The sequence below is a fragment of the Cydia fagiglandana genome, chromosome 12 (assembly GCF_963556715.1).
Source record: "Cydia fagiglandana chromosome 12, ilCydFagi1.1, whole genome shotgun sequence".
NCBI classification, from domain to species: domain Eukaryota; kingdom Metazoa; phylum Arthropoda; class Insecta; order Lepidoptera; family Tortricidae; genus Cydia; species Cydia fagiglandana.
In genome coordinates, this window is record NC_085943.1 from 14,158,237 (window position 1) to 14,302,415 (window position 144,179).

At 38.2% G+C, this 144,179-nt stretch overlaps 7 protein-coding genes and 1 long non-coding RNA gene across 9 annotated transcripts; 5 read left to right on the forward strand and 3 right to left on the reverse strand.

Annotated features, from left to right (window-relative positions):
• Positions 1-5,157: 5,157 nt before the first annotated feature.
• On the forward strand, positions 5,158-10,194 carry LOC134669602 (survival motor neuron protein). The gene is made up of 6 exons (XM_063527252.1): positions 5,158-5,321; positions 5,402-5,552; positions 6,213-6,392; positions 8,293-8,532; positions 9,558-9,688; positions 10,030-10,194. Exons 1-6 carry the CDS (start codon positions 5,277-5,279, stop codon positions 10,177-10,179), a joined length of 897 nt encoding a protein of 298 aa, XP_063383322.1. The 5' UTR covers positions 5,158-5,276; the 3' UTR covers positions 10,180-10,194.
• Positions 10,195-10,635: 441 nt separating this feature from the next.
• LOC134669603 (uncharacterized) lies at positions 10,636-11,810 on the forward strand. Its single transcript, XR_010098923.1, has 2 exons — positions 10,636-11,060; positions 11,623-11,810. It is a non-coding gene; the product is annotated as an uncharacterized LOC134669603 (long non-coding RNA).
• A 14,740-nt stretch (positions 11,811-26,550) lies between these two features.
• On the reverse strand, positions 26,551-78,109 carry LOC134669645 (uncharacterized). The gene is made up of 5 exons (XM_063527316.1): positions 77,456-78,109; positions 29,915-30,000; positions 29,369-29,514; positions 28,744-28,904; positions 26,551-28,187 (listed from the first exon to the last, which is right to left on the reverse strand). The coding sequence occupies exons 1-5, from the start codon at positions 77,995-77,997 to the stop codon at positions 28,082-28,084; spliced, it is 1,041 nt and encodes a 346-aa protein (XP_063383386.1). The 5' UTR covers positions 77,998-78,109; the 3' UTR covers positions 26,551-28,081.
• Positions 78,110-91,209: 13,100 nt separating this feature from the next.
• On the forward strand, positions 91,210-100,118 carry LOC134669637 (spermine oxidase-like). Of its 2 annotated transcripts, none has more exons than XM_063527303.1 (7): positions 91,210-91,248; positions 94,236-94,415; positions 95,717-95,929; positions 96,648-96,855; positions 97,145-97,335; positions 98,129-98,500; positions 99,866-100,118. In XM_063527303.1, the coding sequence occupies exons 1-7, from the start codon at positions 91,244-91,246 to the stop codon at positions 100,101-100,103; spliced, it is 1,407 nt and encodes a 468-aa protein (XP_063383373.1). In that variant the 5' UTR covers positions 91,210-91,243; the 3' UTR covers positions 100,104-100,118. The 2 variants fall into 2 exon arrangements, with proteins under 2 accessions (XP_063383373.1, XP_063383374.1); XM_063527304.1 differs by having other exon boundaries at positions 94,245-94,415.
• A 2,416-nt stretch (positions 100,119-102,534) lies between these two features.
• Positions 102,535-111,746, reverse strand: LOC134669604 (histone H4 transcription factor). The gene is made up of 8 exons (XM_063527253.1): positions 111,281-111,746; positions 109,517-109,661; positions 108,786-109,027; positions 107,979-108,102; positions 106,840-106,919; positions 104,839-105,056; positions 104,022-104,252; positions 102,535-103,167 (listed from the first exon to the last, which is right to left on the reverse strand). Exons 1-8 carry the CDS (start codon positions 111,533-111,535, stop codon positions 102,837-102,839), a joined length of 1,626 nt encoding a protein of 541 aa, XP_063383323.1. The 5' UTR covers positions 111,536-111,746; the 3' UTR covers positions 102,535-102,836.
• A 784-nt stretch (positions 111,747-112,530) lies between these two features.
• LOC134669605 (ribose-phosphate pyrophosphokinase 2) lies at positions 112,531-114,870 on the forward strand. Its single transcript, XM_063527254.1, has 2 exons — positions 112,531-114,054; positions 114,159-114,870. Exon 1 carries the CDS (start codon positions 112,729-112,731, stop codon positions 113,755-113,757), a length of 1,029 nt encoding a protein of 342 aa, XP_063383324.1. The 5' UTR covers positions 112,531-112,728; the 3' UTR covers positions 113,758-114,054; positions 114,159-114,870.
• A 1,918-nt stretch (positions 114,871-116,788) lies between these two features.
• LOC134669658 (large ribosomal subunit protein eL36) lies at positions 116,789-120,920 on the reverse strand. The gene is made up of 3 exons (XM_063527335.1): positions 120,739-120,920; positions 120,159-120,251; positions 116,789-116,951 (listed from the first exon to the last, which is right to left on the reverse strand). Exons 1-3 carry the CDS (start codon positions 120,859-120,861, stop codon positions 116,811-116,813), a joined length of 357 nt encoding a protein of 118 aa, XP_063383405.1. The 5' UTR covers positions 120,862-120,920; the 3' UTR covers positions 116,789-116,810.
• A 1,361-nt stretch (positions 120,921-122,281) lies between these two features.
• Positions 122,282-125,720, forward strand: LOC134669606 (uncharacterized). Its single transcript, XM_063527255.1, has 4 exons — positions 122,282-122,506; positions 122,721-122,882; positions 123,421-123,670; positions 124,615-125,720. The coding sequence occupies exons 1-4, from the start codon at positions 122,468-122,470 to the stop codon at positions 125,712-125,714; spliced, it is 1,551 nt and encodes a 516-aa protein (XP_063383325.1). The 5' UTR covers positions 122,282-122,467; the 3' UTR covers positions 125,715-125,720.
• The last annotated feature ends 18,459 nt before the right edge of the window (positions 125,721-144,179 follow it).

Genomic DNA, 144,179 nt, shown 5'->3' on the forward strand with positions numbered 1-144,179 from the left:
TTTCTTTCACCTACCTTCAGTTCAGCTCCATTATACAATATGTGACTTTTTATTATTACTAACTTTATAAGTACAACGGGAAGCATAAATATTTCCCTTGTGAAGGTTTACTTTAATAGCACAAGGGAAATATTTATGCTTAATAAATAATCGCCTGTAATTAACCCGAGTTCAAAACTTCAAAATAAAACACAAATAAAGTAATTTTTAATCCTATCAAAAATATAAATGTCATATGAGAACCAAGTTCAATATTATGACATATGCCTTGGTTGTTGACTTCAACGACCAAAGAAATGAGATTTAAAGGGTGCCGTTTAATGGTCAGTCCTGAAATTTATTTGTAACAACAAAGTATCATTTTCTATAACTTAGGAATCTTAGGATAATATAATAACTTACTTTTTGTACAGTTGAAGTAAAGATATTTATGTTTACTACATATTTTTGTAATGATTGACTGATTAGTCTACTAACAATTCGTTCCTTCGTTTTTTAGTATCTCTGATAATAATGATAACTATTCAATCATATTTTTAATTTTTAAGTGGGCTAAATTAGAAGCCAGGGGTTATAATTGCATTGCAACGATATCCTCAGTCTGTTTACTGTATTAAATTTACAGTCTGCTACGTTGCAGACTTCAGTCAGTCACTAATCAAAACAAAAATTAATTACGTATGAATTACCAAGTATCAAATTACTTTTTTTGCACTATGCTTCGTGTTACCAGTTAAAGATTTTTTGAATTTGCCGCTTTTTTTTTGTACAGCCACTCGCTGGTCAAACTATTTAATAAGCCCCCTAAGTAACTTGTCTCCGGTACATAATCGGTAAGTATATTCATTCAAAATATATTAATTTTCATAAATATGCAGGTCATTCATGATCTTTAAAATAACTGACAAATAGTCTTGATACTTGCTATTTTATGCATATTTATATGTAATTTCTTTTTCAGGGTTGTGTAAAAGTACCTACGGTATCTCGAATAAAAGACCGCTAAGTAGGTGATATGCAAGAATTCGTAATCTACGTGCCGGATTCAAGCACATCCAGTTCAGATGAAGATAGTTCTATGAGTGTCCCTGGCTGGTTGTTGTTCTGAAACTAGCTCAAACATAAGTGACATTGAATATTTTAATTCAGACTTGGATTACAAAGAATAAAACTTTTTCTAATAAAATATTTATTTTCTTTATTTGTAGGTTCTGTTAGTTAGGAAATTATATTTCATATTTAGCAGTGACTTTTCGGCGAAGTAAAATATCGTGAGATGAGAGAACCGGACATATCCCAATAAGGCCTACCTACTTATGCACTATTTTTATTCATATTTATTATTAATAATGTACACATACATTACAAGTCAAGTTTACAATGGGTGAAATATATCCCAGATAAAATTACAGCTATAGTCCGTTTTTTTTAGCATTAGAAAGAACTTCGCAGAAGTAAGCGTGTGGTTCCAAATCCAGCACTTTTAGCGGTAATAATTTGAAGTAAATTATATGTATTGACCATGTTACATTAGATAATACAATAATTATTAACAATTAAAGAGCCTGATAAAAGCTGCACGCTTGCTTCTGTGGAGTTCTTTCTAATGCTAAAAAAAACGAACTATAGTTCTATTGCCCAATTTCTACCCGGTTTTAATAACTGTTGGACTGCACAGATTAGGCATTACATAAATGAGACTCTATCTTGTTTGGTACTAAAATTACAGTTGTATTGGGTAGATTCTTAACTAGTTTTAGCAGTTTTGTCAATCGCACTCACTTTTTAGTATCTGAGACATAAAAACAAGTGTGTTTTAAAAATAAAACTAGTGCCTGCGCTAAATCAGAGGATTGAGTTGACGAGCCGACACCACCAACAGGCTCCGTTTAGTAAGCCGTGGTAAAAAACTGGAACAAAAGGGATTCAAGTATCATGACCTTTAGTGTCGTACTATAATCACGTGACCAGTGTTGTCAGCATAGCAAAAACCATAAAATAGCACTGGCGCGCCCTCAAATCCCACGACTCTTCTCTTTCCGCACAGACTCTATGGGTTGCGGACTACGAGCCGCAGCGCGCTCATTCTTTCTTCCGTGCGTCCTACAAACCCAAGTAGGATGCCTCTTGGGTCCTACGGATCCTACACGCCCCGCCCACCGTTGTAGTTCGCCGCGTAGGATTGTGTGTGGGTTGTCGTCCTACGTTGCGTCCTACCGTGTTTGACGTATGACAACATTGCGCGCCATTTTTTTTTTAATTTATAAAGAAAATCGCTGTTTTTGGGACCAGAAATCACCCAATCACTTCAACAAACAATGGAGGAATAGGCATTGCAACAATTATTACCAATACTTAAGAAATATGACGCTCTCTGGCGAATTTTTTGCAGTTTCTTTTCCAACACTCTTCTTTATTTTTATCCAATAACAAAAAATACATAGCAGAAGAGCTATTTTCTTTTTTTTTTAATTGCACGTAACATTTTCAAGAGTAAGTAGACCGACACTTGTGAGAAACGAAGCAATACTGGTGATGGACGGCAAAACAGTACCGTGTGTGAGCTATTTCTTGCTCCATAGTCCTGCGAGGCAGACTACAACGTAGGATGGTGTGTGAGCTATATCCTACGCCGTAGTCCTGCGAGGCGGACTACAAGGTAGGAGTGTGAATGAGGGGCTTAACATTGGACAAAAATCTACAAGGGAGTCCTCATATAGGAACACTAGCAAACAAATTAAGTTCGGCCGCTTAGGCTGTGAAGAGAATTAGACAATTGACTAATGTTGAAACAGCTCGCCTTGTTTATTATAGTTATTTTCATAGTGTAATGTCATATGGTATTCTGGTTTGGGGCAAAGCAGCTGACATACAGACTATATTTGTCTTACAAAAGAGAGCCATTCATTCTATATATTGCTTGAATTCTATAGTAATTTAAATTGTATTTTTCTTAATTACTCGTAATGCATGTTAATTATAAGATGTAATAATGTTTTGAAAAGATGTGTCCCGCCGAGTTTGTTGCCGGTCCCATATTGGGATACCCTCCTCCAATTGAGGGGGGATTTAAATCTTCTCGGGGCAGAGGTGTACGGTTGGAGCCGGTAAAGGTTTATTTGACGTTAATAAGCGCATTGTAATAATTATGCCTACTTGAATAAACTATTTTTTATCTTTTATCTTTATCTTGCATCTCGTTCATTAATATCAAATTAATATCACAAAAGAAAGAAACGTAGTAATTATTGCACAAATACAAAAGCTGAAATGTGTGTAGTTCTGCGATCATATATAACCAGGATACCGCCTTTATATTTAGGAACATTACCGTTCAAATTCTCGGGCCAAATTAGCACACATACACAATTACGCCTACATTCAAATAAGACGACGCGTTTACAGAGCCTGTAATCAAAGCTGGTAAACGAAATAATAGTCATCTTTATTACACTAATGGTACATAGCTAAGTGTAGATGAAATGCATATAATGTCAATAACTACCAATCAGCGACATTAATCCGCTAATAACCTTCTTGCTGTACGTACTGGCCGCTGAGAGTTCGCGGCTCATATTTGATTAGAAATATTAGAATATGACTTGGACAGGGATAGGTTTATGCCATACAGTGAAGAACCAGTCAAATAATTCACGTATAATAATTTCATGCAGATTAAAAGATAACTAGTTAAAATGTTGTTATGACATGACAGACTAACTCAACATAAGGGACCACACCCCACCCGTTCGCTTGCTTACATTTTCTAAATTTGCCGCTCTTTTCTACTGATGGAAATGGCTTGAGAGAGAACCTACATACATGTGACAGTAGAGGGTGGATTCAAATGATCAACATTTTCAGATAATGTGTGTATTTGTTAAATTAATTCAACGAAAGCGTGATAGAAAAAATGTATCTACATATAGGAGACCGGGTATGATTATCTCACGGGTTATATCTCATGAATAGAACATATTCTACATATCTTGCCAGGCATCCACTCAATTTCATGTCTCTCTAATTAGACAGCTTTTTTCCATAGTTATCTGCGAATAGCATCTTGTGGGAATATGAATGGAAAGTAATGTAAAATGACAATACCAAATTTTATTATTAATTTGAAATAACTAGGTAGTTTTAGGGTTCCGTACCCAAAGGGTAAAACGGGACCCTATTACTAAGACTTCGCTGTCCGTCCGTCCGTCTGTCACCAGGCTGTATCTCACGAACCGTGATAGCTAGACAGGTGAAATTTTCACAGATCGCGATGTATTTCTGTTGCCGCTATAACAACAAATACTAAAAACAGAATAAAATAAAGATTTAAATGGGGCTCCCATACAACAAACGTGATTTTTAACCAAAGTTAAGCAACGTCGGGAGTGGACAGTACTTGGATGGGTGACCGTTATTTTTTTGCTTTTTTTTTGTTTTTTTTGCTTTATGGTACGGAACCCTTCGTGCGCGAGTCCGACTCGCACTTGCCCGGTTTTTTTTTATAGCTACCTCTCATGAAATAAAAAAAGGAAAATACAAATCTGTAAGAAGGAATTTATTACTACATTTATAATTATATAGAAAATACCTAGAAACCAAACACAAGTTAATAAAATAGTCTACTTCATTTGGCATAACACCATCCCTATTATCCTCGCAATTTAAAAAGTCGTATGTTGTTATGAAAGTCGTATGCAGTTGTTACGTTTTAGTTTAGCACGGTAGTATTGAAAACAAACCGTCATGTTTATTCCAAATTTTACGGAAGTTATCTGTTTACTATAAGTGAAAAGTGATTCCACTGTCCTTGGTATGAACTAAAATAACTTCTGCACCACTTCACGACACATGAAGACATTTTTAATTACAAAAAAACGTTGTTTTTATAAATCAATTTTGCCATCCGTCACTGACTGTCATCTCGGTCGAACTGAGGTTGCCAATCGAATAGTTTGTTAGTACCGCCTACCTTGAGGGAGTTTACGTTGGGTAATAATTGAGCGGACAGAATACTTCCATACTAATATATGCGTTCACTGGTGTAGTTGGTTTGTAGCGTACAGCCTAGTATAAAATTGGCGAACCGACTTGAACGATATCTGTGCTTGAACGTCTAGAAACGCCTTAAGTCAGCTGTCATGCTGTCAATGTCAGTCAAAACAAAGAAAAAAAATATAACCGCTTCTTATTGAGCGTGTTGAAAGTTGAAAATATAAAAAAAATAAACATAATTTAAAGAAAACCGTATAAAATAATCATTTTTATATTGCAGTAATATGTCTGCAAACAAAATTTTATTTGAGAGAGGTGTGCGTAATGCTGTGAGTGTCTAAACCATTTCTCCTACGATATTCATTTATAATCACATTTTTCTTAGTAACTTATTATATTTGCTTTTCAGTCTCAATCTGAACAATATGAAGGGGTGGAAGGTAACGACTGGGACGATACCTCGCTCAACTCCGCGTACGACTCGGCGATGAAAATAGCGAAGGCTGAGGTCGCGAAACGAGTGGCTATGTCTACAAACACACAACTGGAGGACCGCGATGGTAAACTTTTACTTGGAATAATTTCGCTACTAGTTAAGGTGTGTTCGTTAACTTGAGGTTACCATACATTGGACCTCCCATAACAATTTATTTATTACATGCACATTGTATGTAACAAAAATAGGGATCTGTTTGAGTGCATATTTGGTATCATGTTCTCTGATTATTAGCAGTGGGGAGACACTCCTGACTTCGGTCAAAGTCGGCTCCGTTCGGCTCAGCATTGCTTCAAGCAATTATCAGGGTTGACACAACTTTGCGTGCACAGTCACAGATAAGATAGTTACTTGAATGTTGTCAACTCTAAAGGCATAGTGCCGTAAGTTAAAAATTACCATGATTCGACCCTGAATTGCTGTCAAACTTTGGTTTTGTAGGAAGTGTCCTTTCTGTATAGTAGTACTATTAGTTATTCTGTGTTATTAGTAAAAAGTATAGGTTAAAGAGATCCCCGCTATTTATGTTACACCTTGCATAAGTGATATTCATAATCAAATAACTTCTCATTTTTCTCACACAGTATGGACTATGTACAGGTAGCAATACTATAAGCTTATCACCTTTGCATACAAACTTCTATGCAGGGCAGGTACCTTTTCTCTGCAGCTGACTACATTCTAAAATGTTTCAATAAATCCTTCTGGTTTTGCTTCTTTATAGATCCAAAACAATCCAAAAAGGCTGCAAAAGCGCAACAGCCAGGGGCCAGCTCATCAAAGACAAAGAAAGAATGGAAAGCAGGCATGGCATGCAGAGCGGTTTATGACGACGACGGGCTTGAGTATGAGGCGTTTGTGCTCCGAGTAGTTGATGATAACCATTGCGTAGTTCGATTCTTAGGTGAGAAATATTTACCAGTACCATAATATCAGGTAACTTTAGTCCACAACTTAAAACTATGGTCCAAATTCAAGTTCCAGTAAAATATGTACAAGTATTTTTTAAATTATCTTGAAAATATTATATAGAAAGAGCATTAGTGTCTCTAAGCTCCAAAATAAATGTAACAAATACAAATCATAAAGGCTCGTTAAGAATTATCATTAATAATAATAATAAATTCTTTATTTGGCAGGCAAGAAACCCAAAAAAATTAATACAATACAATATAATAAAATAAAAGGTGTAAAAGTAAATATACAATACAGTAAAAAAAAATAGTAAAACTTACAACCTAAAACAATGAAATAAAACATTTACAAACTTTAAAACTAAACTAAAATAATTTTAACTAAACTTTTAAACTAGACCATAGTTGTACCATTGTACTTAAGGACTATAGTTACCTGATTTTATGGTATTTCTTTTTATTTTGTAAAGCTTTTGTTTGGTAAATTATGTAATTTTTGACCCCATCCAATAATTGGCCGTTTTAACACTATTTAAAAGCAGCAATGAATATGTGGGCTATACTGAAAGTTTCTGGATTCTGATATATGAGACAACTCATTTTTCACCTCAGCAGCTCGAACAAGGCTACTTTGCTTCTTAAAAACAGTGAGCAAAATCGCAGACAAAATGAGTGAGCAAAATGCGATTTTGCTCACTGAGTGAGACAAAATGTCATTCAAGTGACCTTTATAGTCAAATGTCATTTCAACATGCGGGGTCTAATACAAGTTCGATATACTTGGGTTCTATTATCTCTGTCCCTCTAGGTATGTTCTCACTGCTTAGGGTGAAAATTTTTGTGTACTACACGAGATCAAAGTTATTTACATCTTGTGCGCTTTTCAATCCCTTACTACACTCAAGATTCTACATTCTACATCTTTCGCTTGCATGGGACTCAAAATAAGCACTCGAAGAAATATCAAACTTTGATCTTTTGTTGTACAAATAACTATTTTCTAAGTGGCCAGTCCAGGAATTTTCAGTATGCCCTAAGTAAAAGAAAATGGTCCAATGATGGTACTTTAGAGTCCCAAGTAAATTTTATTTCACTCATTTAGCCCAACATGTTGATTTGGTAACAGATACAGGATACAGTCAAGTCTGTAATCGGAGCATTCCACGGGCTGTCCCGTACAAACGCATTTTATTTCCTGTGTTGCGACTTTTTTTTCGGCATTTAAAGCAGGCGATTATTTTTCTGTGTATTTTTTTGACTATTTGTCATAGAAAAGGAAATTCTTATACCTGCTATTCTTCAGGAAATTCGTGTTTGTACGGGACAAACGGTAGACAATTTCATGGAATGCTCCAATCTGTATCTCATGGAAGTTGTTAAAACTAGCCCAAACCTAGCAAATTTTATATTTAAGTATTTATTTTTATTACATACATGGAAAACCAACAGCTATAAACATTTCTAATAACTACAATAGATTTACAGAGCCAATTATAGGTTCTCACTTATAAGAAGTAAAATATATACAGACGACCGGTCTGGCCTAGTGGGTAGTGACCCTGCCTGTTAAGCCGATGGTCCTGGGTTCGAATCCCAGTAAGGGCATTTATTTGTGTGATAAACACTAATATTTGTTCCTGAGTCATGGGTGTTTTCTATGTATATAAGTATGTATTTATCTATATAAGTATATATATCGTCGCCTAGCACCCATAGTACAAGCTTTGCTTAGTTTGGGGCTAGGTTGATCTGTGTAAGATGTCCCCAATATTTATTTATTTATTTATTTATATACAAAGATCAAATGACGACGATGATATTCTAATAAGTACCCAATATAGTCTAGTACCTTGCATAGAGTTTATTAGTTGGTTACATCAATTATTACAGGTTACGAAAATTGTGAAATGGTGCCAATAGAGAGCCTAACACCCAGCCTTGGCAAGAAAGAGCGTCAAAAGCAAATAGAACAAGCTGCACTTGAGAAGGAAGATTATCCCAATTTCGATTGGAGAGAGTGCGAGAGTGATAGAACTATGGGTAAGAAGCAAAAGGAACAGGCGAATGATCAGCCAAACTTGGAATGGAGGGAATGTGAGAGTGATAGAGCTATGAGCCCTGGAAGTACAGGTAACACACATTACATCATTAAATACTGTTTTGATAGAATAAAATTAAACTATGAATATTATGTCAAGTGTGCTACGTCAGTCATTACACTCGAGCCGATATGCGTGCAAGCTGGAAGCGAGCGCGCGATAAGAACTTAGACCTAAAATACCTAAATGGTCATATGGTCAAGTAAGTAAAAGTGCATCAACACCACAGTTAACTTTTGTAGGGCTAATGTAAGAGCATGCACAGATTTGTGCGACAGTGACTAGGTAAGCTGCCTAACGTTACCATATTGTTGCAACTGCGGTAGGAATGCAACTTTTAGTTAAAAAGGAAAACATATAGTTATTTCTTCTCCATTCGGCGGTAAGGCGTGCGACACTCATGGATAAATTTCGAGAAACACAAAAAAAAGTTTAATTACTAATTTTGAAATTACTTTAGGTGCTGTAATCCAGTAATTAAACATGTTTTTGCGTTCCTCTAAATTTGTCCATGAGTATAGGTCGCAGGTTCGAACCTTAAATTGTACTTAGAAATGAGCTTGGAAAACATCGTGAGGAATATACATCAACAAACACATCAATACATCTACTTGTCAACGATAACTATTAATGAGTACTGGATACAGGCAATATCAGTTGTCACAACTGCCTGCCTGCTTAAACAATAATAATAATAACAATATAGACTCAGATGGCAGTAGCTGTAATAAAATTAGTGCCTTTGCCAATGACTTGTATTATGTTGCCTAGTGGACCTTAGGCTCCTTAAGCGCGCCGTGGCAAAAATGCCATGTTATATGCTCAGGATAATTATAACGTTTAAATCTAATTTAAGTTCCACGTCAGAATGTGCAATGAGTTACCTCCTTTGCGCTACGACATGGGATTCTTCAAGAAGCGGGTATTTAGGGTTGTCAAGGGCTCAACACTTAAGTGGCTCCTGTCATGTTGCTTATGTCCACGGGTGACGATGACCGCTTCACATCAGGCGGCTCGTCTGCTCGTTTACTATTACATAAAAACATCCTATTCCAGACTATTCATACGGAAGAAAACAGAAGTCGCCCAAAAAGAAGAAAAATCAGAAAGCTAATTTCGAGTTTCCTGATATGCCGTTCCCAATGCCCAGTATGCCGAGTATGCAGATGCGAAACATGATGGGAAATGTGAGTTAATGTTTTTATTATTCATGTTTTTTAATTTATTTGGACAATGTAATGCAAATTGTAACCTCAAAAGTAGTGGTAACATTTTTCCTACAAAATTAAATCTGAGTAAGTATGCACTTAATTATAGTGTCGTTTGTACTTATGATTGTACCGCAAAATTAGATATCATAGGAACCCTAGCATCTCGGAACAAAAACATAATTTAATTAGCACTAACTTTTGAGGTTAGAAATATTCTAGCATAAAAAATAGACAGTATGATTATCTCTGCCTATGACAATGCTTCTTGCCAAATTATAACTTTTATTGCAAAATAAAATTTGTGTATTCCCTTGCAGCTCGGTTCCATAGAGATGCCGTTACCCCCGCCGCCGATCTCGATCCCAACGGAGCGCCCCGACCCGGAGGAGCAAGCGGTATCTTCCATGCTAATGAGCTGGTACATGAGCGGGTATTACACGGGACTGTACCAGGGAATGAAACGGTAAGGTTTAGCTAGCAGCTTTATTACCTAGGCAATAGAGTCTCTTCTCTTACAGCTCGGTTCTGTAGGTCTCGAGCCCAACAGAGCGCCCAGACCCGGAGGAGCAAGCGGAATCTTCCATGCTAATGAGCTGGTACATGAGCGGGTATTACACGGGACTGTACCAGGGAATGAAACGGTAAGGTTTAGTTGCCAGCTTTATTACCTAGGCAATAGAGTCTCTTCTCTTACAGCCCTGTTCTGTAGGTCTCGAGCCCAACAGAGCGCCCAGACCCGGAGGAGCAAGCGGTATCTTCCATGCTAATGAGCTGGTACAGGCCCGTGTAATAGGGCCTGTACCAGGGAATGAAACGGTAAGGTTTAGCTAGCAGCTTTATTACCTAGGCAATAGTCTCTTCTCCTACAGCTCGGTTCTGTAGGTCTCGAGCCCAACCAAGCGCCCAGACCCGCAGGAGCAAGCGGTATCTTCCATGCTAATGAGCTGGTACATGAGCGGGTATTACACGGGACTCTACCAGGGAATGAAACGGTAAGGTTTAGCTACCAGCTTTATTACCTAGGCAATAGAGTCTCTTCTCTTGCAGTTCGGTTCTGTAGGTCTCGAGCCCAACAGAGCGCCCAGACCCGGAGGAGCAAGCGGAATCTTCCATGCTAATGAGCTGGTACATGAGCGGGTATTACACGGGACTGTACCAGGGAATGAAACGGTAAGGTTTAGCTACCAGCTTTATTACCTAGGCAATAGAGTCTCTTCTCTTACAGCTCGGTTCTGTAGGTCTCGATCCCAACGGAGCGCCCAGACCCGGAGGAGCAAGCGGTATCTTCCATGCTAATGAGCTGGTACATGAGCGGGTATTACACGGGACTGTACCAGGGAATGAAACGGTAAGCTTGAGCCATTTGAGAGGGAGAAGATAAAGCCACCAAAACAAAATTTATGTATACTATAGTGTAGTTCGTTTTTTTAGCATTAGAAAGAACTTGAAAGAAGGTAAGCGATCTTGCATGTCTTTTAATAGAAAAACGCTTTTTAATTCTTTATAAGGCATAAGGGTGTCAGGAATTATGCAAAATTGAACTCTATCACTTTGAAATAAAGTTCAAAATCAGGTGGGATATATATTCCCTCTGCCTTATAAAGGCTTAAAAATCAGTAACTATTACTTATGAAAGCAGAAGAATGTAAATGATCGTATTAGATTCATAATTGTTACATATTTGCCGTAACTTATTTTTAAATGTGTTTTTAATTTAAGACACATCAAGATTGTTTACCTTATTTCTAAAGTTAAAAAACTAAAAACGAACTATAGTTATATTAGTTGCCTGTGGAAAGAAAAGTACAGTCAGCGTGTACCAAAAATGCTTTTTTCTAAAAAACTTATATTCTAGTGCTAAAATAAACGTATTATAGTGGCGTTCTATAATGACATTTCCCTTGTTTCAGAGCAAAGCAAAGTCGCAAGCGGGTATGATATTCAACCAACCACTAAGAGCGAATGAAAGAATGTTTTCAATTTTTATAAATAATGCATTTTTCGTTTAATTAAAATGAATATTAGGAATTCATTCATTAAAGTATGCCTGTGGATTTAAGAAGTTTTATGTACAAAATATACAATTTCAATATTTTGATTTATTTATTTTAGAGGTAACAAATTTACCTTACTTGTGATGCGATTTGTAAAAAAGCGTTAAATAATAAACGTTTAAAATATAAATATACATAAATAGAAAAGACAAATAAATAAATATATTAATAACATCTTACACATATCAACCTAGCCCCAAACTAAGCAAACCTTGCACTATGGGTGCTAGGCGACGATATACATAATTATATAGATAAATACATATACTTTATACATAGGAAATTCCTTCCTAGGGACCCATGACTCATGAACAAAGATTTGTGTTCATCACACAAATAAATGCCCTTGCTGGGATTCGAACCCAGGACCATCGGCGTCACAGGCAGGGTCCCTAACGCACTATAATCCAGTAACTATGTCGCCTTTTGTAATGGGGTTCGTTTGCGTCACATCCGGTAGTTCAGATTTTTTGCAAACTTGTTTATTATGTTGGCTCAATGAATAATCAATGAATAATAATAATAAGTTTGAGACCTCGAGCGCCGAACGCAACTTTGTCAAAAACCGAAAAAACCGTGAACTTATCCGATGTTTTTAGATTTGGGCGATTACAAACCTAAAGGACTAGTTTTTAGGGTGCCTTTCCCAAAGGGTAAAAACGGGACCCTATTACTAAGATTCCGATGTCCGTCTCAAGAATTGTCTCTGTAGGTCTAATAGTTAGTTTCCGAGATAAAGCCTTTCAAAATTTAGTTAGAATGGTTATTAAGATTTTGTATACCAAACTGTAACTGGGTAATTTTCATGTACCTATGAGCTCCCAACTCAATTATAATATTCATTTAGATACGGTTTAGTCAACTAGGTATAGTTCGTTTTTTAGCATTAGAAAGAATTTGAAAGAAGGTAAGCGATCTTGATATGGTTTTTAATTGAAAAACGCTTTTTAAAAATCAGTAACTATTACTTATGAAAGCAGAAGAATATAAATAATCGTATTAGATTCATAATTTTTACATATTTGCCGTAACTTATTTTAAAAATGTGTTTTTCAATTAAAATACACGTCAAGATTGTTTACCTTATTTCTAATGCTAAAAAAACGAACTATACATATAATAAAATTGACCAATCACCGGTCAAGAGAACGAAACAAAACGATAGCTCAAATTCATTAATTAGAATCAGAAACGCGTATGTGACACCCTTAACATAGCAACATCCATAGACTACGAAATACAAAATCAAGCTTTTCAATCTCTTACCCGATAAGGCCCACACGGGGTACTCGGCTGAAAAGCTCTCCATTATATCACGATTGTATACAATAGGTACTATAATACATAATAGTACATTATTGTCGAGGTTCGGAAGTAGCTACTTGCAGGCTGAGGATTCGTTTTAAACGGACGACCTTGGGAGTCCGTTTAATTGAATCCGAAGCCAGCAAGTAGCCTTCCAGCCGAGTCATATATAGTGCTTTTCTCAAAAATGGTGCAAGAAATATAAATATCATAGAAATATTTTACAAAACCCATGTTCTTGCGTATATATTTTCACAGAAGAAAGCCCTTGCCGCCTTTTTATTTTTTTTAATAAAAAAATAGAAGTGTATTTTTCTGCCGAAAATACGCCAACCTATTTGAGACAACTAAATAGTCGCGGTACTAATCATCTGTTTGGCTGTTTAATGGGCCTGTGCCTTCATTTGATATGGCCATTTCAACTTTAAAAAAGTTTGGAACTCGACAAATAATGGAATTTGTATGCAACATTGCAGTCCTAAAATCGAGACTGCAATGTTTTTAACTTTTTAATTTTTGACTGACCATAAACTCCGCGCTTCGCAACCTATTTTTTAGACGGCAAAGTCAACTTTGCCGTCCATTTTTGAGAAAAATTATATATATACTTAGGTACAGTCACCACACGCAGCCACACGGGATTGTTATGCCATTTAAGGTTCTTGTTAAATTGGAAATTCTATAGCGCATGTTTGAACAACTAATTTAGCTTGGACCCTAAATGGCGCAACAATCGCGGAGCGTGATAGGTACCAAAGAGTGTAAATATCTAAACTCTTTTTAACCGACTTACAAATCTCAAATAAGGAGGTTATCAATTCGGTTGTATGTTTTTTTTTATTTTTTTATTTTTTTTTATGTTTGTTACTTAGGCCAAGAAATAAGAAGTTATAGAGGGAAATGCTAGGAACACAATTTTTGACTCCGTAACTTTGTTTGGACTAGTTAGGAGGTGAACATATCAAAAGTCCCCGGCCGTAGCCCCGGTGCTGGGGGGGAGAGGGAGGAAAGAAGGTCTCATTTTTCGGTTTTTCACTAATATCTTGGAAACTTTGCGTCTTAGCGACATGACTACTGAGACAAACCAAAAGCTGATAAAATTTGTTACAAGTGTTATTCAGTCAAGTTTTTCGATATCTTGAATAGTTTTTGAGATATCCTCTCTTGAAAGTTTATTTAGGGCTTTCAATTTTATCTTGATATCTACATTAGTGAAGCTGCTAGGCCGTGTTTGGTATCATTTTCGTATATATCGGGGGTGCTGAATTCATTTTTGGTATCACATTGACACCATTCCTTAGAAAAAACATATAAACTTTAAACAAATACCTTTTTTTTTAAATTCCTCTTCACGCTTAAACCGCTCAACCGATTTAATTGTAATTTGGTATACAGATATTTCGAGTCCCAAGACAGGACATAAGATACTTTTTATCTCAATAATCATCCTTTAAAGTTGTGAAATGGAGTATGGGGGGAATTCAACTTCGTCGACGAAACTGAATTCCTGAGGTAAATACTGCTTAAGGTAAAGTTTGAAGTCATGTTAGGTATCATTTTCATCTAAATCACAGATATATACCATCCTAAATTTCACCTAAACCGGTTCAGCGGTTATTGACTCCTCATACAAACTTCCACCCCACTTTTCACATCCTCAAAAGATGCTTTTGGTTATAAAAACCATCCTATGTCCTGTGTCGAGACTGAAACTATTTCTATACAAAATTTCAACGAAATTGGTTCAGCGGTTTAAGCGTGAAGAGGGATTTTTAAAAATATATTTTTTTTTATTTTGGTTTTACTTCGGAATAGTGTCAATGTGATACCATAAATGAATTCAGCACCCCCGATTTATACGAAAATGATACCAAACATGGCCTAACAGCATCACTGATGTAGATATCAAGATAAAATTAAAATCCCTAAATAAACTTTCAAGAGCGGGTATCTCAAAAACTATTCAAGATATCTAAAAACTTGACTAGATAAAACTTGTAACTAATTTTATGAGCTTTCGGTTTGTCTTAGTAGTCATGTCGCTAAGATGCAAAGTTTCCAAGATATCAATGAAAAACCGAAAAATTCGACCTTCTTACCCCCCTCTGCCCCGCAGCACCGGGGCTACAGCCGGGGACTTTTGATATGTTCACCTCCTAACTAGTCTAAACAAAGTTACGGAGTCAAAAATTGTGTTCCTAGCATTTCCCTCTACAACGTTTTTAGAGCATTCATTTACTGACCTATACTCCATAACTCCGTCATTACTGGACCGATTTTGAAAATTCTTTTTTTGATTGAATGTATATGCATACAGATTGGTCCCGTTTTTGTCAAAACCCAGTTCTGATGATGGGATCCATGAGGAATCGAGGGAACTCCTCAAATCTTAAAGGCATACACTTAGTGATTTTTGGTTTTTTATCAACGAATCAAGCATATACATCCAAAAAAGTGACATTTGATGAAGTGGAACTGCTGATGATGATCAGAACGGAACTCTTCAACGACGCATAGTTCACGGTTGGCGATTTGTCCTCTTCGTTATGTTTGTTAAGCAAGTTAAGTTTTTAAGCCACATTTTTGTCAAGCTCGAGTACTGATGATGGGATCCATGAGGAATCAAGGGAACTCCTCAAATCTTAAAGGCATGCGTATAGAGATTTTTGTATTTACATCATAAAATCAAGCATTTACATTAAAAACCGTCGCATTTGATGAAGTGGAACTGCTGATGATGACCAGAACAGAACTCTTCAACGACGCATGGTACACGTCTGGTGATTACGAATTTCGATTTTGACTTGGACTGGGACCCGGACTCGGACTCATACCCGGACCCGGACCTGGACTCGGATTAGATTCGCACCCGGACTCGGACCCGGACTCGGATCCTGACTCGGACCCGGACTCGAATCCGGTCTGGGATCCGGACACGGACACGGACCCGGCCTCGGACCCGGACTCGGACCCAGACTCGGACCCGGACTCGGACTCGGACCCGGACTCGGACCTGGACTCGGACCCGGGCTCGGACCCGGACTCGGACCCGGACTCGGACTCGGACTCGGACTCGGACCCGGACTCGGACCCGGACCTTGGCCCGGAAAACCACTATGATACCTTAACTAAATAAACCACTATGATTACCTACCATAAAATGTAGGTATAAAGTATGATGATGCCAATCTTACTAACCCCTCCCGCTTAAACCCCCGTACACCGCACCGCATGCGCCATTAAGTGGGCTAGGTTAGGTTTGAACTGCGATCCTCACAGAACCGAACAAGGGTTAGGTTAGGTTGAAACTCGCAAGCCTTACAGAAACGGAATGCTACTTGAAAAATGGGTTTGATTAGGTTCGAACTGCGATCCTCACAGAACGGAACTGCTATCTGAGAAGTGGGTTAGGTTAGGCTAGAACTACGATCCTTATGGCTCCTCTACACGATGGGCCAACGCCGGCCACTCCAAGGGACGCATTTATGCGTTAGAGGGAGCAAGTAATATTGCTATCTCTTTCTACCGCATGGCTGCGTCCCTTGGAGTGGCCGGCGTTGGCCCATCCTGTAGAGGAGCCATTACAGAAGCGAAATGCTAGTATAGCCTGACAACAGTTTATTTGACCCTCGCCATTTTGCGGATTTTCAATGGTACTAATTTCTTTTACTGGCAACAAGTACTCTTTGACAACGAACGTTGGATGTCATCGAATGTCACCGATGTAAACAAATAGAAAATATCTACGAATATATTCAAATATAAACGGTTTTATTACAAAAATGCCATTAAAAATATTCCAAAGATGCTAAAAAATTGTAGTGAATGCAATCAAATACTTACAGCTTAAAAAAGACGAAGGATTGTGTTGTTTGACTTGTTGTTGTTGGTAAATTTTAAAGTTGACATGACCGGTATTGACGTTTTATAGTGCGGTTGTATTGAACTGGTTATCGTATCGTATAGGAAGTAACTCAAGAAAATTGAAGCAATTGCTGTGATCATGTTAAAAAAATTGAAGGCGATTATAGGAATAAAGGTCCTATAATTGAATTGGAGACTGAACGTTTTATAATAGAGGTTGGTCGTCCTGAAAGCGACACAACATCTGATGAAAATCAGACTTCGTCAGAGTCAGAAAACGAAGAATATATAAATATTAAATATTTAGAATCAGATTTTGACGATTAGGTAAATTGAAAGAACCGAATTCTCTGTAAGGAATGTTTCTGACATTATACGAGTATCAACATGAAGCCAATGCCCACTACCCCAACTATACATGACGTACGCACATTATTGCCATACGTAAGCTGTTTGCAGCGACACTATCTCAGGGTTAAATAAACTGTTGTCAGGCTTTAGAAAAATGGGTGGTTTTACCTCCTTTTCTACATAGTGTACAGTCAGCAGCAGATATACCTGAGCGGGCAAGGTGTCCAAGAAAACATATACACTTCAATCGTCACAAAAATAAGGACATCTAAGATGTCATTTTCACGTAGGCTTCCATTTCGTCACAAATACCTTAACTTCTGAGTTTTTCTTTAACACATACACCCTTATTTAATCACAATGACAATAACGGTTAAAAAGTCAGTGGTAACTAAGCAATCAAATTCAAGCTGCTGTCATTAATACCTACACGCACTGCCAATCACGTACGTCAGCAGCCAGGGTGCCACCAGTTGCTAAGCAGTTGTTATTTCAATGGTAACTAAGCATCAACATTTTATCTGTTTAACTTTAAAATAAATACTGTAGCACTACGAATTGACACCTCCTTTCTTAAAGAAGTATTTTATCGTTAAGTGTCAAACTTATACAATAAATAAGTAGGTTCTACTAGAATGATCGGTTTTTTTATTTTAACTGTCATATGCAGCTGTTCTTCCAAACCGTTGATCATATTATATACCTATGTTAATATATTTATTTAGCCCACTTATTGTAGTAAAATATACTATACAGGGTGGCCCATTTAGATCGGCCAGTATGGGAAAATCTGATACTATACGATATACACCGACCTCTTCTTAGGAATCGTGTTATCGATTTTAGTAATACGAAAAACTGCATTCATACATTAAAAAAAATGTGTACTGAGCTCGGGAATCGAACCCCGAACGTTTTGAAAAATAAAACTAAGACTATTTCTATTTAGATATCGATTGTGTAGGTCTTAAGCAATAAATGTTAAGTTACTATGAAACATGATGTCTGAAATTAATAAAATGCATTGTTTTCATATCCTTTAATTTAATTTAGTCAGTTTTCGAAGAGACCAGCCATTTTTAGGGTTCCGTACCCAAAGGGTAAAACGGGACCCTATTACTAAGACTCTGCTGTTCGTCCGTCTGTCCATCGACATCCGTCCGTCCGTCCGTCTGTCACCAGGCTGTATCTCAGGAACCGTGATAGCTAGACAGTTCAAATTTTCACAAATGATGTATTTCTGTTGACGCTATTATAAGTAACAATAAATACTAAAAACAGAATAAAATAAAGATTTAAGTGGGGCTCCCATACAACAAACGTGATTTTTAGGGTTCCGTACCCAAAGGGTAAAACGGGACCCTATTACTAAGACTTCGCTGTCCGTCCGTCCGTCCGTCCGTCCGTCCGTCCGTCTGTCACCAGGCTGTATCTCACGAACCGTGATAGCTAGACAGTTGAAATTTTCACAGATGATGTATTTCTGTTGCCGCTATAACAACAAATACTAAAAACAGAATAAAATAAAGATTTAAATGGGGCTCCCATACAACAAACGTGATTTTTGACCAAAGTTAAGCAACGTCGGGAGGGGTCAGTACTTGGATGGGTGACCGTTTTTTTTTTCTTTTTTTTGTTTTTGTTTTTTTTTCATTATGGTACGGAACCCTTCGTGCGCGAGTCCGACTCGCACTTGCCCGGTTTTTTGAGTAGTAAATATCAAATGGCATTCCGCACAGGAGTAATCTAAGTAACGCCCACTGCGGGTTCAAACCTACAACGTCCTGATAGAAAGTCGTACATACGCTACATGTGACATTATCTTCAAAAATTATATAAACTAATGCGAAATTAACATAAAACCAGAAGACACAAATTAATAATAGAAATGAAATCCAAAAAAAAACAAAAAGCTGTAATCTCTAGGTGCGTGCGACTGAGATTTGAACCCGCGGTCTCTGCTTTGAAAAGCAAACGCCTGTTACTGAGACCACGACGTGCCTTGACAATTGGCTCTAAATTCGGCTTCAGTTAGCTTTTGCTATGTGTCATTCGTCTTGACGATTCTGTTAAAAGAAATAGTTTGCAGTAAGTTGACCGAGAGGCTCCTGTCAAATGGTTGAAGGGCAAAACGTGAGATAGATGTATGTGATGACAAGACTGTACTGCTTTCGATGATTGTCAAAACGCTTTACCTGAAATTAGCATGGCTATCTTTTATTCAATATTCGACCATACTTGTATGCTTTAAAGTCTATTTTTCCATATTGTTCAGATATATTTGACACGTTGACCGCTTAGATACCATTGCTTTTTTGACAGCTAAGGTATCAATGACTTGTTGTAAGTGTAGAAATTAATGAATAGCGACTGTTAACATATTTGTGACACGTTGAGCGCTCACAAGTAAATACTACCATGACAGTCAACAACTTTTTGACAGTTTAAACGTTTACCTCTCTTTGAGCACCTGGAGTGTATAGCGACTTCTGCTGCTGACTGTACTATCTACTATAATCTTTCACCGGCCCCCAAAGAAGTCGGTTTTTTTTTCTTAAAAATTATTTATGACAGACACATGTACTGGCCGAAATCTACAGAAGAAATAATAACAGCGAAACAAAAATACCATTGTCAATCTAGCGTTTTTGAGAATCATACAGAATTTCGATAACTACATTTTTTACGAGCAATGGAAACTGAAAATTTCGAGAACCAAGAAATAAAGGTGTTGCACAGTCAGTCCAATTTCGACCAGATCTCTACAGCATCAGCAGACATCGCAGTCCAGTGCGAGGAGGCTGAACGAGATATCAATGCGGGATCTAGTGTACCAAAGATTACAATCAGTAAAACTAGATCGCGTAAATACGCTGATTTACCTCCACGTACTAATCCTACAAGGAAAGCTAAAAATCGCGCTAAGCAGGCAATCGACGTGATATACGATAAGAAAGTAATAAAGATACTATATATTCGTCCTAAAGCTAGGAAGATACAGAAGAAAGTCGCAAAAAGGCCGAGAAAGGCCAATGTCGGACGGAGGATTAAAGTGAGGGCACGACTACCAAGGAGTTCGGATAGTTCCATTTCTTGTAGCTGTGGAAGTCAATCTTCATAATTTTTTTAAAAGCAATATATAATTCTCTTGAACCATAATTATGGCAAACGTGCAGAGGGTATCGTCAACTATAATCGAATTATCCTAATGCCAGGTCTAATTGATTTACCGCGGGCCAGACACAAACGTTGGTCATCGCATCCAGGATGGTAAGTTGTATAAAGTGGTTAAGAACGATGTGTAGTGAACTCGCGGACGTCAGCTGCCGCTGTATTACGTTTTACGTGTTTGGGTTGCTCAACCCATCAACGGAGCGGCAGCTGACGTCCACGAGTGTTCATTACACATCGCCCTTTACCACTTTACGAGTTATCGGCCCGGGACGGTCATGAAAATCTGATCCTGGCATGCGGAATAGGAACCCTTGTTGAACGGCACCTAGCTACCTTCGATAGTTTTGTACGGGCTGTACCTACCTAATGCCACATTGTTAATGTTATTTATGACTTTCTTTCTTTGATTTATAACGATTACAACTTTTAGATTAATAAATGTACCTAAAGTTCATTTTTGTATTTGATTTGCTGTTCTTGACCACATTTTCGGGGATTTCTAGTGCCAATGAGACATATTTTTCTCAGGTTGTATATTCGTTTGTTCTTTGATCTCGTGATCTTCGTTCAGGAAACGAAGGAAAAGAAATAGGCAAGTATATACGTAGGTTTTATTTTTTATATATACTGGAGTCAGTTATGTAACGCTGCCATACATGACCCAAAAAATTTTTATTAAGCTATGAGCTTCATCACATCTGATATTTGAGTAATTCTAAGCATTTCTAGCGTGAAGTGGGGGGGAGGGTGGGGTACAAAGACGGCCGCCATCCGTCATCTTTAAAAAAAATCTACTCTGATCCTGGTGGGTACTAGGGCAAGTTTGGTATCATTTTCGTATAAACCAAAGACGTAGAATTCATTGCTGATATTTGTTTTTTCAATTTCATAGTAATTTTACAAGAAAAACGTAAAAAGGTGAAAAATTTGGTTGGAGATTTTTGCTACGCGGAGCCGAAACTACAAAAGATAGAAAGTTGAAATTTGCACACTAGATTACATTTATAAAGTGTACAAGAGATAAGAAGCGATTTTGAGAAATTCAACCCCTAAGGGGGTTAAAAAGGGGATGAAAGTTTGTATGGGGTTCAAGTTTTATTTTAAGCTAGGAATTTGAAACTTCGTAAAACGATATATTATTAAAATACAAGAAAACTAATTTCAGCGTTTTTGAAAATTCATCCCCTAAGGTGGTGAAAAAGGAGTTGAAAGTTTGTATGGATATCAAAAAAATTTTCGAACGCGGGACTTGAATCTTTGTATTTGGGGATATTATTAAAAGACAGGAAAAGTAATTTCAGCGTTTTGTAAAATTCATCCCCTAACAGGGTTAAAAAGGGGTTGAAAGTTTGAATCCATTACAAATCCGAGTAGACACCAGTGTTGGGCGTAATTAATTACTCGTGTAATTTAATTACTAATTTAATTACATGTAATTGAATTACAATGTAATTGAATTACATAAAATTTAATTACATGTAATTAAATTTTCTGTGTAATTTGCAATTGTAATTACATTAATTAGTAATTAAATTACTCAATTACTTTTCATTTACTTTTTTAATAATATGCAAATATGAACAAATTTACTTGGAGTAATTATAAAGAAAAACTTTTATGAATTCCATTATACGCTGGATAACGTTATAACATATTTTTTAATACAGTTGCTCAAAAAGTGCTACTTTACGTAGCTGTTTAGCGTGCGGAAAGTTGGTTATCTCGAACTAGTGCTTTTTACTTTTCCAATTTTTTTAAATTTATACTTGTTCCAATTCACGACTGATTGATGATGAGTGTTAATATTTGTTTCCTTTAAACGTCGTAATCAGCATAAAAACCTACCGTTAATGTAAGAATACGAAACATATTACATATTTCATATTTAATTACTTACCTCTTCATCATTATAACACGTTTATTTTTTAATATTCAATATTGAAAATTCCGTTCTTAATAAGTTGACTGAATGGAACGGAATAGCTGCCAAACGCCCATAGATATAATATACTTAAAGACGACGTCTAACCGAGCTGTCACTGTTACCACTTTTGTTTAGTGTACGATTAACAATGTTTTTCTTATTTTTTCGCAACTGTATTAAAAAACGTCGTTCGATACACGTGCGGAAATGTCATTCTTCACTCGTCCCGAGTCTTGCCACTCGCCTGCGGCTCGTGGCAAGATATCTCGGTACTCGTGAAGTAATGACATACCTTCCGCACTAGCATCGAAATGTACTATTTTGTCCCTGGAATCATACCTTTACAGGGTACTATGTGACAAACCACGTTGAATATGGCGGTCGGCGCTTACGTCGCGTAGCACCGCATTAGTATTGGGGCGCCGCTAATAATGACGTAAGCGCCAACCTAAGGTGCCTTTCGGGTTGGACTGTAGCAAAGGGGGGGCTGGGACTTAGAATTTTTTTTGACAAAGTGGTGTCATTATGACACTATTTTTAAATGATTGTAATGTGTAGATCACGTCAAAATAAGCATCTTTTACTGGAAAAACTTTTCTCTAAAATAAAAAATGGCTGAGTTAGACGCCTCCAAAGATTGATGTTTTTAAAGGGAGCTGGGACTTAGAAAATTTTCATCGCGAGTGGTGTCATTATGACATATATTTTAAATGATTGTAACTTATAGAACACGTCAAAATAAGCTACTTTTACTTGAAAAACTTTTTTCTAAAACTTTATTAAGAACTGTTTTAAACCCTGTTTTTTCATTTTCTCAAAAAAATTCCAAGTTCCAGAAACGGCCCCCCTTTGATACAGTCCGCTATTTTCAATTTTAGAAAAAAGTTTTTCAAGTAAAAGTAGCCTATTTTAACGTGTTCTATACGTTACAATCATTTAAAATATATGTCATAATGACACCACTCGCGATGAAAATTTTCCAAGTCCCAGCTCCCTTTAAAAACATCAATCTTTGGAGGCGTCTAACTCAGCCATTTATTTATTTTAGAGAAAAGTTTTTTCAGTAAAAGATGCTTATTTAGACGTGATCTACACATTACAATCATTTAAAAATAGTATCATAATTATCAAACTGCACAACGGGACTTAATCGCGTATTTAAGTTTTAAGATTTACCTCCGACGTTTCATCCCTAGTGCGCAAAACGTTCAAACTGATAAACAAGACCAAGTGCGGGTAGTTCGAAAAACTCGCGCGGCTAGAAGATGTTGATGTCAACTTGAGCCAGTCTTCTCCGAGACCACGGGGACAACGCCGTCCGCATAGTGTTTTATGAAAGCCAAAAAAGTGACATCCCCATTTTATTGCAAATTACTGTAGTTTAGATCATTATAAATGCGAGACTAAAACTCCCACGTTTCTAATTTGTGTAGTTTTTGAGAAATATTTTTTTGAAAATCGGGTTTAAAATACCCGGATATTACGAAAAAAAATTATATGCTGCAAATTATTTAACAAACTGTTCTGTTGCCCTAAGTGTTTAATAAACCCTTCAAAGACGTACGTTTAGAGGTAATCACGGCCTCTATAAGTACATTTGATACAAAGATATTAATTATTTATTGATTTTAGTTTTTATTTTTTTTCTTCCATTTTCCGCCGTAGTCGCCAGCGATATTTGCATGGCAGCTTTATTATTATGTCTTCTATCTACCCTATTTTTTACAAGACATAATTCCGTGGAACATTTAATCTACAGTGAATTAAAATTTTCGTTCAGGGCTGCCACTACCCAATATCCGGATTTCCTCGGATATAAAATTAACTCAGTACCTATACAGGAATGCACTAACGTAAATTTTCAACGCTGGATATTCGATTGGTTATCGTAAAAATTTACCGATAATCGGTTAAAACCAGTTACACAATATTTTTTTTAAACTGCTAATAGTGTCTGTTATGCTACGCTAAGTATCTATTATGATGCGAAATACAACAAAATGCTGTTTGATAGTGTTTATAATAAACTTTCGCAAATATATTGTTTTAAAACATGAATTACAAAAAAAAAATCAACAACAAAAAATGTTTAAAACAAGTTACTGTATGTCTTCTTCTACTTCCAAGCTCTCTGCCCCATTTTGAAGCTCATAAAAGCTGTCGTCATGTGTTGTCTTCATCAGATGGTGGTATAGATGCATCCTGTGGTGCTTTTAACAATTCTATTGCGGCAGATGGTAGGGGTCGCTTTTTAATATTTTTTTGTCGTTGCGAAATACTATGCCCCGATATTATTGGGTCTGATGAGACTAACGCTCTATGAAACAAATCAAACATTGTTTTTATACGATGCGATTTGCGAGTATGATGTTCTCTATCGTGACGCCAATATTTATTACGAGACTCTGCTGCTTGCTCGGAGAGCATTCCTACTGGAACAGAAGAGTTTCGTATAATTGCAGCTCCATGGGCCAGAAGTTTATGTATGGTCACTGTCATAGGACACCATTTATAGCTCTGAACATATTTTTCGGCCAGTTCTTTTCAGAAATTACCGAACTTCTCTGAGTCTATTGGAAGACCACTTGATAATGCAACCAAAATTGTGTGGAGATCGTCCAGAAGCCACTTCTCTATTCCAAGTATGTTTGCAAAAGTTCCGCGGTGTTTGTCGGACAAAACTGTCCTAGCAGTATTGCCGTCATTAGTAGTGCCACTATTTGGTCGTACGACATCGACTAAAACACCAATTTTTTGTCGGATTTCATCTTGTATCCTTTTTTTGCGCTCTTCAATAAGGTGACCTACATTCGATTTTTTTGTAATGTACCTTACTAAATCAGTCTTCGAAGCACTGGCAACACTTTTTTTCCATATTACCACAACATAAAAACCAAGAACAATAGATATCCCCGACAAAACTATGTTTAAAATTAAAAATACCAAAGTGTCAACCCTAGAGGCCGGGTAACCCGGATATAAAGTGTTTAGGCGATTACTTGAATGTTCCACGGAATTATGTCTTGTAAAAAATAGGGTAGATAGAAGACATAATAATAAAGCTGCCATGCAAATATCGCTGGCGACTACGGCGGAAAATGGAAGAAAAAAAATAAAAACTAAAATCAATAAATAATTAATATCTTTGTATCAAATGTACTTATAGAGGCCGTGATTACCTCTAAACGTACGTCTTTGAAGGGTTTATTAAACACTTAGGGCAACAGAACAGTTTGTTAAATAATTTGCAGCATATAATTTTTTTTCGTAATACCCGGGTATTTTAAACCCGATTTAAAAAAAAATATTTCTCAAAAACTACACAAATTAGAAACGTGGGAGTTTTAGTCTCGCATTTATAATGATCTAAACTACAGTAATTTGCAATAAAATGGGGATGTCACTTTTTTGGCTTTCATAAAACACTGTGCGTCCTCGAAACGTCGGAGGTAAATCTTAAAACTTAAATACGCGATTAAGTCCCGTTGTGCAGTTTGATAATGTTTAATAATCGTGAAAGTTTAAATCAGTGTTTAGTATCATAATGTCACCACTTAATCAGAAAAAAATGTCTAACTCCCAGCCCTCCCTTTGCTACAGTCCAACCAAATCAACCAAAGTTAACATTGACAATGTTGCTTAGTCAAATTTAAAACCATTCAAAATGTTCATCTGATTTTGGAAATAAAGATGATCAAAAACTTGCATTCTATAAAAGTAATTGTAATTCAAAAAAGTAATTAAATTACAAATTTTAATTACAAAATGTAATTAATAATTTAATTACTAATTACATTTTGCAATTGTAATTAGTAATTAAAATTTTAATTACTTTCCACATGTAATGGAAATTATTTGTTGGAATTACATTTTGTAATTGCAATTGTTAATTAGTAATTCAATTACTTTTTGCCCAACACTGGTAGACACACATTTCTTATTGGCTCCCAGGCTTGAAATGCTTAGAATTACTCAAGGAACATATGTGATGAAGCTCATAGCTTAATAAAAAATTTTTGGGTCAACTTTATAACTGCTTCCGCTATATAATAGTTTGGAAGAAAATAACCCATCACTGATCCGAACTATCCAAAACATCTTTTTTAATGGAGTTAGCCTTATGCGCCAGATTTAAGTTTTCAATGGATTTAAATAATACACAGAAATTATCTTAACATTAATTTAATATATTATTATTAATAATCTCAATCCTAACACACAAAATTTCAATTCTCATCTCAGTCATTCAAAGCAAACAATATTTGAAAGCTCAAAACATGGCAAATCACATAATATTGTGATGAAATATATTTACAACTACCATAAATATACAAATATTATTATGTTTACTCTTCCAAATGAAACTCGGGTTAAGTAGCTTAGTACAAGTCGGTATACTCATAGTTGTCAAAGAGGCTCCTTTATATAGGTAGGATTTCTAAATTCCAAGTTTAGACGGTTATGGAAGGTATTATTATACACATTTGTGCGTATTTTTTGCGCAAAACTTGACTCTTATCTTTGTTTTTGCGTAAAGAATTCGCACGGCCTTGGCTCCAATTGAAATACGTAACAATATATTTATTTCCCTTTCTCGTGAATAAGTAAATTATGTTTACACTTTTGCAACTTATTACATCATAATCATAAGGTGAAAAGTATAAACATAATATTAACGTCAAGTGTACAGTCAGCATCAGATTGTGGCAACTAAAGCGTGTTCATATCTGATACATGTTACATTACCGTTAGATAGACTATTCTTAACTTTAGGACAGATCTTATTGAGTCTTTTTACCCAGTTTACAGATTGCTGTTGAGCGAAGGCAGTGACCATGCAGGGGCATAAACACCTTATGCGCTTGATCTCTGATACTGTACTGTCCGATATTACTGTCAAAGATGGTTTGGTTAGTTGTATCAGAACATTCTTATGTCTCATTAACACTCATAAAATATGTCTGTAACATAACGGCTTGGACGTTGGGTGTCGCTTCGCATTGCCACATCATGTTGTCAGTCCAGTTGAGCCTCTATTGTTGGTTTCGGTCTTGTCGTACGTCGTCGGTAGTTAAGATCAAGCGTTGAATCCAGAAGATCTTAGTCTAGTTGAGTTTCCACTCTCCACTGCTGTTCGTTTTTGTGTTGACGCTGTTTCTTCGTACGTCGTCGGTACTTAAATAAGCTTGAGTTCCAATATTCGTTTCTTTCGTGTCGGGGCATAGATCGCACGCTTGACGCTGTGTCTTCCTCGTACGTCGGTAGATGTTGCTGTTAGCTTCAGTGTCATAAGGCTCAGATGATAGTGCTAAATTCGTGTCTGTCGTAACTTGAAGGAAGACAGCAACGTTTCAAAGCCCATTTTTCATCGGTACTTGTAAGCTTAAGCCTATGTCCAGAAGGCTACACACCAAAGTGCTAAGTTGATGTTCGTGGACGTGGACGTTTTAATCTTTTGACAGCCACAGACGGCTACGGCCGTCATCGGAAAGACGTCAGCTTGGCCAATGCAATAGCGACTTACGCAGGACTTCGTAAAGTTCAATTTCGCTTAAATAATGGCGATCGCCTGGCGTCCGGGGCACGGCATAATTATTCCTTATTCGTCGTCTGGCGTTCAAAAGGCCAACTCTGAACACTGTGCCTTCGTCGTACGTTAGTCGGTGATTGGACGATTAAGCCTATATCCAGAAGACTTCAGACTAGAGTGCTGAGTTCGTGTGCGTCGTGGCTGAGGTCGATGGTGGCGGCCGGCACGCCTGGCGTCGCTGCACCCTCCCCCGGAGGCGTGCTCGTCGGTGGTCTGAAAATACGAATTGCTGGTTATTCTTGGCTGGTTAGCTTAACTTGATAAGTGCAGGAGGACAACTTCAACTCAACAAGGACAACAGTTTTTCTCCAGGACCACAAATTGTCGCTTCTGGAACCTTAAATATACCATTTGACGTACGTACATCAGGACTGGCCTTACGGGCAATGAGAATGAGGAATGGGGTACAGCGGTGTGACACCGCTACAACGCGACTGGTTGATCAGTTCGCATCACGCGCGCAATTGGTCGCAACTAGTTGCGTTAGACTGCACGATTGGCTCGAATTCTTGAATGACACCGCTGAACTAGTACCATTTTTAGTGCATGCCCGTATTAAGGCCCGTCCTGAGTTAAGGTACGTCAATGAGAGGTATCTAATTTACAAGAACGTTGTGAACCAATCATATCTAACAGTAGAGGTCTTAAAGCCCTAATAGACGGGCGTGTTAATCAGTTTTAGTCCCGAAACTCAGCTACTTTATACTTGAAAATCACCGCGGAAATCCTACACCAACCGCCTTGTAAGTGACATTAGGAATTTACCTACCTAATAATATAGGGTCCCTGCTGCAGCAGCGTGATGGGGTGCGAATAAGGCGCTTGTCTGTGGAAGCTCAGGTTGCCAGCGCCACTGTTGTTCAGGTGCCCATTCATTACAATCCCGTTGGACGTCTGATTCTGAGACGTGTTCATGTCTGCACGAAACGCCTGAAAACAATGTTGTAACTACACGTTAATTAAAATCTGATTAATGAAACACTTAAGCGTATGCCGGAACGCGGGTCTGCGTACGAGGAAACTATACGAGAGGTTAATGAAGCATATAAGCCTAATCGTGATCACTACAAATCGGCACTCCCGTTACTAGCGAAATTGAGAAATTTACAGTTTGTACAAGAATTCGAGAGAATCGCTGGAGAGCTCCCGAGGACTTTCAACTTAGGCTGGATGGACCTTATAAGCAGGTATTACGTTGAGGAGTAAATCTTACACATACAACATAGGTGATACTTTCAAGAAAATGACTGCATCTGCAGAAAGAGATGGTCGCACCTTGACTATGTTAGTCTTCTTCTACTAGACGAAAACGTTGTGCACCATCGCGCTGCCGGCCCCCGCCTGAGGGGGTATAGCTTGCGAGAGTATATCAAGACAGAAAGAGATGGTCATACCTTGACTAGGTTAGTCTTCTCCTTCTGCCACACGAAGACGTTGTGCACCATCGCGCAGCCGCAGAAAATGATGCCGACCCCGATGAACACGGACGTCACTATTGCAGGCGTGGAATGGAACTGGATGAACGTGTATAGGATTATCCCTGGAAAGTATTAAGTAAGGTCAATTATGGGTAAGTGTGTGGCCGGCCTTAACATTGGGGCATATTTATTACCTATTTACACGTTGATTAGTGTTTATTGCGTGTTCATTACCTTCTTGCGTTTAGTGGCATGAGGCAAACACTAATCAATGTCTGAACAGGCCCTAATGTAAAGTACCCTTATCGCTTTATTTGTTTAAATGTCTCTAAAAAAACATTTATTACAAACAAGGGACCAACCTCGAAATAGCGAAAAATTTGGCTCTCCCATAAAAAAAATATCGACATCTGGTCAACCAGAGGGTTCAGTATTATATTCACGCAAATATGGCTAAGGGTGAAAAATCACTATATGTGTGTAACTGGTGAAACACTTCATACAACATAACAAAATACTAACCTGTTAAAAACACAGGTATTGATATGAAGAATCCACCTACAGCGCATACTCTCGTTATCGCCGACTTCTGCAGATATTTGTTAGACCTGAAAAAGAAAAAAAAAGAAAATGTTAATTAAATCAGATAAAAACCGTTGTTATAACGCACTATCGATGGGTTCGCCATTAACCTTTTGGCCGCCGGACCTAGTCCGCAAAGACGCTCACTCACACGCCAGAGCAAATTTTAAGTAAACAACTAATAAAAAGTTTAGGGATTGCAAATAGTGATATCGATATTTACAATATTATGGTAAAAATCTTTTTAATTTAGCTTTGTTCTTATCCTGTTTTAATTTCATTCCAAATTGCCAAAATTAAACATATGTTTTACACCCGAAAATGTTTAAAATATAGGGATTTAACATAAAAAACAACCACTAAACAATGTCGATTCAAGACGTGATATCGCCGCACTAGGCTGTACGAGAAGTCTTTTATACAAGACAACGGCGCCCATGGACTGCCCGCAATGCAGACCGACAAGGACTGTTTCCGCGCGGATCAAGTAATAATAGTCTCTAGGTCAACGGCGTAAGCGCTTGTCGGTACGTAAACTTTATTGGCGTAACGTTAAAGCTGCGCATCATGTGTCGATAAAGTCAATATACCGGAACTGTTTTAGTGAAAATTACACGTGGGTTGAATTTTTAATGAGTGAAGATATTATTCCGGAATTAGAATCTATCATTATAATTTCAGTTTGGTTTACATTAATCTATAGGTAAACTCTTATCAAAAAAACGTTCAACGACTTGTTACAAAAAAATTACACATTAACTTCAATGTTATAACAATAAAAGTAAAGTCTGATAAACAGGTATGTCCCTGTACCACACTTGTGCGAAGCGGTCGCTGCGGTCTATCCCTTCCCACTAAGCTATAACATCAATTATTTTTTTTATTTATCTCTTCTGCAATTAAATAGTCCACAATCTACAATGGCAAATTTACTTGTCTGACTCTACTTTATAGAGCTAAAGAAGCTACCTGAACTTTAAATATAGTTATGCCTATCTGACTCTCGTTCTACGTATTCTAGTAAGTAGTTACCTACTATTCGTTGAAAAAAATTGGCGATTAACAAGTGTTCAAATACTTAGATAAAAACATATTTCTGACTTTATATTTACTTTAAAAATTCCCATATCGAGTTAACATTCCCATCCCTAGCTGTCTTTTATACAAGACAACGGCGACGAGGAACATGAAAAATGTTGAAAATTGGAGCAATTTTTTTAAATGCCTTATTATAAAAGAAGGGATTTATATAGCGGCTTAAAAAGCAAATAAATGAAAAAACAGAGACCTTAAATATGAACACGAGTGTAAATGAAATTGTAATTGTTATTATTTTCACATTAACTCAGTGGTTGAATTTGTGTCTTGTATACAAGACGACGGCGCCAGCGTATCGTTCTATCGTTGTCTTCTATACCTTTGGATAAATTAATATCGTTTTTCCAAACTTTTATTTAACTTGCCCTGTTAGTTAGTGTGGGTCCAATCTTGGTAGTTGAATTTGAGCCACTTTTCGATTTCCGATTCAGTTGAAATTTTGTGTAAGTACGTAATTAAGTATGCAAATCGGATGATAATGCAATATTATGATAACATGGACCTAATCTGATGATGGAGACAAGAGGTGGCCATGGGAACTTTATCGCAATAAACCCTAACTGTGTTTGGGTATATTAGAATTGTCTCGATGGATCTAATACAATAATAATTGACTGTGGAAAGAAAAATACATTCAGCGATAAAAGCTCAATACCAAAAATTGATTTTTTTGCCGTAACTTATTCCCCATTTCAATATTTTATACTGATAGAGCAATGTCCATTATAGGGGGCCCATTACTGGATCCACGTCCATTACCGGGGGCCCATTACTGGAGCTTTGGTGTCCATGACTGGAGAAAAAAGGCATAGTTTTAATTTGTTAAATATGTGGAAACTAATTGCAGTATCTTTGATACAACATGCCTAAAACATGAAAGACGGATAGGACTTTCATCTTTTAACACGCTAAGCGGTAGACCATTTACATGTATACGGGAAATATCATAAATACTCTAAATTTCCTCTTAAATGTCCCATGACTGGTGCTGTTACTATATAGGGGTTCATCTTGGTTATTTCATAGAAATACATATTAAACCAGTACTGTCGCAGCGACAATGTCGTTTGCTGCTGCTGTCGGGTTCCAATTTGTACCCTTAGATAGGTACCATTCGGTGGGGACTGGGGACCAAGTGGTGCGCCGCCCATTACACTCATTACACAATATGATCCTTCGAGCCGGATTACAAAAGGTAAAGTGCCGAGGTATATTGTTACTTAATGTTTAGGTACATATTGTTATGTGTAAATATTTAGTTTACACATAACAATACAAACATAAAGTCGTCGAAGTTTGGCAACAGCAGAGTTTGTGTACATACAAAAGTGAAATCTCCTCTCAAATTAGCATGTTGAACCTTGGCAAATACAGATTTCTATCATACATGTCATCTTAACAAATATTAATGTAATGTTTAGTTTAATAGTAATATTGTCTTGTTTAAATTTAAAGCTAATGTGGTTAAAGCTAATCAAGTTATAAGTGCGATACTCGTATGTTCGAAAAAAAAAACACTTGCCAAAAAAATTAAAGTGAGCCGTTGAGCCAAATTCAGATTTAACAACTTGTTATGGTTGTGATCTTATTTTGATACGACCCTGAAGATCGCTGACGCTGATTGGTGCATGCGAAATGAAGTGGAAGTCGCGAATGATGCACGCTAATCACCAACACGATCGTCAAGGTCGTATCAAAACCAGTTCATTCACATAACAAATGTTAAATAGAATCGATTCTTATTATTTATGATTAATTATTTATTTATCATCCGTGTGGGGTCATCCATTCATTCATCATTCGTTCCATTCACTCTCAAAATTGCACCATGCATATTAATTTAATAAGCCGGCACTTTTAACCGCTCATCAGCCCAATAAACCCTACGTTTAGCGTGAGAAATCTAATCTCGGACCAAAATAAGCGTTTCTTACAATTTTATCTCAATTTTCTACACGCATCTGTAAGAATTAAGGGAAAATTTAACCGAACTCGTTTGTTTCTAGTCTTTTAGGCATTTGTATTCTTTACCGGCCTTTAATTATGAATATATGATATGATATGGATAACGCGAGGAAGAAGGAGGAGATATGGTATGATATGGGAGTCTAATTATAATTCATAATAGTTTATGTGACTGCTATAAAATGAAAGGCATTAAGATACGAGTGTGGGTTTATGAAATGAGCTGAAAGCGAGTTTCATAAAAACATGATATGATGATGTTTAATGATATGATAAATATCTTTTCCATTTATTAAATTACATAATTATAATCAATTAATGCACTTACAGACTAGTATGTCTATATGTAGTCTATCTTAAGTAATCTAAACATGAATGCAGAGTAGCCAATAGGGAATATTAATAGGCAAAGCTCTGCGTAGGTGGCACCTTTGTGGCACATACAGTAAACAAAACCACATTGACACATCACGCGTCACGTCAATCACATATGGCCTACCGCGAAACAAGAAAATCGAAATTTCGTTAAGTATCTAATCTCTCTATCGCTTTTGCATATTCGAGCGATAAAGAGGCAGATAACTAAATTTCGATATTCGCGTTTAGGTACCGATAGGCCCTTGTTAACAAACCGCCTTGAAACCGCCTTGATGCATCAATGTCATATTTTATTGTCCGTGAAAACTATGAATTTACTGAGTCGGTAGTGCTGCACTCTGGCGGCAGAACATCGCAGTATTAATATCGCCTATTATTTGCAAGACTCGCGCGGGATATGCTACTGACAATTTATATTCATACATAAGAGGTACGAATACGAAATTAAAAACGACACCGACGCGACGCGACCATGTAACAAGATACGGCTTTATTAATAAGGTGTATTGATTACAACCCTATGGAACCCTATGGAGGAACCTGGTCTTCAACAGAAGGATATGTCACGATCCTCAGTATTGAGGGACCGACTGGAGAACATAGATTACAAAGTATAGGTATGTAATCCAGTTAGAAATACGACGGGAAGTCCGCCCGGGGAAATAACGGCGCACTGGCGCTATTACTTACAGGTTATAGTATGTTTGCCTATTACTGGCTATTACGGATGCTTATTAGAAGAGTGTTAGGATCATATTTAACATAAACGTAGATAAGTGACAAGGAAAGGAATTGGAATGTCGAGCTACTTGAGGTTTTTTTATTAACCAGTAATAAAGCTATAATGATAAAATACGTCTAATTTCTATGTAAATATAACGTTTGTCATAGCACTTCTTGCCAGACTTTGTTAGAGTTAGCTTTGACGAAGTCTATTTTGTTTTCATCAACGCCTCTGTCGCCTAGCCTTCAAAATATCGAAAAAATATTTAGTATTCAAAGCCGATGGGGATTAAATACTTGTAGCACTTTTCCATATTTAAGACCATGTAGACAAAATAAGCACGATAAACTGCTAACTCGGTACATTGCTCCTACGTTATAAAGAAGTATGCACGATAATTCTATCGTGCATAGTGAAAATTCTTTCACTCGCGAATGCTATTAAAGTTAAAAGAACCAAGTCTTAGACAAACGATTTCTTTCCAATTCAAATGACATTCATCAGTACGAACGCTACTGTAACGCCAAGCGCGCACCACGATTTTAATTTTTGCGACACGATTTTAGAATCGCGCTGTAATTTATCGCAGAAAATTCAGTGCGCGCACTGCGATGAAAAAGTCGACGATTTGTTCATTCTCGACATGGATGTCGTACCAGTCGCTTGTCGTGAAACAATATAGTATGCTGTATGACTGAGTATTTATACCACAAAGGTGATCTCCTTCTATTTCTATAATTAAACGGTCAACATCTAGCGTCTAGAAGCAGGTTCCGATATGTTGACGCTTGGAGAGCGAAATGCCGACTGAGGTCCCGGCTGCGATTTTATTATCGCAGTGCGCGCGGGGCCATACAGCTTCGTATGCTGCAATTCACTTTGCGACAATCGCGTCGCGCGCTGTCGCGGAAAAATGTAACAAATCACAATTTTAAAATCGCTGCGATTTTTTTGTCGCATATGCGCGCACCGCCGTATAAACCCATACGTTACATTTCTGCGACTAAATTATCGCGCGACAAAAAATCGTGGTGCGCGCTTGGCTTAACGTAGGCGGGAGGTCTCTTGACGGCTAGCTTTTTTTCGGCCCTCTGGACTAAAACGCTAGGCCATACCTACTTAGTCATATTTTTATTTTTAGGGTTCCGTACCTCAAAAGGAAAAAACGGAACCCTTATAGGATCACTCGTGCGTCTGTCTGTCCGTCCGTCTGTCACAGCCAATTTGCTCCGAAACTACTGGACCAATTAAGTTGAAATTTGGTACACATATGTAAGTCTGTGACCCAAAGACGAATATGTAACGTCAACAAATGAATTTTAAACATAAGGGCTACTTTTGGGGGGTAAAAGATAAAATTTAAAAACAAAGTTTTGCAAACTATGTCGTGTTACATATCAAACGAAAGAACTCATTGTGAGAATCTCAAACATATTTTTTTTATAAATTTACAATAAAAAATTTAGAAGTTATTCAAGAAATAAGACAAAAAATGACCATTCCCCCCCTCTATCTCCGAAACTACAGGGTCTAAAATTCTGAAAAAATTACTCATAATAGTCCTTTACCTAACGATGACAGGAAAACCTGTTAGAAATCTACAGTCAAGAGTGAGTCGGATTTAAGAACAAAAATGCGGTTTAGGTTTTTTAGGGACACAGCCGCAATGGTTTAAGTGAAACGTGATGTAGACAGCTATTTGCGAAGGCCCTAGGCCGATATCCGCATAAGGCCGAAGGCCCGAAGGGTCCCGAAGAGGCGTGCCATTCCGACTCACGCTTGAAGCGAACTTCAAGCATGAGTCGGAATGACGACAAAAAATGCGACTACCTATAGTTAGACCGTAAAAAGTCTGCAGCGATTTTGATAGCCCACGCAGTGCAAGTGTCATATTAAACGTCAAACTTCTATGAAATTATGACGTATTAATAACACTTACACTGCGTGGGCTATCATATCCGCTGCAGACTTTTATTGGTGTGACTATAGGCTGTATCTGGCACACAGCCGCATTGGTACAAGTGTAGTACTGATTGATTAGGTTACTATTGTTACGTGTTTTAAAAAGCACTAAACAGGGTGGCCAAAAATTAACTAAGTGTATTCCCGTTGCCAACGTGCAACCCCGAAATTGCGAGGAAAAATTCCGTTTTCTACGGGAGGATACATTTTCGCGATTTCGGGGTTGGGGTCCCATAGTAAAAGTTGTAAAGCTCAGTATAATCCGAAAACCTCCCCGGCTACGGGAATGCACTTATTTTTTGGCCACCCTGTAGGTATTATCTCTCTTCGGCCTTTTAAAACACTTGCGGAAGTTGTAGGAAGCGTGACTCGTCGGACGCTCCGAGCTATCAGCCCTAGGCGGAGCTCGGTCTTCAGTCTTCGCATTTGGACACCTTGTACTACTGTTTGGCATTTAATCTTCCTATCTAAGCTACTTTGCATAGTTGCATAATCTGACAATAAATGATTACTTACTTACTTAGAGATAATATAAGCCACCACGCCAGAAAACTTCATGTTACATCTGGTTTTTGATTGACCCATTCGGGTTTTTCAAGACGTTTCACTCACGTCACGTTTGATGTACAAAAAAAAATTGTTGAAAATTGTGTGATGTACGGAACCCTTGAAACGCGAGTCCGAACTCGCACTTGACCAGTTTTTTTCTATTTAAATTATTGTCCAGTTTAATATTATCTCAGTTAATTATTCTGTTTAATATAAATGCGCTCATCCATTATAAAGGTATTGTTTATTTATGGGAGCGCTGCCATCTAGGATACGTTCAGAAACCTGGCTACGATAACCGTTTCCAAGAACATATCGGTTTATTGTGTTTGTATGTCAAATAGCAAGGTTCAGTAGCACATGCCGTACTGAGGCAGCGAAGCGAGACAGGCCGTTGTAGGTCCGTTGGGTCGCAGCTGTTGGCTCAAATATAACTGCACCTTAATTATGAAACTTCTGATTATTATAACGTAGACGAAAAATGTAGGTAAACGTACAGTCAGCTGCAGAGATGCAGGGGACATAGACTGTTTGTATGCAGGGGATCAACTCTCTTTGCAGCAGACTGTACCTTTGATGTCGACCTATACAATTAGTGCACAAACAGTTGTCTCAGCCTTACTGTACTTCCAGAAGTACCTAGTAGCTACCTACCTATTATTTTATAGAATGTTTATGTTAAAAACATATGTCAGGAAACAGATATTCATTATAAAACGATACGATTGCCTTAATTATCTCACACATTGCGATATTTGCCATGAGAATATGCTAATCCAGTAGTTCTCTAGGTCACCGCCGAATTTAGAAGCACAACTCACATAAAACCATACCAGTATGTTAACTACTTTAGGTTTTATAAGATGCCTGAAATGTAGGAAGAACTCTAAGTAACATTAGTTAATTAGTTTACACTATTTATTTATTTATCGGTTACAGTTTACAATTTTATTATTCGCATTTTATATTTAACTCCACTTTAGGTACAGTCGCCATCAGAGATATCGCAGCGGCAAAGGTGCTCACAATTAACAAGACGTTAAAGTGCACAGATATTTTTGAGCACAGTGGCCGCTCGTTTGATGTTAATAATTTTTTAAGTTTAGGTTCTAAGTCAAGTTTTGTATCATTTTCAACTAAATCAAAGATGTAGACATAGATTTCATCGAAATCGGTTCAGCGTTTATTGATTTCCCATACAATCCTACACCTTACCTTTCATTTTTAAGGTTTTTTTGGATTAAAAACTATCCTATGTTCTTCCCCGGCACTCAAATTATCTCTATACCAAATTTTATCTAAATCGGTTTAGCGGTTATTGAATCCCCATACAAATTTCCTCCTCCCTTTTCACACCCTTAAGGGATGATTATTGGGATTAAAAGTATGATATGTTATTCCCTGGGACTCAAACTATCTCTGTACCAAATTTTAACTAAATTGGTTCAGCAGTTTAAGCGTGAAGAGGAATTTAAACAATTTTTTTTTTAATTTTTTATGTGGGTTTACTTCGGAATGGTGTCATTATGATATCAGGAATGAATTCGGCACCCCCGATTTATACGGAAACGATACCAAACTTGACCTAGTAGCTTAAATGATACAGATATCAAGATCAAGTTGAGAGCAACCCCCCCCCTCCTAAAAATTTACATCAACAATCTCGGTGGCTCCACTTCTTGAATCCATCCCTGGGTACTAAAAGGAAATCTCTTGTTCATGCAACGCCGTATATTATCTCCAGCGCCATCCGCTATAGATATTATAAAACACATTTAAACATAGGTATTAAAGGCTCACATTAAAACATCATAAGTACCTATGTAGGTACCAACTTGGTGATTCAATTAATTAACAAGTAGGTAGATAACTATTAGTTTTCATTAGTTGTACTTATGTGTTACAAGGTTCAGTAATTAAACTTCAATTAAAATAAGCATTATAAACTTATTATGATACAATAATAATAATTATCACCCAGTTAATTATATAATAATCAAGTTAAAAACGGAAGTACATTTATTAATAAAGAACTCGAATCCATAAATAACTGATTCCTATACAGTCAATATCAAATAGATAATGACAGCCAAAGTACCTAGCCAAACATCTACCTATAGCAACACTGCTTGATTCGTTACCCCATATTTATGGCAAGACATCTAGCAACACCGTTATCAAAGTAAATACTAAATAGTTTCTGATAAGATTGCGGTATTAACTTAATCATTATCAACTGTGCCCCATCTGTTGTGTCAACCGGTTTCAGACAACAGGTACGTAATACTTAGTATATTTAACCTAGGTAGTGAAACTGACATGAACATTTTCACATTTTTCGCACTAAAAAGTTAGGACACACTAATTGTAAGATAGAGGTCGCTAGGCGAAGTCTGAATAACAATTAAAAAAATAAGGTGGGAACACTGGGAACATTCGCAGAAATCTCGGAATTTCAGCTGGTAGAGCGAGTTCTCGTCTCATCCGAGGTATTGAATTTTCTTATTTCAAATAATCGTGTTATAGTTTGCAAACAACTCCTAGCCAAGATGACAATCGTATCCCGACAAACCCCAAACGAAAAGAACAAATGTATGAGGATGACAGATGCTACCAAAAAAAACGTGATTGTTTCCTATTATTTTAAGTTTCGATTGGCGTTTTCTATCAACGATTGTCATATTGACTAGGCCCCTTTTTAGCACAAAATAGCGTAGCAAAATAGAATTAGCATGATAAACTACTCAAGTGGCTAAGAACGTTATCTGTGACCTAATATCAACGATTCGATACGATAAGACCCGATAAACAAATACTGAATGGCATTATGCAGCCAGGTGCAGCGAAGTGAAAATCAGTAAGAATCGTTTAGGTAACAGAAGAAAGCAGTTTTAAATTACAAAATTACTGCTTTCTTGGTTACCGAGAATACCGAGTCTAATCAATAAAATTGTAAGTGACAATCTATACAATTTTTCATAAATTGGCTGTGGTTACATACCTACGTACCTACCTGCTGCATCTTTATCGCTGGAGTGCAAAATGCAAGAGCGACAAGTGGTCGGAAAGAAAACGCTCTAAAAGATAATGAAATTTCGGCTTTCGCGGTAGGCCCTACATTGCCTGTCAAATGCTAAGGACGAATAATAATTAGTAATAGACGGGTCAAAAATGTATCATTTTACACATTAGGTACAGTAGGTACACCTTTTACCATGAATAAATCGTTGTCAGTATACCTAAATAGGTATACACCTTCATTGTGTGATTTCAAGAATGCACATAATTTGTAAAACTAAGGAGTCAGTAGGTTACTATGTTTCAAAAAAACTTACAAAATGCCAAGTTGGTTACATGTTATTGGATACTTAATGCCTTTTTCTTTTAGACAGTTTCTTATACCTGCGCGAGTCAAGGTCGCAAGGTGCAGCCGACTGTTGTTTAGTGTATTAAGCGAAATTAGACTCTATATGTATGTAGATAAGAATGTTGATAAATAAATACAAATAATATGAAAATGAATGACAGTAGCAGTTTCGGAGGCTCAGACGAAAGTGATTGTTAAGTCACCAAAGAATTTCGTTATCAACGCGGCGGGAGGCGATTTCAACTTGTTTTAAAATAACTTGTGACATAGGTCACGCTGAAAATTTTTGGAATAGGACGAAGAGGGATCAATGCAGTAAATCACATAGAGGAATTTAATTTATGCAATAGTATAGCTCTTTATTCTAAAATTATTAACAAATACTAAATTCAAACTGGTTTTACAAAAACTGTTATGGCAGTTATGGCTCTTTTGCACATTGGTGGTGTAAAAAAATTTGATAAACTTTGGCCCAATTAAATCGTCCCAGACACTGAAATGACAGTTCAATCAGCCCATGTTTACCAACTGATCTGTAATTTTTGTGCAAGATTAAAATAAAAACAGGATGATTTTGCAATCGAACCATGAATTAGTAAACCTATCTGGATCTTCTGGGATATAAAAATAAAACCTCTATCTCTGATTGCACGAGTCAAATGGTTGGAACTCAGAACTTAATGGAAACTTTAACCAACCGTCTTCTCTGCATTCAAGTATTAAGTACCTACCTTGCTTAGCGTGATCATCACTGTTCACGAGTAGGTAGATAATACCACAGAATAAGTAGGTACCTAGTATATAGTACTACCGTACAGAAAGGACACTTGCTCCAAAACCGAAGTTTGACGGCGATTCAGGGTTGAATCATGATATCCCTTTCTATGCTAAATTGCTAATCCGAATGGAGCCGAGTTTGCACGAAAGAAGGATTCTCTCCACTACTGGTCTCGGTAAGGCCCACTTGCACCATCCCACTAACCCGGGATTAAGCGGTTAAATCATTAACCCAGTGTCAAAATGTACCGGTAACCACGGTAACTCCAGGTTTAACCGGTCAACCCCGGGTTAGTAGAATGGTGCAAGTGAGCCTGAAGCTTAAGCGTAAGGCTTCTAAGCAAGGCCCGAGTTATTCCAAGACAAGGTGAATCGAGAAATATAACGAGTGCTCAATGCTTCTTTAAAATTAGATTTACTTACAAACGGCTCATGTGGATTTTTCATTTTACAAAGACAAACTGAGCTAAAATTAAAACGAAGCCTTTTCACTCAAAAGTTTTTGATAGAAAATACTTTGAAAACTATTGAATTTGCTAGTGGAACCCTAGCTATAACCTAGAGCTATAGGATTGGGCATTAGAGTTGAAGTCACGCTGCACATAACTACAAAATCGCGTAATGACAGGGAGTTTTTGAAATTAGTATTATTTTTTCGTACCGATAACGACGAGTAAATTAAACAGCAGTCGAATTATGTAACAAGTCAACGACCCAACCAATACGATGCCGTTCAATCGAATTTCAGTTTTAATGTCTGAAAAGTCATCGAAACAGACGTTCGTCGGTTGCAATGCAACGGTTTTGCAATCATGCGGTCATTGGGACATTTTATTTTGTTTTTAAGTCAATTTTACGACCAATGTAGTTCTGTAGAAAGCGACCAACTTTTTATTTTTGTCAAAGTGACTTACACCCTAACTCATTAGCATTGGTCGCTTTCTGCAATGATAGAAAAATTGAGTTGGTCGTTTTCTGCATAACTATGGTCAATTATTGGTATCCGACTGAGCTGAACTTTGCAGTAAGGTCTGCATTTCAATATAAATACAATAATACATATATTTTGATACCATCGAGCTGATCTGACTGATAGTGAACACCGTAGATGGCTATTTCTAAAAAGCAACCTCAAAAGTGTCATAATGAGTTAATTCTCCATAAATATAGCTGACTTAGTTGATTAGTTAAGGTAAGCCGATATTCTTATAAGTTCCTTAAAGTATCCTCAACACTATGATAAGGAAATAAGGGTCATATTTCTCTGTATAAGTCATATTTTAGGTAAACAGCTAAAGCAAGTCAAGTAAGAAATCGTACAAATGAGTTTGTCTTTGAAAATTAATAAGCGTGCTTAAATATGACGAAATCAGTATGCGAAGGTACTAAACTGAAAATCATAATTACCTAGATTCCAAAAAATGTTGCCACTGCAATAATTTGTTTGTAAAATAGTAAATTCCTTTTTATATATTTAAACACGCTAAGATAATTTATTTATTGGTAATTTTACTCGTACGATTTAAAAAAGTACTTTTATTTACTTTGTTTTACATAAATACAAGACGCGCTAGTAAAAAGTGGCAACACTGTCTTACTTTTTTTGGAATCTAATTACGATTTCCAGTTTATACGTGTATTGTATGCTATGAGTGCTATGACGGATTTTTCGAACGGTAATACGAGAGATTTTCTTCCTAACAGCATTTTATAAATATCTTAGTGATAAAAACACTCTGATTTTTTTCCTGGAGTGAAGTTCCTAATTAAACGGTTTTCTTCTCAGTAAGCAATTCAAATAAAAGTGTACCATTTACTTATTTCGAAAACCATCATAATTTAGGTTATTTTCTACTAAGAATCATGAGGACTGTCGATTTAAAAAGGAAAAAAACAGGTAAGTATCCGAAAAAATTGTTAGGGACACTTTTTTTCTTTGTTTAAAGCCGACCACTGACTAACAGTCCGCCGGACGATATCGGCCGGTCAGTTGTTCGGAACTGTCAAATTTTTGTTCTAACTGACAGGCTGATATCGTCCGGCGACCTGTTAGTCAGTGGTCGGTTTAATATTTAAATTAATAGTCGTCGTGAGTCTGAGACGAAATAACCCAAGAGTAAGTTATCAAAAAAAGTAAATGTAGGTACACTTTTTTCTAAAAACCGTAAAATTTTATAGGACTAAAGCTAATGCCGATTTACTAAATAGTGATATACTATACCTATTGAACAAAAAAATTAAGTAGGTATAGGTTATTTTTGTCCTCAAGTGGTATAACTACAAACCGCAAACTTCGAAAGGCTAGCAAATTCCGACTTGCCTTTTTACAATAACATTCCATGGGGCGTTTTTTGCCCTCTTTCTGATCGAGCATTCGCTAGTCAGGTATTGGAAAAAATGTATATTCACACGCACATCCTCCATCCTGCTCTGGCATAATGTAAGGATACAGAATGGGATCCTGACATTATATTATATATGTAGTTAGAATGATTCCCTGGTGTGGTCCATATAACAATTATTATATATAGGTAGGTATTATAAAACTGTTATATGCGCTCCACTCACTATCAGTATAATGTCATTATTTTGACATTTCTTCAAAAATATTAAAAATGTTTAATAACTTCATTATCGTCCATCATTCTTTCTGTCATTTCTGATTCCATCATTCTAACCAATTCACTGTCAGTATAATGTCATTTCGAGTATCATTACTTTGACATAACTCCAATACTGACGGAAATTATTAAAATAAACTTCATTACTTGCCGTCATTCCTTCATGGCACTCCCTACACTATCACTAAAAACGTCATTCCGTCAAAGTAATGTCAGTATCCATGATAGTGTCGGGGCCGTAATACTATTATAAAACTAGTACCAAACATCTATCTATCTATCTATCTATACATATAATAAAGCTGAAGACGGTCGAAAGTCTGTACATGGAAGATATTTGAAAAAAAGTTGGCTGGGGATACTTAGAATCGATAACAGAACACGTTCCAACAGTTTTTAGAATTTTTGTCTGTTTATCTGTTTATCTGTTTGTCTGTTTATTTGAACGCGCATCACGTGAAAACGGCTAAACGGAATTTGATGAAAACTTTACTAATCTGTCGAGAAAATCTCCGGCCAGGTTATAGGCTATAAAAATTCAACTCATATAAGGGGGGGTAGCCACAATACTCGCTTGATTTAAGTTTGCCCCTGAATCTTATGGCGCTACTTAGGAAGGAGGGGCAAACTTTTTCGCGCCTGGTTGGGACTAAAAGTAAAAAAACCGGGCAAGTGCGAGTTGGACTCGCGCACGAAGGATTCCGTACCATAATGCAAAAACAGGCAAAAATAAAACGGTCACCCATCCAAGTACTTGACCCCGCCCGACGTTGCTTAACTACGGTCTAAAATCACGTTTGTTGTATGGGAGCCCCACTTAAATCTTTATTTTATTTAGTTTTTAGTATTTGTTGTTATAGCGGCAACAGAAATACATCATCTGTGAAAATTTCAACTGTCTAGCTATCACGGTTCGTGAGATACAACCGGGTGGCAGACGGACGGATGGACAGCAGAATCTTAGTAATAGGGTCCCGTTTTACCCTTTGGGTACGGAACCCTAAAAATGTACAACTGTCTATCAAATGGCGTTTTTTATATCGAAAAATTTTCGGGCTCGCTTCGCTCGCGTTTTCAATAACATTCTGCGGTATGATAAAGATGATATTCGATTGGCAACTGCAGCAGCATTACTCTGTTGCAACGTTACTGCTGCAGCACTGTCAATTTTCGTGATAAAATGATGTGACTGATTTCCATACTAAAATAAAAAAGTACAACTGTCTATCAAATTGCGTTTATATATCGAAAAATTTTCGCGCTCGCTTCGCTCGCGTTATCAAAACCATTCTATGATATGATAAAGGTGATATTCGGTTGGTAACTGCAACAGCATTACTCTGTTGTAACGTTACTGCTGCGGCACTGTCAATTTTCGTCATAAAATGATGTGACTGATTTCCATACTAAAAGTAAGAGAGTGAGGGTACGTATGAACATTTCCAACGTAGGCATTCGATTTGACCTTACGCGGACGCCCTTAAACTCATGGAAAAAAGTCTTGCTTTCGGGCTTGCGGCCAGCCGATTTTTTCGACATAGGTTACCGATTTTATAGCGAATTTTGCTCTCTTGCACGGCAGATTTGTCGGCCAAGGAGAGTTGCTACTTAGCCGCGATCCTGAGACCTAACTGTCAAAGTGACACCACTTTGGCAGTTAGGTCTCAGGGGCCCCGTGAAAGCCGAAAACTAAAAGCATCCTATCAAGTAGCGCTTTCGAGTGAAGCCAAAGAGCGAGCAATAGAAGAGTCGTGATTACATGCATAGATTCGATTTCAAGCCACACTTTTGCAGTTCGGCGTGAGGTCTTATGCAAGGCATGCCCCCTTACGGCAAAGTTGATCTTCTGCCTTAATTACACTTGGGCGTGGATCCAAATCCAAGCTTTCCTCTTTCGCAGCTGGGCCTTCTGCCTTGCTCACATTTCGCCAATACAATTCACTTGGTCAATTCCAAGCTCTGCTTTCTTGCATCCTTTCTGTATGAAAACAACCACGCTGCGACCCTTAAATATCAAGCCCTATGCGAAGCTAGGCTGATAGAAAACTGTCACATCCCTCCTCTGTATGAAATCCTGGATTCGCGCTTGGTTGGGACTAAAAGTAGAAATGTACAACTGTCTATCAAATTGCGTATTTTATATCGAAAATAGTACTCTGTTGCAACGTTACTGCTGCAGCACTGTCAATTTTCGTGATAAAATGATGTGTCTGATTTCTATACTAAAAGTAAAAATGTACAACTGTCTATCAAATTGCGTTTTTATATTTTAGGATTAGGATTTTAGCATTAACATTCTAGGATGTGAAAAAGGTGATATTCGGGTGGCAACTGCAGCAGCATTACTGTGTTGCAACGTTACTGTTGCAGCACTGTCAATTTTTGTGCAAAAATGATGTGACTGATTTCCGTACTAAAAGTAAAAATGACCAACTGTCTATTAAATTGCGTTTTTATATCGAAAATTTTTCGCGCTCGCTTCGCTCGCCTTTTCAATAACATTCTAAGATATGATTAAGGTGATATTCAGGTGGCGACTGCAGCAGCATTACTCTGTTGCAACGTTACTGCTGCAGGACTGTCAATTTTCGTGATAAAATGATGTGACTGATTTCCATATCCAGCTGTAATGCGGCAATGAACGTCACTCAATTGACCAAAAAAAAATTCAATATAATCTTGACGACCCTAGGGAGAGGGGGCACCATGGTCTATAAATGCTTAGGGCATCAAAATATCTTAATCCGGCACTGGTCGTTTGCGGAGTCAAACGATTTGGGACTCGCATTTTATACGCATTACCATGCCTTCCCCAAAACAATCGAGGTTACAAAGGCCACGTGGTTTTCGTCAGGAGTCTGAAGAAGACCACAGTGAGTGGCGCTTTAGCCAGGCAAGCCGCTTCGCTTTTGCTCGCGCGCGTATACCTTACTGTATCGTCCGATATACACCTACTACTCTGTCGTTTAAATCACGTGTAAAATTTGAATAAGGGCGAAAAAAGCTATTAATTTTGGAATGTAGGTTTATTTAGTGGTACCTAATTGTAAAATATTTTATCTGGACTACAGTCCTCTAGCATATCCATCTGTCAACTTTACATCAAGTTCCGCCTCCAGGGGAGAGGGAGAGAAATAGAACAGACCGAATTCCACGCGGGCGGAGCCGCGGGCACAGCTAGTAGATAAATATATGTATATTATTTTATAAAATGTTCATCCCAAGATACCAAAGTTTCATATAGTTTCAAAACTTCGATTGTTTGGGAGCGGCTTATTGGCGGGTCTAAGGGCCAGTACAGATGGACTGCAACCCGACTGCAACTTGTATATACAGGGTGTAATCGTTAAGTGTGGCCAGGCCATAGTTCCGTAAATATAACAGATATCAGAAAACTTCCAACTGATATCGAAAGTGCCCAATGAGTAAAATTACATTAATAACTTTTTTTTTATAAAAGCAGAAATATTAAAAATACTAAGTTAAAACACTCCCATACATTTAGTATGACGACTCACCCTTCAAAGAACGTTGGTGTCGTAAGAGATAAAACTGCTTGAGATTCATTATTTGTGATGATAAACGTAATAAAATAATAAAACTACCGTTTATGAAATAATAAATCTAACATTTATTTTTTAATTACACCGCAAAGTTCATTTAGAAATATTTAAGAGGGCTCGTCAATGTATCTACAAGCTACCGTAAACAAAAAATGTACTTCCTTAAAAAATTAATGTTAGATTTATTATTTCATAAACGGTAGTTTTATAATTTTATTACAGTTTATTATCGCAAATAATAAATCTCAAGCAGTTTTGTCTCTTACGACATCGACGTTCTTTGAGGGGTGAGTCGTCGTTATAAATGTATGGGAGGGTTTGAAGTTAATGTTTGGGATATTTCTGCTTTTATTTAAAAAAGTTATTAATGTAATTTTACTCATTGGGTAACGCACTTTCGATATCAGTTGGAAGTTTTCTGATATCTGTTATATTTACGGAATTATGGCCTGGCCACACTTAACGATTACACCCTGTATATGCAATTTATTTATTTATTTATTTAAAAAAATAAGATGATTAGCAATCAAAGGGTTTGGTATCCTAACGAAAATGCTTTAAAGAACGTTATTAGTAAAATATGATTTCATCATCTATGGTCAATGAACACAGCAGTCATGCCGTCACAGTGACATACAGGTTTGTGTGGGCGGCTGGGTCAAACGAGCCCACGCGAGCCATCAACCGATCAACCATACTTGGCTAAACGCTGCTTATTGGGTGATAACCAGCACTGACACACAGTGATTATACATCGTTAAGGGCTGATACAGACTGCAAACCGATTGCAATTTGTATGGGAAGTGCACGCCGACTGCACGCCAACGTTGCAGTTCCTCATACAAGTCGCAGTCGGGTTGCAGTCCGTTTGTACCGGGCCTAAACGTTAAAGCTAGGTAGATTGGTAGCTAGTTAGGTGATAAGTGATAAGTGATAGTTAGCTATCACTAGCGATAATGAAAACAATTGCGTTAAGAATCACACGCCGCCGCCACTATATTAGAAGTCATGGTATAATAATATACTCCGCCTGGTAATCTCTTCCCGTCTTTTCTAGGTCACCTGACTGACACAAGCCTACGTCATCATGCGACAGCGCTATATGATAATATGCGATAGCGCTATATATAGCGGCCATGTTATTGTGACGTAGGCTTGTGTCACTCTGGGAAGAGAAGACCATGTTTTATTAGACTATAATTAGAAGTTAAAGTCCGCTCTCATAAAATGATATTCTAAAGAAACACTGAGACATATCCATGTCTGATACTAGTTTTAATTGATAGAAATTGTGCTAAAAAGAAATTAGATTAGTAGATTTTAGCCATTTTCAATATTAATCTTGCTTTTCGCAACTGTTTACTGTGAAGTACAGTATTTTTGAAATCATACAGGATGGTTTTTAAAACTATAGCACTTATTACGCCCGGTAAATATGTATGTATGTACTCGACAATTAATGGCATCAAATTTAAGTACCTCCCCACTGAAACCAAAACTAGATGTTAACCATACATATTAGTTTACAGAAGTCACAGGGAATGAGCTAACAGGTCACCGCGCCTGTATCTTATGTCCCTTTGTCGGCAATCAGACCGTAAATCAAGCTGCTAAGCTAATATGTCCCTTTTGTCTGGAACAAACTACTATAGTTTGTCAAAGGATTGTCTCATTTCAATCATAGATAGATAGAATAATACTGTATTTGTCTTACACTAGTACTAGCACCCAAAAGAAAAGGATGAGTACAGTTTTCCTGGTTCTTACTGACTGATAAATTGGTATACAACTATATTTTCATACTATCAAGTTTATTGTGATGTAGTAGCACTTTTTTGTGCGGAGATCGAAATTCACATGTAACGGTTACGTTCGAAGTTTTTCGAATTTTTCAACCGTCACAAGGTCGATTGTGTTTGGGACGAAGTCGTTTTTTTCGTTTATGGAATTCGGTTTGGTGAATTTTAAGCCAAATCTATAATGATATTTGAAATATTATCACTAAAATCAAATATTGAATACCTATGACGTTTATAATGACACTCCCCCTAGTAGCATTTTCGTTGGGGCCCACGGTGCCAACGGTAGGGAAAACGTTGGGATGAGGTTCGTTCCGTAGCCAACATTAATTTTGTATTGGCCCACCATCGCATTTACCAACATTCGCTGTGGCACAGATGCCCAACAATGGGCCTTTGTGTATTTTGGTACCGTTGGCTAAACAACGATAATATTCGTTGGCCCAATGACGACATATATCGCATTTACCAACATTGGCAGTGGCAGTGATGCCCAACAATGGGCCTTTGTGTATTTTGCTACCGTTCGCTAAACAACGATAACATTCGTTGGCCCAATGGTGACGAATACCGCATTTACCAACATTGGCTGTGGCACGGATGCCCAACAATGGGCCTTTGTGTATTTTGGTAACGTTGGCTAATCAACGATATCATCCGATGGCCCAATGATGACAAATATCGCATTTACCAACATTGGCTGTGGCACTGATGCCCAACAATGGGCCTTTGTGTATTTTGGTAACGTTGGCTAATCAACGATATCATCCGATGGCCCAATGACGACAAATATCGCATTTACCAACATTGGCTGTAGCATTGATGCCCAACAACGGGCCTTTGTTTATTTTGGTAACGTTGGCTAATCAACGATATCATCCGATGGCCCAATGACGACAAATATCGCATTTACCAACATTGACTGTAGCATTGATGCCCAACAATGGGCCTTTGTGTATTTTGGTAACGTTGGCTAATCAACGATATCATCCGATGGCCCAATGATGACAAATATCGCATTTACCAACATTGGCGATGGCACTGATGCCCAACAATGGGCCTTTCTTTATTTTGGTAACGTTGGCTAATCAACGATATCATCCGATGGCCCAATGACGACAAATATTGCATTTACCAACATTGGCTGTAGCATTGATGCCCAACAATGGGCCTTTGTGTATTTTGGTAACGTTGGCTAATCAACGATATCATCCGATGGCCCAGTGATGACAAATATCGCATTTACCAACATTGGCTGTGGCACTGATGCCCAACAATGGGCCTTTATTTATTTTGGTAACGTTGGCTAATCAACGATATCATATGATGGCCCAATGACGACAAATATCGCATTTACCAACATTGGCTGTAGCATTGAGGCCCAACAATGGGCCTTTGTGTATTTTGCTACCGTTCGCTAAACAACGATAACATTCGTTGGCCCAATGGTGACGAATACCGCATTTACCAACATTGGCTGTGGCACGGATGCCCAACAATGGGCCTTTGTGTATTTTGGCAACGTTGGCTAGTCAAAGATATCATCCGATGGCCCAATGATGACATATATCGTATTTACCAACATTGGCTGTGGCACTGACGCCTAACAATGGGCCTTTGTGTATTTTGGTACCGGTGGCTAAACAACGATAACATTCGTTGGCCCAGTGAGCACAAATATCGCGTTTACCAACATTGGCTGTGGTACTGATGCCCAACAATACCAGTTGAGTTTGCTTGTGGCGTCACTAGATGGCGTTACTGTCTCCAAACATCGAAGTTATAGTTATTTTCTCGATTATTCCGTATATAATCATAATATTTTTTTAAAGTAACTTATAAATCTAATAGCTATAACTATAAAATTTATACATAAATTTAAAAAATTGTATTTTACCAACATTTTCTCAATTTAAATCTCAAAAAACATAAATCTCGCTTACGAAGTTTCGAAGGGCGGTTAGTATATATACAAATTAGAGTGTATAGTAAGTGTACTTGCTTCGGCAGTACATATACTAAAATTGGAACGATACAGAGAAGATTAACAACAACTGCTGCCTAGGGCCTTCATGTGGATACAACCAATGCCTACCGTAGTGTAATTGTAATATTTATCAGCAAAGGCCCAACGTCGTATTACACAACCACTTACTTAACGTAGGGTAACTGTAGGACTCGTAAACAAAAGCCCATTACATAATTAGACTGTAGGCACACTATAAATTACACAACTATTTACCTACGGTAGTATTGTACGAATCCTACACAAGGCCCAATGTTAAAGTTACAATGTTGGCCCTTTGTGGGACAAGCTGTGTTGGGCCTTCAACCTGGTGCACGACTACCTACCGACCTACCTGACTTGCCGTTGGGTAATTGTTGAATTTGCAAACAGAAGCACAACGAAAAAATTGCCCTTTTTTATTTTTTTGCAATTGGCCCTACAGCAAGCCATACGGCCAAATGTAACAATTAACCAACCATCAAACAAATGTGTATAGGCCCAACCACGGCCCAACCAAAACCACCACCCTTGAATAATTGTATGATTTATTTAAATAGGCCCAACGAAAAAGTTACTCTAATGGCCCTCTGTTGGGAATCTTCGGGAGGGCCTTTGTCGAGGGCCCTCCAGCAAATCGTACGGCCAAATGTAACAATTAACCAACCATCAAACAAATGTGTATAGGCCCAACCACGGCCCAACCAAAACCACCACCGTTGAATAATTGTATGATTTATTTAAATAGGCCCAACGAAAAAATTACTCTTATGGCTCTCTGTTGGGAATCTTCGGGAGGGCCTTTGTCGAGGGCCCTCCAGCAAATCGTACGGCCAAATATAACGGTTGCCCAACTAATACGTAAACAAAGGCCCAACAAAATCCCTACAAGAAAATGCTAGCTCGCTTTGTTTTATTCAAGTGTGATTTTTCAGGAACATCCTATTTATTTTTTGGTAAGTTTTTACTTACGCTACGTCTTACGTAGGCGAACAACGCGCGAACGCGGCGCGGCGCGGCGCGGCGAAAGCGGCCGCCGCCGCGCCGCGCCGCGCCGCGCCGCCTGACATTCGCGTGCAAATCGCGCCGCACCGCGTTCGCAACGAGATCGCTTACGTAGGACACTTCTATGGGCATCAAAGGATTGATTTCGCCGCGCCGCGCCGCGCCGCGTTCGCGCGTTGTTCGCCTACGTAAGACGTAGCGTTATCAATCCTACTGTAAAAAAAACCCGGGCAAGTGCGAGTCGGACTCGCGCACGAAGGGTTCCGTGGGTACCATAAAGCAAAGAAAAAACGGAAAAAAATGCAAAAAGAAAACGGTCACACATCCAAGTACTGACCACGCCCCACGTTGCTTAACTTTGGTCAAAAATCACGTTTGCTGTATGGGAGCCCCACTTAAATCTTTATTTTATTCTGTTTTTAGTATTTGTTGTTATAGCGGCAACAGAAATACATCATCTGTGAAAATTTCAACTGTCTAGCTATCACGGTTCGTGAGATACAGCCTGGTGACAGACAGACGGACAGACGGACGGCCGGACAGACGGACAGCGAAGTCTTAGTAATAGGGTCCCGTTTTACCCTTTGGGTACGGAACCCTAAAAAAAGAGTAATATAACTCTTTTACATATGTTACCTGGAAATAATTTGTCAAAAATATTGAAAACTGACCAACGCCTCAAGCCGTGTTCGCTCCAGGCGTCATTCACATCTATCCCATTCAAACTTAGACTCTACACCTCTACAATAAGACACATTATCACATCAACAAATTTTTTTTATAGAACAGTACCTACCGGAAATAATCGAGATTCATTCAAAGCGGCCTTGTTCAAGGATCTTCGGCTTTGTGAATAGCAGAAGTTCTAAGGTCCCGTTTTCTAAGGGGACCTTGCATTTTGGAGACAAAGCAAACCGCTTGGAACAGGTGTTCCTGGGGGTGATCTGAGCCGATTAAGCCCGGTTGCCAAGAGGTTCCACCCAGCAGGTGGGCAGGGGAGGGGGGGAAAAGTGGCTCCGGCGCGCCTCACTCTAAGCTATATATCTGCATACATCTAGCAACTATATCAAGTTTGGTGTCTTTTTCCTGTAATTCGAGGATGAATAATTCATTTCTGTGACTAAATTTTCACTCTTCCATACAAAAAAATCGAGAAATTAAAAATTCCAAAAAAATCTTTTCACTTTTTTTTTCGAAAATCCTCTACAAAATTAAAACTATGAGGATTTGCTCTAGAAAAAAAATACCTGTGAATAGCCCAGTTATCCTACTATATAGAATAGTAAACTTGTTAAACATTTTTTTTTCATAACTCTGATAAAAAAAATTTTTTGTGTCGCGCGGCGTACCTGCATTGTAAGAGCGGTATGCAGCGTTTAGGATTTTTAAGTATGTTTCGATGGTTTCTGATAAGTTGTTATTCTTCTGGTTGTAGAAAATTACTTCTGGACGTGATATATATACAAATATAAATTAAATTTATAAATATAGATGTTGGGAAAACTTTCGCCAATAGAGTTATTATAAATGTGATAAAATTAACAAAGCAGATGTTTGATTAAAATGCGGGTTAAAATACGAGTAAGATATATATTGTTCCATTGTTCGCAATTGCCACTACATGCCCATGGGTCCGTGAATTTTAGTTTTTTCTTAACGCAGTTGCACCTCCCTGCGCATTTTGTTTTGCAGCGGCAACGAATAAGCTCTAAACAAGCAGCAGCCGCCGCAGGTAGGCTTGTACATATGGGCTCCCAATAACCATTTTGTTTGGACCAGCTCCAGTCAGCAGGACATGGTAGCTGTTGCTGAGGGGCTATAATCTGTCCCCAAACATAGCCTCCTTGGTAAACTGCACGGAGAAATATGTTTACGTAGGTAGGGCATCTTCCATTGGAGGCAGATTCTCTAACTGAAGATTTTTTTTGTAAAAAGTACTTTTCGGCACTCTTTTGCACTCGTACTTGTACCTGATCTACTCGTAAAATCAGTAACAAAATACTATGCATTTTGTTAAAATAACGTCTAGGGGCCAATTCACACCTCGTAATTCAAATCTGTCCATACTTACTATTGTAAGACTCTTACTTGCCATACAAGACAATAACAATTTTTATCAATATTGGCAATGCCTGCTCAATATTGCCTTGTTTGCCGTATTTAAACCCCTCCCGTTACGGCAGGATATGCGCTCCAAGCTTGAAATACGCTTTTTTTCCCTGTCCATACAAAAAAGAAACAGTGTCGCAACCTGAAAAGGCGTGGAAGAATGACAAGACTTCTGACCTTTCTGGTCCTGTAAAATAAATTATATATCTATGCGTTACAAATAAAATCATATATTTAAAGAAAGTTTGCAGCACTTGACCAATTGCCCTGGTGAGCTGTCTCGTATACTGCGGTAACATATTTATTTTATTTACAATTAATTGAGGATTGGCACAGGAAAGAATCACCTGTTCCTCTCGTGCCATGCTATTGCATTTTCTTAAGGTAACGTTTGTAGTTCTTCCATTAATTGTAAATAAAATAAATAAATCTGTCACCGCAATAAGAGACAGGTCAACTGGGCTAATGGTCACGTGCTGCAAACTTTCTTTAAATATATGATTTTATTTGTAACTCATAGATATATGATTTATTTTACAGGACCAGAAAGGATAGTAGTCTTGCCATTTTTCCACGCCTTTTCAGGTTACAACACAGTTTCTTTTGTGTGTGGAAAGGGAAAAAAAGCGTATTTCAAGCTTAAAGCGCATATCCTGCTGTAACGGAGGGCCTTCTTCTTCGTTACACTCTTGATAGAGTGGTCGTGGCTATTACGAAAATTTTTGAGCGACTCATTTAACGACACGTCGCCATTCCTCCCGTAGAGCTGCTTTCCGTAAGCATTCGCTTACTGTGACCGACACACCGATTTGGTTTGGTCAGTCCATCTCATTAGAGATCTTCCTCTAGCCCTGTCACCTCCTACTCTTTCTTGCACAACTAGTCGTTCTGTAGATGTTCCGTCTCGACGAGACACACAAAAGAAGTTGAGTACCGAGTTTTGCCCGTAGAAAGCAACCGCTCTTTAATGCCAAGCTCCTCAATAATTGATGCTCATTGCTCAGTCCATGCTATGCCCAGCATTCGTCTCCAGCATCACATCTCTAGTGTATTCACTTTCTGTTTTTCGGATGCCCTTAGTGTCCATGTGAGACATACAGCATACAGAAAAGTGGGAAATATGAGGGATCTGACAATCCTGGTTTTAGTGGTCCTTGTAATGTTCCGGAGGGATTTAAATACGGTAAACAAAACAACATAGAGCAGCCAATTTTGGAAAAAAAAATTATTGTCTTGTATGACAAGTAAGAGTCTTACAATATTAAATCTGAACAGATTTGAATTACGAGATGTGAATTGGTCCTTAGACATTATTTTGATACTATGTATTGTGTTACAGTGTTCGGATCAGGTACAAGTACAAGTGTAAAAGAGTGCCGAAAAGTACTTTTTACAAAAAGAAATCTTCAGTTAGAGAATCTGCCTCCAATGGAAGATGCGCTACCTACGTAAACATATTCTCCGTGCAGTTTACCAAGGAGGCTATGTTTGGGGACAGATTATAGCCCCTCAGCAACAGCTACCATGTCCTGCTGACTGGAGCTGGTCCAAACAAAATGTTACTGGGTTACTGGGAGCCCATATGTACAAGCCTACCTGCGGCGGCTGCTGCTTGTTTAGAGCTTATTCGTTGCCGCTGCAAAACAAAATGCGCAGGGAGGTGCAACTGCGTTAAGAAAAAACTAAAATGCACGGACCCATGGGCATGTAGTGGCAATTGCGAACAATATATATCTTACTCGTATTTTAACCCGCATTGTAATCAAACATCTGCTTTGTTAATTTTATCACATTTATAATAACTCTATTGGCGAAAGTTTTCCCAACATCTATATTTATACATTTAATTTATATTTGTATATATATCACGTCCAGAAGTAATTTTCTACAACCAGAAGAATAACAACTTATCAGAAACCATCGAAACATACTTAAAAATCCTAAACGCTGCATACCGCTCTTACAATGCAGGTACGCCGCGTGACACAAAACATTTTTTTTATCAGAGTTATGAAAAAAAAATGTTTAACATGTTTACTATTCTATAAAGTAGGATAACTGGGCTATTCACAGGTATTTTTTTTCTAGAGCAAATCCTCATAGTTTTAATTTTGTAGAGGATTTTCGAAAAAAAAAGTGAAAAGATTTTTTTGGAATTTTTAATTTCTCGATTTTTTTGTATGGAAGAGTGAAAATTTAGTCACAGAAATGAATTCTTCATCCTCGAATTACAGGAAAAAGACACCAAACTTGATATAGTTGCTAGATGTATGCAGATATATAGCTTAGAGTGAGGCGCGCCGGAGCCACTTTTACCCCCCCTCCCCTGCCCACCTGCTGGGTGGAACCTCTTGGCAACCGGGCTTAATCGGCTCAGATCACCCCCAGGAACACCTGTTCCAAGCGGTTTGCTTTGTCTCCAAAATGCAAGGTGGTGGACCTTAGACCCCCAGCTATGAAAGAGTTCTCTCAATTTGACATTCTAATTTGGACTCTATCACCCTTACATAGCGTTCAAAATTATTTAAGTACTGGACTTAATGCAGATGTGATGCAGAAAGCAGATGGCCTACCCCGAAACACGTAAATCGAAATTTCTTTATCTGCCTCTCTATCGCGCGAATATGCAAGAGAGATAGAGAGGCACATAACGAAATTTCGATTTTCGTGTTTTGCGGTAAGCTCTCTGATTGTTCATACATAACACTGGATTTGACTGGATAAACCAGTATATTTATAGCGGCATTTTGAAATTTCAGCGGCTCTGTGGGTGGTCTACTTAATTTATACAGGGTGAAATAACTCGTGACCCAAAAAGATTAGTGAATTTTCATTAACTTTCGTAATGATATTTATCAAATACATTTTACATTTTTTATATGATATGTAACAAATCTATTTTACCTATCTAAATGTGTTTTTCGTTATTAGAATAAGATCTAAGTATTTAGACCCTATTTTATCTAATTATCGAATACAATTGGGTAGGTAAAGTTTTTTGAAGATAGGCAAATTATATTTTTTCCCGATAGTATTCATTATAGCGATCACGGAAATGCAGCTCTTTTATTTTTATATCATTTTATTGATTAAATATAATTTTTTAAATGATCGATATGACGTTTGTGAGGTGAAATGGCAGACTCGAGTAATTAATTCCTTCGCGCGCAGTAAATGGGACGAGATAGAAAAAAAAACGATGTCAACTGTCAGTGTCACTTAGCTCTCATTCCCGAAAAATAACGGACAAGCCTCATGTTACCTTGCGAATTGCTATTAATGTTATCATTGAGATTTTCGACGACCTCAGCACGACCCACGGACTTCTGATTCCCCACGACATCTGCGCGTATTTGGACAAAGATTGAATTTACTTTCGATAACTTGGCACTGCATAATAAAATTATTGGACAACGTTTTCTTCCCCACCCCTACACGACGGCCCCTACGCTGACCCTTGGACAGAGTTTTGAAAGAAAAATAAGCGAGTTCATACGAGATTGCGAGCAGATTCTGAAAATTTGAAATTATTATCATAACAGTGATAAGCACAATGCCGTTGAATTAGAGGAGCAATGGCCGTACAGGAGTACGTATCCGTGAAATACATAGGTACATAAAACTTTCTTCACTTGTGTTTTGATTTTTATTATTAAATTGCCATGAGCTGTTAAGTTCGTAAACAAGAAATCGGTCTAATTTTTTCTAACAATTTCAACCATCTGTTAGTTTTGTGTGGTTATCCTCATTTTATGAATGTTGTTCTTATTTTCAGGTGGATATAAACATTCATTGGCGGTATTATACTGATGGCTAATTAGAACCATTGAGCCATGACATACTTCCTTGCAGTGTTATTCGGCTAAGCCTCGAGCATCCTGTGAATCTGAAGGATATAATTATTTCCATAAAAAAGAGCAATCGAATTAGGACCAAGATATCCCGAGAATCTAAAAACATTTTATAAAAAATGCAATAAAATGAAAATGGGAGACTCTCTTATTTTAACAATGTTACAAGATCATGACAATGTTATGGTCTATACTTATTAAAATTTTAAAACCAACATGTCTTTATCTTTGATTTGAAAATGTACAAAATGATTTGGGTTAAGTTTTATGAAATGCAACTGATGCTAGAAATCTATTATTATTATATGTCAAATTATCGTGAACTCAATGTTGCTTAAGGCGTATCCAGATTAGTCAATTTTTTGCCAATCTGATTAAATTGCCCGATCGAATCGGGACGTACGGACGCAAACGCCAATTTGGCTCGCCGAATTCAACCGCCGATAATGACCGATAAAATGAGGTGCGGACACAAGAACACCAATTTGTGAGGCTAGTATTTTCGTTATGGGGCATTTTTTCAATTTAAATGGCTCTAATATCACCATAAATCTAAAATTGGAGATTGACGCCAATTTCATTTCTGATCAAATCGACCGATTTGATCAGTCCCGTCTGGATACCGCTTTAGCACCGCGAAAGGGCGCTGCGCGGTGCGCGCGGATTGACGCATGCGCGTACCGTATGCTTAGTATCTATGGTAATATAATTTAAAAAAATATGCAGATAAAAGGCGGCAAAGTTTATTCGTTGTGCAATACTCAATAAGTTACCGCTTGTTATTTTAATACTCGTAATAAACAAAATGAGTTCAAGTGACGAAAATGACCTGGAATAGACGGCACACCGCCTCATTTGAAAGCAGAAGCAAACTTAATAATGAATAACTAGCTTCCTGCTAAGTCCAGGGACAAATACAACAGGACTTACGACATGCTCATGCTGTGGAAGGACACAAGAAGGACAGCCAAAACGCAAGAAACACCTACTCTGAAAGTAGTTTTTAGCGTATTTCTGTGACCAAGTGAAAACTAAAAAGCCATCTACATTTAATATAAACTAAGAATATGCGTTGTTTTTTTAATTGTATTCGCGTCACTTTACCCCTATTAAATACGCTTTACTAAATTGAATTTGTTTTATTTCCTCACATAATTTGAGAATAGTGCTTACTATGTATACCTCAATGGAAGCAAAAATATAGTATTTTTGCGAGTTGATACACTTGCTACTTGTGTATAGTGGCAAATGTATTAAACCCGCAATCAACACTAATCAATATGTAAACAGACCCCAACGTGAAGCACATTTACCCTACAGACATACTTATCCATATTGACCATATTTGAACCTCTCAACTCTCTTCAAGGGCACGCCACACAGCGTGATTCTATATACTGTTGTAATGTTAATGCTTAAAGATAATAATTTGTGGATTTATAAAATAAAACGAAACGAAATTTACTGGATTTATATTATATTATTTTGGATTTATATTATAAGTTTTCTAAAGTACAGTCGCCATCAGATATATTGGTGCAGCTAGGATGCTCATAAATATCTGAACACGCCTCTATTATCAGGGCGTGCGTGTTCAGATATTGTGAACACCTTGCCGAGCCAATATATAATAGCCAATAACGACCTAGTTATAAGACTATTACAATCTTAATCATTATGTATGTATAATACAACAATCACGTTTATATAGTCCTCACAAACGTATAAGTTACCATTTTGGCCAATATATCTTCAAAGCTTGGCACCGAATCGCTGTTAAAGACTTTGGTGTGCTCAAATAGGTACGCTGAATTTGGAAAGTAACGTCAGTACTGTCTTGTAGACGGTACGACGCACTTTGAGTTCATCTCTGTAATATTCTATTTCCATTCGAACGTTTCCGGGATCGTCTCCATCTATTGTGTTGATACTGAGATCCAAAATGACTCGTGTAGCAGTCCAAGAGTCGTGGTGAAGGCGTTAATGAAAATGTTCTCCAAGAAGCAGTGCCAAGTAGTCGAAAGCAATCGTTATCATTATCAAAATATCCGTTTTGAGCGTGCTAGGGACGTTAAAAATACTTATTCTAGAAATCACACCGACATCCAATTACAAGAAAACACAAATGTTTCGTCCGACCATTATTTTCCAATTATTTGCAAGTTATTTTCCAAGAATGACACTGACAGTTGACATCGATTTTTTTTCTATCTCGTCCCATTTACTACGGCAAAGGAATTAATTACTCGAATCTGCCATTTCACCTCACAAACGTCATATCGATCATTTAAAAAATTATATTTAATCAATAAAATGATATAAAAATAAAAGAGCTGCATTTCCGTGATCGCTATAATGAATACTATCGGGAAAAAATATAATTTGCCTATCTTCAAAAAACTTTACCTACCCAATTGGTAGGATACTAACAATACCTAACATTAATGAACGATCGGCCAATAATAGTCCTTATTTTAATTAACCTTTAAAGTGATTTTACGATAAATCTCATCTCGGATCTTATTAGCGTGAGAATATGAGAAATCAGAACAGAAGCCATATTTGAATAAAAAAAATCCTATTTTGATATGTCATTGCTTGCAGTGTTATTCGCTCGTCTAAATATGACGAGAGATATGCCTGAAGAGTAATGTCAGGTAAATATTAGAAAAAAAAACCGATTCTATGGGTTTTAATTTTATTTAATGCAGCTCCATCGCACAGACGCAGATGGACATAGTGTCGCGACTCGCGAGGCGCAGTCATTAAGAGGATAGTTCACGACCACTTCACTGTACAAATGCTATCCTCATTTCCCTCTATATTGACATTATGGAAAATATGATTGCAGTTTGTTTGATTTTTTCCATTCACCGTTTTCATCACATTAGGTGCTTCCAAAATTACCTCCTACAAAATCACAACAACATACTTATATAAATGCATACTTTAAACGACATAGACTACTAAAAATGCTCAAATCATAACTCTCCCCGAAGACAGCAAAAAAATGCATACTTAAATATACACTGCTAAAAACTATATACTGCTAAAAATGCTAAAATCATAACTCTCCCCGAACAGCTAAAAAAATTAAGAATAAAAATGATATAAAAATATTTTTTAAACATTAGTGAGTTTTTTGACCGCCCCAAGCCTCTCCTCTCCCGATAGTGTGTATGTTTACTGTGCCCATGCTGGCGCGCCGCGCCGTATGCCGTACTCCACAGAACCGGTCTGAAATATTTGCGGCGACCTCGTGCGGCCCATTCAGACACACCCGGCTACAAGTTAGTGTATTTGAATACCTTTTGTTTTGATGGCAGCACATTTGACAGGTAGTTTAGAGTAACTTTTGGTCTCTGTAGCAGTCTAATTAATACTAGATTTTGTAGTATTTAATATCAATCAATCATCAAAAACACTGAACAATTATCGCCTTTGTCAGGACTTGATGCTGCTCACGGATGACTACAAATCACTACTACTACTAGTAACTACTAACTTGTAGTTGTACTACTATAAAACACTTTATTGTACAAAAATCAAATCAAAAACAGGATAAATAACATTCGACATTAGTACTAAGGCGAACTTATCCCTTTAAGGGATCACTTCCGGCTAACCAGTGGTTAGTTTTTGTTATCCGAATACCTTTTGCTTTGATGAAAGCAGATTTGATTTGACAGGAATTTGGAGAGAAGATAATTCCTGAGCAAATTCAGTTGGAAACTATGAAAGATAATTCCTGAGCAAATTCAGTTGGAAACTATGAAAACACTGAAAAATAATCAATTTGGTAAGGTTCGAATGTTTCGATACGCCTTACTAGGGTAAAATATGGCTTTCACGTAAAGAAAAAAACATAAATATGAATAAAGTGAAGAGTCTGGCCAAGTAATTTTGATTATGATTATTTCAAATTTCAGACGTTATTTATTATTATACCTACATTTATTGACGTGATAGTTTTATTAAGTGACAGTTGTCGCCATATTTAACGTTACGTTAACCGCAAGTGTCATAAAACTCAAAAAAGTTCTGTTAAAGTTAATGAACTAAGGATGTTTACATTGTTTACCATCTTAAATGGAGTAACTACAAGCATCTTATCTTGTTTAACTAACCTATATTACTACGAGTTGTGTGCGGCATATCTAATTCTGTAAGCTCTATTACTTAACCGTTATTCTTAACGTAACACTCGTAATGTTATCATCCTAAGAGATGAATTGGGATTTATTATCTGGCTGCCCATACTTTACTAGAGATATAGCACGAATAAACATAGTATGTAAATGTAACTAGTAACATACAAAATTCGTAAAGCCATCTTACATTTCTATTTTTTGTAAACGATTTTTTTACAATTTTTAAATAAGAATACTGAACCCTCTTTGACAATCGGTTCCAGACTTTTATATTTTGTAAATATACCTACATATTTACCTATATTCTGATCCTGTACCCAAGTAACACAACGTAGCTGAATATTGTTTGAATAATAGAGCATGCCGTACTTAATGCTGAATAAGGTAGCTGTATAACAGCTGAATAAGCGTTATACAGACGTTATACAGAAGGTTTGGGCGCAAAGTGGGCAGTGCCCACGCCGCTTATTTCTGAATAACAGTAATGTAATAGCTATATAAGTGTGTGCCCACACATTGAATCGCTGAATAACACTTGTATAGAGGCTGTAAAAAGCTTATATACCGCTTTTAAACCAAAGTTATCCAGCTTTGTACACAATGAATCAGTTATTCACACGTTATGAAGCTTTTGGTTCCAAAGTGCATTTTTACAAAAAATATATTCAGATATTTGTGTTAAATCAATGATTTGTCTTCCATTTTAATTTGTGAACTCGTGTCAAAGTGTAGTTTCTGCAGTGAAAACTTACAAAATAAGGAGGACATCACCCATATATTTATTTGATGTTTACATAACTTCAATTTCATTGCGCATGCGACTTTACTGTTAATATATATATGCATTTTATTTAAAATTTTAAAGCGCCGCGTAAATAATGCACCGTTTCAAAAGTAAATATAGAAAATTTACTACTCCACATTTAAATTTGTAATTTTTCTGCGGTGTTTAGATGTTTTAGTGATAGAAAATGTACTTTAACAAGTTATGCTACGATAAAACTAGTTTTATAAATGAATAAAATGGGTTTTTCAGTTCATTTTCAATTCCTATATAATTGTAGAGGTTAGAAAGTGAGCAACCGTAATGGCGTCCGACTGTGCTGAATATAAGCTGCTGCCACAGCTATTATTGTGCTAATTTCTGAATAAGCATTCACATTATTCGCGTTACTAAGCAACATGTTAGATAATAATGGTCTTAACACAACAAGTTTTGAATAACATCAGTATAATAGTAATTGTTTTCTCAATCTTAAAGCCTATTAGGGTTCTATACACAAATAGTAAAAACCACATAGATCCTCACTACTTTGATGATAAAACATTATAGGTATGTAACACGGGCAATATTCAATCCTACTTCCCACTAATATTATAAACGCGATATAATATATAAGTTATATGATACATCTGGGGGCACGGCAGTTTACACAGTTATTTTTTCCGTTATCAGTTCCGACAAATATGTAGTAGGTAAAGGTAACGCAAAGATGTACGACGTGAGTACGAAGATGTATATAGTATGAGTATGGTATGGTTACGAGTATGGTATGAATATGAATATGGTATAGGTGCGAAGGTGAGGGTATATCATTCATTCATTCATATTAGTAGCGGGTATCACGGGTATGAGTACAATTAAGTATAGTTTGATATGGGCAGTATTGTTTAGGTATGAGTACGAGTACAGTGTGGGATGGGTATGAGTAGACCCACTTGAAAACTAAAAAAAGTCTGTTCAAAATCGACAGGAGAATCGATTTCGCTATGAGGGTGTTCGACTCATTTCTATGTTCGAAATGAGTGCGCGTGCAAGTCAGTGGAATGATTAAATTGTTTTAAAATAATAAACAAGTACGATTATGACCGTTTCTGTTTCTTAAATCCAATTTGTTTACTCCGAAATCATGCAATGTTACTATCCGGTATCCGGCCGAATAGAGGGTCACTATCCGGTATCCGGCCGGATAGTAAAATAGTGGCCGGATAGGCCGGATAGTAACCGGATATCCGGTGCATCTCTAATTAAAAGAACAATGCATCTTGTGTAAAATAACCAATCGAAGAGAATTGTTAAGAAAACTAAACCTCGATTTTTTAAATAATGGTTGGATTAAAGAATATGCGTATTTATTCTTGATGCGTTCAAAATAAAATAAAAACACGCTCAAGCTCAAAGCAATCAGACTCAAGTAGCACTGTTGACCGTGTATAAAGCTACGGAACCCTCTCCACTGCGCACTTGTTGATACTAAGCAATAGTTTGAATAGCGCTTCTCATTGCGTTCATTTTGCAGCTTTTAGCAAGAAAATATAGTATATGTGTACTAAAATCGCTATAACTTAAGTATAAGTGTTGTTTTAGTATTTATTATTCAGACGTTATGTCAATAAAAGCCATAATTAACCCATATATGCAGCTACTGAATAACAAATAATATGTGGATTTTATTACAGCTTCCAGTAATATCGTCCACCTTTATTCAAAAACTAACGTTAAAACAGAAACTGCAACCGCTTTTATACAGTTGAAAGTCTTCACCGACGCTTCTTTTCAGCATTTAGTAGCCACTATCACATTTTTCTTAATATTGTCTGCTTAAAATCATACAACACAGAATATATACAGCTAATTGCTGCTAATGCTGCTATTATGCAGCTTTTAGTAACCACAAATGCTTTAAGCTGAATAATGTCTGAGTAACTGTGTAAGAAATAAGTATTATTCAGCTTTAATATGCAAAACCGATACTATGCAAAATTTATTCAGCATTTATTGGTATAAAGGCCCCACTAGGCCCACATATTTTCTTATTCCGAATTTAGTAATTTCCACCGCATATACACAAAATTTATGCAATCTTAATTTGAATAAGATGATAATTTTACTCTATTATCCTGCTTGTGTGTTACTTGGGGTACTGTACCTGTCTGTACAGGTACATGTTAGTTTTTTTAAAAGCACTTTAACCAAAAAGCTTTAACGTGGCCGCATTCTTTGAAAACCTAAGTAGGTGAGTTGGGCCATACACGTTAAATAAGTACTCACATTTTTAACAAAAAAGATCGTAAAATCGGATCTAAATGCGATATCAGCTCTTTACTTTTGTAAAAAAACATATTTTTAACGTGTATTATTTTTTATCCACGCTTCGACAAGGTATTTTTGTTACCGCTTAAAAGTCACCCTGTATGTCACTAGTGAGATTGACAGCATAAAACACGAATCTTCAATTACAGAAGGGCAATCCAAAGACACGATTTTTTATGCTTTTTATAAATAATACAAGTAAAAACGACTTAAAAAATACATTCTCACGGTCAGAGAATGAAGGAAGGGACAAAAGATGAGTTATCAAAGAAGCTGGCGGGAAGTGTTTACCGATTTGATTTAGATTAAAGGTGACGATAAATGAGTATATGCGTTTTATGAGGATAACATGTTTATTAAATAAAATAAAAAAAATATATACGCGTGACTTGAGAACCTCCTCCGTTTTTTTCGTCGGTTAAAAAACTAGATTTTTAACATTCTAAATTGACACTACGTGACTCCTCTATATATAGCTAGTTGTGTGCCATGTGGCGAAGCATACTAAAAAGATGCTAAAGATACTAAAGTACGTAGCCTAAACAATTCCCCGTTTGCATAAAAGTCCCTCGCTCTGATCCACCCGGTATACGAGTAGGTATATGTTGTTATTTTATAATGTAGGTATATATTGTTATTTTATAATGTATATAGGTATATGCAATCAAATCAGCCATACATATAACCAGATTGGTTGAAATCTTGATATTATAACGTGCGAGTATCCATTATTGAACATGACTCTTTTTTATGCCAAATCAGCAACTTACTATAATGATTTACATTAACAAACCTATAATTAAATACCGATCAAATAACACACTGAAGTTCCCACGCGCATGCGTCAAACAATTGCTCAATTTCGTTACATTTAAGATCGACTGCACGCTACAATTAAATATGAGATATCATATTTTAATTACAATAATTAGGTACAAGACTGAAGCGTATCGGATTTTAGAAGAAATTAACATAAAAAATACACGTAGAATATTATATATAAGTTACAAATATTATTATTCGTTTCTTGTGGCTATAAGAACTGTTAGATTTGATCTCAACAAGAAGTTAATTAAAAGAAATAAATTATTTAATTCGGCAACATGGGCAATAAATTAAGATATTATTATGAAGATTTCATTAGAAAAAAATATGATTTTAAAAGATAAGTTTCGCATTCAAAGCTTGTATAGGTATTGTACTAGATAATCTAGAGAAATAAAATAACACATTATATGTAAAACATCTAATTAAACAAGTAAAATAAAATGTTACGAGAAACGAGATCTATAAAAAATATTATAAAATTGAATTGAGCGTTTCCTACCCAAAATATGGAATCTAGAAACTGACTTTAGATTTTTAATTTATCTGTAAAAATATTTTAAATGCTTTAACAATTAAAACCTACATTTGTCAATTTGTAAACTACACTGCCATTCTCTACTCTACTGTTTCTACTGATTCATAATAATTGAAATTGAAACGTTGCATTTTATAAACATTCCGTTACTCTCCGAATTAAAAAAAAAAACAACTGGTTTGTTCGGATGTGAGTTTTTTTAGCAGGTAGTTTAGATTATGAGATGAAAAAGAAATGGGAACGGACAGTATGAATTTATTTTGTTAAAATTAGAATAATAACGGAAAGGAGCCAACGAACGGCACCTTGCGTTTGATTGAGCATTTGTGGATTTATAATACATATTTAAGTAAGTAAGTAAGTAAATGTGACGTCCCACGGGTAAAGGTACCTTATGGCGGTTGGCGCTTACGCTATTATTAACGCCGCTCCAATACTATTGCGGCGCTATTGCGACGTAAGCGCCAGCCGCCATAAGGTACCTTTTGCCGTGGAACGTCACAAATATTCTTTATTGCACCAATAATCATACATCTTACATATTATTATTTATTTTTATTTTTATTGTAATGAGGTGTGCAATAAAGAGTATTTGTAGTGTATTGTATTTCCACCTATATTTTTAACTTTGTAGATAAGGGGCTATTCATAAATTACGTCATTTCAAATTAGGAGGGGGGGTCTGGACATCGGAAGACGGTAGCATGAAGTAGGAGGAAATGGGGTCATTTGAAGCATGATTTTTGGATGATTATAGGGGGGGACGAAAATCTTCAAAAATCGATGACGTAATTTATGGACAGCCCCTAACGGCATACAAAATAAGAATATACCTACATACGTTTCGCCTCAGACTTTGTTTTTTTATGTCCGATTGTCCATTTCCCTAAAGTTTTCCTAGGGAAAAACAAAAATCGAAATTTCGTTTTGTACATCTCTATCGCTCTTGCATATCATTGAGCGTGTCATTGTAGGCGTGAAAGGATTATCAAATTTAATGTTCAATCATCATTGAAAATTTGAATTTCGCGCCCATAAAATAGATCTATTAGGCTATATTATCTGTGCTTCTATTTATCAAAACTATAATGAACCTGTGAGGTTTTATTTTATTTAGAATATATCTCATTAAGATCTAAAATCCGTACAAAAAGTTTTCATACCCTTTTATATCTCCAGTCTCATTGGTCCTTCGATCCAGACTTTGTATTCTAGTGCTATAATTGAACATTATCTAGCCAGGCTTAGAAACTGGAAACCTGTTCCCTAGTCTATGCAAGTTATGGCAGCGGACGCCAGGTGCCCAGAAAAACTAGTCAACTTGGAGACTAGTTCGTTAAAATCTAGATTCTGCGATAGCATTAGCAGATGTGTAGACACATTCGTACCTATGTAACAGAGTGAGATGCAACCTTGTTGTATCTTATATATATTTTAGGTACCTATAGGTATACTTACTTCTTTAGGTACTTAATAGTAATTATAATAGGCCTTTATTATCCGTGTCAGATGTTTCAAGCAGCATCCTGGTTACGACATTTGCGTTCGTGGCTGTAAAGCCCTATACGAGAGAGGATACCTACGCGTTGAGTTTTATCCAGCAATTAAGTAAAAACCAGGCAAGTGCGAGTCGGACTCGCGCACGAAGGGTTCCGTACTATAATAAAAAAAAACTGAAAAAAATGCAAAAAAAAACGGTCACCCATCCAAGTACTGACCACGCCCGACGTTGCTTAACTTTGGTCAAAAATCACGTTTGTTGTATGGGAGCCCCATTTAAATCTTTATTTTATTCTGTTTTTAGTACCTATTTGTTGTTATAGCGGCAACAGAAATACATCATCTGTGAAAATTTCAACTGTCTAGCTATCACGGTTCGTGAGATACAGCCTGGTGACAGACAGACGGACGGACGGACAGCGAAGTCTTAGTAATAGGATCCCGTTTTACCTTTTGGGTACGGAACCCTAAAAATAACACTCTGTATTTGATGATGGCCTGATTTACCAATTACAGTGATACCTAACAGTATTCTGTAGCCTACGAAGGGTGCCTACGGTATTTTTTTTTAATTTACTGTACAGTTATGAATGCCAGTATGTATTCTGTCAACATTTCGTTAATCAAGTTTTTTGACTTAGCTATCTGACCTTTTCTTTACAAAAAATACTAAAACGTCTATAACAAAGTAAGTACTTACACACTAAAATTCTCATCTATACTTTTGAATAAGGTAGTCCGACACTTTACCCATTAATTTGTTGGAAACAATTTGAGCCCTATTCAATGCATATCACGTACTTGTATGTGAAGTAATGTATTTGATGCTTTGCCGAGACGGGTGTCAGTAACCTTGCCTTATGCAACTGCTCTGCAGAGCCAGTTTTTTCCCACAGGTGACCGGCTCTTAGGGTTTGTCAGGCTTGATATATGCTTTGGGCCTGTTTTTAGTTTTTTATATGCCATTTGTGAACTACAGACTATGCTAGTACTAGTAGATAGATCTTCTCCAATATACTTACAATTTTTTTATGCTCATTAGAAAAACAAGTTACGACTTACAAAATAATAGCAACCGGCGTGTTAAAAACGACACTGACATTATAACCTTTCAAATTATCTGGTTTGAGATTTGCATAAGCTCTTTATTTCAAGGTCGGTTACTCACTTGTATGCGGAAGAAATTAAATCATTTAATTAATATTTAGATAATACTTATTACTTGTCTTTATAATACATTCATTCTTATTTATACCTACTTAACTGTTTTGAAATCGAAATCATTTAGGATAATAATTGAGATTCAAAGGTTTTATTTTGGCAACACGAAAGTTCCTTTTCTGATTCAAAATAAAATCATTACCTCGCCTACCTGTTAACAACTTGACATTACTTTTTTTTTTGTTAGCCTATTAGGCCCCATTCGCACGACAGCTTAAAAAGCGTTGCGTTAAAACCCGACGTTGGCGCTTATTTACCGTTTCCAATATATTTGTGTTCATATGAACGCTTAAAAATCACTTGTGAGTCGTACTGCCACGTACGCATCTCAGCAAAGCCATACTTTATTTGCTATTACAACGTATTATTTGAATATAGCTTGAATATTCCAGGAATTTGTAAGCATAAGTTGACATTTTTAAGGTGAAACTAATAATAATCTTGACGATTGACACCAAAAATTGACACTTGACAGCCAACTGACAGCAGCGCCGGCGCTTTTTTAACGCTTGTGAGAACAGATACACGGAGTTCCGTATGCTCTATTCAATTTGACGCCAACGCTCAACGCCGAAAACCGAACAGTGCTCGATAAAAAAGCGCCGCGCTTAAAAACCGCCTTCGTGTGAATTACATACATGGTTATCCATTTGCGTCATTCAAACGCTTTTTTAACGCGCGTTGAAAAAGCTGCCGTGCGAACGGGGCCTTAAGGTGTCCCACTGCTGGGCAAAGGCCTCTCCCCTTGTCTTCCACGACTCCCGACATAGCGCCTGCTCTGGCCAGTTACTGAGAAAGGCGTCTAGGTCATCCCGCCATCTCCGTCTGGGCCTTCCGCGTCCGCGCTCTCCTTCTGGCATCCACTGACATTACTTATGAAAGGTTTTTAAATGACACGCTTTTTATTAATTTACTTACATATTTCAAAATCTCAGAAAAAATATTTCATAAGTTTACTTAAAATAGTAGGTAATGCAGTTACTTCGCGTTTATTTATTTATTTAATGATTTAATCTTTATTGCACATAGGAAAAACACATTGTATAAAAGCCGAACTTAATGCCATAAGGCATTCTCTACCAGTCAAACTTATTTATGTATCCAGCCAATTTTAAACGCAATTAGGTACTTATCAATCAGACATCGTAACTTTTACCACAGAATAAATTATAGTACTAGGTACAGAAGACTCACTCTCTAACAAAACGCGTCTGTCGCGATCAGCACAGATATGGCCGCTAGGTGGCGACAGCGCCACGCGCGGCTTTTGGCAAACCCCAAAATTGGGGTCGAACGGATGGACTTTTAGTTACCTGTAGCAAAGCAACGAAATCGCGGAGTGAGCCACGCCTGCTTTTACAGCATTTTTGGTGCAGCGGAGTGGTGTTAACGGAATTGGTATAGATAATTCCAACTGTAATGGTAAAATTAAGGTTAATATTAACGTAATTAATGCTAATTAATAATTAGAGTTGAAATTGTTTATATCGATTCCGTTAACACCACTCCGCTGCACCAAAAATGCTGTAATAGTTACGATCATTGCTTATCTTATCATTATCACTAATGAAATCGTCCCATCATCTCCACCATATCAAGAGTTATTTTCATTCTTAAGTCTGTTTTTTTTACTATAAAAAATAATTACACAGCATTACATACTACTAAGGCACTGCAAACTACAACAAAAAAACTGGTCAAGTGCGAGTCGGACTCGCGTTTCAAGGGTTCCGTACATCACACAATTTTCAAAAAAAATTTTTGTACGTGTAACGTGACGTGAGTGAAACGCCTTGAAAAACCCGAATGAGTCAATCAAGTTTTCAACACATGTAACATGAAGTTTTCTGGCGTGGTGGCTTATATCTCTGCTAATATAAATAAATAATAAATAAATAAATAAATGCGAAGACTGAAGACCGAGCTCCGCGTAGGGCTGAAACTCGGAGCGTCCAATGGGTCGCGCTTCCTACAACTTCCGTTTCAAAAGCGAAGGCCGAAGAGAGATAATACCTACAGGGTGGTCAAAAAATAAGTACATTCCCGTAACCAGGGAGGTATTGGGATTATACCTACCTACTGAGCAACATTTACTATGGGACCCGAAATCGCGAAAAGAAATGTATCCTCCAATAGAAAACGAACCAGTCAAAACGTATTTATGAAACAGCCAAATTTTTCCTTGCGATTTCGGGGTTGCACGTCGGCAACGGAAATACACTTAGTTTATTTTTTGGCCACCATGTATAGTGCTTTTTAAAACACGTGACAATACCTAGTAACCTAATCAATCAGTACTACAAGTAACATTGCGGCTGTGTGCCAGATACAGCTTAGTCGCATTTTTTATCTTAAGTCCGACTCACGCTTGAAGCTAAAGGCACGTCTCTTCGGGACGCTTCGGGTCTTCGGCCTTATGCGGATTTCGGCCTAGGGCCTTCGCAATAGCTGTCTAGAACTCTAATACATCACATTTCACTTAAACCATTGCGGCTGTGTCCCTAAAACACCTAAACCGCATTTTTGTTCTTAAATCCGACTCACGCTTGACTCTAGATTTCTAATAGGTTTTCCTGTCATCTTTAGGAAAAGGACTATTTTGTGTATTTTTTTCAGAGTTTTAGACTTAGTAGTTTCGGAGATAGAGGGGGGGGAATGGTCATTTTTTGTCTATTTTCTTGAATAACTTCTAGAATTTTTATCGTAAATTTATAAAAAAAATATATTTGAGATTCTCACAATGAGCTCTTTCGTTTGATATGTAACACGACATAGTTTGCAAAACTTTGATTTTTAATTTTATGGTTTACCCCCCAAAAGTAGCCCCTATGTTTAAAATTCATTTGTTGACGTTACATATCCGTCTTTGGGTCACGGACTTACATATGTGTACCAAATTTCAACTAAATTGGTCTAGTAGTTTCGGAGCAAATTGGCTGTGACAGACGGACGGACAGACAGACGCACGAGTGATCCTATAAGGGTTCCGTTTTTTCCTTTTGAGGTACGGAACCCTAAAAAACACTTGATTTGGGTGACGCGCGCACCACGACTTTTTGTCGCGCGATAATTTAGTCGCAGATATGTAACGTATGTGTTTATATGGCAGTGCGCGCATATGCGACAAAAAAATCGCAGCGATTTTAAAATTGTGTATTGTCACATTTTTCCGCGACTGCTCGCGACGCGATTGTCGCAAAGTGAATTGCAGCATACGGAGTTGTCTGGCTCCGCGTGCACTGCGATAAGGGGCCGTTCAAGTATTACGTAAGCACTATGGGGGGGCGGGGGGGGGGGGTCTTTGTTTTGCTTATTTTGGATGACATGGGGGGTAGGGGAGTCTAGATGATGATTACGTCATCGGTAGTTATTTACTTTTGTACACGAATGGCAACCCTCACATTGTCTATGCTTGAAAACGAAACGCATTTTCGGGGATTCCCGCAAATAATGCATACGTTCAGGCACTCGCTTTAGAACCGAGTAGGGGAATTACCGCGCGCTATTCACTTGTCTAAATTTGCTCTGTCAGTGTATTGTTTCGTTTGGATACTATAGCGAGTAGGCGTATTGTAAGCATAGCAAAGCAAGTTAACATTTGTGTTACCGTTAATTCCATTACCCAAAGTTTAACGTTTAAATAAGATGTCGTTTCAAATAGACAAATCCAAGTTATACCTACCAACAATTGTTTGAAAGTTTTAAAAAATCTCATACAAGTACGAAAGTACGAAATGTACAAAAGTTAGTTAACGAAATGTGGCGAAATTATAAATTACAAGCAAAGTCCGACAAGGAACTAGATATTATTGTATCTAAGGGAAAAAATATACAAAATATAGAAAAATTAATGAATGAAAAATATATACTTAATATAGAAAAATTATAATTATAATATAAAAAAATACATTTATAATTTAAAAAAGTTTACGTATGCATGGGGGGAGGGGGTAAGAGCTTTGCTTACTTTTGCTGACAAGGGGGATGGGGGGTAAATAATTGTAATAAATCTGCTTACGTAATATTTGAATGGCCCCTAATAAAATCGCACCCCGGATCTCAGTCGGCATTTGGCTCTTCAAGCGTCAACATATCGAAATCTGCTTCAGATGAGACGCTAGATGTTGACCGTTTAATTATGGAAATAGAAGGAGATCACCTTTGTGGTATAAATACTCAGTCATTGAAGACACGTTTCACGACAAGCGACTGGTACGAAATTCATGTTGAGAATAAACAAATCGTCGACTTTTTCATCGCAGTGCGCGCTGTGAATTTTCTGCGATATATTACAGCGCGATTCTAAAATCGTGTCGCAAAAATTAAAATCGTGGTGCGCGCTTGGCCTAACAGCGAGGATCCGTCGCGTCGTCTGGCTCGGCATAGGATTTGGCAGTTTGCCCCAAAACTGCCGGAACACTAAATGTAAATATCACTACCACTGATACAAGCGAAGGCACAGCACACCCCAAGAATATATCTATGTAGAAATAATGCATCATATCCGGTTTATGTATACATCGGCAACCCCTTAATATTTTCGGAGGGATGTTAACAAAACATTCAGTGACCAGTCATGTTGTTTAGTCGAAATTGCTAGTTGCCAAGTAACCGTTTTGGCTAGTTAAGTATACCTACCCTTATCGACATCCGGAATATTGCGGGTCACTTCTGGATGAGATTAGCTCAGGACCGAGAAAAGTGGCTCCCAGAGCTGCAAAAGTGCATACCTACTTAAGATTGGAATTCTTTCATAAAAAGTTTTACAAACTACTTAGTTTATAACACTTGTTTTCATCTCTCGCTACAATGGAGTGTAAATCTAAATATATCCAGCCATTACAAAATAGATACACCTATTATAACTTAGTGTTCGGCGCGTTCCAGTGATCTTTAGAGTATGCGGTCACAGACTAGGGTTGCCAGATGGTTGGGATTTGGCGGGATTCTCCCGATTTTTAGCATGTGTTCCCGATTCCCGACAAAGTGTAAACTGTCCCGAAAAACAGCTTCACGTTATAAAACAATAATTTCAAGTTCCGAACTGTCGTCGAGCGAGCGAGCTGACGTAGGGCCAATAATGTAAAATATCGTTGTTTTAATACAATTACTTTAATCTGAATGTATTTTTTTTCCCAAGTCAAGTCCCAAAATCCCGAAAAATTGATATTGTTTTCCGATAATAGCGCCTTTCGATCTGGCAACCCTATCACAGACACACATACATAATACACAGTGCACAACACAGCAATGCGGAAATCTGTCCTTTTACTCGCTTTACAAGAGAATTGTTCTTACTATAACGAGTAGATAAATTACTAGCCGCGGAGAATTTACGATTATTATGAGTTGGGATAAATGTCACAGATGGGCGAATGTAAATTATGTAATAATACTACCTGCCTATACTGCCGTATTCGAACTTCAAGATATTCACAAGAGACGACACGTGCTAGATCCACTCTAGATACGTTATAGTGTAGATATCAACTAGTTCTCTTTTGCAGCGCAATTCGGGCAACCAATGTCACTTTTACGTTAGATAGAGTAAGATATCTGGATATCTATTAGATGTGAATTGGATCTCTAAGTCATATCCTGTGGAAATCGTTCAAGAGTATCTCCAGAATCGAGCAAATGTCAAATTTGACAGGTTAGATCTTAAACATATCGTTATCGTATCTTGGTGATGTCTAAAAGATATCTAATAGATGTCTATTTCAAAATCCGAATCGGGCCCATATACTATTAGCCAATTTTGTTACGGTTCTAAAATGTCAGAGTTTTATACATAGGTACATGAATCCACCACTTCAATGCAAAAACAATGTTTTCCTCCCCTGAAAGATACATAGTTTTTTGAAATGATAAATAAATAAAATTGTTGACTCACTTCACTAACCGTCTCGTTTCTATTAAGTGAGATAATAAGAACAGACCGTTAAACTCCTGCTTACGGCATAATTAACACAATCTTCGATAATAATTAGTTGTTACATTCCTACTAGATAAGTTAGTTACCAATGAGTTAAGCAAAGCTTTCAATTATGAAATTCCAATGGCACTTCAACGACCGGTTGTTGGTTTCGAATAAGAAGATGTCTCAACAGGTTCATAGCGTTCAAGCTCACTCCACACAGAGCTTGCAATGACAAAGTGTGGCAGTGTCACCATCGTTCTACTAACGTTGCAACAAATGGCGATTTTAGATAATGTCTGGCTAAGTAGGAGTAACAAATTCAATCGATCGATCAAATGCCACAATGGATCTCAAACCGCATATGATTTGTCAGTGATCTTTGGAGGGGCCACTAACTACTTAAATGGATTCCAAAGATAATCCTCCAAGGTAAGGGCCATCAAAGACATCTTAAAAAATGTAGATATGTAACACTCTACCTCTATTGACAATGACTTAAGTTCAAGATGACATGTACTGGGACCGCGTCGAGCAACCAGTACCTACGTTTACCTTACGGGTTGTTGTGTACTTATTGCTCGTGATATTGTAAAAAACATTAGATAAGCTTGTTTTCTGGTGCGATTTACCGCGTAACCGACCGTTTGATCCCGCACTTTTTTGCGTTTCCATTCAATAACCGTCATGACAGTGGCGGGACTTCCATACAAGCCCAAAAGCCGGGCTTGCCCTAAGGCAACTAATTGCCTTACCGAAATTACGTAGTGATAAGATCAATAAAGATTATTTTGAAAATCGCGCGCCAAACGAACCCGTATTATTAAATTCAAGCCACAGCGGCCTCGAACCGCGGCACGAGCGTGTTGCAAAATTATGCCGCGGCGTGGCGCCTCGTCCGCGCGAACTAAATCAGGCGGAGGATGTTCTAGCTATCCTGCTCGAACTCGCACTCGTTGGCTTGCAACCGTGCTTGCTTTTTCGTCCCGCTCTGGGCACTATCAGCCTACAAACCGTCAAAGAACGATGTAACTATTTGTTGGTATGTATAGCAATTTTATAAGACGATTTATGCTTGGATTTTGTGTGAAGTTAGCTGCATAAGTTCGCACAGCGCGCGTTCGCGTTTACTTCAAGTGTATTATTATTTAGTTGAGCCGAGTCAGTGGTCGAGTCGAAAGTAACGAAAGTTTGTTTAAGTGAATTTGATTAAATAGTGAATGTGAATTTGTTCATCGTTGTGGCGCTTAGTTTAATAAGTGTTAACAATGGATCAAGAAGTGGTTCCTTGTGACGGTTTGAAATGCGTCCACGTTTTAGTCAACCAAAACAAGGTAAAGTCTTTGACCTTTGTCGAAAAACGGGACCTAATTTCCGCGGCAAAACCAACACCCGACTTGTGTATTTCTCAGTCAAGTCAGTCGCGTAAGAGAAATTTCTGTAGGGCCGTCTACAAAACTCATTGGATTGTTGGTTGTTCCCATACAAATAAGATGTATTGCTGGTGTTGCATATTTTTTTCGAACGATATTAACGTTTGGAATACTTCTGGCTATAACGATTTAAATAATTTATCTGGAGCAATAAAGAGGCACATGAATTCCGGTAAACATATGTGTGCAGTGATTTCTTTTAGCAATTTTGGGAAACAAAGGATCGAGGCCTCTTTGTCGCGACAATTATCAGAAGAAATATCAAAACATAACATGCGTGTTGACAACAATCGTAGTGTTTTTCAGAGGTTAGTCGATATTGTGTGCCATTTAGCACAGCAAGAACTTCCTTTTAGAGGACACGATGAGTCAAACACTTCATTAAATAGGGGCAATTTTTTGGAACTTGTATCGTTGCTATCAAAATATGACGGCGTTCTAGAAAAACATGTTCAAAGCGACAAACCAAGCTCGAGCTATTTGTCTAACAAAATACAAAATGACATTATTCATTCCGTAGCAGACGTGCGCTATGATTAGCTCGCCTCGTCACGCTAGCAGATGCATTTGACCCCGAAGAGTGAAGATTGGACAGTTATTACGAAAACATATCTTTCGGCTTGCCCTACTCCAAAACCCTAGGCACGCTACTGCGTCATGAGCAACCGTTAAACACCTGCCGCAACCAGCGGAGGGAAACACCGATAACCCCAACCGTAGAAATAAAATTATAAACACAAAATGCCAAAAAAACTGCGTAAGAATCCGACTACAGTTACGTTTAATGAACTTTATTAATTAATACAAAATCCATAAAGCCGAAAAGCACCACGTTTATTTCGTACAGTTAGCCGTTGTGCAAGATAACCAGAATCGAGATAAGACTGTTTGCTCTTGGACGTCCCGCGGCAAGTCTGAACGTAATCTTTATACGCGTTAAAGTGCTGAACGTGAATATAACCAGTTTCGAAGCGTTCTTAACGGTTAAGGCGCCGCCGCTTGACGGATGATTGAATTTTGTGAACTCACCTTCCGTTGGGGGCCGATGGGGAGTGCACCAGCTTCACTGCGAACAGGAACTGAATAGCACACACGAGAAGACAGCACAGGTTCAGAGAGAGCGTCAACGCACACAGAGCTAACGTCACTTCGTACACAACAGCGAACTCTTCAGGAGCACTCGTGGCCGGCGCGGATATCTTCAGAAGGAACAGCAGTGCTAGTAGAGCTAACAGGAGACTGACGAGGCAGAGGAGTGCCAAAGAAGTGAGCGCTTCCTCGGTTGCCGCTCTAATGCTCCTCGATTTCCCGATCGTTGAAGTCCTTACTCCATTCACGTTTCCATTGGCTATCTTTGGCGGAGACGCGACAGGAACGGGAGACAGGACGGGCACGCTCGGATTCGGCTGCCCGCCCGGGCTGACGCTCCCCGAGGTGCCTCCAACGGAATGCTTGGAGGAATCCAAGGTGGAGACGTTGAGGGGTAAATGATGGTGCGGCCGCCGAGGCATGTTCTGATAGCGTTGGTCGGCATCGTTCGCCGCCGGCGGCCGCTGAGCATGCTTCAACATGTCGCGGTTAGGCCGCTGGCCATACCGCGGGCGTGTTCGCGGGCATAGCAACCGGCTCTGTGTGGCAGCGGGCGTGCGTCTCGCCGGCAGTCGCGAGCTTACTGAGCGGTCGCGGAGCCCCTCTCTTACCTGCGCGTAATTATGTCAGTTACAGTGCAGGCGCAGGGTGCACTCGGATCCTCAGGAGCATATACAATGGTTGCCAAAACAAATAACTTTCAATACATTGTTTACAACAAGTAACTGTTAATTGTTTGTAATTTGAGGATTGTTTCGAGATGCTTATAATAATGGAATTTGTAAATATTGTAAAAAGACGGTTGGAATGTTTAAATATGAATAGTGTTTATAGTTTTTACATGCCTAAAGACATTTAGTCATAACGAGTAATGGCATAGGAAATGGGTACACTTGACTGCAAAATTATTTACCCATAAATTATGCTACTGACTCGGCTCTACTTATTCCTTGCCTTGATAGATTGCCTTCTTCGATGCTTGATTTTATTTGAATTTATTAAACTTATTTGCATGTTTTCGTTTTCAATGTTTTCTTCCAAACTTTCGGAAAGATAGCACAGGAAACTAACTAAAAAAATATTTGCCCGTTAAAAACAAGCTTACAATCATAATAGAGTCAAAGATATACAGGGCCCAGTTTTATAAAGTTACAAGTTACAGGTTACAAGAGTACAGGCTACAGGCACCTGTAATGCACTGTGAACGGCTACAGGTGTTTTATAAATTCACACAGATGATTACAGTTGTAAAGAACCACGGTCAATCTCGATTACATGTGAAAACTACAGGTGTGAAGGACATCACTATAAAAAAAAATTTGTCATAGATACTCTGTGCTCTACTAAATGCTGTGTTATTGTTTGCTGTAAAATATTGGAAAAAATGGCCAGAAATAAAAGAAAAATCGAGTGGTTGAGAGCGGTGTTCGATGCCAATGATATAATTTTCGGGCCGTTTTCAGATTCAGATTAAGTTAGATTTAATGAAGTATTTACCTAAATAAGTACTGTTTCACATTACATTAAAATGTATCGTTTCGGTAGTACGCTAAAATAAGTACGCTGTGTATCGAAAATTATGAATACACATAATGTAACATAATGTGAATGCACTATACTTAAATAAAGAGACGAATGCTAATAAATCAACGACAAATATCGGCACCAATCCCTTTCCATTTCCTAGTAGATAAAATAAAACGAATCATCAATAAAATCAATATCAAACATATTGTCCCTTTATTACCTATTTAATATATATTTCAGATACATTAACATAAGCTGATAAGGTAAGTGCATGGAAAAGTATGCATGCCCTGGCACAATCGTTGGCGTTGGTGCCTAACAATAAAGAGTAAAGATTAAAATCTCTCAGAAAATGAATAATTTTAATAATAATTAAGAATTACGAGCGAAAGAGCGAATCACTGAGACACATAGACCTATATAATATTTCATATTCCAATGCTGATACACTACAAGTAGCTGCTGTTGTGCTGTTACAGGACTCAAGACGTATGTAAATTTTCGTTACAAGTGTACCAATCTACACTTCTAATTTACAATATTTTTATAAAACGCTTGTTCGATTATGAGTTTAAAACTAATAAACTCCCATATTTTCGTCTATGGTTGAGCTACAGGCACTTGTACCTGTAACCTGTAAAATTGTAACGCGGTACTTTTATAAAACGCAAATTGTAAAAAACGGAGCAAGTGTTGCCAGTAAACGCCTGTAAACTTGTAACTTGTAACTTTATAAAACTGGGCCCAGGTGGTTTGAACGAATGTGGACGGATATCCTTGTAACTTGAGTGAGTAACACTACGGGGCTTCCTTCCGTTGCTTAAAGACTACCAACGCAACGACCTCTTGATGTTTATCGGACCACACGTGGGTCAAAAACTTTAAAACTAAGGTAAGACAATCATCGGGGTAAGACAACTTGTAAGGAATCCTCCTCTTGCCAGAGCAAAATAAACTTTTTTCTTACCCCACCTTACCTTAAAGAACTACCGTGAGACTTGAACATATTAAAATTATTTTAAACGGGTTCCGGCCGTTTTTGAGGATCTTAGACTGGAGCACCGACTGGCGTCTCAACTGATCCAATCAGCGACGGGTCCAGTGGAAGATCCTGAAAAAGGTCATTCTCTAAGAATATGACATGTCTGCGGTTGCGTCTAATTGCCACGACTCTTTCCCTACATTTGTATGGATTAGACCGCAGACATATTTTTTAACCTCTAGCCGCCCAGACATCAAACCTTGCCAAGCAAAATGAAATTTTATTTTGTCAACACAAAGTTCAAATTAGAATGGAATAGGAGACCTTTATATAGGTCTCTGGGTGGCTAGAGGTTAAGAATGACCCAAAACGGTTCGAAACGAGAGTTTAATTGATTTAAATAATTCCTACGTTACTTACCCGTTTAAAATAAAATACGGTCAAAAATTGTATACCCCGTAGGTACTTCTATGTATAAGTACCTAACAGTTATAATTTCTCGAACCATTATGCCTTTGAGCTTACTTTGGGACTTAATAGGTCGATATGTTTAGAATTGTCCTATTAATAATGTTTATTTGTATATACATTATCTTTCAATTCATTCCTTAAGTAAGCAACACGGTCATAAGCACCAGCAAGCCTATTGTGGATCGCTTTATCCACATTTATCCACGTGATAAAACAACTGTCACTTTTTAACTCTGCGGGATAGAAAGAGACGGACACCGTTTTATCACGCTGTCACGTAGACAAATACGACCATCATATCCGTACAGCACTAGACAAAAAAAACACATTGTGCATTGTCCATGTGTCGCTCGATCGTTTTTATAGAACACCTGTAGCAGGTGATGGCACGGGCCGAGACAGCCGGTGTCAAAGCTTCCTGTCTAAATAGTGCAGCTAGGTTTTTATTAAATGTCTAGGTATATTATTAAATTGTACCTAGGTACAACGGGACCCCTATTCGACAAGCGACGTTTGACGTATCGTGTTGATCTCCCGTTGATGTGGGAAAAATCATAAGTTCTCGAATACGTACAATGTCAAAATTTGACATTAAAAATCCACAGTTAGGGTGACAAGCAAACCAAACCGAAGCACCCTTAGTTTAGAGTGGAGTTTTGGTTGTACCAAATGATATTATCCACCGTTGATGGAATCAACACTCAGTATGCGATAAAATCAACTGTTGATTTGACGTGGATGCGAAATCTGACAGTTGTGCATGTCGAATTTGGCCCCGGGACTTAATCGCGTATTTAAGTACCTAATTAGTTTGAATCTTCTCCGAGACCACAGGGATGACGCCGTCCTCGAAACATCGGAGGTAAATCTTAAAACTTGTACAATTTAATAATGTGTAAAAATGGTAAAAGTTTAAATCAGTGTTATGTTTATATTATATTTAGCTAAGGGAACCAGGGTCCCTAGCCAAGGTGACAATCGTTTGCGCGACGATAACGAAACGCTTTGTGTCTCTCTTATCTATCGCTCTCCCAATAGTGAGACAGTGACATTTGCGTTTCGTTCGATACGGAGCGTCAACAATTGACATGCTACGAACCCTGAAAACCTTAAGCAACCGTCGTATTTGAATAATAATTTAATTTAAACATGTTAGATTGACAATGTTGCGTGTAGATATTAGTTAGAAATTCTAAAGATATATTTAGGGGAGACCGAGGTGAGTTGTGACAGAGGAGAGTTATGACAAAGTCGATTTTTTGGAATCTATTAACTAGAAACTAGGTCGCAACAGTCGCAAAGTGTGCGTTTGTTAGCTCGTAACTTGAACTAACAAACGCGCGCTATTGCGACCTAGTTTCTAGTTAATAGATTCCAAAAAATCGACGTGGTCACAACTCTCCTCTGTCACAACTCACCTCGGTCTCCCCTACTTTTTTCTGTACTCAGCAGGCATTACCTATTTGGACCATTGACTTTTATTTCGCAAAGACGGGTCTTATGGGCACTTCTAAGCGGGCCATGCAGTTCGTTGGTGCATTATATGAAAGGGCCCATCTTTTGAAATCTTCGCTTTGGACACTTTTTGACAATGTTTTGATGTTTCTGGTTGTTTGGTAAGTTAGTCGCCAGGTGCAAGGCTATCCACTTGACCGTCCGACGATAGCATAGTATCCGAAAAAAATATGCTCTTAACCGTCTGCGGGAACTTTACTATCCAAAGGGGTGGAAAAAAGTATTGATTTCAGAGCCATCTAACGGAATATTTCGGCATTATTTACTAATTCTCTTGATGCGAATTAGTAAATAATGCCGAAAACGTAGCCAAACTAATTAGTTAGCTCTAAAAAAATTTAGATGGCAGTGTAGTCATAATTTTTGTAGAAAGTCGTGAATGCGCTGCGCGGGGCGTGCGTCGCTAAAAAAACCCGGACGGTTGACGGGAAAACAGTCTCGCGGGCCGGACGGTTGAGTGGCTATAGGTATTTTTGAACACCTTGGCCGCTTCGATATATCTCATGGCGACTGTAACTTTACTGCTCTATCACACCAGATGAACAAGAGTCGTTAACCGACTGTACTTGCCCTAGCAACAATGTTTGTATGAAAATGTTAGCGAAGGCCTGTCCTTCTGAAGTAAGGACGATGTCCGACGTGATTGAAAAACTTGCGTCTTTTGTAGTGTGACCATGATTTCATACAAATATAAATTATCTATTTAGAACAAACAAAACAACAGACATATGTACAATAAGTATAGGCAACAATTAAATAGGCGGTCTTATGGTATAAATAAATCTATTTTTCATCAAGCTAATACCTACGTCTGTCTGCGAGCGAGCGGTACACCAAATGTTTGTATTAGATTAGGTAAAGGGAAGAAACTTCAATTCTTAATATAAAAAAGCAATTCATCTACAATCTTTAGGTATTTATTACATTTAATGTATTTATTATCAAAATAACACCGTAGTCTCGAAGCATTTTTTTTTAATAAATCGCTCCTTGAGAAACACAGTGTCATTAAGCGAAAAACGTGTTTTTTGGGTACAGAGCTTTAAAATTTTCGAAATCTTCAAACGTCTAAAACTGCCGTACTAAAGATAAAAGAAAGAGTTTTTTGCTATATTTTGTTAGATTTTAAACTAATCTTGTGAGTCATTTGAGTAAACTGTGTTTTTTTTGTTTAATTTCTAAGATAATTCAATTAAAAGAAAATTGTAATGTCACTATTCCGTTTAGTTTTGCTTAATGTCACATGACGACTTCGCAATATTGATTCAATTTATGGAACAGTGACACTATATCCAGTTATTTGATATAACTTAAAGTTTATTTCAAAGAAAAAGCGCAAATAGAACCATTTTACATGGATGTTAATTAATATTTACTAAAGTAAGCGACTTTCAGTCTTAAAAAATTAGCAAATAAGACTAGTTTTTCTTTAAAACTAGAGTATTCTTAGCTTGTTTTGTTTGGCTATATTTTTACGATCAAAAATTACCAAAGTAAATAAACAAAGGGGAGGATAATATTTGGGGGATGCGATGCAAGGGGCCCGAATGTCATGTAACGGACCCCAGACCAGCCTCTCCTGCACGTGGTCACCCTGTGGAATACCAAACAAGCCTCTGGCAATCCACCAACCCGCACTGAACCAGCATGGTGGGCTTATGGCCCAATCTCATTTGACATGTACGACTCCTCGTTACGGCGCTAAGTACCCTGTAAAAGTGGTGCTAAGAATCCCCGGGCGGAAGATACCCACGTCATCATCATCCTGCTAGGCCTTGTTCTCATTTACTTGGGGTCGGCCTTCCCTGTTCTTTTCCTCCATTCTGCACGATTGAGTGCAACGTCGGCGTCTATATTGAGGTCTTTCAGGTTTCGCTGAACCGTCGTCAGCCAGGTAGCAGGTGGTCTTCGACGCCCTCGCTTGACTCGCTTCGTCGTTGAAATATCGAGCGTTACCTTAACCATGTAGTCTACAGGACGCCTCTGTACATGACCGTACCACCTTAGACGTTTTTCCGTTAGCTTTTCTGTTATTGGCGCTACTTTGAAACTACCCGGCGGAAGATACCCACACGCTTTGTCGTCAAAAAGAAGTGGCAGGACAACATTGTCGGATTATCAAATTACTCCGACAAGGTGGCTGTGTTGACGTTAAGCATATCCCAAATCCCAAAGCTATATACCTACCTTAACCGCAATCAAAGCCTACGCATCAACATCTACACATTGCGATGATAAGATTGAAGAGTATTACGAGATTATGACCCTCTAAATAAATCTACTGATGAAAAGCAGGAAACATGGACCATTGTCCTTGGTGAAGTCAGATCAAGCACACATACATAGTCGGACCACATATGGCCTTGGCAGCAGAAACGACCGTAGTTCTAGGTCTATTCCATTTGCCTTTGGTCGAAACATGAACGTAGATAAGTAATTCCTTTTTTCTCAAAAAAACTTCAAAGTCGCTGGACCTGGACTTCGCCTGGCGGAATATCACACACGAATTGACTACTTATATAATAATATTTTCATCTGACAAAAGTTTAATTAGATATTTATTTATGTTGGTATTAGGTACATCAATAGGTTTAAACTTAGTTCCGATCACAGACCCGTGAGAGCAAAAATAAAGTTTAAGACTTAAATCCACCGTAAGCAATTAATTCATAAATAGGCAAAACACCTAAACAGAAACACACTCTTATTTGTAACCACGATCAGTTTAACTTAGAATTACGAAGTAATTTTGACACCTTACAAGAAGAGATACCACAAATACACATTCAGAAGTTCAAATTCAAAATTTTTCTAGGCACTCGTCCCTCAACGACATCTTGCGACGCGCGCTCGCTAGCGCTAACGTGCCGGCTTTGCTGGAGCCATCCGGCGTCCTCAGGGACGATGGTAAGAGGCCGGATGGCATGACGCTGATTCCATGGGAGATGGGGCGGGTGTTGGTGTGGGACGCTACATGCGTCGATACACTGGCCCCGTCCCATCTTCATGGCACCTCCGTCTCGCCGGGTGCAGCTGCAGATGCGGCTGAGCGAAACAAAAGGAATAAGTACAGCCGCATCGGGCAAGAATATAGTTTTACCCCTTTTGGTGTAGAAACACTCGGCCCGTGGGGTCCCGGTGCTCTGAAATTTTTCGGCGCATTAGCAAAGAGGCTGGTGGATGTAACTGGGGACCGTAGGGCTGGCAGCTTCCTCGCACAACGCATAAGCATTGCAATTCAGCGAGGTAATGCTGCCAGCGTCTACGGTACCCTGCCGAGGGGCGATTTTTTATTGTAGTTTAGGTTTTATTTCTATTAATTTAGTATAATTTTAGTTCATAAGTTTTTATACAACATTTATATTGATTCAATAAAGTTAATTCAAAATAACAACATTATAAATACTTTAGAAACAGCCAGTAGCAAAATTAAACCAACCCGGAAAAACAACAAAAAACTCACAAGCGACACATTACGTTATTAGAACTAGCTCTTCTGAAGGAGGTACGAATTCTTCATCATCATAAGTATTATCTTTATTAACAGTTTCAACTAAAACAGTAGTATTAACTTTATTCAAATAGCTTTAAACTTTTTTGTCATTCAAGACACATTGAGACATTTTCTACTGTAAGAGAACAATAGTTTTATGGGTAATTAATAGGTAAGTACCTACCTAGTGATAATAATAATTAATGTGTGTTTTGTGTCACCTTGTCAGAAATAAAATTGGAACATAACAGACATCACAAAAATAACTTGCTAATTTTGATGAATGAAAAAGTATCACACAGCACATAAATAATATTATATTATAATTAATAAATATGGGAATCTTACACATACCAACCTAGTTCCACAGTTAGATCAATAGGGCTCGTAATGTGGCTATATCTATCTAATTATAAATAGTCGTCTAGTAGGTACCCATAATACAACTCTATTATGAACCTTATAGAAAAAATACAACACTGTGACATTAAACAACGAATGACATTCATTAACCACACCGTTATAAGCGTTCTGTACCAGTTGTAGTGGCTTTAAGCTTAAAACGACATTTTTCACTTAAGCATGCCAACTGTCGCTATGGTAAACTAAGCTAGCATATTGACACTACACAGATAATGACGATCGACCTGCTAAAACTTCTGTCAGCTTCTTAAAATCACAATGTCACTTAAAGTAAAAGAACAGTACGTTTTTATTTTTAGTCAGCATTATGGCTTTAAGTTTTAAGCAAAACCGTCATTATAGGTATAATGTCACTTTACTTATTTCAAAACGTTATTCTATTCTATTAAATTCAAAAGTACAAGTGTCCTTAAAGGGAAAAGTACGATATTGCTTTAAATTGAGTTTTGATTTTGATACCATATTATAAGTTTAAAGTGACATAGTACGTATAGATACACTTTTTCTTATGTAAATTGACGTACTTACCATTGAATCTCATAGAAAACCGTCACTAAGCAAAAAAATACAATTTACTTCCCTTTAATGACATTGTTCCTATGAGACGGGCACCTATTCCCTCTATTCGCCATAACGACATTAGCGCCCTCTGGCGGTTCTAATAGAGCTAGGGCGATAGGTGTCTTCGTATTGCGTGCGTTACGATCATACGAGCTAGATGGCGTTATTAACTCAAAAACCCCATATTTTGGATAATGACGTTATGTTTCTCAAGGAGCGAAATGTAGTTTAATTTATTATACACATACTGGTTATTATCTTAATTAATTGATGTGTGTAATATGTACCATCGCGCACACTGTTAACTGACAGTTTGTAAACCTTATTACATAATTTTTAAGAAAAAAAAACCGACTTCCATGGGGGCCGATGAAAGATTATTGTAGATAGTACACTATGTAGAAAAGGAGGTAAAACCACCCACTTTTCTACTAGCATTTCGCTTCTGTATAATGGCTCCTCTACAGGATGGGCCAACGCCGGCCACTCCAAGGGACGCAGCCATGCGGTAGAATGAGATAGCAATATCACTTGCTCCCTCTAACGCATAAATGCGTCCCTTGGAGTGGCCGGCGTTGGCCCATCGTGAAGAGGAGCCATGAGGGTCGTAGTTCTAGCCTAACCTAACCCACTCCTCAGATAGCAGTTCGGTTCTGTGCGGATCGCAGTTCGAACCTAATCAAACCCACTTTTCAAGTAGCATTTCGTTTCTGTAAGGCTCGCAGTTCTAACCTAACCTAATCCTTGTTCGGTTCTGTGAGGATCGCAGTTCAAACCTAACCTAATCCACTTAATGGCGCATGCCGTGCGGTGTACGGGGGTTTAAGCGGGAGGGGCTAGTAAGATTGGCATCATCATACTTATATACTTACACATTTTATGGTAGGTAATCATAGTGGTTTATTTAGTTAAGGTATCATAGTGGTTTTCTGGGTCAAGGTCCGGGTCCGAGTCCGGGTCCGGGTCCGAGTCCGGGTCCGAGTCCGGGTCCGTGTCCGGGTCCGAGACCGAGTCCCCCCCCCCACACCCCCGTACACCGCACGGCATGCGCCGTTAAGTGGGTTAGGTTAGGTTTGAACTGCGATCCTCACAGAACCGAACTGCTATCAGAGAAGTGGGTTAGGTTAGGCTAGAACTACGACCCTTACAGAAGCGAAATGCTAGTAGAAAAGTGGGTGGTTTTACCTCCTTTTCTACATAGTATACCTATACCATCTACAATAATCTTTCACCGGCCCCCATAGAAGTCGGTTTTTTTTTCTTAAAAATTATCTCCTAACAGGTTGAGTTTGGGCAGCTAAAAAAAAATACGTGTCCGTTATTTTAGACTACTCTATAACATATATCAAAATAAATCAAATCGGGGTCGGACAGTTGGGTACCCTTCCTTGTTAGTTACTTATACCTACACTCGGAGTAATTAACAATGGAGCCGCCATTAACAGGCATTCCCCTCTGTCGAAAATAGGCGGCCAATGGTCAACCATATGTATGGACTGACGTTTATCTGACATGACGTACCTATACATTTGATGTGCCCCTCCCCCGCAAAAAACGGCAGACTATTTTGTACCGAAAATTTTAGACATGGCGTCTCCGTTGTTAATTACTCCGAGTACCTACACATACAAATACTTAGTTACTTTTACCAATTAAGACGAAAATAACAAAAAATATGTTCGTCAGTTTTTGTTGTTTTATTTACAATAACGATTGTCATCAAGGTTTCTTTGTGTAGTACGTAATGTCCGTGACCGAGATGCGAATGAATATATTAAACAACTAATGATGTAATGATTATTTCATTGTCATTGTTTACAAATGGTTTAAAAGAACAGTTACCTCGCAGTAATATCGCAAGAAATCGTAAAACCAGTGAAATACAAACGTTTTGACAAACATTTTGTCAGTAATTTGGTAAATGTACCTTTTGCTTTTTATTTTCGCTATAAAGAGTTTGAACATTTTTTTAAATAATGACCAGGAGAAAAAAAATCTAAATTGACTTCTGACATTGCGATACACCTACCTTTCTACATAACTGTTAGAAAAAGATAAATTTTAAGCTTAGCTTAGCAGCTTTAAAATAACAGTTTTATTATTGGCCCATTTACTAGATATTTATTTAAATTTAAATTTTTAACAAGCAGAAACGTCTCCTAACGATGCTACTAAGCTTAGAATAAATTTAAAAGTGGATAAAATATTGTCTTGGGTGAGACTTGAACTCACGGTCTCTGGATCGATACTCCGGCGATCTATATGTATTTAAATGCTACTTTTGTACTAAAATGACAGATCGATTGGACAAATTGGGGCTATCAAACTGTCATTTTAGCATGTGGAATATAAAAAAAATTGCCGAATTGAAATTACGAATGTCCTCGGAATCCGGTAATATCCGGAATTTTCTTTAATGGGTCTTGTTTGTGGTCACCCCGGAGGCGGCCCGTTGTGCGCAAGAATGTTGCGAATCTAGTCGGCGGCAACGCAAGCTATAGACTTGGGATGCTTTTTTGGCTAGCGATCCAAAAGACTCGAGCCCTGTGAGCTTTTTTTTAGGGCTCGCCTCATCTCTTGACGCCTAAAAGGCTAAAAGCCTTTTTTATTTCATTTGTAAAATAAGCTTTTAGCCTTTTAGGCGTGAAGAGATGAGGCGAGCCCTAAAAAAAAACTAACAGGGCTCGAGTCTTTTGGATCACTATTTTTGACTCGTACTCATGCAGAACAAAAAATGGGGTTATTCCCACGAGTTACCAGGAAGTTGTTAGAACTGTGATTTTTTTCTCACCTCACAACAGAGGAAAAAAAAAACACTATTACCACCAATTCACTTATGGTTTTGTTTAGTTTCGTATTAATTATTAAGCCAAAACCAGAAATTAGGTAGGCTTTATATTAATGCTTTTAAGTTGCTTAACCTTAGGAACAAAAAATACACCTTTAGTTTTTTTGTGTTTCTATGACCCATATGACGTTGTCTTGTAGGTACTTAGATGTTTTTTTTTTGTTTCATAATTATAATAATGTACTATTTTTCACATAGCTTGGGTACGGTGACAGCTGTAATCTCAATACACATTTTACATATTTTGCGTTTTATTTTAAGCTTATGAATTGTATGGATGTGACAGCTGAGCAGCTGACACAGTAGCCAAATCATATTCGAAAAATACTTCTTTTAAAATCTTAACTCCGCAGTTTTCGCAGTCATTTCGTAGTAGAGGTTAACCGCACGTTCTTATTCTTAATACATACTTACTTTTATTTTAATTACCGTGTAAAATAGCCTTATGAGGGCAAGTTTAAGGTTTCTGCCACCACTTTTGTCTCTTTCTTGTAGAAGTCAGGTAAGTTATGTTTGAGAGGGACATATACAGACTATAGCCATCCACTACCAATCATACAATAATTCCTTCTTTAGGGTTCCGTAGTCTGTCCGCTTATTCGAGGCTCCGTGATTGTTTAGTCATTTAATCATTCAATCGTTGCATTCATGTAGGTACATTAAAAGTATACAAGGTAACATACGGGTGTGGCCTGTAACATGAGCAAATAATTAAAACATAGATTGTACTCCTCAAACAGTGAGACTTTTGTTCAACAACTTTAAAAAATTATGAAGTATTTAGACTCCCTATTTTTCATACAAAATGAATATTATCTTCAATGGACGCCATCGCCACGCCATATCATTGTGATTGACGTTGCTTGTCACGCCTTAAACATAACAAAATTCGCAATACGTTGCGTCTTAGAATAATCTTTAAAGTGTATTAAAAATCAAACCACAAGTTATTTTTAAAAGTTGCTGAACAAATGTTGGTCAGTATGAGGAGTACAGCCTACAGTTTAATTTTTTTCTCGTATTACGGGCCACACCCGGTATATGTGAACATGAACCCTGATTATAAAGCAATTAGTTTTAATCTTATACTAAATTTTTATCACAATAAATGCTCGTCGTAGTTTAGGTATAAACAATAAATATAATAATGGATAGTGCTAGAAAGCTGAAAATTGGCATGGATATACAGGCTGGCTAAATCCCGAGAACTGGCGTAGGCACTAGTTTTTACGAAAGCGCCTAGTCAAAGGGTAGACTAGACTTTATTGGGATTAGTCCAATGCATACAAATTGACAATGACAGCGACGCGTTCAGTACCGGTAGTGCAGCTGCGGAATGGAATATTACCAGAAAGCGGCTATAGTAAATACCAAATGATATTTCGTACAGTCGCCTACAGATATATCGGAGCGGCCGAGGTATATCAAAAATATCTGTACCGCACTCTACCGACTTGACAATAGAGGCCTGTTCAGATATTTGTGAGCAGCTCGGCCGCTCCAATATATCTGTAGGCGACTGTATTACAATAAAAAAAACAACGGGCTGCACTCCGGGAGTGCCGGCAGAAGTGAAAACTCAATGACATTGTAACAGTTTTTCGATCAGGTCACGTGTCCGTCTTACGTCTTACGCTCTCGCGAGTTTAACATTTTTTCCCCATCACAAAAAGTGCACAGCGTCGCTAAAGAAGTTTTCACTTCAAAAATATATATATGTTGACACCCATGATTCCCATGCTCTACGCACTACAAAACAATTCATATCACCACGCTATCACATTATTCTCCAATTGTGATAACTTTCGATCACTTAGGTATTGACCCTGGGGTCTGGGGTCAATCGAGATAAACCGAGTCATAGTCAGTTATGTTGTGTAGTCGCTTTAAGTGCACGGCTCAAGAAATATGTCGTAAGTCATATTAATCATTATACTTAGATATTATTCCTTGGTTTAATTATACTTTATTGACCGGGCTTAGTCGGTCTATGAAGTAATGCGAAATTTAAAATTTAACTGATGCTAATTTAGCATTAGTTAATTTTTACTCAAGGTAATATTTAGCTGAGTGAATAGCAAAAAAATGTACCTAACTATACGTAATCAAGCGCAGTTAAGAAGCTGTGATTAGTCTTAACATAATTGATTCGTTTGTGTTACAAAAATTAACTATGTAAATTGTATTGTATTTATTGTACTTAGTTCGTACACATAATAAGTCGCATAATAATACGCTAACACACTTTCATATATCTAACTTAAATATAAATGGCTTAACTGTCGTAACACAATGGAATCAATTAACTTTAGACTACATAATTACAGGTGCTTAACTATGTACAACTTTTTACAAAAAACTACCAGAATACAATACAATTTATTTAGGAACATTTTCGAAATGGAGGAGCTATATACAGGGTGATTCAGGAGACGTGAGCAGGACTAACACTGCGTATTTCGTAAATTATAAGCAGCTGTCTCGTATCAGTATTAGTGAGGTTAACGTTAATTTTCTAGTCATGTTGAAAAAAAAAGTTATTAATTTATTTACGACATGCGTGGTCACCCTAAAATTAGAATACTAAACTACCGATATTCTGTGTCAAATTGAATGTCATCACTGTCATCACGGACTGGTTACATTTGAAAACTCGTATCTCACTCAAGTTTGACAGTTTATTTTTTTCGTAACAAAATGTTGTCATTATGGTTAATGAGGTTTTATGTTTATTAATTAGGTCTAGTAGGGTGACCATGATTGTACAGAATTAAATTTGCTCTCACCAAAAAGTTAAAAAATAGGAAAAAGTGTGGTTGTTTCACATAAACACGATGGTGATCGATCAATTATCAGTTACTGAGTGTGCAGGATTAGTCCTGCTCACGTCTCATGAATCACCCTGTATAGATCACTAGTATATTAGACAGTTATTTATAGTATTGTTCAAACTCGATGGGTAGAGTGAATTTATTTTTATTAAAGTGTAATAGGCCAATTCTCACAAAATTGTATTGATATGATATAAAATGACACCTGTCAGCGTACCCATCGAGTATAAAAAAATACTAAATACTATGAGGTGTCTAAATAGCACTTATCTGTGGTAACCTTGACCGTGCGTTCCGATTCGTTCGCGCAATAATCTATGATCGTATGTTCGCGATATATTTTTAGGTTAGTTTTTGGAAAGTATTTTTGTTTCCGTACGTCAACTGTTTTATTTCTGATAGTTTCTAATATTTTGTTGGTTATACTGTGTTAGTTAATTGTAAGTACCTAAATATGTAGCTATATTTATTATTATTATTGGTAAATATTTAGGTATCTTACATAATAATAATCAGTTACCTTACCTACTCTATTTGGTATGCGGTATTGACGTAATAATGAAAATGAAAATGAAAATGAAAAATGATTTATTGGTTACACAATAGTACTTTTTAACTAGAACTACAACAAGAACCTTCTTTTAAGTAAACAAATACTTGTGCCAGAAGGCTCCGCTCTTCCATTTGTTACAAAGATTTACCATAATTCTCTAAGTCTTAATCTTATACTTAATATAGGGTATGATACTTTAAATTAAAAACTAAATCAAATTTTAATACAATTTACCATGCATTTTGACAAATTTCTAATTAATATGCGTGTGTGCGTATGCGTGTTAGTGTGTGTGTGTGTGCGTGTGTGTGTGTGTGTGTGTGTGTGTGTGTGTTCATGTGTCTATGTGTTGTTTTTATTATTTATTTTATTTATTTAATTTTATAGCAAGATAGATTCAATTTCTTTGTATGTTAAAATTTTTAGCCATTCAGTAACGATTTTTTTACAGTCATATAGTTGCTGTGGGTAGATATCGAGTAATAAGTGTTTATACATGTTATAGGATATCTTCCAAATGGTCTACTTACGTTACACAACTTTTGATAACAGTCTTACAGGCCACGCGAAGCAAATAACTTTCTGGTATTTAATTAAGTACACCTACCTATCATAATTGTCTCAATTCACTGCAAAATTAGGCAAGCCGGTGGCGATCGAATAATACTGCGTAAGTGGGCCTACCGCGAACCACGTTCGACGTGTTGCCTCTCTGTCGCACTTGTAAATGTAAGTCATTGTAAGTATGACAAGAAGGCAACATGTCGAACGTGGTTTTCAGTAGGCCCTCTGGAGTCCGATTCTAATTTTAAAACTTGTTACGGTTTTGAACTGGTTTTGATACGACCTTGATCGTCTAGGTCATTGGCGTGCACCTCACGCACGACTTTCACTTCAGGTCGTATCAAAATTGTAATAAGTTCTATAAAATATTAAATCTGAATCGTGTTCCCGGCTACGTTAAAACTGATGTATGGAGTGAGCACTCTTGTCTTACTAGGTATATTCCTCTCTGGCCCTGCCCACTAAACCCACTCCGGCGTTTCACCCTCTTTGTAGTTCGTGAGGGCGCACTGGGATCGATGACATTCCACCACAGCGCCCTCCGGCAGCCCAAACCTTCCTCAAGAATCACTCTATTGATAGATGAAAATCGTGTGAAAATCCGTTCAGTAGATAGTTTTATAAGATGTAGAGAATTGAAGTTTTCCCCTAGATTTGCGGATGCTAGGTTGCGTGACAGTCGTACACGTGCACGTAGCGAATATAATTTATCTAGTAAAAATAATTATCATTCCAGCATACTAGCGCACCGTAAAATTACTTTTGTAATTATCTAAGTAGGTAGGCATCTGTACCTACTTATGCTAAGCAAGTACACTTAGAGAACTTTTGATATAAGTAAAAGGAAAATAATAAAATTCACTGCCTCAGGCGAGACTCGAAATCGCAATACCACCAGGATACCCCGCCGCTCGCTCTATGAAAAGAGCTGGTACTTACTAATATAAACTAGTTTTTACAGACAACTAATGGACGTAGTGGTGGTAGGCTGCGGCGCGTCAGGCGTAGCTGCTTTACGGCGACTCCACGATGCCGGGCTGAAAGTGCTGGGTTTAGAGGCCGCTGACAGGATCGGGGGCAGGATCAACTCCGTCCAGTTTGGAGAGGGGAAGGTGGACCTAGGCGCTGCTTGGTAAGAGTATAAACAAGTATTGGTTCTACCTACGTAGGCTACGTAGTATAGTAGGTCACAGAACAGCCGTTGTACGGATTACGATTTTAGACGACATCTGCACTTCTGCAGTCATACGTAGTACGGTGAAGGTGCTGTGGCTAGAAGTCGGTGCTTAACGCGTGGTAGTAGGTCGCAGATCCGCTGTTGCTGTCTCTCAAGGAAAACGGTGTCAGACCAGTCATACGAGTATACAGAGCAGGCTCATGAGTAGCCGCTATGAGTCTACCTGACGCCGGGCTGAAAGTGCTGGGACTAGATGCTGCTGACAGGATCAGGGGCAGAATCAACTCCGTACAGTTTGGAGAGGGGAAAGTGGACCTAGGCGCTGCTTGGTAGATGTACGACGAACATACGCTACCTGAGGGCCGCGCGAACAACGAAGTTCGCAAATTGCAGGCATGTTTTCTCTTTTGCTCAAATTAAGAGGTATACGTATAATTACAGAGAAAGATGCCCGCAATTTGCGAACTTCGGTATTCACGGTCAGTACCGTCTTTACCATAAGGGCACACGGGGCCCGTGCCCAGGGCCCCCATCCTCAGGGCGCCCCGAAGGACAGACAGTAATTTTGTAGTAGTATATTTGATTACCCATAATAAATAGAAGATGATAGTAGAAAAATGTTAGTTTAATTTGCTTGCTTTACTTTCCAAAAGGGCCCCAAATTCTTATGTACCCAGGGGCCCCAGCATAGTTTAAGACGGCCCTGTTTACGGTAGTCCCTCTCTTCCTGCAGTACCACCGGATTATGGTGTCAGGACTCCGAGCACAGTCGTAAGTAGTGATAGGCAAAGGAAAAGCCGCTATAGGTGACTAAATGGTGCTGGGTTAAAGGTACTGGGGCTAGAATCGGGCTGGGTTGGTGCTGAGGCTAATCGGGGGCATGAACAATTTAATTATGAGGCACGCAACTATCAGAAGTACTCTTTCTAATTCGATCTTGTTCAGTTCAACTACACAAGCCACTTCTAATCAGTGATATTTCATACAGCACGCTTTAAGTTACTGGTTATGGTTTGGCGAGGTGCGGCAGTTAAGAAAAAACATCAAAAACTTCCTTTTTTGGTCCAGCGGACGCTACATGGTTCCATTTCTGTACCTGTCACTATGCCCGTCCCTTTCGCACTTACATACTTGTTAGAACGTTCTAATCTGTCGCGTGACAGGCATGGTGACAAGCCATAAAAATGCGAACGTGCTACCTACCGCCGTAGGACACATTCATAAAAGACGTTACATGACATCCTATTTTATTCCAGGTGCCACGGTGAAAAAGACAACGTAGTGTTCGAGCTAGCCAACCCACTGGGTTTACTAGGCCGGCCAGAGTCAGGCAACAAATGGTTCCTCCTCTCAAACGGGGATCTGGTGCCGAACGACAAAGCAGAGGATATCGTCGAAGCTTTAAATAAGGAAGTGGGGAAGGCGGATAAGAACAGTAAGAAGGGGATTTCTGAATGTGTGAGGAATGCGTAAGTTGAATTTATAGCCCCATAAAATTTTGGTAAGTTAAAGGTGGCCACTGACGAGCCTTCCAACAGTCCAAATAGCGTGGCTGCAATCCAAAATCGGTCCGTGAAAGTCAAAAACGTACAATGTTTAATATTAGGATGCCGTCCATTTGGATGAATCCGTTGTAACGGCATCCATTTGGAAGGCTCGTCAGTGGTCTGCTTAAGAAAAACTCACACGGAAAGACTCGAACTTGCAATTCTGGTTTTTTCTTACCAGACAGAGGGATCAGGGTGTTCTATTGGTTCTGATTAATTTCTATCTAATAAATAGTTAGTAGGTAGGAGATTCTATTGATCATCAGATCTGCGTTTATAAAAGCTATAGACCATCAGGTTCTGAAAGACTCTGAATATAGTTGTTGTGTAATTCCGTTAACCTTTTAACCGCCGTAGACTGATATAATACATACTAGTTAGTCTGACTCATTTTGCCTCGGTCTGATAAATAAGATAAAACTTCGTGTGACTTCGTACCGCCGGTGACACGAGCAGTCGAGCAAGTTCGATGAAAAATTCTATGGCGCTTAAAAGGTTAATAATGTTAAGTCAGTAGGTACCTCAGGACCACAATTAAGGTATAAAGATCTATGTGACAACTCTGTGAGGTGGGTGTATGTGTGTAGGGTATTTCTTTTTGCACGCTTCTTATTTCACGTATACCTACATCCTTTCACAGTGCCAAATCAAACACAACTCTAAAGAAGGATCCAAAACTGACCAACATGTTTCTGGAGTGGTATGAAAGAAACAGTCACCTGGGGGGACAGAAGGACCCAAAGCAAGGGAAGTCATTGAAGGGGTTGGAGGAGTTTTGGAATTGTGAAGGGGAGTTCATGCTCCATTGGAAGGGGAAGGGGTACGCTACCATATTGGATGTGCTTTTGGTAAGGATTTCCATAAAAAATAGCATAATAAAAGGCTCCATAGACAATAAATCGCATATTTTCAATCAAATCGAATTCGGTCGATTGCAACTTTATATGATAGAGAATGTGCGGAAAGAGAAGGATCGTGGAATGTATTGGGCCCCATACATTCCACGACTCTTCTTTTTCTGCACAGACTCTACACAAAGCTGAGTAACGTTAAAGACGCCTATACGTTATTTTTTCCACTCAGAAAAAACAAAAAAAAGTTTACAGTAAAATTGCTACAATATATTCGTATTCACAGAACAAATACCCAGACCCGTCCAAGGAGATTCCCGCCAACATCCTGCTAAACAAAGAGGTGGAGAGCATCAAGTGGAGCAGCAGCCAAGGGGACTCTGGCAGCCCTCTGGTGCACGTCAAGTGTAAGGATGGAAGCTTGTACGCTGCTAAGAGTGTCATCGTCACTGTTTCTATCGGAGTTTTGAAGGAGAGGTAAGCACACTAGACAAGTTTTCACTATGACATTGATGCACCAAGGCGGTTTGTTTACAGGTGGCCTACCGCGGAATGCGAAAATCGAAATTTCTTTATCTGCCTCTCTATCGATCGAATTAGCAAGTGATAGAGAGGCAGAAACCGAACTTTCGACTGTCGTGTTTCACGGTAGGCCATGTGATTGATCTAGTGACGCATGATGTGTCATTGATGATGTCAGTGAGGTTTGTTTACTCTATGTACTAGTGGTGCCTCCTACGCAGAGCTTTGCCTAATATGGGAATATTTAATTCCCGGCCCGGCATTTTGCTAAGGGTTACTAAAGCGGCCCACTGATTACCAGTTCGCCAGATGATATCAGCCTGTCAGTTTATCACATAATATTACAGCTCCGAACAACTGGCAGGCTGATATCGTCCGGCGAACTGCTAATCTGTGGGCCCCTTTATCCCGAGCTTGCGGTCCGCTCGGCAACATAATCTCAAGAATTGATAGTTTGACAAAGGTACTCGTTTTTGCAAAGGCGACTGATATTTAACCTTCCAAGCCAGAGGGGGGAATGCTTTTTGGATCTGGTCCAGTTTTCTCAAGATGTCTTCTTCGTAGGTACCTAGTAGGCAAAAAATATTCCAAACTATTAACAGAAGATCTGTATTTTTTTTCTGCAATATTGCAGACTAGTTGGATGAGGGTGGAACACGACTGGCCGTTGTGGAAGTCTTTAAAAAAGGCCTAAGTTCAATGGATTCCTTTCGACTGATATAATGATGATGATTAATATATTTTTCAGGCATTCTCAACTCTTCAACCCCCCGCTACCCGGCGAGAAAGTCAACGCCATAAACAACCTACAATTCTGCGTTCTCGGCAAAATCTACATCGAGTTCGAGAAGCCTTGGTGGCCGAAATCACCTGCCAACTTCACTCTCCTCTGGCAAGAAGAAGATAAGAAGAAATTCTCTAAAGAAGATAAGTGGATCACGGAGATTTATAGCTTCTTAACAGTGGAGCATCAGCCTAATGTATTGCTGGCGTGGATATATGGAGAAGGCGCGGAGGAAATGGAGAAGGTCAGCTTGGAAGGCGTGAAGACTGGGGTGGAGAAGTTGCTGAATATCGTGAGAAGGCAGTTCGAAGTGACGCCGGTGAAGAATATTATAAGGTAAGATATATGTCTGACAAAGTAGAAATTAAAAAGTGGCAATATTGTAGTGTCGTCCCTTTCAAATCAATCTATATAAGAAAACGGGACAGCAGTATTGCCACTTTTTAATTTCTACTCTTTTTAGGGTTCCGTACCCAAAGGGTAAAACGGGACCCTATTACTAAGACTTCGCTGTCCGTCCGTCCGTCTGTCATGCACCAGGCTGTATCTCACGAACCGTGATAGCTAGACAGTTGAAATTTTCACAGATGATGTATTTCTGTTGCCGCTATAACAACAAATACTAAAAACAGAATAAAATAAAGATTTAAAAGGGGCTCCCATACAACAAACGTGATTTTTGACCAAAGTTAAGCAACGTCGGGAGTGGTCAGCACTTGGATGGGTGACCGTTTTTTTTGCTTTTTTTTTTGCATATGGTACGGAACCCTTCGTGCGCGATTCCGACCCGCACTTGCCCGGTTATTTGTCAGACTGTACTGTAAATTGTAGCTAAAACAAGAGAAAATGCTCTTATTGGACTGACATAGAACTATTCGGTCGGCGGAAGTACGAGTTCATTATGGCTCTTGGTTAAAAAGTCATGCTGCCGGATTCGAACTTTAAGATACGTCAATTAATAGATCTTGAAATGATACGGATTAGATGTGTCAGTGTCAAAAGTGACATATTTATTTGAAGAAACGTCACATTTGACACTGACATATCTAATCCATATCGTTTCTAGATCTATTAATTGACGTATCTTAAAGTTAAGGCCCCAGTACACAATGGGCCATCGCCGGCCACTCCAAGGGACGCAGCCATGCGGTAGAATGAGATAGCAATATCACTGGCTCCCTCTAATGTATAAATGCGTCCCTTGGAGTGGCCGGCGATGGCCCATTGTGTACTGGGGCCTTTAGAATCGGGCCGATGGTATGTACAATATTATGCCCCAACAAACGTACCAACTTGTATTTTTTTGTTAGAATTTTAACTACCTACTCGCTGTAAATGGCTGTAGGTACAGTCAAGTGTAAAAATATGGGTGTAGACAACTTACTCAAAAATATGTCCCATAGTTCTTAATTCACTGACATAAGAGCTATGATAGGACGTATTTTTGAGATGATTTGTGCACCCATATTTTTACACTTTACTGTACCTAATATCTATTTAACTTTAGTTATCTATTTAACTCCGAATGTAAACCTATTATTATATTTAAATTTAATTTACGAGTAGTATAGTATAGTGAGACTCCACAGTCAAACAAAATGTGGTTTTGTGGAGCATTGTCTTTAACAAAAAAGTTGTGACTTCTTATATAAATAACTAAATAAAAAATTCTGGGTATATAGCGACCGTTTTTGTTTTCAGGACGCAATGGGCTTCAAATTCCCTAACCAGAGGCGCGTACGCCTACCGCAGTGTTGCCAACGAACAAAATGGCGGCAGCGCCATAACGTTGAGCGAACCTCTTTACCACAGCAACAATTTCCCTATTGTATGCTTCGCGGGGGAAGCCACGTCGCACCATAGACACACCGCGGTCCATGGGGCCATAGAGGCGGGATTCAGAGAGGCTGACAGGTTGATAGAGAGTTTGAGGAAATAAAAATATTGTCTATGATTGTTTTTTTTTTCGGAATAGTAATACAACTTACAGAAAATAATGGTAACATAATTAGTTTTACAAAAATCACCACATAGCATAAAGTGCGTTATAAATGTGACGTCCCACGGGTAAAGGTACCTTATGGCGGTTGCCGCTAACGCCATTATCAACACCGCTCCAATATTATTGCGGCGCTATGCGACGTAAGCGCCAACCGCCATAAGGTACCTTTTGCCGTGGAACGTCACAAATAAACATCTTAAAGGAACATAAGCTCGCTTTGGCAACCTAACCCCAAGAATACACAATGTTATGTCATAAATGATATAGTCAGCCTAAGCTAACTCTGCACCGACTTTAATACAACTGAAGTGTGGTGTCATTATAAATGTCGTATTGCCATAGAAACTTGACATTTAAAATGTCATTCACACACTTTGTCAATTCTTAAATGAAATATGTTCATAAATAAATTTCCCCAGGGCACTAAACACAAAATCTCTAAACATTATTTAATGGGCCCTTGCCTTGAGATAAGGGCCCGAAGTAGACGAAACGTATGGGCCCAAGGGTAATCTTTTTACACAATTTTTAGGGTTCCGTACACAAAGGGTAAAAGACGGGACCCTATTACTAATACTTCGCTGTCCGTCTGTCCATCCGTCTGTCTGTCACCAGGCTGTAACTCATGAACCGTGATAGCTATTAGACAGTTGAAATTTTCACAGATGATGTATTTCTGTTGCCGCTATAACAAATACTAAAAACCGGGCAAGTGCGAGTCGGACTCGCGCACGAAGGGTTCCGTACCATAATGCAAAAAAAAAAACAAAAGCAAAAAAACGGTCACCCATCCAAGTACTGACCCCTCCCGACGTTGCTTAACTTTGGTCAAAAATCACGTTTGTTGTATGGGAGCACCATTTAAATCTTTATTTTATTGTTTTTAGTATTTGTTGTTATAGCGGCAACAGAAATACATCATCTGTGAAAATTTCAACTGTCTAGCTATCACGGTTCGTGAGATACAGCCTGGTGACAGACGGACGGACGGACAGCGAAGTCTTAGTAATAGGGTCCCGTTTTACCCTTTGGGTACGGAACCCTAAAAACAAAATAAAATAAATATATTGGGGCTCCCATACAACCAACTCAATTTTTATGCAGTTTTTTGCGTAATGGTACGGAACCCCTAGTGCGCGAGTCCGACACGCACTTGGCCGGTTTTATATCAGTCCCATGCCCATGGGGACACCTTGTTCAGTATGACCATATGAGAATCAGATGATCAGAATACAGATGGGCTGGGCTGCCTTTGGTAAACTAAAGAATGTGTTCCAAAGCTAAAATACCACAATCACTGAAGACCAAGGTGTTTAACCAGTGCGTACTGCCCGCTATGACCTACGCTTGCGAGACGTGGACACTAACCATGTGCGGAATGAAGAGGCTCAAAGTTGCACAAAGAGCGATGGAACGCAGTATGCTCGGTATATCTCTCTGCGATAGAATTAGAAACGAGGAGATCCGGACACGGACCAAAGTAGTAGACATCGGCCGACGGATTGCTACTCTTAAATGGGTCTGGGCCGGGCACATATGTCGCAGAGATGATATGAGATGGAGCAAGCGTGTCCTAGCGTGGAGGCCTCGTTCAAAAAGACCAGATCACAGACCTTCAACAAGATGGGAGGATGACATTAAAAAGATTGCAGGCCCACTCTGGAGGAGAGAAGCAGCAAATAGGGCTGCTTGGAGATTTGGAGAGGCGTATGCCCAACAGTGGGCGCATACTCGCTGAGGAAGAAGAAGAAGATATGAGAATCACGGCCCGCAAAACACCCAGTATATTCCATGCATGTCCGTCACTAAAGATACGGCAAGTTTGGGAATGGAAACGGTTTGGCGAATTCACTTCAACACACTAACAAAGTAAGAAAGTAAACATACAGTGTTGCTATACTAATTAAGTATCACTTCGATTATAATCGATTTAAAACAAATATCACAATACTTAGTTTAAAAACGAATACGAGTATCACTCGATTAGATTAACCAATCCTATCACCTATCAATAATTAATTCAATCAAAAAATTGTATAACACTTCCATCTCGCTCACGTACGCTCAGTGAGAGTGAGAGAAGAATGCAAACTTACTGCACCTTAACTCGAACGTCTTGTACACTAGGGTTGTCACTCGTTCGACACACAACATTCACTATGACATATTATCACAGAAGAAATAATAGTACAGTCAAGGAATTTAAATTCCGACCCATTTCGTACTTTGTCACAGTGACAATCAATATGAAAGCCGCTAGAGACCTCATACGGTTGTCACTGTGACAAAGTACGAAATGGGTCGGAATTTAAATTCCTTGACTGTACATGTGGTAACTAAACGCTGCCCCCCCCCCCCCCCCGCCCTCTCTCTTGGGGGATAAACAGTTTACAACTAGATGTACTCTTGCCATCGAGCATCCCGATACTACAGTACAGAATTGACACTCGCTACAAAACCGAAGTTTAAAAGCGATTCAGGGACAAATCATGCTGTCCCTTTCTAATGTATGGCACTATCCCTTTCGACTATTTAGGGTTGCCAAAATTCAAATCATTATCTTATCTGTGCATGCAAAGGGACGTCAAGTTATGTCAACCTTAATAACTAATTGCTCGAAGCTCTGAGCCGAACGAAGCCGAGAATGCCCGAAAGGAGTGTCGCCCCATATCACCCAATTTTAATATCACTCAACAACACATCAGACTTAATAACCTCCGAGCAAATGATATTACCCTCCTCATCGACATCGCACATCGTAATTTCGACCGTATTCTCATCGCTCTTAAGTTCATTTTTCATATCATCGTTCTTAAGCGTGATTTCGAAGCAGGTTGGCGTGGTGGGGGTGGGTTTGGCCTTCTCTTCTAGATTGAATTCGAATGTGTTTGAGAGGGAGTCTTTGGGGCCGCTGTAACCATCGACGATTTGTTTAGAGACCTCTAAGATCTCGTACCGGGTCGTCGTTAGGCGGTACATGCCGTCTTCACTTATTTGGTATCTGTAAAAAATGTTTTTTGTCAAAATTTTTATTGATACAAGCTTTTATCAACAAGCAATAGGGGGTATTACTGCAATGTGTTACAGCCAGAGAGCAGCACTAGCGCCTATCGTAAACCATAAAGTAACTTATACATACTGTGCCTTAAACTAATTTTTAAGGGTTCCAAAAGTTACCAAAGGGTAAAAACGGGACCCTATTACTAAGACTCCGCTGTCTGTCCGTCTGTCTGTCACCAGGCTGTATCTCATGAACCGTGACCTAGACAGTTGAAATTTTCACAGATGATGTATTTCTGTTGCCGCTATAACAACAAATACTAAAAAGTACGGAACCCTCGGTGGGCAAGTCCGACTCTCACTTGTCCGGTTTTTGAAAAGTTTTCGCAGATAGGTAATAAAATGACTTTGATAAATTGCTATTATCAGGAAGGCGGAAAATCGTGCAGAATGTCTCATGTGGTCGCGACCCTCAGTTAGCCAAGTCAAATCCTGAACTTTAAATACGTATGTACAAGTACAAGCGAACTAGAACTTGACACCCATATAGATCTCAATTCTTTTGACGGCGAAGTCAACAACGACGCATATTCTTAATATTGAACTTGGCTCTCATTTCACATTTATGTTTTTGATGGTGTACCTTCACAAGATGAGTCGTCAATCTACTCCCTCTTGAGAACACTTTGACGTCCTTCTCGCACATAAGGCACACGTATTTCTCTCTCACTCACTTAAACCTGCTACGCCCGAAAAGAAAATGCCTTCACCAAATGCCTCATCAACCGACTACCACAATACAACATCTTCCCTCTTTCTCGCACACGCGTTAAACCCTATTTCCCTCTCACTCACCTAAACCTGCTATGTCCGAACGGCCACTGCACACCATGCACCTTCACAAGATGAACCGTTAATCGACTCCCTCTCGAGAACACCTTGCCGTCCTTCTCGCACATGTGGCACGCGTATTTCTTCCTCTTCTTCTTTCCTCGTTCCTCGTCAGAAATGTCGCCGTCTTCTTTCTTGCGTTTCTTCTTTGTGTGCGTTTCTATGTGCTTACGGAGATCGGATTTTGTTATTGCCCTGAAAATATTAATTGGTGTTGTTCGTAATACTTTCTTTGTAAAAAACCTATAAATATTAATGTCACTTTTAATGCAATAAATATGTAATTGTTTTAATTGTTAAATGTTGAACTTTATAAGTATTAATTTATTATGTTAGAGTGGAAAATAGTAGATTATACAACAATCGCATAAAGTGACCCATTCCATGCGAGGCAATTTATCGGACCGAGCATAAGCGAGGACCGATATAGGTCGAGGATAAAATGGGCGTTATGCTCGAGTTAGGAATATATATACTTTGCTTATCACTTCGATAGTGAGGAAAATATACAGAAATATTAGATACTAGTTTCTGCCCGCGACTTCGTCTGCGTGGAATGATGATGATGATGATGACTGACAAAAATTACACTATGTCCTTTCTCAGTGCTGGTGATATCATTTGATATTCACCAGTCCTTTTCTGTGAAGGAAAACATCGTGAGAAAACCGGACTAATCCCAATAAGCCTATCCTAGCCTAAGCCAGCCTATTTTACCCTCTCTCTGGGTTGGAAGGTCAGATGGCAGTCGCCTGCCATCTGACCTGATGGTAGGGCTTACTTGTGCGTGCAGTGCGGGCAGGCGTGGCTGCGGCAGTGGTCGGGCAGGTGGCGGTAGCGCACGTGCTGCGCCAGCGTGGCCAGCGTGGGCGCCGACATGTCGCACAGCGTGCACGCGTGCTGCGACACGTGCTGCCGCGCGTGCTGGCGTAAGAGGTACTCCGTCGCGTACGAGAAGCTGCACACGTTGCACGTGTACTCGCTTGAGGGGTGCACGTTCTGAAACAAAAACACAGTCGTTAAATTGTTCGCGGAAATCGCGAGGCGTTTCGTTGACGTAACTGGTGACCGAAGAGCTGGCGGCAACCTCGCACAACGTATCAGCATTGCGAGAGAGCGAGGAAATGCCGCCAGCATCCTTGGTACGATGCCTCAAGGGCCTATTTTAGATTACTACTAGCCACAGCTAGTTTCTTTTAGTAATACCACTGACTGTATATATCTTGTTTGTAAATAAATTATTTCCCAAAACACAGTTCAAGGATGTAAAGGCCAGTTAAGGTAAGGAAAATGTTACATTTAAAAGTATTTCTGATGGATTCTTTGTTATAGAGGTGGTATATAATGTGTATACACTTCTTTTGTAGCTAAAATTTTCTTAACATCGACAGAATTACCCCAGTAAATAACACCATACTTTAAAAGAGGCTAAACATTTCCATAATAGGCTTTATTACTATGTCTTCTGAGCAAGTAGGTTTAGTAGGTACTAGATAAAACGGAAAGAACATAACACTCGCTGGAAATTCTTTTATAAAAATTTTCAATACTTATGAGATTTCCAGTTTAGGTGTGAGTCTACAGATACGCCCAAGGCCTGTTCACTTCCTAAGAAAGTTATGTCCCCAAATAATTGCGCATGTGTGCGCCTGAAGCTTCTATGTGTGCGTTGGCCTCCGAGAAAAAGTTGCGAGTAATAAAAATAAGAACATTTTTCTACAGCAACATTGCTCCCAACTCTGATTTAGATTATCACGAATTTTATACATTATTAATCATAAAACAGAACTTAAAATTTAATTACACGCGATTAAGTTTTATAATGAATATTTGCTTCCAACTGTCTTTATCAGTTTTCATAAAATATATGGAGGGTAGGTACGTCTACCCACCATAATAAAAAAATATATTTTTCAATGACTCTGTCCAACTGCTGTGGTTAAAGATCATAACGAAAATTTTATTTATATCTTTAAATAATAAATACAACGTAGCGGTACTACCACTTAAAACTGTAAGTCTGTACCTACATGGATTACAGCAATGCACATAGAAAATGTGCTAAATGCGGAGCAACGGCTGTTGAAACAGCCAGAGTGAAATTTACAGCTTTAGTGGGTTCAGAAAGAACCGAGTCATAACACTCATAACGCATCTGGAAAGCGTATTAATTAACCGTGAAGAAATGTATGAATACAAGTTGGAAATCTGTGTAAAATGCAGTGTGTAAAGTGTAGTGTATCTGTGTGTAAAGTGTAATAGGTAGGCATGCCTAATGTTATTTATATAATACTGAAAACTTTGTGAAAGCGCTTTATTAATGTCTATTTTTTCATTAAGTTGCCAGTTTTCAGTGTATATTTCTATATGTAAAACATTTTTTAATAAATACTATAATGTTATAAACATAAACATGCCTTTTATTTAAATCAATTTTGATAATACTACAAACAAGGGTTTATTTGCATCTTTCATATATTTCGTGATATGAAGATAACAAATATGTTTATTAACAGATTTACTATATACCTACCTATACCAATACCAATACCCGCCAGGCTAATCCGGTTGTCAACTTTAGTGTTTGGTACACAACGAAGGCGCTACTAGTATAAACGTATAAACGTTTGGGGACATTTTTTTGTATGGAGTTATCGTTCTTCTCCTAGTGAGTATTATATTCTTTGGATACGCCTAAGAAATTGGCACTATACGTTTTGTATAATAGTGCCTCCGTGTTCTACATTTAGAGCTATCGGATTAGCTTTGAGCGATGACCGACCTGCCTCGTGCGATGGTCCACAATCTTCCTGTTGGTCGCGAAGTGCCGCCCGCAGTGGTAGCAGGCTAGCAGGCGCTCGCCTGTAAAGATAGTGTTTTATTAATATAGATTTTTAGTACACCTAAATATAAAGATTTCTTTCATTACGAGTTACCGAAAAAGCCGATCCATACGATCGAAATTACGTTTTTGTTTTAAAATGACGTGTTAAAAAAAAAGATAATTTTGTCTATGGCCAAAAAGTTACTGGCAACACTTTTATCCATCAACGTCCTTCTTGGACGATCACGGCTATAGCGTGTTGTGTGTACAAGTCGCATTTAATTTGTTGTACTAAAAAATACAAGTACCTACCTATAAAAAGTTCATTAACACATTCATTACCACTAAGTGCTACGGGTTACGCTCGTAGCGCGTAGCCACGGTTTCGCCGTATGTAGCGCGTAGTCGCTACGAACAGTGTACCCGACAGTCGGGTTCTTGGTGTTGAATGTGTTAAATGTATTACTTCTACTACAAAATGGATTGTGGTCCCAGCCGGAGGACATGAAACTCGGCATGAAAATTAACGTAACATATACTATGGCACACCCACTATGTCTGTAGAAAATGGCGGAAAATTTAAGATCTAGGGGGAAGAGTTGACTTTTTATAGTTTTTTTTAAATTACCAACTTACATTTACAGCAGCAGCAAAATTAGAAATTCGCGTCTTTTTCTACTGACAAAGTTGAGTATAATATATGTCTATGTAATGTAGTACCAGTTTTCGTTGCTAAAATAGTCATACACTTGGTCAAGTAAATCTTGTCAGTAGAAAAAGGCGGCAAATTTAAAAAATGAAGGCGCGAAAGGTAATCGCCCCATAGAAAATTTGAATTTCGCGCTTTTTTCTTCTGACAAGATTTGCCGCCGAGTAATGTGTGTGCAGCGACACGTGGTTCAGGAATGCCTGGAACGTTTGGGTATAGTTTAAGGCCTCACCTGTGTGTGAGCGCACGTGCGTGGCGAGCACGGCGGCGCGCGGGAACGAGGCGCCGCAGCCCGCCCACGAGCACGTGTGGCGCGCCGAGTAATGTGTGTGCAGCGACACGTGGTTCAGGAATGCCTGGAACGTTTGGGTATAGTTTAAGGCCTCACCTGTGTGTGAGCGCACGTGCGTGGCGAGCACGGCGGCGCGCGGGAACGAGGCGCCGCAGCCCGCCCACGAGCACGTGTGGCGCGCCGAGTAATGTGTGTGCAGCGACACGTGGTTCAGGAATGCCTGGAACGTTTAGCTATATTTTATTAAAAAAAAAAAACAAATAATCGTACCTACAATACCTAAGTAGGGTCAAGAAAGGAACAGTGGAAAAAAAATAGCCGGGTACAGTGGCTCACTCAACCTGATTCCAACATGAGAGAAACTATTGCTTCCCTGCTAACACCTAAGCCTAAGCCGAAAGAGGCCGCAGAGGGGCATGCATTGTATGTAAAATTTGAGCTCCAGGAGGGAGCAGCTGCCCCCCCAATGCCTGTACCTGCCTACGTCCATGTTATTCTAACACTGTAAGGATGCTAGACTTTGCTATGCTACGCGTTGTGTCACTGTTCCCGCCTTAACCCTACTCGTATCATGAATAGGGCAATCTTGATCCAAAAGATCTAAGTAAGAGAAAAATCTAAGTCGAGGTTGGATGTTTCGAGATCTCGAGCGTCAACTGCCAGATGGACCAAATCGTTTCTACGTGGTTTTTTTAGCCTAATATTTTGCGCTAAAGTCACATTCATTCATTCAATACCGTTTTTGCGATTAGTTATAGTACTCTGTGGAGCTGTATATGTAATCATTCACCTCAACTCTCCTACCCTACCGATACCTATATTTCATGAGACGAGAAGTTAAATACATGAAGATATCGCAAAAGACTTAATAAATTAAGAAGAACTATTCTGAATTTGGTTCACCTGCATAGACTTAAACTTGTCCCCACACCCGACCCACAGACAACAAAAATCCTCCTTCAACAGCGGCAGCTTGTTTCTCAAGCTGGAATCCTTCTTGCAGCAGGTCAGCTTCAGCGTGGCTTGGGCGTTGAAGCCGATGCCAAGCAGGCGGGCGTGGTAGGCGTGGTAGTTCATGTGGCGACACAGCTCGTCGAAGTCGGAGTTGCTGTGCTTGCAGGAGTCCCATAGGCAGGAGTAGGTTACTGAAATTTTAAACGCAGGTTGTACACAGAAAAAATAGGCATTGCATTATAAAGAGTGAGTGAGCTTTAAAAAGAGTGTGACGTCATCACAGATAGGTGCAATTTTACTTGTAAAATGCTCTGAATATCACTACTTACTAAAGCATTATGCTGCATCTAGTATAATGTGATTAGCTTTTTTAGAATCTAGTTATTGTAGATGTTTTAAATTTATATGAGTCATTCATAAACTAAGTGCGAGTCGGAGTCGCCCACCGAGGGTTCCGTACTTTTTAGTATTTGTTGTTTAAGAATAAACTAGACAAGCACAATGCAAACTCTACTCAACACTGAAAACTCGGTTGATGGCTCTAGATACAGGCATTATCAGTTATTTCAACTGCCTGCCTGCTTATTTGTAATAATAATAAAATTTCAACTGCCTCACTATCACAGTTCATGAGATACTTTTTCTAATATATGTCTAAAAAAAATATTGAAATAACATACTTTTACCATCCTCCTCAGTAACTTGCAAGTCTGAAATGTGGTTACGGCAATGGTCTTGGAACTCTCGGTAGTCCTCAGTGACAAGATTGCATGACAACCATCCACATTCCATGCGCACATCTTTGCTTCGCAGTTTTTGTAATTCCTGTAAGAATATAAGGAAATTAAGGTCATTTTACTTGCTACTGCCAACGCAATATCTGTTGGCAACTATGTTATGGTTGTGTAGATTGAAAATATTTGCCAATAACTATAAATAAGCTTTGCAAGTTCACAGTCACATGAAGTCATGACCTTGCAAATGTGCTTAATTAAGAGTGGTGGTGTTTTAAGCTGTCTTTGTAAGGTAAAAATGTAGAATCATTTAATTTTAAATCAGCTACTGGACGGATACTCTTCACTTCCCAAATCCGACGATTTGGAACCACAAGCTTACTTCTGAAGTTCTTTCTAATGCTAAAAAAAAACAAACTATATAATGTTTTCGGCACTGTATTGTCAATATTATATGTAACACATAAAAAAATTTACAATATCACAAATAACATAGTTGGCGGCTTGTAGCTTCTGTGAACTCAGTCAAGGTGCAGTTAAATAAGTCTACTTTAGTAGATACTTCATTCAATATTAATATCGCCCTGACAGTAGGTGAATTGGCCAGTAAGTTGGTACGCGCGGTCGGGCGAGCAAGCAGGCGTGGCGCACGCCGTCGAGGTCCTTGAGGCACCAATAGTCCCAGTGAGCCCAGCACTGTGGGGTTATGTATCTTACCCCTCAACACCTTAAAAGCGTATGTGGCCAGTGCTAATTTTCTTCTGACTTCTAACTTAATGTATCCAACCATACCAATGACAAAAAGTGTCGGGTACATCAACGGGTAAAATGGATATATACCATAGTTTTTTAAGTACAGATGCCTAAGGAATTTGTTCTGTATCTTTTCAATTAACATTATATATTTGGTTTCATGTGGGTTCCATATGATCGCTATGCTAATACCTTACCTTACCTTACCTTACCCCCTTACCTTACCTACCTTACAACCTACCACCTTAGTGAAGAGTATCCGTCCAGTAGCTGATTTAAAATTAAATGATTCTACATTTTTACCTTACAAAGACAGCTTAAAACACCACCACTCTTAATTAAGCACATTTGCAGGGTCATGACTTCATGTGACTGTGAACTTGCAAAGCTTATTTATAGTTATTGGCAAATATTTTCAATAAGTGTCGACTTATAGCGGTAATAATTTGAAGTAAATTATATGTATTGACCATGCCACATTAGATAATTCAATAATTATTAACAATTAAAGAGCCTGATAAAAACTGCACGCTTGCTTCTGTGGAATTCATTCTAATGCTAAAAAAAACTAACTATAGATTAAAGTTAATATTTTTGTTGCAATGGACCTGAATCAACTTAAACTATAAGATGAAATTGAGTAAAGGAAGACATCCAAGCGCTAGAAATACACATTTATAGAAGTAGAGACAGACATTGGGGCAAGAATAGAGGAGACAATTGCAGTTTTGGAAACTGCATGCAATTAATAAAAATCAATGATTTCAAAAGTAATAGACCATTCTCATTTGGTATGTCTGGGTGGAATGCTACAATGCGGGTGGTTGATGAGTTTGCATCACGCGTGCGATTGGTCGCAACGCAACTACTGCAAATTTGTGTGTGACACCCAAAATGACACCACTGAACTGACACCATTTTTATGCCCGAAGAATGATTATAAGTCAATGATCATACCACAGCCTTAGGCTCCACTGAAGGTTCCCCTACGCCATTCGGCACGGTCGCGTCATCCTCAGCGGCGGACAGCAGAAACTTCTTCCTAACAGCATTGTTCTGGATAATAAACTGAATATCATTCTTATTTTGCTGCGACAACTTTTTCGGTTCTTCGCTGTTCTGCTTCTCAACCCAGTCCTTGCAGAAGTTGTACCGCACGTCTGTGATGGAGTCGTCTGCAGCTTTACTCACTTGATCGCTCTGCCTGCTCATTTTTGTACTGTTAAAATAAGACAATTCATAAAATATGGAGCTGAAAGGACGTGTGTAGCTTATTTATTTATTCTTCAGTTTTCCATACTGGGAACACTAGTATGTACTTCATCTGTGATGGGATATACTGAATTTATGTTAGGAAAATACAGTAAATACAATATTTTTCGATTATTCTAAAGTAAACATGGAACAAACAACGTAAATTAAATAACCAGATGCTACTGTCAGTGTCACTGTCACTATTATCATGTACGTGCGCCGTGTGCAATAAGCCTATAAATAACATGTAAAAAAATGCAAAAAAAAACAACGCACTATTTAATCAGATTGTTCGAAAAATCATCCTGCCTTGATTAATAATAGGTCATAATTTCATAGAAGTTTGACGCTTAAAATAACACTTGCACTGCGTGTGCTATAAAAATCGTTGCAAACTTGACCGTAGTTCTGTAGAAAGCGACCAACTTTTTATTTTTGTCAAAGTGACTTACACCCTAACTCAATAGCTTTGGTCGCTTTCTGCATTGATAAAAAAAATGAGTTGGTCGTTTTCTGCATAACTACGGTCACTTTTCGTGGTCTGACTCTAGTAATGCCGGCTACATACGTAGCCAAATGTATGACAAATCGTTGTCGATTATCGTAACGATTTGTCATACACACGGTTCGATTTATCTGCACAGTCGGACTGCACAGTTTTATCGCAACGATTTATCGTTACGTATGTAGCCGGCATAAGGCAAGCGAAAAAGAAATAAAGAATACTACAATAATATTACTGAATATAGTCTGTCATAAAACTTTATCTGCTTTGTCAGTAGTCTATTCAAATTTTCTATAGGAGCATAACATTACGCGCCTACATTTTTTTATTTGCCCCTTTTTTTACTGATGGAAATGGCTTGACAGACTATAAAATTGTCATAATTTATTAAAAAACTACTAACTTCCGGGATAACTTGGTCACACCACTTTTTGTCTGTCAAGTTAATAAAAAAAAACTTGTGAAAAAACGAGCTAGGCTAGCGCGGGTGCGTGCGGTGCGGTGTATTTACGGGACGAAGTGGCAAGTCCCCACGTTGCCACAAACTTCTCTTATCATTAATTAGTCGGTCATATATAGTTCGACTTGTTATTCGCATTACGCATATCGCGGGTGACGGTCGACGGGTCATTTCTGTCCCGAGCTGATGCCATCAACTGCATCGCAAGAACAATTAGTTAACAAGTTAGACAACCTTGTTTTGCCATTAACCACAAGAATGCCGAACATCAAAGTGTTCAGCGGGAGCTCGCACCCTGATCTGGCGCAGAAGATCGTCGATCGACTGGGAATCGACCTGGGAAAAGTGGTAACCAAGAAATTTAGCAACATGGAAACATGTGTGGAGATCGGAGAGTCGGTGCGCGGCGAAGATGTTTATATCGTGCAGAGCGGCAGCGGAGAGATCAATGACAATCTAATGGAACTCCTAATTATGATCAATGCGTGCAAAATAGCTTCGGCGTCGCGCGTAACTGCCGTCATCCCGTGCTTCCCGTACGCGCGACAAGACAAGAAAGACAAAAGCCGAGCGCCGATCACTGCCAAGCTCGTCGCCAACATCCTGTCCGTGTCGGGCGCCGACCACATAATCACCATGGACCTTCACGCGTCTCAAATTCAGGGATTCTTTGACATACCTGTAGATAACCTCTTTGCTGAGCCAGCTGTTTTGAAGTGGATAAAAGAAAACATTCCTGACTGGAAGACCAGTATTGTGGTGTCACCTGATGCTGGTGGTGCTAAGAGGGTCACTTCGATTGCTGATCGCCTCAATGTTGAGTTCGCTTTGATCCACAAAGAGAGGAAGAAGGCTAATGAAGTGGCTTCCATGGTGCTTGTTGGTGACGTTAAGGACCGCACAGCCATCCTGGTCGACGACATGGCTGACACTTGTGGAACTGTCTGCCACGCTGCTGAAAAACTGATAGAAGCAGGCGCTATAAAAGTTTATGCCATACTTACTCATGGTATCTTCTCCGGCCCTGCTATCTCAAGGATCAACAATGCCTGTTTAGAGGCTGTGGTTGTCACTAACACGATCCCTCAGGACCGGCATATGCAGGACTGTCCCAAGATCCAGTGCATTGATGTGTCCATGATGCTGGCGGAAGCGGTCCGGCGTACACACAACGGGGAATCAGTGTCGTACCTATTCTCAAATGTTCCATATTAGATTAATTTGCTTTTGTTTTAGTTTTAAGGACCTCCAACATGTTTTAAAATATAATATGTAATGCTTACATATATACTGTTTATCTCGTGATAGTTATACCTTTGATAGCCTCAGTTGGTAGCATATTTTCATGGATATGGCTGATGTAAGATTTGTTGTCACACTAGACGTTTGTTATATGGAAATGTGCGGTTATCTTACTAACTGCGGAGGTCAAAGGTCAATGTTTGAGGTCATTTAGTGTTTAGCTGTAATCTCACTAAGTTTAAATAGGGTCCTTCCAGTTTTGTTACTCTGGTACAAACAACAGCAACAGTAGCAACATTCCTAACTGTACATCAGTTGACTAATTACAAAATACATAAGGTCCACCAATGTACAGTTAACAGTGTAGGCAATAGTATACTGTTTATTGTGAACTAGCTCAGTGATTTGTTTATATTCTTTTAAAATGTGTTTTTATTCATTTTGTTATGCATTTAAAAACATTTTCTTCAAAGTATAACTTTGTGATTACCGGTTAAACTTAAAGATCGAGCATGGTAATATTTTTTTATTATACATCATAAAATGCCATCTATTTGGCCTAGCCATCATAGGTTTTAACTTTCAGCACTTTGAGAAGCCTATACCTGCATTTACATTCATAAAAGTATTCAACATAACATAATTCATTGTTTTTATATTGGGTAGTTAATGTTTAAAGACAATCTAGTTTATAATAGCGTAGTTACACATTTTTATAAGCTGTTTCATACAATTTTACAAGTTTTTATTTGTTATCTTATATTTTGTCTAAAACATTGTTAAGATATATCAAAGTCAAAATGGATATGTATAAATTGGCCTTAAATTTGTGATTTAGTTTCCTTCATAGATGGGGAAATTTTCTTTTAAAATTGGATGTAATTATATTCTTGTTATTTGTTAGTGTTCTGAAGCGTAAAGTGGTATAACTAATTTAATTGGCTTTGAAATGGCTATAAATGTGTAGTGGGTATTAAATTGTGATGAGAGATTTTCTAAATTTATAGGATATTAATGTATATTTGAACTATAACATCAAATCGCTAAGTAATTTTAAGATATTAAAAAATAAAAATACTTTATCAATGTCTGCGTTTTATTGTTGTCATGGAGATTGAAGACTTATCAAACAATGTTTAAGTAACAAAACAAAGTTTTTCGAAGATGTTACATTAAACAGTATGAGTAGTCGTAATTGGTAGTTACGTTACTAAACCAGAGACGCTTTTACCGCTTTAGAGGCGCTTTTTTGGTACCTTTAATAGGCTTACAAATAGCATCTAAGTATTTATTTATCAAAAATGTAAAAGTTTACTATATACTTAGATTACTACTTGCTGTAATTAGCATTAGACATCACATCATATATCATAGTTCCTTTTACTATTTGATCTATCTAAAGGGTGGTATTCCATCAGTCCAATTGCTTTGTCTATTCTTTCTGTTAAGTACATATTGCAGGTGACTGTACAAGTACAATGCCCAAATTTTCCTCCGTCAGTGATCTATTAAAGCAACGCGTTACATCACGACCTCGACAATCGCTTAAACGATATCAATATGAAAACTTGGCCGCGAGGGTCAAATGATGTAAATTGTTTGTCGCGCGACCGCTCCTTGGCTTTTGCGTAAATAATAATAAAGTAACGAAAACAAATTCTGACGTACACTTTTATTAAGTACTAAGTAAATAAACAGCACAAAAACATGTCCCATAGTTCCACAGACCAACCCCTAAATAGTTCTTAATTCGCTGACATAAGGGCTATGACATCTCCTCTTCCTCAGCGAGTATGCGCCCACTGTTGGGCATACGCCTCTCCAAATCTCCTCCAAGCAGCCCGATTTGCTGCTTCTCTCGTCCAGACATATTTTTTTGGTTTGCCCGGCCTTTTAATGTGAATCATGGAAAAGTTAATTTTTACTAACTTAATAAGCGAAACCAAGGTTCTTGACGTCCATAGATAAGTTAGATAACCTTTAAACCAGACCAGCCCCCTACTGCAATACGTCAAGCGAATTTACATAAACAACGTTAGAATAATTAACACAATGCGGCTATAATTAAGTTACTTTAATTTAGAGGACCTTATTACACGGTGTTAAGGTTCAAAATACTTACACGTTTTGTTTTTCTCTAATTATAAGTTCGCGCTATTTCTAGAATGAGTTTAGATAACTTGAGAAGCAGGGATATAACGTTATCACTGGAGTAAAGAAATAATTGATATTTTTCTCCGTAACTGCCTTCCTTGACAGTAAAGTCAGTGAGAGTGGGAGTCAGCTTTAGTCATATTTTCAGTTACTTATTTAAATTTGATGTCTATAGTGGCACACTCCACACACCCTGGATGCACAAAAAGTTGGCTGACAGGATTTGTATCCGGGCCTTAATTAAGCCTTTATAAGGCAGACAATATATTTCCCACCTGATTTTGAACTTAATTTCAGTGATAGGGCTCAATTTTGCATAGGTAATTTCTGACACCCTTTAATAATTATAAAGGTTTAAAAAAGTATTTTTCACCACACCAGCTCGGAAAGGCTTACTTTGCACTTCAAAAACTGATAGCAAAGTTGCATTTTATTCACAGCTACGCTCGTGGTTCAATTCTGGAATCTTTCGCTTGCTCGGGTATCAATATTAGCACGAGCGGTTAAACAGCTTTCCCCCCTTGTAAAACAAATAACTATTAAGCAGTGGTAATCAATAAGGGCCATATCGTCAGGTGACAAGCAAGTCACAAATTACAAAAAAAAAAATTAACCAAATATCGACCTTCTTTCAGTACTAATATGGTTCACTAATGGCTATGAACTTGTGGTGGTACTTAGTGACTTTTGCTTGTCACCCGACGATATGTATGCACTGTAAAACTTTGTACGATCGTGCGAATGGGTAATACGCAACTCGTGTCGATTTAAAACACTCCCAATTTGCTACTTTCCGCACTTGTATCGTAAATAACTATTTTCTTTGTTTATTCAAATAAAACGCTGCAGCTACAGTATTAAGCTTTATTAGTTTAGTGGTGGTGGTGCGCCTGCGCGGCGGCCTTCCTCATCTGCGTGAGCACGTTGCTGAGCTCCTCACGCTTCCTCTTGGCGCGGATGTGGGTGCCGAGGCGGCGCTTCAGGAACTTGAGCGCGCGCTTGTCCTTCGACACCTGGAAAGATGGGGGTTAAGATTTAGAACGGAGACAGCATTAAGGCCTGTGCACACCGGCTGCGTGTGCGTGACGTGCACGTGCGCGTGCGGCGTTGTAGTATACAGATCCTTATGAGAGATGGCACACCGCTTGCGTGACGTGTGCGTGTGCGGCTCCAACATTTTAGCGCACGCACACGCGCACGTCACGCACACGCAAGCCGGTGTGGCTCGGCCTTTAAGCATGGGCGTCGCCTAGGGGGTTGAGGGCGGGGGGGATGCTGCCCCCTTCCCCCCCTAGAAACAAAACTTCTGACTAAATGTATGCCCCCCTAGCCCATCAGCTGGCTACGCACTTGGCATTAAGGAAGCGTTTACGAAGAGCGCGAGATCACTAATCATCGTCTCAATATTTTACGTAAGAGCCCCCTTTTTAGGGTTCTGTACCTAAAGAATAAAAACGGGACCCTATTACTAAGACTCCACTGTCTGTCTGACACAAGGCCTGTTCACTTCCTAAGAAAGTTATGTCCCCAAACAATTGCGCATGAGTGCGCCTGAAGCTTCTATGTGTGCGTTGGCCTCCGAGAAAAAGTTGCGAGTAATAAAAATAAAAACATTTTTCTACAGCAACATTGCTCCCAACTCTGATTTAAATTATCACGAATTTTATACATTATTAATCATAAAACGGGACTTAAAACGCTTAAAACTTAATTATACGCGATTTAGTTTTAAAATGGAATATTTGCTTCCAACTGTCTTTATCAATGTCCATAAAATATATGGAGGGTAGGTACGTCTACCCACCATAATAAAAAATATATTTGTCAATGACTCTGTCCAACTGCTGTGGTTAAAGATCATAACGAAAATTTTATTCATTAAATCTTTAAATAATAAATACAACGTAGCGGTACTACCACTTAGTTAAGACTGTAAGTCTGTACCTACATGGATTACAGCAATGCACATAGAAAATGTGCTAAATGCGGAGCAACGGCTGTTGAAGCAACCAGAGTGAAATTCACAGTTTTAGTGGGTTCAGAAGGAACCGAGTCATAATGCATCTGGAAAGCGTATTAATTAACCGTGAAGAAATGTATGAATACAAGTTGGAAATCTGTGTAAAATGCCGTGTGTAAAGTGTAGTGTATCTGTGTGTAAAGTGTAATAGGTAGACATGCCTAATGTTATTTGTATTACACTGGAAACTTTGTGAATGCGCTTTATTAATGTCAATTTTGTTATTAAGTTGTCAGGGTTTAATTTTCAGTGTATATTTCTATATGTAAAACATATTTTTAATAAATAAAATTATACAATGTTATAAACATAAATATGCCTTTTATTTAAATCAAGTGATAATACCACAAACAAGGGGTAATATTTGCATATTTCATATATTTCGTGATATGAAGATAACAAATATGTTTATCAACAGAATTACTACCTACCAATACCCGCCAGGCTAAACCGGTTGTCAACTTTAGTTCTTGGTACACAACGCGGCGCTACTAGTATAAACGTATAAACGTTTGGGGACATTTTTTTGTATGGAGTTATCGTTCTTCTCCTAGTGAGTATTATATTCTTTGGTCTGACACCAGGCTGTATCTCATGAACCCTGATATCTAGACAGTTGAAATTTTCACAGATGATGTATTTCTGTTGTCACTATAACAACAAATACTAAAAACGTGGGCCCCCAAAAAAGGGGGAGGCCTATGTTCAGCAGTGGACGTCTTATGGCTGAGATGATGATGAAAAACTGGGCAAGTGCGAGTCGGACTCGCGCACGAAGGGTTCCGTACCATAAAGCAAAAAAAAAACGGAAAAAAATGCAAAAAGCAAACGGTCACCCATCCAAGTACTGACCGCTCCCGACGTTGCTTAACTTTGGTCAAAAATCACGTTTGCTGTATGGGAGCCCCACTTAAATCTTTATTTTATTCTGTTTTTAGTATTTGTTGTTATAGCGGCAACAGAAATACATCATCTGTGAAAATTTCAACTGTCTAGCTATCACGGTTCATGAGATACAGCCTGGTGACAGACAGACGGACGGACAGCGAAGTCTTAGTAATAGGGTCCCGTTTTACCCTTTGGGTACGGAACCCTAAAACGTACGGAACCGTCGGTGGGCGAGTCCGACCCGCACTTGTCCGGTTTTCTTTAAATAGCTCATTTTAGATTTCTGTTATACACTGCAGGTACAATTATGCTTATAAATATTTCGTTGAAATCCCTTGAGGTCCCACCCGCCATCCTGACGCTCGCAATTTTACCAGGGGGGGGAAACTGATCCTTTCGGGCATTCTCGGCTCCATTTGGCTCAGCATTGCTCGGAGTAATTATTAGGGTTGATACAACTTGACGTCACTTTGCGTGTATGACTGCAGATACTTATTTGGGGGCATTCCACGACTCCTGCTTACATAACGCAATTCTTCTAATACTTCTGGAAATGCTGAGTAAGCGATATTGGGTCAGGTAATATTTCATGATTTGGCTAACAAATTGGCAGTATATTCTCGAGATTCACGTATTTTATTGAGGTAGCTGCCATACAAGGCAAAAGCGTAAGCGACAGTCTCGTGGAATGCCCCTTTGGTGGTTTTCAACCCTGCTATCCATGGCGATGTGCACCTGCCATGGCTAAATAGCAACATTCCACCTAGTTGGTTGTCTGGTATCTGAGCAAAAGTTACTAGTGCCCACAGACAGTGTGTTTCTGGCAGTGAATGTGTTAACACAAAACCTTTATAAAGCAGGGGGTGGAACACATTTCACTTTGATTTGACATAAATTTGTACATTGTTGTATATATTTTGTGCAATAAAGTTTTAATAAATATTTCCATATAAAATAGCCAGGAAACTAGTTTGGAATAAATGCAAAAATAAGCTAATTTGAAACTAATTTGGGCAATGAAACGCTCATTTTAGTATCTGATGTATAAAAACAATATTTAATTACACAACTGCCAAAAAAAGGAGTGTATTGTTTTTGCTAGCCCAAGGGTCAGTTTTTTATACATACAAATACAATAAAATTGCGGCACCTGAGAGTCCTGACCCAAAATAATGAGAAGTTCCAGACCATTCAAATCGAAAGTTGTAGCTATATCAGATTCCTAAAATGGATGATTTGTGTAGCCGACGGCTTTTCTTATCAAAAGTTTAGACTCCTGAGCTATCAAGACCGATATTTAAAAAATATTTACCTTCAGCAACTCCATAGCCCTCTTCTCATACTGCGCGTGTCCGACGACCTCACGAACCAAGTCACGCACGAACTTTGAGTGCTTGGTCTGGAGCTGAAATCACAAACAAGGTAATAATCAATAAAATTTCAATCATACAAGTATGAAATTGACTAATTCTTATGTAAAAACACTATTTATTGGTTGGTAATATTGGTATTTGTACTCAAATACTTACAAACAAATTACTATTGAAATTTGGCTTACTGACGTGGGATGTTTTTGGCTGGATTTATATTTTGGGCATATTTAAGTATAAAATGGCTCAAAAAGAGGATAAATTTGAACTAATATTCACTAAACTAGAAGCAATTTTATTGTAGCAACGGTAAGCATCGCAGGAGCGTAATTATTTCTAAAATTTGAAATGTTAGAAACATTTAAATATTAGTCAAAATTACCTCGTTTTCGAAGAATCACTCGGTCTAAGACGCTATGAACTAGAATGAGAGGTTAATATTTGCTAGTTTCCTTTGTGAATTTTGTGATACACAAACATAACCTTGAATGGATAAGTATTCTGAAATAGTTACTAACTTACCCCCTTTAGCCTAGCTGGGCGGATTTTGATGGCTTTGTCTGTAATGCCTTTCCTGCCGGCGGAGATTTTAGTGGTTTTGTGGCCTTTTCGCAGACCAACCGCGATTTCAAACCGGGGAGCCATGCTGAAAAATCAAGTAATGTGAACTATAAGCACTAAAATATAAAACGAACTATATCACCATAATAAGCAGTTATTAGATTTTGGTCTCCAAAAAGAGAAATATCACAGGATTTAACGAATAAAATACAATTTAATTTCACAAAAAAATATTTACGTACTTCACGGACTGACAGATCCGACGAAAGAATTTGTCAAATATCAGTTCGTTCAGAAATCAAATCATTACAAACCGGTCACTAGCAACCGATCAACTTGCGCACACCTTTCTGCTTATTGGCACTTTAAACAAATATGTTTCATATGCTCATTTAGTTTTGTTAACTTTTCTTTTATTTTATATATTTCTCGTAATATTTTTACATGATAATTAAAATATGTTTTAAAACTATATTAGGAAATTCTTGTTATTGAACGAAATTGTGCAAGTATCAAGCCCCCTACTCTATCTGTTCTCTTTCACGGCGCAGCAACTAGTATCATTTCTCTCTCCTTGCTCTTTTAAAAATGCCGTTTGTCAAAAAAGGACAACCATACTGTTGACAAGATGGACTTCAAATCCAAGTGGCCCCTTTTTAGGCGACCCAGGTTGTGCATGTGTGCGTAAAAACGTATATGTGTGCTCTTTTAGGGATGTGAAAAGTCGATTTTAATCATGTTATATATCGATAAACGCTACACAGCGGAACGAAATAGCGATTAATTGAAGCTTCAATATCTTCGTTAAACATAAGCATAATTGAAATGCTAATGGATAATGAATATATTATGATGTAATAAAATATTTCAATTATTGCGGACCACCCATTTTAGTAGGTATTTATGTATTTTAATTAAATATCTGAACTTTCCCTTGGTTCTCTCCTGGGGCGTGACTATAAAATTGTGATCTGATAACCACAATAAAGAATAAAAGCGTTTTTGTTCATTTTAGGTATAGTTAAACCTTTGAAGTAAAATTAAAATTGCAAGAAATGTCGATAGTTTATCGATATGACTTTATCGACATCGCTACAGCAAAGTGGGTCGCTTTGTTAATCGTACACTAAACAAAAAGTGGTCCCACTGACAGCTCGCTTGGAAGGCGTCTGTATATATTCTTATATCTATGGCAAGTATTGATAGAGCCATTCGAGCCATTTGTACGCAAGCGTACTCAATCGTTTAAACGAAAACACAAAAACCAGCTATAAATAAAAAAAATCATAATATAGTGATATCATTTGTAAGTAAATAGGCTAAAAAATTATGAAGTTTTAGACTTTAGATTGCTATTATTTGTCATTGTTTTTTTTACAAACCTTAAAAAATTTTGCTTGAATAGTTAAACTGTCACTGTCATCAATATGTCAGGTCAGCATTGTCAATGTCAGCACCATAGTGATTATATGCTCTTTGGTCAGCACAGCATGCTGATTGTCGTTTTTACGTGTAAATTATGAATTATTCTTCAAGAAATATTACTTGTTATTTCTAATTCTTCAGTGGAAGTATACCAATAAAACCATTCGTTATTAGTTCACTCAGTGTAGCAAAAATATCTACCGCCATTTTCAAACTTATCGTATCATAACCTCCCGCCTGTACATTTTCATATTTGTACGCTAAAATGGAAGTCGGAGCAGTGAAACAAGCATTTAACAATGAGGTAAGTCTTCTATGTCCTCAATTAATTGCCTCCAACGTTTCTATTCATTGTATTTAAGACACAAAAACCACAGTTAAGGCATACCTAGCTTAGTGCTGTTATCAGTGAAAAAGACGACGTTGTGATTTTTTTACTAGAATAATTGGTTGCTAACACTTTCTTCAAGCCTGTACTATAACATTTTTTACCATAAATACTGTCATAATCATTACAGGTTATACAGTTGAAGAAAAACTTGAATCAAGCCAAGATACATACTATACACAAGCTCACAAGGAAGGCTAAAAAGGAGGTTAGGAAAGAGGCCCCTGAAAAACTTAAAGAGAAGTTTAAAAGGCAAGCAGCATCAGCAGTTAATGAGGTTCTCATCATAAAGGTAGGTTACTACATATATCACCTTTACTGCTACAGCATATAAGACAAGTCATGGTCATATAAGTGCTTTCATTTAGTATGGGAGTGCAATCACCTTTTTGAGTTGCATCCACTATATCATTACCGAGACACCCTTACTGCACCATCTAGTTCAGGGATCACCAATTCGTTTTATTTATTTATTTATTTAAAATTTAAGTCAGGCAACAAGGCCCATATTACAAATACCTTACAGACTAACATACATATATATTTTGTAAACTTAAAAACTAAACACTATTTATGCGACAAAACGTTTTGTCAGAGGTCTGGTACTTAAAATAAATAGACCATCACTGTCCATTTCTACTTGAGTTTATTAAATAAGCAAAACAATAAAATGGGACTGCGGTCCGCCATTTGGTAACCACCAATCTGGAATATCTATATCAATGTTATAAGAATTTATATAAAATTCTTGATCAAGCTGGTTCTGTTCAGCAACTTAATTAACTAGATTTATTAGCTATTTTATTAACGAATAGCAAATTTAATTTCAGAAAATCAAACCCAGAGACATAGCCAGGTTTACCGTCACTCACACTGGAGAGCTCCAACAGTATTTAAACAAGTCAATGGTAGACCAAGACAAGGCATGCGCCCGGCTGTTACTTCACAAAAGTCTGCAGCAGAAGTACAAGCATATTAGAAACACCTTTTCTGGCATTCCTATCAAGGATCTATTGATGTCTCGGCAGGAACGGTTGAAGTTGAAAAGAGAGGCGAAGCTGGATAAGAAAATGAAGAGAGGTTTGTATTGTTTTTATATTTTGAAAGCAACAGCCGTGTTAGATGTTATGCACGAATGTGAATGTCTGCAAAGTCTTTATAAAAAACAATTTCTTTGTTTAATAAGCATTATAAGAACAATATTGCATGCAACACAATGATATAAAAAGCATTCAATTGTTATAGTATGAATTATCTCAGGTGATTTTTTCGAGTTTGGGTGCTAATCCGTTAAACAAAAGCCTTTGTTTCTTTTAAGAGCGGTCTACAGCACGTGCCAAAGCAACCACGTCGTTTAAAAAGCAACTATCGTGATAGTATTAGGGTTCAAATTCATATGATAGCTTGTTCAGAGAACAATCAGGGTGGTCTTGTTTTTGGAGATAACAAAAACGTGTTATCTCCGAATGGGCTGTTTCATGAATCTGAACCATATAATTAGAAAGGTAAATTGGCTTTTCAAACGGGCTTGTTCCCGTTACTTACGTCGGGGCTATTAGCAGTAAGAATTATAACCACTGCATAAAGGAAACAATACCTTTTGTTTAACAGATTAGGGTCCGAGCCCGAAATAATCACCTGAGATAATTCATACTATACTATTGTGTAGTAAACTCCAAGTTCAAACGAATCTTGTTCAAAGTTGGTGTTGTAGGTACTTAGGTAGGTTGGTAGGTGGCAGGTCCTTTAATATTAATACACATTGGTAACATTGTCTAAATTTTGACCACAATTGGGATGAATAGGGGAATTACAAATATTAAAACTTCATTCTTGTTATGTTGACATTTTAACACTCTAACATTACACAATCCAGCGCGTTTTTTAGTCAGAAATCCCGCGCCTGCATACATCAAGCTAGATTTGACATTTGGAGTTGCAGCAAGACAAGATGTTGTGATGTGAATTTTTTCCTAATCTAATTAGATATTGGTATCTTTAAATTGTATTTATATTTTTTCTAGATAAGAAACAAAAGGTAGTTAATGCGGAAGGAGACTGGGATGTTGAAGACATAAGCACACGTAAAGTTAAAGAGGCTCCAAATAGCACATCTAAAAAGTTCAAAGAGAGTGATGATGAAATATCTGAGAATGAAGAAATGGAACTTGATGAAAATGCTAATTCTGATAAAGAAGGCCAATCGGATGATGAAGAAGATATTTCACATGGCGAGGAAGCTAATTCAGATGATCAAGAGGATGAAGAAGATGTTAATGAAGAAAATCAGTCTAATGAAAGTGAAGCAGAAAGTGAAACTAAAATGGAAAGTGACCAGGAGTCAGATGATAATGAACCACAGAGTAAAAAGGAAGAAATGCTTGGCAAGTTTGTAAAACCTAGTCCAGCTAAATTCAATATAAAAGAAAATGAAAGTATAACACCTGCTTTGACCTTTGAACAATTAGGCAAAAATAGAAGAAAACAAGAAATCAAAAAGCCAACAAAACCAAAAGATATACATAAGAATAAAAATTTAAATGACAAGTTACAGTCAAGGAAGTTTAAGAAAGAGTCAAGTGAGTCTCAAGTGAAAGAGACAAAGATAGTTGATCCATTCTTTATCACATCTACAGGCGAAAACTACCTGTCGGTAGCAGAACCAAGACTGCCTGATGAAGTCAAAGAAATACATAAACAGGGCAATAGAAAAGAAAGAAGGGCGGCTATGTTTGGACATGTTCCTAAAGTCAAGCCTAGACAAGATTTCAGACAAAGTAATTCAGATAGACCAAATAACTTTAGGAATAAGTTTAATGAAGATGATAGTTATGTTAAAGGAAATGATGGGAAGAATAGAAATGACTCACGATTTAATGGTAAAGATCAATTTAGAAATCAAAATGACAAGCCATTTGGTAGAAATAATCAGAGTAAAGGACGAAATGATAGACCAGGCGAAGACAGGAATGATTTTAAGGGTAGAAATGATAAGTTTAAAGGGAGAAATAATGATGCTGTAGAAACTAAAGTAGAGAAATTGCATCCATCGTGGGAGGCGAAAAAGAAACAATCAGGTATCTTACCATTCCAGGGTAAAAAGATAGTGTTTGATGAAGGTTAATGTAATAAATATTATTTTTCAACTGATTTTTATTTTTAACAGTTCTTCATTGCCTTTAATGTTAAAAAAATGCTTTGATATGTTCGATTTGGCAGGGGCACTGCCATGCCCCCCGATAACTATAGGTTATTAGCGCGCAGCGCAAACGGGCCGTAGCCAGAGTTGAATTTAAGATAGGGCAGCCATACAGGTAGGTAGGGCACAATACCTTATATTATCAAAGTCGATGCCTCGATGGATGGTATTTCGGTAGGGTATTGCCCCATAATTGTCCCCTATACCCTAGTTACGGCCCTGAGCGCACACCCTATGAAACCCCTAACCTTTTAATTTAAATTTTTTGTACGTTTTAACAAAAAAAAGTAAGTAAACGATGAGTTCGATCAAGAATAAAATTGTGCCTTTTTGAAGCAATTTTTCATATTTTTAGCTTTTGAGCAAAAATTGAAGCACATAATATTTTTGGTATCGTCTTGGGTCTTCCCATTCGTTTTTCGTCAAGTTCTTAAATTAGTCCTATTCTGCTTTCGTCACGCATTCTACATCGAAAACCACCGACGATTGTGACGAGTGTAGAATGGTTGACGAAAGCAGAATAGGACTAATTTAAGAACTTGACGAAAAACGAATGCTGCGACCCAAGAGGATACCATATTTTTAAGGTGTGTTCATTGTGTGTTTGAACCTATGTTCGTGATTTTTGTCTATCGAACGAAAGTCAAGAAATCAAGTTTCGAATGATGCTGACTGTACTTAATTCTTATACAGCCATGGGCATCTCACTCTAATTATAACGAATTTATGAAGATCAATTCATAACCAGTTATATTAAACATTATTCAAAATTCGCAGGCCCGCTGGATAAAGCGTCTTTGAATTCTGTACAAAATAGCGGCTTTTGTTACGGAGAAGCGAACCGAAAACCGTGACAAATTAATTTAATAAACGACTCGCCTTTGAGCCCGGCTCCGCCTCTTGTGAGGTAATACAAAAATTCAATATTGAAACATCGCCTTTCGGCGTCATGATACTTTCCGGTTTTGTAACCACAAGTAACAAAATATTTTTGGCTTCTATTAGTGTCTTTCTAACCAACTTTAATTGGTAGAATTCGTAAAGGTGGGTATAGGTACCTAGTGCCCACCTGGGGACACAGAGCGGGTCGGGGATTTCACATAAGTATCTATGTATTTGAATGCAGGATTTCTCACGTTTTCCCTCACCAAAAAGTTACATGTAAAAATATTAAATGACATTTAGCACATAAGTTCCGAAAACCTTATTAGTAGATACGAGCCTGATTCTGGATTCCCGACCGCCACCTCAGGATTGAAAGTCAGAACCAAGCGACCTAAAGTTTAATACAAGTATATTTGGTTTAAGTTTCCATAGAGCTTGCGTTGATACCTAGACACAGGTATTGGACCTAAGCCAGCCACCAAATCTTTAGATTTATCTGTGCGATAAAACTGCATTCGGAGAGTAGCTACCCAAACTGAAGGATAAAAGTGAAGATTTGTGACAAAGAGGGGAAAATATATGGAAAGTCGCTCAAAAATACACAGACTGACATTCGGCGCGATTCGGGAAATGAATTGGAGATTAACTAGATACGATATAGTAAAGATATGTCACGTCCCAGGGGTAAAGGTACCTTATGGCGGTTGGCGCTTACGCTCTATTATTAACGTCTCTCCAATATTATTGCGGCGCTATGTGACGTAAGCGCTAGCCGCCATAAGGTACATTTTTCCGTGGAACGTCACACATCTTCACTATTCATATCTAATAAATCTCTAATTCATTTCCCGAATCGCGGCACCTGCCGCCATAAGGTACCTTTTGAAATGGAACGTCACATATATTTACTATTTCATATCTAGTGAGTTCTCTAATTCATTTCCCGAATCGAGCCGATTGTGACTGTTTTTAGGTTCAGTAGGTACTGGTAGGTACCTACTATTGTTTATTCCTGAAAATTCGAACATTTAAAACAGCCTTAGGCTAATAGTATTGGGGAAAAGCAATGGAAAAATTTGAAATACCCATAAAAAAAGCGTGAATTCAAATATAAGTACCTACACTCGATAGGCACCTACCTACCGGCAAGTAGTATCTAGTTTGTGGGAGTAAAAAATAAATCTTTTATTTTTGGGGAAAAGATTTAAAATAATCAAGACATGATCATCTAGGTATCTCACGCTGTCCCGACTTTGTCACTTTTCATGGGAGCCTGAGGGTCCGCTTGGCAACTATTACCTATAATATAAACTTGATTGTTATCAATGTTATGATAGAGGTAGGTACCTAATAAATAAGTGTGATAAAAGCATCATTCATAATTTCATAGCGTGAATTGTTACAAGTCATCTCCTTGTAAATAAGTTCATTCTACCGTTTGCCTGTTCAAATCCCGAACTTAATAGTGCATAGCAACTTCACAGCGCTTACAACGGAAATGGCAAACCCCTTAAGCGTTGGAAAACTTTCTTAAAGCACCCCCTTTAACAGGATTTTCAATCAAGTCCCACTCTCCTTCGCTTTATCAGTCACAGTCGACAAAAAATCTGCCTAGATGTACATTGTCTTTATTATCAATAACAAATTTAACTTTAACGCATAGCGATAGAGTCGACTTTTCTCGCGCGGATATTCGGCGGAAAAATTCTTGAAGGTGAAATCGGGAGCGCGCGCCATAAAGGCAGTGACTCGAAGCGTTTCGTCAGTTTACAGGCTCCGTAATAAGATATCGAGCGCTCTATCACGCTAGGAGATGTCTTTATTATGCCCCTTGAAACAAAGCTGGCGCGTTGACGGAAATGTAAGATGGCGCCATTTATAATGCTAGATTACCAGATATTCAATACCGTATTTGTCAAACGTGATTGCGGTTTTGTTTGCGTGAGGGTATATTTCAATGTAAAGGGAACTGTGATAAATTAGAGATGTTTTTTCATTCCTAATATCATAAGCATAAATTAATATTATGGGACAATTTTACACAAGAAGCTTTGAGCTTACTGTAGGTCTAGGTCGATTTGTGTACATACTAACACTGAAAAAATCTTTGTATAACAGTAACAAAATATTTTTCACACCACCTATTCGGAAAAGAGCTTTTTCTTCCCTGCTAGGAGGGATCAAAGTGGTACTTTTCCTCCCTGCTAGGAGGGATCAAAGTAACACTTTTCTGTTCTAGCACACTATTTTTACATTTTGTTGCACATTATTTTTTTTAGCTTAAATAATCTGTTTAAGCATCAGATTGTGTCAACACTAAGATTTTTTTAATTTCCTTATAGTTGATGTGAAAAGCAGTATGTGTCACACGGTATCAAAATCATTTCGTCTTGGGCGTTAACACTTGAATCCCTCATTACGCTCAGGATTCTACTTTAGAATCCATCGCTTCATTCAGGATTAAATGTACGCCCTTAACGGAAATATATCATTTTGATCCCTTGGAACACAAACTACTATTGTAATTAGCTACTTACACTTAGGGAAGAAGGTACACAAAGACTGGTGAATTATTTGTTACTTGTTACAAAGTTGGTTGTAGGATATTGATTTCCTTATTAATTTAGTTCAGTTATTTTTAAATTACCTGTTCAATGAGTTCGCCTCTAATTATTTTTTGTTCTTTTTAAAGGAACTCAGGACGTAGGAGGTTGCACTTTGTCCTAGTTAGACACGTTTTCAAATCGCAGCAGTTGGGACACAAATACTAGGTACTGCATATGTTTTCAAGCTACAAACAACGAACTAGTGCAAAGAACACATGTATCGAGCATCACAAACATAATACAAGAGCTGGCTAAACCCACTGGCAGCTAGTCCATAGCTCCACCGGCTCTTTAGAAAATTGCTTCCAAACCTTTGTTTGCATCGTGCCAAACGGTTCGGTGACGTCTTTTTCCACTAGTTCCGAACTCCGCAAGGGCGAGACGTGTTCCGGAGGAGGTAATTTGTCGCTAAAATCCTTATTTATTGCAACAGCGAAGTTGGATCGGCCTCGGGGGCGAATTCGGAAACTTTACTCCTTTAACTTTGCTTCAGTGAGTACGGACACACTTGAGCACATATTGAGGTTGAATCCTATTCTTGTTTCACTTGAATTATGGGGGAATAGTTAAATAGAATTCTGGTAAGAGTTGCCGAACTGTATGGGTCAGTGACTGCATTCTGTAATAACAATTTCAAAAATCGGTCTCTATCTAGAAATGAAAAACGCAATGCTAATATATATATAATAACAATTTAATATCAGCACGTGTGGCAACGCGTCAAACAAGCGAATGCCAGGAACACAATTTCCATAGTTTTCGATATTTAAAACACGTTTTTAACTGTCCGCTGTATAGATATCTAAGTCATCATCGTCATTCATCATCATTAAGTTAGCCGGAAACCATGTAAAGATAGACAAAAGATTGTCAGGTCCGGTCGCGGGCCGCCTACATCCAAGGGTTTTTTGATCTTCCAAACCGTTTGCCCACCTCCGCTCAGACTTCTGCCCTCCACCAGGGTTATAGAATTGTTTGCCCTTTTTTCCACTTTACTTATTCGCAATCGCAATTCGATAGGCACGATGCTCTGAGCTTCTACTTCTTCCCGTTTGCAGCGATATACCTAGGTACTTCTTTTGCTTATTTACACTACCGTGCCTGCCTCTGCAAATGACAGATGGAATTTTGCCACACATCCTCACTGACTTGTTCCCTATAAAATAGGAATGCAAGGGATTTATAAACACTACATTGCAACTTCGTAGGGAAAGTTGAAGTTTAATCTTCTCTTACCATATTACCCTAAATGGAAGTTGAAGCTTTAGCTCGGAATTTCCTGCTAACATACTATGATTTGCCAACGCTGGACTGAAGATATCCCCAACGTTTCATGTTTGCTCGATTATATGTAATAAAGCAGCACAGTTCTCAGAATCTAGATTCTAGACCACGAGTATGCCTGCGGTGAGCTGGGAAAGTGTATGAACTAGCGGAAATTGCGTTGTGAGCACTTTGTGGGCCGCAGTGAAGGTTTAACTAGTGTTTGTTTCCTTTGTTGAAATTGTAAGAATTTCTGTCCATTATCTGTGATCTGTGGTAATATTATTATTTGTTACTTACACACGAGACTTAAATTGCGAACTACATTATGTGCTATCGCCTATCTGTTGCAAAATCGGTTTTAGAATAGTAAGCAAAGTTTTTTTTCTCAATTATATATATGTACTTAAGTACAGCTATGTTTAGCAGATAGAGCCCAATGGAGACAGTTGGAGGAGGCCTATGCCTTACGGCACATCGAACTGAGGGATATATTATAAATAAATAAATAAAATACTCAATTGTAATTCGTTCGGAATAAGTGGCTTTATTATACAGCTATGTTTACAAATTCGGCAGATATTTTTTTCGGTGTGATACTCTGACAAGAAATTGTAGAAAATTATTGAGGGCGCCACTTCCAACTTAACTGTCACATTTTTCACGTAAAATGCTTAAACATGGCAATAATTTAATAATATGGGTTGGTCAAGCAAATTTTGTCAATATAAAAAGGCGGCAAATTTATAAAATGTAAGCGCGAGGAATTATCATCCCGTATAAAATTTGAATTTCGCGCCTTTTATACTTATTTATTTAAGACTCCTTGGTGCTCCAATCTTCCCAGAATCCATAGAACCTATCATTAGCGAACATCTAAATACTCACAATGCTTATTCGGACCGCCTTCTAAAAATCAGTGCACACATGGCGTTAGTAATCATGCAGCAGCCCCGTCTGGAAATACCCTCATCTCATCGAACCCCTAGATTCCGTCCTTAAAGTCACACTTTCATCAATCCTCAACGTCAACCTGGACAACCGCGCCTGGACCCAGGCCTCTTTGCCAATTCGTCATGGCGGCCTGGGCATCCGGCAAGTTGTCAGCGTCGCCCTCCCAGCTTTTTTGTCCTCTTTCCACAGCACGCAAGATCTCGCCAATAAAATTTTTTGCCCTCCTTCCGACAATATCTGCATCCAAATACAGAACTAGGCCAAAAATGCTTGGACGCAAGCCTGCCCGGAAAATCCAACCCCAGCCTTCGTTCAGTCACAAAAACTTTGGGATGAGCCCCTCTGCAGAGCCACCCTAAAAGCACTTATTGATAATTCTCAAACTTCTGCAGAGCGCGCTCGTCTCCTAGCCGTATCGGAGCCAGAGTCAGGGCTCTGGCTTTATGCATTGCCATCCCCCAACATAGGCACCCTCCTAGAAAAAACGACCCTCACCCTCGCTACCAGTCTGCGATTGGGGGTCAAAACCAATGAACCTCACCGCTGCCGCTGTGGCTCCAATGTTGACGAGCTGGGCCACCACGGCTTGTCTTGCCAGAGAAGCGCGGGCCGCATCTCTCGCCATGCCTCCCTGAATGATGTCATCCGGAGGGCGCTTGATTCCGTTAGCGTGCCGGCCATACTTGAGCCGAACGGTATCGCACGTGACGACGGCAAGCGGCCCGACGGAATGACACTTATTCCGTGGAGGCTGGGGAGGACGCTTGTGTGGGACGCCACCTGCGTTGACACGCTCGCGCCGTCCCACCTACAGGCGACCTCGGTCAGGGCGGGAGCTGCGGCTACAACCGCAGAACAAAACAAGCGGCGCAATAATGCTGTCCTCGGTGAGGGATACATATTTGCGCCATTTGGCGTAGAGACTCTGGGACCGTGGGGGCCTAGCGCAAAAGCCTTATTTAAGGAAATGTCCCAGCGTCTCATCGATACCACAGGTGACCATCAGAGGGCTGGCAGCTACCTCGGCCAGAGAATAAGCCTGGCCATCCAAAAAGGAAACGCTGCCAGCCTCCTGGGCACCATAACAAACGAAGGTGACCTGGGGAGCATTTTTTACCTATAGTTAATTTAAGATATGTTAAATTTTAGTTTTATTTTAATGTTGTTTTTATTATCATTTTGTTGGTATTGGTAAATAAACTTATTTATTAAATATTTTTGATAACTGTCAAAATTGACCTTCTTTACAGCGACTTACGCTTGGTCAGACTTTAGGTAGTCCTCATTCATAACATCGCTTATAAAACAATACCTACTTGAATAGGTTCGGGTAAGGAAACATGTAATCAGGTCTAATAAACGCGTGCTTCAAGTTGATTGCGCGAGCTTAAAGGTGAAATGTCCAATTAGACCTGACGAAGGAGAACACGGTTTTATTGCCAACTTAATGGACCAAGTGTGGAATATAAATGAGGAAGCTGTTAAAAATTAATTTCGAAACGAAAACGAAAACCTATTTAGAAAAAAACTTAACTTCGCAGAACGGATGGATTATCTACTTGAATCTTCAATTTTTCATCATTCATGTAGTATTTTTCTCAAACATACAATGAAATGTCGTCGACGTGCGTTAATAACAGGCTTCGAAGTACTCTATCACGTTTCGAGCGGAGCAACTCGAGAGAACTGTAAAGGAAAAATCAATAAAAAAAAAATTCACTTTATTCTTTGATAATAAAATAAAACGAGTTATTTTAAACGATAATGATAAACTCAATCACTTGTAAATACCTAACTAAATAAAAAATAATATAAATCTGTTACGATATAACTGACTTCCCCTACATTTGTAGTTCCATTTCGCACGACTCTAACGGCGCGATTCGGGAAATGAATTAGAGACTCACTAGATATGAAATAGTAAAGATATGTGACGTTCCACTACAAAAGGTACCTAATGGCGACTGGCGCCGCGATTCGGAAAATGAATTAGAGATTCACTAGATTTGAAATAGTGAAGATATATGACGTTCCTTGGAAAAAGGTACCTTACGGCGGCCGGCGCCTATGTAGCATAGCTCCTCAATAATATTGGAGCGGCGTTAATAATAGTGTAAGCGCCAACCGCCATATAAGATACCTTTACGCGTGGGACGTCACATATCTTTACTATATCGTATCTAGTTAATCTCTAATTCATTTCCCGAATCGCGCCGTAAATCTAACAATTCCTTTCAGAGAAGTGTAGGTTCAGATTCGAGCAACGACAATTATATACCTAAGTGTTTTGTTTAATTTGTCTGGTGTTAGTCGTGTTCTTCACCCGTGGAGCGCCCTAGCAAGACACGTGTGATGTTAACTCAAATTGGGTCGTAGCGACAGTATCAGACGTGTGTGTACAGATCAATATGGGTCAAATTGCTTTGCATCAATTTTTTGTATGGTGGACGTTCGACGGGTTAATTAGTGTTGATAGAGTCTTTTGAGTCTAAATGTGAAGAACTCGAGTCTTTTGAGTCTAAATGTGAAGAACTCGAGTCTTTTGAGTCTAAATGTGAAGAACTCGACTCGTTTTCACGCGACTCAGCGCGTCAAACAACTTCCGAGTCACTTAAGCCCCGAGTCAAGTCCTTTATTGAGCCTTTTGAGCGCAACTTAAAATAACTCGAGTCTTCGGATAAAGACTTAAAAAATGTAGAATTTATTACCTGTCCTAGATACATAAGGAAATAGGCGTTATTGATTGTTTTAGGATTTTGGTTTTCTAATAGTGATAAAAAGTTGCTTGGGTCAAACAGAAAACTGTGTTACATCTTTCCTGTAGACATACACAAGAGTTAAGGGCTATAAAGGTTAATTTTCTTATTTAACCCTTATCGACGTGAAAAGGTCGTCCTTTTATTTAGAGTACTATGATAAAATCATTACTTACATGCCCACAAGCTGTTAACTATTGCCCACAGGACAGGAGAGAAAAATGTACAGTTCACGCGAACACACTAGTTTTCTCTCCTGTGGGCAATAGTTAACAGCTTGAGGGTATGTAAGTAATGATTTTATCATAGTTCTCCAAATAAAAGGAGGAACTTTTCACGTGGATAAGGGTTAAATAAGAAAATTAACCTTTATAGCCCTTAACTCTTGTGTATGTCTACAGGAAAGACGTAACAAAGTTTTCTGTTTGACCCGCCTGTAGGGTTCAAGATAAAAAGTTATTATGGCGAATTTACACAACTCGTAATTGCCAAGTTTCCTTGCTCTCATTATCGTACCATACTCGTATTCTAGGGGTAGCTCTCTCGGAGGGCGCCGTGGTGGAATGTCATCCTAGTCGATCCCAGTGCGCCCTCACGGACGGCAGAGAGAGTGAAACGCCGGAGTGGGTTTAGTGGGTAGGGCCGAATTCTCCCCCTCTCTTGTCAGGAGAGGGGAAAGGTGCGGCGAGTCCCACACACCGTGCGTAAACGCATTCCCACTCCGTCAAGTCAAAAAAAAAAGGGTAGCTCTCTGCCTAGTCTGCCTTTACGTTTATGATGTTATTCTGAAAACAGTTCGCTCAATTGCATTAATTAAGCTTCGTCACCAACTCACCACCAAATAAATCCAATTATGACACGTATATTATTAATCCCCGCATTTGGTGATGTATTTTCATTAAATTGATTTCGTGAACGCAGCCTTACTTACATGGAATTAAATTCGGGTTGGTAAATTAAATCCTACACAAAGCATTTTCATAACGTGTTACATGATAATAAATTGGACATGGTAAATCTAGGCTTATTTACATTTAGAGTCATATTAATAATGATAGTTTATTTATTAATGTGTTACATCTAGTTTTGCGTCTAAACAAAAGCAGGCGTGGCTCACTCCGCGATTTCGTCGCTTTGCTACAGGTAGCTAAAAGTACATCCGTTCGGCCCCAATTTTGGGGTTTGCCATAAGCCGCGCGTGGCGCTGTCGCCACCTAGCGGCCATATCTGTGCTGATCGTAACAGACGCGTTTTGTTAGAGAGCGAGTCTTCTGTACTTAGTACTATTATTTATTCTGTGATAAAAGTACCTATCTACTATTCTCATATTATAGCTTAAAGCCCCATTTAGTCGACGGATTTTTTTCCTTTATTTCAATCAATAGTCCTCGTAATTCTGAGTTGAAATAACCCAAACTTGTTACTTTTTGAAAAACGGTAAATTGTAGTTACCTACATTATTTTTGAAAACCCCCATTATCTTTTCTTCCTGCCCTTATCCCACGTTATGTGGTAAATCATATCCATAACAACTCCAAATCAAATTCATAATCTGTTATTACAATCAGAATGAGCCTCCCGAGGTTGCTTATGGCTCTTCTACACGATGGGCCAACGCCGGCCGCTCCAAGGGACGCAGCCATGCGGTAGTATGAGATAGACACAATTGAAAACCGCCGTGTCGCCGAAATAATTTTTTAGCTTGTAAGATTTTACTATTGTATGTATATGTTTACCTTAGTTGCCTGATAATAAATGATATTTGTTTTTTTTTGATAGCAATATCACTTGCTCCCTCTACCGAATGGCTGCGTCCCTTGTAGTGGCCGGCGTTGGCCCATCCTGTAGAGGAGCCATTACATCTAGTCCCCTATGGTCCGCGTGCCACAAATCACCACGACAAACGCATTGTCTGTACTGCGATTGTCTAACCGCCTAATTAGGCATAATTGCTGGCTTATTTGCGCGACTCACTGAGGCTCCGGACGAGTTTAATGGTAAAGACTACCAACATGCGCCCATATTGGTAGTCTTATACCTACACATATTATGCCGGGTGTGGCCTGTAACACGAGCAAATAATTAAAACTTAGATTGTACTCCTCAAACGGTGACACTTTTGTTCAACAACTTTTAAAAATTATGAAGTATTATACTCCCTATTTTTCAAACGAAATAAATATTATCTTCAATGGACGCCATCGCCACGCCATATCATTGTGATTGACGTTGCTTGTTACGCCTTTAAACATAACAAAATTCGCAATACATTGTGTGTTAGAATATAATTATTTCAAAGTGAATAAACTAAAAATCAAACCACAAGTTATTTTTAAAAGTCGCTGAACAAAAGTTGGTCAGAATGAGGTGTACAGCCTACAGTTTTTTTTGCTCTTATTACAGGCCACACCCGGTATGATATTTATTTTTCTCTCAAATAGAATGTACTCAACCTCAAATTATTTATTTGTTAACAAAGGTAACAGTGCTGGTGCAAAAAGTAAAAAAGTACCTATTAGTATGTGAGAACGCTACCTTTCGCTGACAGGCATTCAATACAAAAATTGAGTATGAACACCACTGTCGTGTCGTTTGTCTATCAATTTTCTGCTGAATACCTACCTACATTTAGGATAATTAATATTATCTAATTCATACCTAAATAAAAAATATAAAAAAAATAAATATAAATTAATTTATAGTAAATTGATCAATTAAACTATCATTTTAGTTTGTATTCATACCTGCATTCATATTGTCGGATATCCAGATATTTATTTGCACGAAGCAATTTGCAATTCCCGGGGGCCTAGTCAAAACGGCAATATACATCGACAAAAGTCAAACATTTTAACATATGCTACGAAAAGGCACATGACTATTACCATACATTATTTAGAATTTGATTCACGTTTTCTATCAACGATCGTCATCTAGGCCATGTCCTTGAACCAGTAAATTTCATCTGCATAGCCACATTCATTTAATTTCATCTTTTTCTTCACATTCCATCAGGATCAAGACTTTTACATCAGGGCAACGTAAGTTTGAGTAGTTCTTATTATTAACTAGTCTTTACTGCGGCCATGTTAATTATCGAACTGCGACGTGTGCATACAGAGCCTCATTATCCCGTCCAATCGATGTTTGATTTCCGATTACATAAATCAATTTATTAATCAATCAATACATCATGTATTGTATCTTTTAATTAAAAGTTTAAGTTAATGTAAATATGTACTACATTCACTCGTCATTTTTATCTGTAAAGCCCCTCCAGACTATGCGCGTGAATCGCGGGCGAAGCCGCGAACGCGAGTGTGGAGTCTATTTCGCTATCTGCGAAAATCGACGCCACACTCACGTTCGCGGCTTCGCGCCGCGATTCGCGCACGAGTGTGGAGGAGGCTTAACGCTAAATATCCCGGCATTTTGTCACGGTTCACTTGCAGAGCCTGGGCAAACTCTGCAACCTGCGAAGAATTGACGCAGGCTGTAGTTTTTCAAAAGCGACTGCCATCTAGCCTTCCAACCTAGAGCACAGAATAAATAATAGTACTAGGTACAGAAGACTCACTCTCTAACAAAACGAGTCTGTCACAATCAGCACAGATATGGCTAGGTGGCGACAGCGCCACGCGCGGCTTATGGCAAACCCCAAAATTGGGGTCGAACGGATGTACTTTTAGCTACCTGTAGCAAAGCGACGAAATCGCGGAGTGAGCCACGCCTGCCTAGAGTAGAGACTAGGCCTTATTTTGGATTATAGTGCGGTTTCTTCACTACTCGCTTTTCACCCCCTGTGCTGGGGAGAAGTGCACCCTTGTACAATTTTCATGTTTGTAAGTTTCATTGAAGGGCCTTAAGACGAAACAGGAGCTGAGTTTTAAATATTTTAGGTAGTAAATATACCCGTCTCGCTAACGGAAGCGGCTCCTAAAATTAGTGCGATAAGGACAAGGCGAAAAATCCTGCGTAAAAATCTCAAAAATCGAGGTTTTGTACTCGACTGTTTCCTCCTCCAAAACTTAACCAATCGTACCCAAATTTGGGAATCTAAATGATTATGAAATTATCTGTGTCGGACCGTTTTGCTTTTTTGGCTAATTGATATCAGTTTTGAATACTACGCCTCTCATTGTGGCAAAGTCAATGAGGCCATTATGGCCATTTTTGAAGGGCTCTAGCGTCTTAAAAAACAAAAATATCTAAAAAAGCAAAACGGTCCGACACATATATTGACATTATGTGTTGAAAAAATCCTTGCTCTAGCATCAAAATCCACGGAGGAAACAGTCGAGTACGTTTTTATGGAGAAATGACCACTCCAGTACGGTTACCATCAGTTTGTCACTGACATAAACGCCGTCGAGAACGTAATTTACTTTCTATACATCCCGTTTGCACTAATACGCGAGTGCGAGCGAGATGTATAGAAATTAATTACGTTCTCGACGGCGTTTATATCAGTGACAAACTGATGGTAACCGTACTGTTGGCTCTTAAAGGATGACTCACGCTAGACCGGGCCGGAGCTTCCGGCGCTTCGTTTGTTATCGAAAGTAATAAATACGTAATCACCGTCATAGAAAATGACTTGTTGGATGCTTCGGTCCGGTCTAGCGAGTCATTCTTTAAAGGCCCCGTGGGTTCAGAAGGTCTACCGTGAACCACGTTCGACGTGTTGCCTCCCTGTCACTCTTACGTACGAATTAACAAGTGCGACAGAGAGGCAACACGTTGAACGTGGTTCGCGGTAGGCTCTCAGGTTCTTTTCTCACTCTCACTGAGCGTACGCATGAGCTAGATGGCTGTACGTCCAGGATATCTTGTTTTTGAAATATATTTTTTTGTTACTTTTAACAAAACAAAGTAATCGATAAGTTCGATCAAAAACAAAAATTGTACATATTTGGAAGCAATTTTCATATTTTTAGAAGGGTAGAATGAGATAGCAATATCACTTGCTCCCTCTGACGCATAAATGCGTCCCTTGGAGTGGCCGGCGCTGGGCCATCATGTAGAGGAGCCATAATATCTATCCTATTTTTTATGGAGTCAAGAGGAAGGCTTCAAGAAAAGCTTGCTAATTATATATTTTCTTTGGTTTTAAATCATTGATCTTTCAGGGAAACAAAGGAAAACCACTTTGATCTACTATCAGGATACGGTATGCAGTGTGTTTGATTAATTCTATCAAATTATTATTTTCGTGATATACTTATGACAACAAATAACTATTAAGTAAATACATATATATGTCAATATCAATTTTAACTTGCAATTTTGAAAACTGTTACCTACACACAACAATTGTTAGAGGGGCTTTATTTAAGTTTTTCTTATACATTAATATACATATCTCGTTGTCACAGCAATGTCACAACTCTAACAATAGAATTAAAGTTCCCTGGACAAACACATCTGCTTTTTACTATTTGACGTTCAAAGTTTTCGAAACATTTTTGAATATTTCGCATCGCAAAAGTTGTTTGGATCTCGGATTAAGTGAGGCAACCCTGAGAAATGGGAGGTTGGAATTGGAAAAGTTGAGGTTAGAGGGGGGATTTGGGAGGGGAGGGATTACTCGGGAAACAGATGCCGGTGTAACGAAATAGGCTTATAGATATACGGTTTGGGGGCTAGTAAAGATCTTTGGATTGTGAGATCGGCATAATGCGAGCTACAAATTGATTATGGAAAAGGTAAGAACGTTTATGTTTTTGTTTTTTAAGTAAGCAGGCGTAGCTTTTATGAAATCAATTAAATAAGGGCCGTTGCATTTTAAAATCGATTAATTATATAAATAAAAAATAAATATTATAGGACAATTTTACACAGATCGACCTAGTCCCACAGTAAGCTCAATAAGGCTTGTGTTGTGGGTACTAGACGGCGATATATATAATATACACATATATAATACTTATATACATAGAAAACATCCATAACTCAGGAACAAATATTTGTGATGAACACACAAATAAATGCCCTTACCAGGATTCGAACCCGGGACCTCCTGCTTCGTAGGCAGGGTCACTACCGACTAGGCTAGGAGGCCGTTAACACGTTCGCGGACGCTCAGTCACACCGTTTGGACACCTAAATTTTGTATGGAGATTTTGGGACTGTTATAGCATTCCTGTCACTGCAAATATATATTTTAGGTTTGTATATGACGCGTAATGCTATGCAAGGCGAATGCTATGCAATCCGCGTCAATATGAAGTATATTTTTTATACGCTATATGACAACAAATGCTCTACAATTCGGATGCATAAGCATGTCTGTCACATGACGTAGTCAAGATGTGATCTTATATGACATCGCATGTTATAGCATTCATTCATCGTGGTCGATGAACTTGATGGCTGAGAATTCTGACTGCCTAGAGTCAAGATCTTTGCTCTAAAGGCTCATTGCTGGCGTCTTCAAACATTTTTCTACTTCTGTTTTGTTCCCTCATTGCTTATCATTGTCATATTGTGTCCATCTCATACATGCCCCATCCCAAGCACGTTCGCCATTCATTCGACCTAAAATTATGTGATACTACACATCCTGCGTTGGAGACCGCATCATATGTCTGAAGAATCTAAAGGCCCACTCATGGCATATTGCAGAGAGCCGAAAGGGCAATGTTGAGCTCTCTAAAATAGAGTGGTTTGTTTTTCTAGCTGTTCAAGGTATACGCAGCATTTTACGCCAACACCACTTCTCAAAAGCGTCAATCTCGTCCGCATTACACTTTTAGAGTTCCCTGTAAGGCACCGCCGCGTTAAGTTCTGGACGTAAAGCGTCCACCACTTTTCCTGTCAGGCGATGATTCACCCAACTTTATATTATTTTTCGAATGCATCAGCACCAAACATAAGGCGTGAAATATACAAGAATTATGCCACAATACTTGTCATAAAGGTTCTTACCTTGTAAGAGGTGATCATCGAGCGCCAGCAGGCTTATAATTCACAATTATACCATGAAAACTATGACTAGTAACGTAATTACTTGAATGCTAGGTATACACATTCATGCCTCACTTTTTCACATTCACCGTTATCAAAATTTGATTGTAGCACAATAAACCACTAGTAAATATGTTCGTTTATTAAAACACATTGAAAAACTTAAAGAAATTGTAAGAAAAACATTAATTACGATTTTATAAAAATCCGTCAAAATCGCTATCGCGCACGAAAATCACCCAAATTTCATGTGTCCACTCCCAGACGCACCTGCCGGGCTACTTAGGGAGCTCCCATACAAAGACGAATGCTATTGCAGGTGCGTCACAGAAAGGGGGGCCCAATTGGAGACGTCATAGGATAATTTTTAACTTCGATAAAACTATGTAATATGGCAGTATGCAAACTTTGATTCTGGTGACTGGTAGAGGAAAAGTTGGTGAATAATATTATACTGTGGTAAAGCGGATTGATAAGCATTTCAACGCAGAAATTTAAAACGAATAACGGATGCTATAGCATACGCGTCACCAGGCGGCGTAGCACGGTCGCGTTTTTATCCCTTATCGCCATGCCTGTCACGTTCTAACAAGTATGTAAGTGCGAAAGGGACGCGCATAGTGATAGTCGATAAAAATGGAACCGTGCTGCGCCCGCAGGAGTAGTGCAAAAACGGATGCTATGCAATCCGCGTCCGCGAACGTGTCAGTGATCGTACATTTACCAGCATTTTTGGTGCAATGGAGTGGTGTTAACGGAATTGGTATAAATAATTTCAACCCTAATGATTAATTAGCGTTAATTACGTTAATATTAACCTTAAGTTACCATTTCAGTTTAAATTATCTATACCAATTCCGTTTACACCACTCAGCTGCACCAAAAATGCTGGAAAATGTACGATCACTGCTTATGAAATATAAAATGTTCTTTTAGGGTATATTAAATAATAATTGCCAGTTGTTAATATTTAATAACAACTGGCAATTATTATTTAATATGAATTACGAACTCGTGTTAATTAAGCTCTCGCCTTCGGCTTCGCGCTTCAATTCAAGCTCGTTCGTAGTTTCTTTGATTACCTACTGCTCATAATACACAATTTAACTGCTACTATGAAAATTCCATACGCGAAGCGATAAAGGTAGTACATATACAGTGTGGAACGATAAGTCGGGCCCTGGAGGGAAACTACCGTAAATCCTTAAGCTGGCTCATTTTACTTAAAGGAGACATTCCTTTATTTTTAAAAAGAAACAAAACTGAATTCAAAGATTTTCTAAAACTCGCTTGCCTCGCCCGGGACTCGAACCGACTAAAAATTCCAAAAAATAAAAACTTGCAATTTTATTCTACTAGTCGATACAGTTAATGTAAATGATAACATTTCTCCAAGAAACATTAGGTCTTACACTCGTCTGTCGTACAAAATATCCATAAAGTCTAATATTTAGAATTTTACTCAAGATTTTTTTTAGACAAGCCAAATTGAAGAAAATAGTAAAATACTTTGAATGCAGTTTTGTTTCTTTTTAAACATAAAGGAATGTCTCCTTTAAGTAAAATGAGCGAGCTTAAGGTTTTAAGTTAGTTTCCCTCCAGAGCCTCACTTATCTTTCCACACTGTATATGTATTTTTACTGACGATAGGTATTGTTGTCTCCCGCCCCGTTTTTACTCACCCATGTTTTTACGTGCGAAACGCTTTTGTGCGACGAAATAGTAATCCAACAAGAAGGCCAACAATAAACCATTCCTTTTCCGGTAAGTAAACAAGTCCGTATAAAGTTAGTGTGCTTCCAGCAAAACTAACGACGAACTAACTACCCAACAATACAGAGACCTTCAACTTCCAGCGTAATAAGTAACCTTACAAGTCTTATAATTAGAGATGTCACGAATATTCGGCAACTATTCGGTATTCGGCCTATTCGACCAGCTTTGCCGAATATTCGGTATTCGGCCGACTATCTATTGCACCTATCTAAAAAAAATACACAATAAGAATACCTAACAAAAACTAGGTATACTTATTTAATATTTAATAAAATGTAATCGTTGAAAAGTTGTTAAATACGAAGCCTCTTAGCATTTGTTGATTATATTTTTTTATTATGGGTCTGATTTGATTGTCTCTAACTACATTCATTAATTCTGTTCAACAAAAAACATATCTTAACAAACGTTGTGTACTTTGCTGACGAACCGTTTTCATAATAATTATGACTCTGCAGTGACTTGGGGGACGTTTTTTATTTATAGGCTTTTTATTTTAAGTTTATTTAGTTTAGAGATAGTTTGTATTATTATTTGTAAGCTAATTTAATGTATTATGACTCAAAATGATCGCATATCGAATGTTCAGCGCTTCGTCCGAGAGAACCAATATTCGGTATTCATCCAAAACCACTATTCGGGGCATCTCTACTTATAACATAAGTTGTAATAATGCCCCATAATATAACTTCTAATACAATCTCACGAAACGTCGAAAGCTCCTTTATCTCCCTGGCGAATAATGTCCGCAATTTATCATGCTTGCTATTGCCTCATAATTCTAAGAAATAGAATTCGTCTTCATCTATCAGTGGCATTAGAAAAACATAGATAAGGAAATATTTTGTGAAGAAAATCCTTGATTAAATCCTTGGGCACCTGAGGTTCGGCGAAATCTACTTACAATAACATTTAGGATATACCGGGTGTGGCCTGTAATATAAGCAAAAAATTTAACTGTAGGCTGTACTCCTCATACTGACCAACATTTGATCAGCTACTTTTAAAAATAACTTGTGGTTTGATTTTTAATACGCTTTAAAGTTTATTCTAAGACGCAATGTATTGCGAATTTTGTTATGTTTATGGCATGACAAGCAACGTCAATCTCAAATGATATGGCATGGCGATGGCGTCCATTCAATATAATGTTTATTTTGTATGAAAAATATGAAGTCTAACTA

What these genes read in the sequence shown, in the direction of transcription:
- LOC134669602 (XM_063527252.1), top strand. Translation starts at nt 5,277, where the DNA reads ATGTCTGCAAACAAAATTTTATTTGAGAGAGGTGTGCGTAATGCT. An exon ending in AGAGAGGTGTGCGTAATGCT is followed by an intron (nt 5,322 to 5,401) that starts GTGAGTGTCTAA and finishes TTTGCTTTTCAG; the next exon opens with TCTCAATCTGAACAATATGA. An exon ending in TATGAGCCCTGGAAGTACAG is followed by an intron (nt 8,533 to 9,557) that starts GTAACACACATT and finishes ATCCTATTCCAG; the next exon opens with ACTATTCATACGGAAGAAAA.
- LOC134669645 (XM_063527316.1), bottom strand. Translation starts at nt 77,997, where the DNA reads ATGTTGAAGCATGCTCAGCGGCCGCCGGCGGCGAACGATGCCGACCAA. An exon ending in CCATCGGCCCCCAACGGAAG is followed by an intron (nt 30,001 to 77,455) that starts GTGAGTTCACAA and finishes TTTCTTTTTCAG; the next exon opens with GTCTAACAAATATCTGCAGA. An exon ending in AGAAGACTAACCTAGTCAAG is followed by an intron (nt 28,905 to 29,368) that starts GTATGACCATCT and finishes CATTGTTTTCAG; the next exon opens with GCGTTTCGTGCAGACATGAA.
- LOC134669637 (XM_063527303.1), top strand. An exon ending in TCTGAATGTGTGAGGAATGC is followed by an intron (nt 95,930 to 96,647) that starts GTAAGTTGAATT and finishes ATCCTTTCACAG; the next exon opens with TGCCAAATCAAACACAACTC. An exon ending in CCATATTGGATGTGCTTTTG is followed by an intron (nt 96,856 to 97,144) that starts GTAAGGATTTCC and finishes TCGTATTCACAG; the next exon opens with AACAAATACCCAGACCCGTC.
- LOC134669604 (XM_063527253.1), bottom strand. Translation starts at nt 111,535, where the DNA reads ATGAGCAGGCAGAGCGATCAAGTGAGTAAAGCTGCAGACGACTCCATC. An exon ending in TACTGAGGAGGATGGTAAAA is followed by an intron (nt 109,028 to 109,516) that starts GTATGTTATTTC and finishes TTAAAATTTCAG; the next exon opens with TAACCTACTCCTGCCTATGG. An exon ending in ACAAGTTTAAGTCTATGCAG is followed by an intron (nt 108,103 to 108,785) that starts GTGAACCAAATT and finishes TAAACGTTCCAG; the next exon opens with GCATTCCTGAACCACGTGTC.
- LOC134669605 (XM_063527254.1), top strand. Translation starts at nt 112,729, where the DNA reads ATGCCATCAACTGCATCGCAAGAACAATTAGTTAACAAGTTAGACAAC.
- LOC134669658 (XM_063527335.1), bottom strand. Translation starts at nt 120,861, where the DNA reads ATGGCTCCCCGGTTTGAAATCGCGGTTGGTCTGCGAAAAGGCCACAAA. An exon ending in GCCCAGCTAGGCTAAAGGGG is followed by an intron (nt 120,252 to 120,738) that starts GTAAGTTAGTAA and finishes TTGTGATTTCAG; the next exon opens with CTCCAGACCAAGCACTCAAA. An exon ending in GGGCTATGGAGTTGCTGAAG is followed by an intron (nt 116,952 to 120,158) that starts GTAAATATTTTT and finishes CCATCTTTCCAG; the next exon opens with GTGTCGAAGGACAAGCGCGC.
- LOC134669606 (XM_063527255.1), top strand. Translation starts at nt 122,468, where the DNA reads ATGGAAGTCGGAGCAGTGAAACAAGCATTTAACAATGAG. An exon ending in AACAAGCATTTAACAATGAG is followed by an intron (nt 122,507 to 122,720) that starts GTAAGTCTTCTA and finishes TAATCATTACAG; the next exon opens with GTTATACAGTTGAAGAAAAA. An exon ending in ATGAGGTTCTCATCATAAAG is followed by an intron (nt 122,883 to 123,420) that starts GTAGGTTACTAC and finishes ATTTAATTTCAG; the next exon opens with AAAATCAAACCCAGAGACAT.